General features: G+C 44.3%; 3 protein-coding genes and 1 long non-coding RNA gene across 14 annotated transcripts in view; 1 reads left to right on the top strand and 3 right to left on the bottom strand.

The window, feature by feature from the left end:
* The first annotated feature begins 31,285 nt into the window (after nt 1-31,285).
* SDCBP2 (syndecan binding protein 2) lies at nt 31,286-53,214 on the top strand. 2 transcript variants are annotated; one of them, XM_060187718.1, is made up of 9 exons: nt 31,286-31,452; nt 42,177-42,249; nt 43,849-43,942; nt 46,679-46,779; nt 48,394-48,558; nt 49,697-49,872; nt 49,951-50,122; nt 52,182-52,273; nt 52,682-53,214. In XM_060187718.1, the coding sequence occupies exons 2-9, from the start codon at nt 42,196-42,198 to the stop codon at nt 52,734-52,736; spliced, it is 909 nt and encodes a 302-aa protein (XP_060043701.1). In that variant the 5' UTR covers nt 31,286-31,452; nt 42,177-42,195; the 3' UTR covers nt 52,737-53,214. The 2 variants fall into 2 exon arrangements, with proteins under 2 accessions (XP_060043701.1, XP_060043707.1); XM_060187724.1 differs by lacking the exon at nt 31,286-31,452 and adding an exon at nt 32,184-32,310.
* Nucleotides 42,682-46,679, bottom strand: LOC132537516 (uncharacterized). The gene is made up of 2 exons (XR_009548983.1): nt 45,898-46,679; nt 42,682-43,079 (listed from the first exon to the last, which is right to left on the bottom strand). It is a non-coding gene; the product is annotated as an uncharacterized LOC132537516 (long non-coding RNA).
* A 945-nt stretch (nt 53,215-54,159) lies between the features above and the next one.
* Nucleotides 54,160-103,449, bottom strand: SNPH (syntaphilin). 10 transcript variants are annotated; one of them, XM_060187707.1, is made up of 7 exons: nt 103,330-103,449; nt 102,990-103,100; nt 102,697-102,770; nt 65,378-65,474; nt 64,610-64,816; nt 61,563-61,712; nt 54,160-58,568 (listed from the first exon to the last, which is right to left on the bottom strand). In XM_060187707.1, exons 4-7 carry the CDS (start codon nt 65,425-65,427, stop codon nt 57,392-57,394), a joined length of 1,584 nt encoding a protein of 527 aa, XP_060043690.1. In that variant the 5' UTR covers nt 65,428-65,474; nt 102,697-102,770; nt 102,990-103,100; nt 103,330-103,449; the 3' UTR covers nt 54,160-57,391. The 10 variants fall into 10 exon arrangements, with proteins under 10 accessions (XP_060043690.1, XP_060043694.1, XP_060043683.1 ...); XM_060187711.1 differs by lacking the exon at nt 64,610-64,816; XM_060187700.1 differs by lacking the exon at nt 102,697-102,770 and having other exon boundaries at nt 64,610-64,717; nt 103,330-103,346.
* A 7,709-nt stretch (nt 103,450-111,158) lies between these two features.
* Nucleotides 111,159-119,054, bottom strand: part of RAD21L1 (RAD21 cohesin complex component like 1) — a 41,472-nt gene continuing 33,576 nt past the window's right edge. The window contains 2 exon segments of the mRNA XM_007523037.2: nt 111,159-111,989; nt 116,782-116,859. Of these exon segments, the coding sequence (XP_007523099.2) occupies nt 111,801-111,989; nt 116,782-116,859 (267 nt within the window). The 3' untranslated portion in view covers nt 111,159-111,800.

The raw sequence follows: 119,054 nt of genomic DNA on the forward strand, positions 1-119,054 counted from the left end.
CCCTGCTCTTTAATTTTAATATCATTAGAATTGAGTATACGCTTATACCCTAAAATCCTACTATAACAATATCACCACCATGTCAAGGTACCCTTTTGCCTTTTTCCAGTTAGTCTCTATTCTTAGTTCTTACTTTAAACTTAAAATTCACGAAAACTACCACTGTACATGTTGCCTTCTGTGGCCAGAGGGGTTTCACTTGTTCGGTGATTTATGTTAAGGATCTGTAGTGGAGGGGACCATCATGGATTATGTGGGTGATTCCATTGTAATCACAGAATGCTTAGAAGTTCAGAGATGTGATCACAAACACCTGAAGATGCAATGCCACTGGCTTTGAAGCTAGAGACAACTACTAGCCAAAGACTGCTGATGACCTAGAAATTGAGCTACAACAAAATGAGTTCTAGAACCTCCATAAGGAACAAAGTCCTGACAACTTTTATTTTAGTCCTGTGAAGGCAGCTTTGGACTACTGATCTCCAGAATATCATTCCCATACACCAAAAATAAACCCCACCCATGGCCCACAGCAGAAATGATAATTTATACATCATTTTCAAAAACTTGAACTTTTTCCTAAGAAATCTCTTGGACTCATCCAATTTTTCCTTGGGTTCATTGGCCAGTATTAAGTCGGAAGAATTTACCTGATCTAGACAAACAGATTAACTCCAGGCCTGGGAGAGTGTCATACTACCCTGAAGTCCAGAGACGCAGAATGGAACCAGAGTTATGTTACTAAAGAAATAGGGAGTCGGGCAGTAGCGCAGTGGGTTAAGCACACGAGGCACAAAGCCCTGGGACCGGTGTGAGGATCCCAGTTCAAGCTCCTAGTTCCCCACCTGCAGGGGAGCTGTGAAGCAAGCAAGTCTGCAGGTGTCTATCTTTCTCTTCCCCTCTGTCTAACCCCTCCTCTCCATTTCTCTCTGTCCTGTCCAACAATGATGACAATAGCAACTACAACAATAAGGGCAACAAAAGGGAATTAAAAAAAAAGGACCATTTACATTGCTACTTATATATTCTTTCTCTTCTCTCCTTTGTTTTTTATTATTTATTTTTTAAATTTTAATTATCTTTATTGGATAGAGACAACCAGAAATCAAGAGGGACGGGGGAGATAGAGAAGGAGAAAGACAGACACCTGCAGCCCTGCTTCACCACTCTCCAAGCTTTTCCCTCCAAATGAAAATTTATTGAATGGGACCTGAGGTTTGAGGGGTGAGTCAAAGTGACCAGATAAACTTTAATATAATTTCCATTCCTAAAGTTTTAATTTCTACTTAGTTGGCAATTTGAAAACTATGTGAGAAACCTCTAGCAAATGTAGCCTCATAATCCTTAGTAATCTTGATGGCAGTTTGAGTGAAAAAGCATCCAACTAGCCCCTGTTCTTTCCAGAAAATGACCACAGAAAATGTTTCAAAACTGTCATTTGAAATGGTCTCAAATTACTGCTCCCCTCCCCCCTTGTAGATAACCAACAATAGCCAAATGTACTTGAAGAGATTATGGGGCCAGTTGGTAGTGCACCTGGTTAAGCACACAGTATAGTGTGCAAAGACCATGGGTTCAAGCTGCCCGGTCCCCACCTTCGCGAGTGGTGAAGTGAAGCAGGGCTGCAGGTGTCTCTCTGTCCCTCTTCCCTCTCTATTTCCTCCTCCCCTCTCAGTTTTCTGTCTCTATCCAATAATAATAATAATGATGATGATGAAACTCTCGTTTCTTCTTCAATTTTACAAATTCTAACTTAATAGAATGGTTTCCAGTGAGATAACTTGATAGTACTTCACTTAATAAAAACGTGCTCCCTAAGGCTAGGGTGGCGGCACACCTGGTTAAGCACCTGGTCCCCACGTGCAGGAGGAAAGCTTCCAAAACTGTGAAGTAGTGCTGCAGGTGTCCCTTTTTCTCCCTTTTTGTCTCCCATTTCCACTTCAATTTCTCTCTGTCTTTGCCCAGTAAAATATAACATCCTCCTTGACACCTTTGAACCTTTGTTTACAAAAAGGTAATGAAAATGCTTCCTTGCTGCTGGTGTGTATGAAAAGCATTTGCTATATTTTCCCTGAACTTAGCTTTGACACATGGATATGTGTCAATCTTGACAACTTTGTACTACACTTCTTTGGAACCATCAAGAAGCTGTAATTTGGGGGTTCTTGTTCAGCTCTCTGATTAAATATAGTGAATCAATAAGGGACAGCTGATACCCCAAAATGGATTAAAATTAAAATGCCAATTTAGCACTTCCCTGGCTTCTGCCCAGCGGGTATCTAATGAGTTCCTTTGAGTTCACCGAGTTCCAAGCATGCACAGGGCAGATTGATTACTGGGCTGCCACAGCAGCTGCCCTCCAGGGCACATAGGGTAACAGCTGTCAGCTTTTATTAGGAAGGTAGAAATAAAGGCCTGTGACTGTGTAGGACTGGGTCTAGCTGCTAATTAGTCTTGTAGTTTTCCCCATTCTTAAAAAGAATACATGCATTTCTGAAAGCAGTACATGCTTTAGATTTAAAATATAACCACAGTATATTTGTGGCCTGACATGTCAGTTAGCAGTGCAGTTCTAGATGTTAGCAGTCAGTATAGACCAGGATAGAGGAAGATGTTGCCTGTGAGGACGTTACATTCTAGTGGAGACCCAAAATAAATGCTAGGTATTCAGAGTGTGAAAGCAACAAGAGTGAAGTAGTCAAGTGAAGACTTGGTAACTAGGCTAATGGAACAACAGGTGCAAAGGTTCTGAGAGGCACTAAGGAAGCAGGGAGAGCAGAGGTATGGGGAGCAGAGTTGGCTCAGAAGCCAAGTAAGAGAAGGTGCTGTGACGCAGGAAGGTGGTGCAATGGATAAAGTGTTGTACTCTCAAGCATGAGGTCCTGAGTTCAGTCACTGGCATCACATGTGCCGGACTGGTGCTCTGGTTTGGTTCTCTTTCTCAACCCTCCACCATTAATCATATTTTTAACTTTTAAAATTCTTTTGAGAGGACATAAATTGAGAGGCAAGAGGAAGAAAGAGACAACTGCAGCATACTTCACTTCTGAAGTTTACCTCCTGCAGATGGGCACTGGGTGGGTCCTTGAGCATGGCAACCTGTGTGCTCAACCAGGTGTGCCACCGCCTGGCCCCAGTAACAAATATTTTTAAAAGGTGTTACAGGTATCGTGGACATGAAGATACCTTTGGGTTTTAACAGTAGTAGAGCCTATTCATTTTTGAGTTATCTGGAAAGTTGGCAATTTGTAGCTAGTCTCCAAATGTGACCCCCAGTGATTCTACTCTCCCTTGAGTCTTGACCTGGCCTCATGACTGCTTGGCCACTAGGATGCAGTGGGACTTTCAAATCCAGGATTTTAGAGGTCTGCCAACTTTCATTTTCTTCTTCTTGAGACACTAGCTCTTAGGGCTAATCTACATGGAGTAACACATGAAGGAAAATTGAGGCCCAAGGCCCAGTGGCAGATGAAAACGTGGCCAGCTACCAGCCAGGCTGAGCAAGCCACCTGGACATTACACTTAGTTGAGCCTACAGACACCCCTAGCCCTAACATCACCATATTAACAGACGAAACCCAGGAAAACGGCACAATTGTGAGATTTAATAATCTAGAGCATTTTTGGAATGTTTTATTCAGGTAGCAGAAACATGGTACCAACGAGGGCACCAACGAGCCAGCCACTGAGGTCTTTTAGGCAAGAGATGATGGAGGCTTTGTCAAGATCTGTAGAAATCAGATCAGATTACCAGTGTAACTTTCAGGCTGTAATGTGAAGGAGTCATAAAAGAAAATCATAGGTCTTCCTGACAGCACTTTACTGCAGCCCTCTCTCAGAAACAACTATTTTAAACTCTTAGCAATCTTCTGATAGCTACCACCAAATTTCACCAACCAGTTGCTTGTGTAGTTTCCCCTTTTTAGAAGAGTAAAGTAGATCTTTGAGTGGAGAGGATCATCTTAAGAAACAATACCGGGAGCAGGCAGTGGTGGTGCACCTGGTGAAGCGCACACGTTACAGTGCACAAGAATGCAGGTCCAAGCCCCCAGTCCTCACCTGCAGAAGGAAAGCTTCACAGATGGTAGAGCAGGGCTGTAGGTGTCTTTCTACCTCCCTTTCCCCTCTCAGTTTTTTTCTGTCTCTAACCAATAGTAAAGAAACAAGTAAATAAAAAGCAACAATACCTGGGCTGGCAAGATAGTTCACCTAGACAGTACACTTGCTTTGCCATGCATGTGACCCAGCCTCCATTTTGTCAGAGGAAAATTTGTTGCTGTGTTGTCTTTCACTCTTTTTCCTGTCTCTATTAAAAAAAAAAAAGTCAGCTTGGAGCAATGAAGCCCAATGACAACAACAGAAGGAAGAGAAAAAGAAAGGAAACTTGAAAACCTCGGGCCAAGGAGATTGATAACTGAGCAGTAGAGTGCAGACCTTTCATTCCTAAGACTTTGGGTTTGAGACCCAGAAGTGCATTATCTTGTTGTTTCCCACAAATACTTTTTCCCCACAAAACATAAGAGTGGTATTACTTTTACATTTTTGCAATCTAGTTGATGCCTGGCTTAGCAGACAGCTGGAGTCTGCATTCCATCTGTTGCACTATGTTGTTTGCTTGAAGTATATAAAGCAGTTCTGACAAGACACCTTTTACAAGGAAACCTGTGTTCAAATAGGTAGTATAGAAACAAATATAACTAGAAACCTGACAACCATGTGATGTCCATATCGTGGGATTTTTCTAAAGGTAGAAATCTTCCCCTAGAGAATATATCCAACCCTGTATATGTAGAAAACAAAACTGGTTTTATTTCCTTGTACAGAACCATTTATTATTTCACTTGTAAATATGAATATTAATGTTTGTGACGAGCAGTGAGAGAAATGAAAGGATATACTTATAAATACAATCAACTAAAAGAAAAGCCACACTAGTGAACCTGGGAGGTGTCATAGTGGCTAGAGCTTTGTACTTAAAAACATGAGGTCTGAGGCCAGGTGGTGGCGCATCTGGTTGAGCGCACATGTTACAATGTGCGAGGATCCAGGTTCGAGTCGCTGGTCTCCACCTGCAGGGGGGAAGCTTCATGAACGGTGAAGCAGTGCTGCAGGTATCTCTCTATCTCTCTTCCTCTCTATCCCCCCTTCCCTCTTGATTTCTCGCTGTCTCTATCCAGTAAATAAAGATAATTAAAAAAAAATTAAAAACAGGGAGTCGAGCTGTAGCGCAGCGGGTTAAGCGCAGGTGGCGCAAAGCACAAGGACCAGCATAAGTATCCTGGTTCGAACCCCGGCTCCCCACCTGCAGGGGAGTTGCTTCACAGGCAGTGAAGCAGGTCTGCAGGTGTCTATCTTTCTCTCCTCCTCTCTGTCTTCCCCTCCTCTCTCCATTTCTGTCTGTCCTATCTAACAACGACAACAACAATAATAACTACAACAATAAAACAACAAGGGCAACAAGAGAATAAATAAATATTTTTTTAAAAAATTAAAAACAAAAAACATGAGGTTCCAGAGTTCAATTCCCAGCATCATATGTGCTAGAGTGGTACTCTGGCTCTCTCTTTTTCTCCTCTCTCTCTCTCATGTTAAGTCAATACATAAAGACTTTTTTGTTTAATTTTTGTCTTTATTTGATAGGACCAAGAAAAATTGAGAGGGGAGGATGTGACAAAGAAGGAGAGGGGGTGGCACAGCTATATACAAATTATGTCAAAGGACATAAACTATGGTGTTGTTGGGTATTATACAGTCCCTAACAAAGGGACTTTTCAAAGTTAACCCAATTGCCAAATAATGTGATTATAATAATAACTATATTGTCTTCTTGAACCCTAAGACAGCAGGAACCTCACATTTCTACTATAGAGCCTATATTTCCCCCAGTCCTGGAACCTTAGGGTGGGGCCCACTTTCCTGCATGCTTCTCTCAATTCATACCAAATAATATATTTTTTTTTGCCATTTTCCCATTTTATTGGACAGTGTAGAGAGGAAGGGAAGACAGAGAGGAGGAGAGAAGGATAGACACCTGCAGACCTGCTTCACCGCCTGTGAAGCGACCTCCCTGCAGGTGGGGCATAACAAATAATGTTGCATCTGCCGATCCCAACTTAATCAATGCAACGAGTACCACCTCAGCGCACTTCACTTCAGACTATGTCTAGAGACTTCAGATGTGGAATGTCAACCCTTCAGCTTCATTACTCAGGTGAGACCTTTCCTTTCAGAATATTCTCTAATTCCATTCCGGGCAGTTCACTTCCTAACAAAGTCCCAAAACCTAGATATAGACCAGGTCCCCTGAGATAGAGCATATGTTCACATGTATCCATAAACTAGGGTAAAATATATACCTGAAAGCAAAAGTACACAATAGTCTGCAGTGAGTACCCCCGAACACTTCATCTGCACTATTCCAGACTTTAGGTCCATGATTGTTCAACAATTTGTTTGGCTTTCTATGTTAACTCTCTTTTCAGCCACCAGGTTCCAGATGCCAGCATGATGCCAACCAGACTTCCCTGGACAGATGACCCCACCAATGTGTCCTGGAGCTCTGCTTCCCCAGAGCCCCACCATACAAGGGAAAGAGAGAGGCAGGCTGGGAGTATGGATCGACCAGTCAACGCCCATGTTCATCGGGGAAGCAGTTACAGAGGCCAGACCTTCCACCTTCTGCATCCCACAATGACCTTGAGTCCATACTCCCAGAGGGATAAAGAATGGGAAAGCTATCAGGTGGAGGGGATGGGATACAGAGATCTGGTGGTGGGAATTGTGTGCAGTTGTACCCCTCCTATCCTACGGTTTTGTTAATGTCTCCTTTTTTAAAAATTTTTTTACTATCTTTATTTATTTATTGGGTAGATACAGCCAGAAATCAAGAGGGAAGAGGGAGGGATAGAGAGGAAGAGAGACAGAGAGACACCTGTAGCACTGCTTCACCACTTGTGAACCTATCCCCCTGAAGGTGGGGACTGGGGACTCGAACTGAGTCCTTGCGCATTGTAACATGTGCTCTCAACCAGATGCGCCACCACTAGGCCCCAATGTCTCCTTTTTAAATAAATTTAAAAAAAAAAGGAGAGAGGGGGCCGGTGGTAGCACAGTGGGTTAAATGCACATGGTGCAAAGCACAGGGACCAGCACAAGGATCTCAGTTCAAGCCCCCGGCTCCCCACCTGTGGGGGGGGGGTCACTTCACAAGTGGTGAAGCAGGTCTGCAGGTGTCTGTCTTTCTATCCTCCTGTCTTCCCCTCCTCTCTCAATTTTTCTCTGTCCTATCCAACAACAGCAGCAATAACAACAACAAGGGTAACAAAAATGGGAAAGATAGCCTCCAGGAGCAGTGGATTTGTAGTGCAAGCACTGAGCCCCAGCAATAACCCTGGAGGCAAAAAAAAAAAAAAGAGAGAGAGAGAGACAGATACCTGCAGCACCACTTTACCACTTGTGAAGCTTTTCCCCTTGCAGGTGGCGAGCGGGGACTCAAACCCAGGACCTTGTGCATGGTAGCGTGTGCACTTAAGTGTGTGCCACCACCTGCCTCTCAAGTAAATCCTTATTTTTCTTGCCACCAGGATTATTGCTCAATACCAGCACTACAAATCCACCGCTTCCCACCACCCCAGCCCCATTTTTCTATTTTATTTGACAGGAGAGAAGATTGATAGGGGAGGGGAGATGGAGAGAGAGAAAGACCTGAAGACCTGCTTCAACCATCATGAAGGATCCCCTCTGCAGATGGCGAGTGAGAGTTCAAAACCCAGTCCTTGTGCATGGTGATTGATATGTGTGCTTTAACTGGGTGCACCACCACCCAGCCCTCCAAATACATACTTTTTTTTTTTTTTTTTTTTTACCAGAGCACTGCTCAGCTCTGGCTTATGGTGGTGTGGGGGATTGAACCTGGGACTTGAAAGCCTCAGGCATGAAAGTCTCTTTGCGTAACCATTATGCTATACCCCCCACTCAGATTGAACAACTTTTTTTTTTCAAAAAAAAAAAACATGTATTTTAGCTTTTTTATTTGTTTATTTTCCCTTTTGTTGCCCTTGATGTTTAACATTGTTGTGGTTATTGATGTCGTTGTTGTTGGATAGGACAGAGAGAAATGGAGAGGAGAGGGGAAGAGAAAGATAGACACCTGTTGGTATGCTTTTAAAAAACCCTTTCTGTTTCATTTGGTTTAAATCCCCCCTGCTTAACACTATTCTATTTACATAACCACTTCATTCTATTTACATAACCGCTGTTAACAAGCACCACCCTCCCTCCAGGGCATTGGTTCAATCCCCACTGGCTCATGATATGTTTTTGCTCTGCCCCCTCTCCTTGTCACACTCTGATTTTCACCAGTCACTTTTCTCTCCACCCTCTCTATGTCACATCCTGTTCACGCCCTACTTGGGAAGTATATATAAAGACAACATTGTTCGTTTTAGTTTAGTTTAGCTTAGCTCGGCTTAGATTGTGCTGCGTCCTGCATGAATAAAGAGATATTGCCTACAGCTCAACCATGAGTCCCTGGTCGTCTGTTACCCGCCCGTGAAGCCAGCCCGGTGAAAACAACAGACACCTGCAGACCTGCTTCACCACTTGTAAAGCGACTACCCTGCAGGTGGGGAGCCGGGGGCTCGAACCGGGATCCTTACGCTGGTGCCTTGCACTTTGTGCCATGTGCACTTAACCTGCTGCACCACCGCCCCACTCCCATAAATATTTTTTAAAACAGAAAAGAAGCCTGGGAGGTGGTGCACTGAATGAGGCCCCAAATTCAACCCCCCCACATCCCATGTTTCAGAGTGACGCTCTACTTCTCTTTGTTATTAACAAATTAATTCTTTAAGTAAGAGAAAAGCTACCGGGTGAGATAACCCCCTAGCTAGTCTGAGCCTTGCTGTCACAAAGTGAGTCAGCTGTTTGAAGTAAATCAACTTTTTCCACTAGAAATATGAATGCATGAAGGCAATCTTTAGAGAACCCAAGGATGTGACTAGGACTATTTAACATGGTACCTTACTCATAAGAAGCCATCAGCATAGACAGAAGCTGCTAATGATGCAGAACTGTAACCAGTAGCTATTCTTGCTTAAAATGAAGAGTATGTCCATACTCCTGTTACTATCTCAGAGGACAGAGATTGTTATTTAAGGAGTTACAAACCTTCGAGAATCAGTGGCAAGGGAATGATTTGCTCAAGTACTTTGGTCTATATATGTGATTAGTGGCTATATAAAGATACAGATCAATTCAGGCAAATCCAGAAGAAACATTTTTTTTTTTTTTTTAGTGATTTAATAGTGATTTGACAAGATTGTGGGTACAATTCCATACAATTGCCATGACCAAAGTTCCATATCCAATCCTCTCCATTGGGAGGTTCCCTATTCTTTATCCCTCTGGGAGTCTGGACCAAAGATCTTTATGGGGTGCAGAAAGTGGGAGGACTTGCTTCTGTAATTGCTTCCCCACTGAACATCAGTTGATCTATACTCCTAGCCTGCAGAAGAAACATCCTTTTAAACTGAAGTCTTCCCACTCCCTGAAATAGACTTTAACTAATACACCAGAGTTCTTTCTTTGACTCTTAGAATGGAATCTTTAAAGGCAGAAACACCACAGTGATGTTGACAGGAGTACCTGTGGACCATTGACTCTTGTGGTACATCAAGGCAAAAACAGATTTGTTCTAGCAGCTGAGTCATCACCTGGCCAGAGAAGTGATAAATTTTTAATTTGTAATCTCTTTTTTTAGTTTTTAGTGATTAATAGTAGGCTAGGGAGTCGGGCAGTAGCGCAGTGGGTTATGCACACGTGGTGCAAATTACAAGGACCGGCGTAAGGATCCTGGTTCGAGCCCCCAGCTCCCCACCTGTAGGGGAGTCATTTCACAGGCGGTGAAGCAGGTCTGCAGGTGTCTTTCTCTCCCCCTTTCTGTCTTCCCCTCCTCTCTCCATTTCTCTCTGTCCTATCCAACAACGATGACATCAATAATAACTACAACAATAAAACAACAAGGACAAAAAAAGGGAATAAATAAATAAACATAAAAAAATAGTAGGCTAGAAGATAGTAAGACTACAGTATATAGTTCCATACCATATCCACCACCAACATTTTGTATGCCCACCCTCCCACCTCCCAAAGATAATCACCATAGTTCTCACAAGTCTTAGAAACAAATGTGTAATCTCTTAATGGCATGTGACACTGAGTCCTTTTTTGTTGTATTTTCTTATCTGAAAGATTTCTCTTTTATAAGTTCCAAGTAATCACTATTGTTACATTAAAAATATTTATTTATCAGTAAGGAGAAGGAGAGAGAATCCCTGTAGCACTCTGGCATATGCAATGCTGGGACTTGAACTTGAGAACCCAACACTATCCACTGAATCATATCTTGGGCCACCATGCCAGTACATTAAAAAAAATATATTTATTTATTTATTCCCTTTTGTTGCTCTTGTTGTTTTATTGTTGTAGTTATTGATGTCATTGTTGTTGGATAGGACAGAGAGAAGTGGAGAGAGGAGGGGAAGACAGAGGAGGAGAGAAAGATAGACACCTACAGACCCGCTTCACCGCTTGTGAAGTGACTCCCCTGCAGGTGGGGAACCAAGGGCTCTAACCGGGATCCTTATGCCGGTCCTTGTGCTTTGTGTCACCTGCGTTTAACCTGCTGCGCTACCACCCGACTCCATTGTGCCAGTACATTTAAAAAACCGTTTTCCTATAATAAGCATCAATATTCTATGTAGAATTAATCCAGGAACTGTATAATATACTTATCCCCAACACACACACATACTCAACTATAGACATTTGTTTCAAGTTTCATAATGATTATAAATGGTTAAACTCAATTGCAGACACAGATGAAGTTTCATCTGTGTTTCACATACTCCTGCATTTAAATAGCAGATCCAAATACTTGAGAGGAAAAGATGGAACTGGAGAGACCTCAACATTGTCATTCCATGGGCAAATCACTCTGAAGTTCATGGGCTCACTCTTTTTTCTTTCTTTCTTTTTCTTTCTTTCTTTCTTTTTTTTTTTTTTTTTAGCACTTCTCATTTTTTTCAGCTGTTTTCTTAAAATTTTTTTATTAGTGGTTTAATATTGAGTTACAAAATTATAAGATAATGGGCATAAGTCCCCATCTTTCTCACCACAGTTTTGTGTCCCCATTCCCTCTACTAGAAATTGCATCAGTTCTCCCAAGATCACAGATATGGGTTGATTAGTTCTATAACTATTAATCTTTGTTTATATATACTTGCCCATTTTTCTTTTTTTTTAATATTTATTTATTTTTCCCTTTTTGTTGCCCTTGTTTTCTATTGTTGTAGTTATTGTTGTTGATGTTGTCATTGTTAGGACAGAGAGAAATGGAGAGAGGAGGGGGAGAGAAAGAGAGACACCTACAGACCTGCTTCACCACTTATGAAGTGACTCCCCTGCAGGTGGGGAGCAGGAGGCTTGAACCGAGATCCTTACACCGGTCCCTTCGCTTTATGTCACATGTGCTACCGCCAACTCCCCTACTTGCCCATTTTTCTAGTCTTGCCTTCTTTTCCTTTGTAAGTCAAACCTACAACTTTTAAAATTTTTATTTGTTATTAGTTTTTTATAAGATTGTAAGATTACAATGTACATTTCTACACCACACCCACCACCAAAATTCTGTATCCCTATCCTCTCAAAGATAACCACCATAGCTCCCATAAGCCTTACAGTTTGTTTGCTTCTGTTTTGTTTGAGTTTTTTTTTTTTTTTGGCAAGTTCATATAAATCAGAGCTCTAGATTCCACATATGACTAAAACCATCTGGTAGTTGCCTTTCATCTCTGCGCTTATTTTGCCAAGCATAATCACCACCAGTTCCATCCATTTTGTCCTAAAGGACTCAATATCATCTGTTTTGATTGCAAAGTAGCATTCCATGGAATATATATATCCAATAACTGCTTTAGCCAGTCATCTTATGATGGGCATCTAGGCTGCTTCCACTCTTTGACTATTGTGAATAATGCAGCTATGAACATAGGGGTGCATATGTCCCTTTGAATTAGTTACACCTACTACTTCTGAGTGTTCTTCCCTTTTTTTTTTTTTTTTTCCTTCCTCTTTTCTCTCCAGGTTCTGATGGAATTGGAGTTCAAAACCCTTTGGTCATCTTCCCCTAACATTTACCCCTCTGGAAGTCTGGATCGAAATTCTTTGTGGGGTGCAGAAGGTGGAAGCTCTGTCTGGCTTTTGTTACTGTTTCTCTGCTCGACATGGGCATTGGCAGGGCAATCAATACCCCTAGTCTATTTCTCTCTTTTTTTAAGATTTATTTTATTAATCTATATACAGAAAGTGTGTGTGTGTGTGTGAGAGAGAGAGAGAGAGAGAGAGATTGACACTTCACTATGACATATGCAGTGCTGGTGATTAACTCCCAGGGTCTCACATATGTAAACCTTGCATTGTTTATTGCTGAGGTTCAGTGCCTGCTCAACTTCACCATTCCTGGCAGCCATTTTTTTTCTTTTTTCTTTCTTTTTGATAGAGGGTGAGAGACAGAGAAAAACAGAAATAGAGAGAGAGAAAGAGAGACACTTGTAGTACTGCTCTACCACTTGTGAAGCTTCCCTTCTGCACATGGAGACTGGGAGCTTGAACACATGGATGCTCTTCTGGGTGAGCCACCACCTGACTCCTTTCTTCTAAAATATAGATTTACTTACTTAGATTATTATTTTTTTCTAGTGCTACATTTATACATATGGGACATTTAATAAAAAAAATTGTAGAGGGCCAGGCGGTAACTCAGTGGTTAAGTGCACATGGCGTAAAGATCCCGGTTCCAGCCCCCAGCTCCCCACCTGCAGGGGAATTGCTTCATAAGTTGTGAAGCAGGTCTACAGGTGTCTATCCTTCTCTCCCTCTCACTGTCTTCCAATGCTCTCTTGAATTCGCTCCATCCTATCCAACAACAATGACAGCAATACGAACAACAATGACAACAATGATAAAACAACAAGGGCAATTAAAGGGAAAAAATACCCTCCAGGAGCAATGGATTCCGTAGTGCAGGCACCGAGCCCCAGCAATCCAGCAATAACCCTTGAGGCAAAAGAAAAAAAGATATAAAGAAAAATTGTCACTGTCTGTTTTTCTTTCCTGGCCATTATTTGTTTTATTTCAGTGATTGATGATAGTAATTATGTTGTATAGAGAAGAGGGAATGAGAAAAATGAATGCTGAATAAAAGCCAGCTCTAGGCCATGCTATGCTTAGCCTCTGCACAATGACTTCACCAAAAACTTTACATTGAACCAATGAGATGACTTTTGTGACCCAGTCTCTAGGTGAGGATACTGTGGTTTGACAAGAATGAAAAATGAACCAAGGCTCAGTGCCTGAATATGAATCCACTGCTCCTGGGGGCCATGTTTTATCCATTGTTGTCACTGCTGCTGCTGTTGGAGAGGACAGAGAGAAATGGAGACAGGAGGGGAAGACAGAGAGGGGAAGAGAAAGATAGACACCTGCAGACCTGTTTCACTGCTTGTGAAGCAACCCACCTGCAGGTGGGGACTAGGGGCTCAAACCGCGATCCCTGAGCTTCACACTCTGTGTGATTAACCCGGTGCGCTACTGCCCAGCCTCCAAGATCCCTAGTCTTTTTTTTTTTTTTTTTTTTATAAATCTTGACCTTTTAAAAAATTTTATTTATTTATTTTCCCTTTTGTTGACCTTGTTGTCTTTTTATTGTTATTGTAGTTATTATTGTTGTTGTTATTGATGTCGTCGTTGTTAGGTCAGAGAGAAATGGAAAGAGGAGGGGAAGACAGAGAAGGGAGAGAAAGAGAGACACCTGCAGACTCCCCTGCAGATGGGGAGCTGGGGGCTCAAACTGGGATCCTTACGCCGGTGCTTGCACTTTGCACCATGTGCGCTTAACCCAACTCCCAAGATCCCTATTTTTATCTGCTGTATTCCACTTTTTGATTCCTGTTTATTAAACATTTTTGTCTTGATTTATGTCTTTTAAAAAATATTTATTTATTAATGAGAAAGATAGGAGGAGAGAGAAAGAACCAGATATCACTCTGGTTAATTGCCGGGCTAGCATCACCAGAGAAGAGACCAGGAACTCATGGTGGAGTGGAACGCAAATCTTTATTCATGTGGATGCTCCAGAGTCAGCTGTGAGCACAGCGGGTTCAGGCCACGTGGAGCTAGCAAAATGGCCGCCTCCCACTATGCACACCAGCCCTTCTCTAGGTCAGGATGTGGAAGAGAAAGAGAGAGGAAGTGTGGAAACAGAAGTGACTTTTATAGGAGAATTCTGGAAGTGGCAAGTCGGGACGAACTTGGCTAGGAAAGGGGGTGGAGAAAACAAGGCACTCTGGGAAGGCAGAAAGCTTCCATAGCAGCAGTTGCTAGGGTTTTAGCTGGTGGGAATAGGCGATACCCAGAGGGGGTAATATGGTGGCGGAGGAGTCATTTTTAAAACAAGGCAGAAGATTGATATGTAAATAAGAATACTTGCATGGAAATATGGTGGTTTGAGGGTCCTGCCTAACTCAACCACATCTGTACTATATCCCAACAGTGCATGTGCTGCCAGGGATTGAACTTGGGACCTCATGCCTGGGAGTCCAATGTTTCATCCACTGCAACACCTCTGGACCACAAAAATGTATTTTATTTATTTTAAGAAGAGAGCTACAGAGAAGAAACCAGAGCACTGCATAGCTCTAGCCTATGGTTAGTGCTGAGGATTGAATCTGGGACTTCAGAGCCTCAGGCACAAGTCCTTTTGCATGTCCATTATGCTGTCTCTCCAGTCCACCTTCTTTATATTTTATTGCCTTTTGGCCACCAAGTTGCATATACTATGTATGATTTCATCCTGACTTCTCTGGGCAGACGACCTCACCTAGAACCTCACCTCTCCAAAGCCCTCTCCCACTAGGGACAAATAGAGACGTGCTGGGGGTCTGGGTCGACCTGCCAATATCCATGTCTAGTGGAGAAGCAGTTACAGACCCTTCTGCACCCCGCAGAGAATTCTAGTCCATAATCTCCAGAGGGGGAGAAATGTTAGGGTAAAATGACCAGAGGGCTCTGAAGCCCAATTCCATCAGGACCCAGAGAAAAAAGAGGAAAAAAAGGGAGGAAATTCAGAAGTAGTAATAGGTGTAGGTGTGATTTAGGAAGAGAAGGCAGGACCATAGAATAAAAGGGACATATATATATCAATATCAATTCATATCTGTAACAGTAAGAGAACTACTGCAGTTTCCAATGGTGGGAATGATGTGGAATTATACCCATTATCTCATAATTTTGTAAATCAACATTTAATCACTAATAAAATTTAAAAAAGGAAAAGAGTGGTGAGCTTTCACACCCAAGGCCATACTTCTTTGCTTAGAGTAGTGCCCACTCCACAGCAAATGACAAATGACAAGATTACCACCAGTTACACACTGCCCCCTGCCTCACCATACCATTTCTGGAATGAGGATGTGTCCTACAATTGATTTCTATGCAGCAGATGGAGGCTGAGTAAGGTGTTGTCATTCATTGTCTGATTCAGGTGTCTGCAATTTAGCCTGGTAGAATTTTAGCAGACTTGATTCCTAACCATCACCTAACAAGACTTTAAAATGATGGTATGTAGATATAAAATGTGACCTTGTGTACAGAAGGCTACCATCAGTCAGACAACATAATTCAAAATAAAAGTTGCCAAATTCATCTAAAGAAAGTTTAGCTTCCAACTATGAAGTACTTTGGTCACATCAATACAGAAGACTGATACACAATTTTATAAAGATATTTATTTATTTATTTTTCATTACTGAGGCTTTAACCCTCTGGGGTGACTTTTTTAGATAAAGAGGCAAAGAGAGAGTGAAAGAGATCACAGCATTGGAGCGTCACCAGTGTCATAGGGGCTGAGATTGAACCTGGGTTACACACACACACACACACACACCAAAGCAGCGTGCTATCTAAGTGAATTATTTTGCCAGCCCCATGAACAATTCTATTGTCAGTTTTTTAAAATAATATATTTATTTATTTATTTTCCCTTTTGCTGCCCTTGTTTTTTTATTGTTCTTGTAGTTATTATTGTTGTTATTGATGTCATTGTTGTCGGATAGGACAGAGAGAAATGGAGAGAGGAGGGGAAGACAGAGAGGGGGAGAGAAAGACAGACACCTGCAGACCTGCTTCACCGCTTGTGAAGTGACTCCCCTGCAGGTGGGGCGCCGGGGGCTCAAACCGGGATCTTTACTCTGGTCCTTGGCTTCGTGCCACGTGTGCTTAACCCACTGCGCTACAGCCCAACTCCCCTATTGTCAGTTTTTTAAAGAACACTCCAATAGACTTACTTCTTCATAAGCAAGCCATTATTATAAATAAATATAAAATAAGTAGTTCTTTTTAAAAGTATTTTTATTTTATTTTTAAAAGATTTTATTTATTTACTTATTAATGAGTAAGGTAAGAGGAGAAAGGAGAAAAAACAGACATCACTCTGGTACATGTACTGCTGGGGATCAAACTCAGGACCACTACTGGGCCACCTCCCAAAGGGGCAGAAGGTAGATAGCAAAATGATTATGCAAAGAGATGCTTATGCTTGATCTTTCAAAGTCCCAGATTCAATCCCACACACCACCATAAACCAGAGCTGAGTAATGTGCTGGAAGAAGAACAAAACAAAACAAAAAAACTTATTTTATGAAGTCTAGTGAGATAGTTCACATGATAGGGTACCTCCCTTGCCATGTGTTTGACCCAAATTCAACCCCTGATACCACATGAGGAGTGCTAGTAGCTCCAGCCTCCAACTTCCCCAGGTTTGATGCTTCCAGACTCTGAGCATCTGGGATAAGTCCAAAAGCCCAACTTCCAATGTCTAGGGTTGGGTCACCCGACTGTCTCCTGTACCACTGGACAGGCATGTACAGAGGATGGGATGCAGGCATTTGCCTACCTCACCATCCTCCTGCCCTTGGAGTCAATGGTGAGTCAAATCCACTTGCTGCACATAGCTGAGGTGAAGAAGGGGGCTTCTCTCAAGGAGAATGTGGAAACTATTTCAGCAGATCTAAGGATTCAAAAAGGAAAGGTAGGATAGAGAGTAAAAGGGTTGGGACAACCCAGGAGGTGGCATAGTGGATAAGTCACTGGGCTCTTAAGCATGACATCCTGAATTCTATCCCTCATGTCACACATGTTAGAGTGATGCTCGTTCTCTCTCTCTCTCTCATTTTTTAAAATTGCCACCAGGATTATCAATCATACTTGGTACCTGCACTACAAATTCACTGCTTCCAGAAACCATTTCTTTTCTTTTTTTCTTTTTATTTGATAGGACAGAGAGAAATCAAGAGGGAGAGAGACACCTGCAGCTCTGTTCACCACTCATGAAGCTTCCCCCATGTAAGTGGGAATGGGGGGGCTTGAACACATGTTATTTCTCTCCCTTTCTCTCTTAAAAAAGTAGGGACAGTGCCCTATGATAGGAAGACATGGCAATTTGGAGGAGAGTGAGGTATACTGGCATTTCTTTTGGGGAGATGTGAAATTGTACTCTATGACAGCAGTCCTGCAAAGCAACATTTCTTCACAAAAGGGGGGGGGGTGTGCTACCATAAGAAAGAAAATGGATGCTTGGTGACCCCCATAACAGCTACTCTTGGAAGTTAGTAAAAGAAAGACTCCTAGAAGTGAATTCTACCTAATGACCACATGGACACTCAGGTGACCCCAGAAAGGGAGAAAGGAAAGCTTTATTGTCACCACCTGTCAGAGCTGTGCGAGCCCTCAGAAGTCCTAGTATAGGGATAGGGAGCTAGAGGCCCAGAGAGAGAGAAAATGGGTGATCCAAGGCCACAAAGCAGCCAAAATCTCAGGTGTCTTGGTCCCCTATCCAATGCTCCCAGTAATCTTTGAAAGCATCAAATAGAGCTTGGGAAGAGGGACTTCCAGATGGCATATCACTCTTGAGGAAAAGTCCCACCAGTCTCTTCTGGGAAAGGGTTTTGTTTTTTCATTTATTTACTTATGAAAGAGAACTCAGTTACCACTCTGACATATGTGATGTCAGGAATTGAACACAGAACCTCATGCCTGAAAGTCTTTCACTTAGCCTCTATGCTATATCCTGGATCACAGGATAAAGGGTTTTCTCCCAGCAGCTACAGTAGAGTATCTAACACAACACAACACACACAACACACACACACACACACACACACACACACACACACACACTTCAAAGGATCATACCAGCCCCTGGTCAGCCCCTAGACCACATCACCTCTGGAGACTCATGGAGCCACTACTCCCAACATACTGACTTCCTGAGCCTTCTGTAGTACTTCCTACTCCCTCCAAATCTTCACCCAGTCCAATCCCAATAAAATTACAATGTTTTAGTATCTTCCAAACCTGAATCTCTCTAGCAGTAACCACTGGTGAGGCTGAAAACAAAAATTCACTACGGGAGGGGCTTGGGTACAGCAATCTGGTTGGACCAGGGAGGGAGTCTTGTCTTCAAGTCTCCTTTGTATAGTTAGTACCTGAGCTTGGGGAAGATTTAAGCACCTCCACCAACCTGCCCCTTGGGACCACGTTTTATCCAGTTCAAATACTTTTAACTCAAAGGCTGACCACCTAGGGTGGAAACCTGGGTCCTTCGGCTGGTGGGAGCTAAACACTCAGATAATACCCCAATATGTTAGGACTTTAAACAAAGATAACGGAGGAATACATATATGGCATTTTGTTTATTTACTTATTGCATAGAGATACAGAGAAAAAGGGAGAGAGAGACCTGCAGCAATGCTTCACTGCTCATGAAGCTTCCCACCTGCAGGAGGGGGAGCACTGTATCTACAGCATAGAAAAGTAGCCAGTGAAATAATCATGCAAAGAAGGAAAATTGTCAGAAAGTTTATATATCACGAGTGAACGCGTGTGTAAACTTTAAGGAGTTTGTTTATAAGCTCATAAACTCTCGAACTGAATCGTCTAGGTTCAAATCTTGCTTTCACCTCTTACTCTCTGTGCCTCAATTTGTCCACCGTTAAATGGGGCTAATGCCTGGGGAGTGTGTTCCAACAACTAATCTATACAGAGTTGAATGCAGGTCCTGGCAAACCATAAATGCTCCAACAATGTTAACTGGTGATCTGACCAGCCTCTTGCTCAGGGACGGCGTTCCCACAGTCTGTGTGGCGGCCGACGCAGGTCCGCCCCACCCCAGCCTCCGGAACCCCAGTACCCGGCTGCTACCGGCTGTCCATTGTTCCTGCCTTCCTGCTGGGCCTTGCTCCGGAATCCAGGAATCTGGCGGGATCAGTTCCAGCCCTGACCCTGCGCCTCCCGCACACAGCGATATGGGCGCTCTGCCAAGAAAATCCCCACTCCGGACAACACCTGCCTGGGGGTTGAGAGTCCAGGGGCCACATTCTTCCTTGTCTGGCCTCATTTTCCTCTCTGAAAAAAATAGAACCCAGAAGAGGCACAGACCCCAGAGATATTGTCTCCTTGTAGCTGGCTTCAGACTGCTGCTCCCAGCTGGGGTGCACGAGGGATAAGCTCAACTCCTGGTGCCTGGTCTGGGTGCATTTCTCAGAAGATCCTGCTGTCTCTCCTCAGCTTTCTTAGTCTCTCTTCCAGCACCAGCAAAAAGTGGGTGAAAGGGCTGGGCAGTTTTCCCAGACTGGCAGCCTGAAGAGACCCAGATTTGGAATCTGTATCCTGGCTCTACTGCTACATTGCTCTGTGACCTAGGGCCAGGGCTTCCCCCTCTCTGTGTCTGATTACCTCTAATGGCTGTAGGAAGACATATGCTATGTCCATATGTCTGGCTTTAACACTGACTGACTGGGTTCTATAGAAAAGTGGTCTGAGGTCTAGGCCCATCATGTCTGTTTGGGAATCTCAGGACTTCCCAATGAGGACCCCAGCTGATGGGGTGGCCTGATAGTGACTAAAGAGTCATCGTTAAAGTATGCCGTTCTCTTGCCCTTATTCAGCTTTTGCAGTCCTTGCTTTGATAAGGTTAGCTTTGGGGTGAGTGAGGGAAGTGTAATAGGAAGTAAGTGAGGAGGGTATCTAAGTCTAAATAGACACTATTTCATTATGAACTTTACACTGACTCAATGCAGACTATTGTGTTCTTTTGCTTTCAGGTATGTATTTTTGCCCTAATTTATGGATACCTGTGAACATATACTCTATCTCACGGGACCTGGTCTATATCTAGGTTTTCGGTCTGGACAGACAACCCCACCAATGTGTCCTGGAGTTCCGCTCCCCCAGAACTACACTCCATTAGGGAAAGATAGAGGCAGGCTGGGAATATGGATTGACCTGTCAACACCCATGTTTAGCTGGGAAGCAATTACAGGCCAGACCATCCACCTTCTGCATCCCACAATGACCTTGGGTCCATACTCCCAGAGGGTTAAAGAATAGGAAAGCTATCAAGAGAGGGGATGGGATACGGAGTTCTGGTGGTGGGAATTGTGTGGAGTTATACCCCTCTTATCCTATGGTTTTGTCAGTGTTCCCTTTTTATAAATAAAAAAATAAAGAAAAGTGGTTTGATCCCTTTAGTGTTATTTCTATTACCTGCAAAATGAGATTTATGAGGCTTAGATTAACTTTTTGCCTGGAGATGTTTCTCTCTTGTCTTTCTGCTGTTCTTGCTTCTATTTCTCTGTTCAGAAGTATGGCACCAGGCCGGGACTGGCCATTTGAAACTTCTGAAAACTAAATTCAAACCCTAGCTGTGATCTCTGCTGGTAGTATCAGGATAGGGCCAAGAAAGCAGAGATCTTGTGCCAATAGTTGGATATGATGAGACTCTAGTTATATAACATCAAATGCCCAAACTGGACATAGTGCTTTCTGGGGGCCACCAGCAACCAGGGGTGATACTGAATTAGACTTTCTCGTTAGATCTCAGTACATCTTGGCATAGGCTGCTTGTTAGTCACCTATAGCATTTTTTTTAAAAAGATTTTATTTATTTATTTATTTATTTATTTATTTATTTATTAATGAAAAAGATAGAAGGAGAGAAAGAACCAGATATTACTCTGGTACATGTGCTGCTGGGGATTGAACTCGGGACCTCAGGCTTGAGAATCCAGTGCTTTATCCATTGTGCCACCTCCCGGACCATATCCTATAACAGTCCTTTTTTTTTTGAGATCTTTATTTTTTGTTTTGTTTTGTTATCTTTATTTATTTGTTGGATAGATACAGCCAGAAATCAAGAGGGATGGGGGTGATAGAGAGGGAGAGAGACAGAGAGACATTTGCAGCCCAGCTTCACCACTGACAAAGCTTTGCCCCTGCAGGTGGGGACCTGGGGCTTGAACCCTGGTCCTTGTGCACTGTAATGTTTGTGCTCAACGAGGTGCACCACCACCCAGCCCCCCCTACAGCAGTCTTAACTGCTACCCAGTGCCCCCACTGTCTTCATAACAGAACCCAAATATCATCTTGCAATGTACTCTGTCAACAGACTACATTCCTCAGCTTCTCATGCAGATGATGGCCATGTGTTAAAGTTCTGAGCTCCTAACTCAGCAAGTTGAAGGTAGGCTTCCTGTAGGGGGAAGACTTCTCCTCTTGCTGCTATTAGGTTGTAGTTGTCATGTCTGTAGACCCAGCATCTGGGTCTTGGGTAGTGCATGTGAGCACTAAGATGTAAAGACTGTGAAGGTGATTTAATAAGTAATGGCAATGAGTGCTTAATACTTCAGGAGATGGCTTATAGAAATGGACTCTCCAAGAAGTGGTCTCACAAGTCTCGTTGTTTGTTTGTTGTTTTAAATTTCTCTCCAGCTAGAGAAGCCGTGCTGTGTCAGAGAAGTCACAGAGGGCCCTGGAAGAAGTATCTGGGGAAGGACTGTGAGACTGAGGACATTTTCTCAGCCATGGAGGAGAGAAACTCTGGGTAGTGCAACTCAGCTAGCTGGAGAAATGGACCTTTGAGCTGGATCAGGGAAGAGCAACACTGTAACTCTCAGGTTGTAGTTTGGAGAAGTGAAGTCAGAGTCATGAACCCATTCCCAGACTCAAAAATTTGATAGTTTGGACCTCAAGGTCTGTTTGTTTGCTTCTTTATTTGTTTATTGTTTATTTTCCTTTGGTACAGAGGATCCAACCCAGGGTCTCAATCACATGAAACATGGGTTCTATCACTGATCTATATCCCTAACTTCAGGAATATTTATTATTATGTTGTTGTTGTTGTTATAATAATAATAATTATTATTTTACCAGAGCACTGATCAGCTCTGGCTTATGGTGGTGTGGGGACTGAACTTGGGACTTCAGAGCCTCAGGTATGAGAATCTCATTGCATAACCGTTATGCTATCTATACTTGCCCTAGGGCTCTATATTTTTTAAAAAAACACTTAAATATTTATTTATGGGAGGCTGGGCAGTGGCACACCTGTTTGAGCACACATGTTGCCATTTGCAAGGACATGGGTTCAAGTTCCTTGGCCCCATCTGCAGGGAAGAAGCTTCCTGAGTGATGCCACAGGGGTATCTCTCCCCTGCTTCCTATCTCCTCTCCCCCTCTCTCTTTCTCTCTACCTCCTCTCTCCCCCTCTCTCTTCCTCTCTATCTCCTCTCTCTCCCTCTCTCTTCCTCTCTATCTCCTCTCCCCTCTCTTCTCTCTTCCTCTCTATCTCCTCTCCCCTTCTCAATTTCTCTGTCCTGTCAAATTAAAAGTAATAAGTGAATATTTTTAAAAAGGTGGTGGTTTTTAAAAACATTCATCCATTCATTCATTTGCACAAGAGGAGGAGAGAGAACTAGAGCATCACTCTGGCACATATGATGGGGACTTCATGCTTGAAAGACCAGTGCACATCTATTGTGCTACCTCCTGCACTGCAGGTTCTGTATATTCAACAGCAGTTTCCCGCTGAGAAGTCTCTGCACAGGGTGCTGGGGACACTGCACTTGGAGAAATACAGGACCCCAGGGAAAGGGAAGAGCTGAGAGCCCAGGTGACTTGGCCACCACAATAGAGAGGACCTCTAGGATATGTGTCTCTCTCTGGAAGCTTCTAGAATTGGTCTTAGGGATAGTCCAATTTGGACTTACATTCCAGAAAGGTTGTAATGGGTTTCTGTATGTTTGATCTTCAGTTACATATAGAGGTGATGGGTACACTGTATAATGTGATAATTCATTAACATGGATATTACTGATATGACTTTTTTATTGCTGTAGTTATTATTGTTATTGATGTTGTCATTGTTGGATAGGACAGAGAGAAATAGAGAGAGGAGGGGAAGATAGAGAGGGGAAGAGAAAGATAGACACCTGCAGACCTGCTTCACTGCTTGTGAAGCGACTTCCCTGCAGGTGGGGAGCCGGGGGGCTAGAACCAGGATCCTTACACTTTGCGCCACCTGCGCTTAACCCACTGCGCTACCACCCAACTCCCTGATATAGTAGTTCTAATTTAGTAGTACTTCCGGCATTATGTGAGCACTATATCTGTGCTAGTAAATCAGAGTGAAATCCTTCTCCTATTATTGCAAGAAACTAAGATCTGGAAAGGTGAAAGGGCTTGCCCAAGCTCACATTCTTTGTTTTTGTTTCTTTTAAGTTTTATTTGATAGGACAGATATAAATAGAGAGGGTAAGGGGAGACAGACACAGAGAGAGAAAGACACCTGCAGTACTTGCTCCACAGCTCATGAAAGCTTCCCCCATGCAAGTGGGGAGTGGGGACTCAAACCTGGTCCTAGTGTATGGTAATGTGTGCACTTAACCAAGTGTGCCGCTACCCGGTCCCCTTCATGATCTTCTTTTTATAATATCTTACTTTCCTTTTAGACAAAGGGTGAGAGACACAAAGAGGAAGAATACAGGAGACAGATACCATAGCAGCATCCCACTGCTGGTGAAGCTTCCCGCCTGCAGGGGTTCCCACACGGTGACCCAGGTCACAAATCCAGGACCTTGTACACAGTAACATGTACACTCTACCACAAGCTCACATCTTCTATGATACTCAAACCCAGGCAGGCTGGGATTCCACAGCCGATGCAATAAGCATGACCACTTAAGGGGTCTTGTGAGAGCATTCTGAACTGGGATCTCTGACAGGTGTCTGTGCCTTCAGTGGGAAGCTGAGGCAGAGGGGTCAGAGAGTGGCACACTGGATTAAGCTCACTTAGTACTAAGCATAAGGACCGGACTGGCTTGAGCCCCCAATTCCCCACCTGCAGGTGTGTGGGGTGGGTCACTTCACAAGTAGTGAAGCAGGTCTATAGGTGTCTATCTTTCTCTCTCCCTCTCTGTTTCCCCTCCCCTTTCAATTTCTCTTGTCCTATCCAATAAAATGGAGAGAAAAAAAAAAAAGGCCACCGAGAGCAGTGGATTCATAGTGCAGGCACTGAGCCCCAGCGATAACCCTGTAGGCACAAAAAAGGAAGAAGAAACTGGAGCAGTGCATGGGACTAAAGAAGGCACAAGGTGAGGAATACAAGTCCACCAGACCTATCTTACTAGTGCCTTTGGGTACCACCAGGATAATCTACAACTCAGCTGCACACAATGGGAACAATTCCTAGAGCCCAGGTGAAACTGTCGAGTTCAGAGTCAACAGTTGGCTTTACCACATTGCTTTGTGGGGTCTGAGCAAGTAACTTCACTCTGAATCTGGAGACTGCTGTGAACATGAGATTGAGACTGGGTTATTCCCAGTGCCCAGAAGAGCTCCTAGCATGCAGAAAGGGCTTCATTACCTGCTGCTATCATTCAATGATATGGATGTAGCCGCGTGACATAACGTGGGATTTGCCACGCTACCCAGAATCCATGCAAAGCATAGGAGGGGGGAGCTGTTGCTTCTCTCTGCCCAGCAACCACTTCCCATCTTCCACAGAGAGAACCTCCATTTTCACTTGAACCTAGTGACTTGTGTCTTGGTAACTAAGAGCTGGACTGATTTCAAGAGGAAGTCAAAAACTTAATTTGATTGTCAGCTATGCTCTAGAGATTTTATATGATTCATTCATCTAGTCTTCAAGAGGAACCTGTAAAGCAAGTATTGATATTCCCATCTGGAGATGTGGAAACTGATGCTCAGAAAGGATTAGTAACTTGTATTAACGTCACAGATCTGAGACTGGGCTCTGATGTCTCAGGCCAGCCCACATTTTTATGTAAGAGTGAACTGATGAATTAACTATGTAACTGTCATAGATTTTGCTATGAGGAACATTAATTCACTTATTCATTCAATAAATATTTGAGACCTTGTGTATGCCAGCCAAGGGGCAAGGCCCTAGTGATTAGAACACCACACATAAGCCCCTGCCCTTGTGGTAGACCCATTAAGATGGCACAGATAGGGTTTATCATTTCCAAATCTAGGTGGCAGTAGCAACCTGCAACATTATTAAGGGGGCCCCAAGCCTCTGGTTCCACAGGAAGGGGTGTGGTGGCTGATTACACAGGTCTGCCAAAGGTAGTGTTAGGGAGTTTCCAAGTGTGTGCTCTATATCAGATTGGTATATTTGGCAATTGGTCATATAAATGTGGAGCAAAGCAGAAATCTTACTTGGAGCACAGCTTCCAATTTTTATTTTGAAAATAGCTACTGCAGACCTAAAAATTAGACCCTGCCCTCAAATAACATGGGGTCTGAGTGTTGGCCTTAATACATAGGAACAGAAGTCTGATAGATTTCAGAGTGGGGAGGCTACAAAGACAGGGGTGACCTGAGCTGCTTCCTGGATGAATTCAGTGGCTTGGTTAAGTAAAGTGGGGGTAGGGTTCCAGGATTCCAGGAAAGTAGCAGCAAAAGTCAACATATTCAAGTTTGAAGATAGGGTGAGGAGGGGGTTTAAATGGAGAAGAATATGACAAGACTGGGGTAGAGGTGTTGCAGGGACAAAGTTGAAAGGTAACTAATAGTAGGAGTTAATTGTGCAGGCCTCAATGTCAGGTCTGAAAGTTTAATAATGACTCTGAAGCAATAGCTAACCTAGACAGTGTGCCTGTTTTACTATGTGCATGGCGCAGGCTTGTGTCTAGTTCCTGCTACACTGGCGGAAGTTTTGCTTCTGTTGTCTCTCTTTTTCTCTTCCATTTCTGCTTCTCTCTTTCTATCTGAAAAAGTCACCTTTAAGAGGTACAGCCCTACAAACAAGGAGACCCCTAACAGAATGAGAGAAGACCTTCACATGCCATACATCAGACAAGAGACTAATCACCAAAATATACAAAGAGCTCAGCAAACTTAGCAACAAAAAAGCAAATGACCCCATCCAAAAATGGGCAGAGTATATGAACAGAACATTCACTTTAGAGGAGATCCAAAAGGCTAACAAACACATGAAAAATGCTCCAGGTCGCTGATTGTCAGAGAAATTGAAATAAAGACAACATTGAGATACCACCTCACTCTTGTGAGAATGTCATACATCAAAAAGGACAGCAGCAACAAATGCTGGAGAGGCTGTGGGGACAGAGGAACCCTTCTGCACTGCTGGTGGGAATGTAAATTGGTCCAGCCTCTGTGGAGAGCAGTCTGGAGAACTCTCACAAGGCTAGGCATGGACCTTCCATATGACCCAGTAATCCCTCTTCTAGGGATATACCCCAAGGACTCCATAACACCCAACCAAAAAGATATTTGTACACCTATGTTCATAGCAGCACAATTTGTAATAGCTAAAACCTCGAAGCAACCCAGGTGCCCAACAACAGATGAGTGGCTGAGAAAGCTGTGGTATATATACACAGTGGAATACTATGCAGCTATTAAGAACAATGAGCCCACCTTTTCTGATCCATATTGGACAGAGCTAGAAGGAATTATGTTAAGTGAGCTAAGTCAGAAAGATAAAGATGAGTATGGGATGATCCCACTCATCAACAGAAGTTGAGAAAGAAGAACAGAAAGGGAAACTAAAAGCAGGATTTCACTAAATCTGGAATAGGGCACCAAAGTAAAAACCCTGGGGTGATATTGTATCTGACGACCCCAACCGAATCAACACAATGAGTGCCACCCCAGCATGCTTCCCTTCAGACTGTGTCCAGAGACTTCAGGTGTGAAATGACAACCCTTCAGCTTCATTACTCGGGTGTGACCTTTCTTTTTCATAGTATTCTCTAATTCTATTCCAGGTGGAATATTCACTATTCATCTATTCACTTCCTAACAAAGTCCCAAAACCTAGATAGAGACCAGATCCCGTGAGATAGAGCATATGTTCACATGTATTCATAAACTAGGGCAAAATATATACCTGAAAGCAAAAGTACACAATAGTCTGTAGTGAGTCAGTATCAAGTTCATAATGAAATACTATCTAATTAGACTTAGATACCCTCCTCACCTACTTCCTATTACAGTTCTCTCACTCACTCCAAAGCTAACCTTAGCAAGGCAAGGACTGCAAAAGCTGAATAAGGGTAAGAGACTGGCATACTTTATTTTATTTTTAAAATATTTTTATTTGTTTATTTATTTATGTTCCTTTTTTTTGCCCTTGTTTTTCGTTGTTGTAGTTATTGTTGTTGTTATTGCTGTCGTCGTTGTTAGAAAGGACAGAGAGAAATGAAGAGAGGAGAGGAAGACAGAGAGGGGGAGAGAAAGACAGACACCAGCAGACCTGCTTCACCACTGGGGGCTCGAATCGGGATCCTTAACCGGGATCCTTACGCCGGTCCTTGCACTTTGTGCCACCTGTGCTTAAACTGCTGTGCTACCGCCCGACTCCTGAGACTGGCATACTTTAATGATGACTCTTTAGTCACTATCAGGCCTCCCCATCAGCTGGGGCCCTCTTTGGGAAGTCCTGAGATTCCCAAACAGATGTAATGGGCCTAGACCTCAAATAAATCCTTCTCCCCATTGTTACAGGTCATTTCTATCAGGAACAACAAAATAGACCCTTTTGTGGGCCCCACATAGGACCTTGCCCTCAACTTGGATCAACAATGGTAGAGAATGTCCATCCTCTGGAGGGAGGCTGGACAACATACTCTACCATCTACCTGAGGAAGATGGGTCGATATTGGGGCAGCTTGGAATGTTCCTACTCATGACCACAGAATGCGAGCTCAGATCTACAGGGATGCAGAGATCACACAGGCTCTTAAGCTGAATATGGGCCCCAGATCAGATCAAATCAGTGGGGTTTACAGTCAACAATATTTATACCCCTTTCCCATATTAAGGAACTACTCTCTTCCCTGGTCCAGCTTTCTGTCCCTTTTCCAGCCATGACATCACCTCCCCAGACAATAACTTGGATCCACCTACATATCAGATTTCAGGTTCAGAGGAAAAAAAAAAAACTAGTATAGCTACAGGCCCTTTGAAATATAACTAAAATATGCCTACTAGCTATCTACAAAATGAAGGACCCCCCAACACTTCATCTGCACTATTCCAGACTTTAGGTTCATGATTGTTCAACAGTTTGTTTGGCTTTGTATGTCAACTCTCTTTTCAGCCACCAGGTTCCAGATGCCAGCATGATGCCAACCAGACTTCCCTGGAGAGACGACCCCACCTATGTGTCCTGGAGCTCTGCTTCCCCAGAGCCCCACCCTACTAGGGAAAGAGAGAGGTAGGCTGGGAGTATGGACCGACCAGTCAACGCCCATGTTCATCGGGGAAGCAATTACAGAAGCCAGACCTTCCACCTTCTGCATCCCACAATGATCTTGGGTCCTTACCCCCAGAGGGATAAAGAATAGGAAAGCTATCAGGCAAGGGGTTGGGATACAGAGTTCTGGTGGTGGGAATTGTGTGGAGTTTTACCCCTCTTATCCTATGGTTTTGCTAACATTGTCTCCCTTTTTAAATAGATAAAAAAAGTAAAAAAAAAAAAAAAAAGATACAGCCCTGACAATGACCAAAAATAAACAAATAAATAAGACAAATTAAAATAAGGATCCACTAAAGACTCTGAGCAAAGGCAGGTAGTGAGATAGATGGAATAAGAGGGAGAAGTCAAAATGGAGGCAGCCCTAACACCGTGGTGGTGTGGAAAGAGAGGACTTGCATATAAGTGAAGGTTAGTCCTAGCCTTGTGCAGCATGACCGCAAGCAGGTCCCTTACCCTACTGGGCTGCCCCCTCTCCATATTCTCTAAGGCTTTTTCTTTTCTTTTTGCCTTCTAGGGCTATTGCTGGGGCTTGGTGCCTGCACTATGAACCCACTGTTCCTGGAGGCCTTTTTTTCCCCCTTTGCCCTTGTTGTTTATCATTATTGTTGTTGTTGTTATTGCTGTCATTGTTGTTGGATAGGACAGAGAGAAACCGAGAGAGGAGGGGAAGATGGGGTGGGGAGAGAAAGATAGACACCTGCAGACCTGCTTCACCACTAGTGAAGCGACCTCCCCTACAGGTGGGGGAGCTGGAGGCTTGAACCTGGATCCTTACACCTGGTCCTTGCACTTTGTGCCATGTATGCTTAACCCACTGTGCTACTGCCCAGGCCCTACTCCTGGTTTTATCTCATGCTTCAAACCTATGGGCTCAGCCTTGGGATGTGTCTGTGGCTCAGCTGCAAGAGATGTTTGTCTCACAGGAGAGAAAACAGGACCTTGGTACCTAACAATGGCAGCTGTGTCACTTGAGAGAAGGCATTTGCTTCTCACACTTACACAGGAGTGACATTAGCCATTGAGCTGATTCCTTTGAAGTCCCTGGGGCAGTCATGCTCACTTAATGGCAGCTGCTCTTCGCTACCCTTCTTCTGGTTGTTTATTCTGTGGGACTTTTGGCTCTAAGCTCCTCAGAGGCTGGAAGTGTCTTCTTGGGGCCCTGCTCATGCTTTGACACTCACACTTAATGCATCTTTGTCTAGACTTGTCGTGTTATGGGGACTATGTGTAGACCTGCCTGACCTGGTAAGGATCCCTCATATTCACCCCTTTCTGGGTAGGTGCCCTGTGTTGTGGGGTTTACCAAACATGGGATTTCCCCCACACAGGTCCCTGGTCTCTCCCCAGGCACCCAAAATCCACCAAGACTTAGACTAAATCCTTCTCCCCTTCCTTTTAATTTCAAAGTATATGATTATTTGGTGGTGGGGGTAGGTAATATAGTCAAAATTTTTGAAGCCCTGGGGCCTCACACATGCAAATCCTGTGTTCTGCCTGCTGAGTCACATGCCCAGCTACTTGAAGCCAGGTCTTAAAGGTCAAGAAAAACAGAAAATAGCAACCCTAACTGAACAAAAGGCACTAAAAATGTGCTATAAAAATTCCCTCCCACCCCAGGACACAATAGGGATAACAGAAAGTTACCCTTTCTGGAGACAACCAATCTAAATTCCTTTTTAATACAATTAAGTTTAACTTGCTTCTTCCCTACAAAAGTAATAAGCACTCAAAGCAAAAGCTAATTTCAAAATAAAACAAAACAAAACTTCACCACTTGAGAACACAAATAAATACAAGCCCCAAACTTACCCACCATCTAGATTCTGGATATTTTACTAAATGTTCCCCAGACTGTATCAATGAACATATACTTCTATAAAGAAAGACAAAAAGAAAGAAAGGAAGGAAGGAAGGAAGGAAGAGAGAGAACACAAGCTCAGAAATACAATGACTTCTCATTATCTTTCCAGGTCTCAGGAACTTCCTCATGGCTTTTCCCTTAAGTGACTTTAATGGCCTGTAAAATTCCACAGAAACTGACTTATCATGGCCTGGGAGTTGGTGCAGTGAATAAGGTGTTAGATTCTCAAACATGAGTTCCTGAGTTTGACCCAGGGCATCATCACATGCCAGAATGATACTCTGGTTCTCTCCCCTCTCTTTAATTAATAAAATAAAAAAATAAAAAAAGAAGCTGACTTGTCTAATCAGAGTCTGGTGATAGGTATTTGGAACTTCTAGATTTCCCTAGCAATATGTGATGGGACTGGGTAATGTACTACCACTCTGTTTAATATTTTTTTCTTTTGAAAAAATCCTAAAAATGGAAAAGATGAATCATCCATATGCTCATTTTAAAAAAAAAGATCCTTAGATATTTATTAAACACACAACAGTACTGGATGTCTAACTTATATCCAGTTTCTTCAAGACCAACAAGTCTTGGATCATTTCCCTGTTATAAGTCCCCAGCTACACTTCCACACCCAGACTAAGGCCTAAGTTCTTGCTGGGCCAGTAACCTGCTCAGTTTACCCAGACACGGCACTTACCTGAGGCCCATCCCAGTGAGTCAGATGACTGGGCAGAGGGCAGGCACCACCATTCCTAGAGCAGGTAGCTGGCTAGCAGGAACCCAGCTGTGACAAAGGCCATCACCTTCCAGGCAAGGAACAGACTCTTTTCACAGAAGGTGAAGGACGTGAAGCAGCACGTCTGCAGGTAATTGGTGGGACCCAGTTGTATCTGAGGTAAGCCAGACATTTCTCTATCTCCTTTGCTTCCAGCTTCTGTCCTTCTGGGACTTCCAGATAATTTCCTGTCAAAGGGCTTGATTTGGGAAGCCAAGAGTGAGTTATGATTTCCTTTTCTAGCTGATCCCAGACCAGGATTGAGGGATAGTGTTAACCTTTATCCCATCATGACAAGGGCCCTGGGTTCCTCTGACTGCCTACAACAGTGTTCAAGGACAGAGGGCTCCCACTTTCTTCCTTGAAGTGGGTCTCTAAAAGGTTAGGACCAACTGAAACCAGAGACTGTAGTCAGGAAGAGTCAATCCATCCCTCCACTACCACCCATATCAAAAGTACAGGCCTTGGTTTGTTATTTCTTTGCCAAAAGCTGTTTCTCTCAATAGTCTCTCATCCATAGTGAAGTAAATCTTCTGGGAAACTGGACTGGTGACTTGACCTCTGTACTGACTTGTCAACTGCTCTCCTCACTCAGGGCTTGGACACATTTCCTCATGGTCAGGAGAACTGAATGAGATAATGGACATAAGGGGGCCAGGATGTCTCTGAACACAGTGATTAAAATGAGGCTGAGCCAGTCCTCACCACTGCTTTACACTCTGGCCCAAATTAGTAACATCATATAGAATAGAACACTATGTTGGGGGGGCCACTAGGGTTATCACTGGGGTTCGGTGTCAGCACTATAAATTCACTTCTCCCAGTGGTCATTTTCTCTTTCTGTTATAGGACAGAGAGAAATTGAGAGAAGAGGGGAAGATAAAGAGGGAAAGAGACTCCTACAGATCTGCTTTACCACTTGTGAAATGTCTCCCTGCATGTGAGGAGCAGGGGCTTGAACTCAGATCCTATTGCATGGTAATGTGTGTGCTCAGCCGGGTGCACCATCACTCAGCCCCAAGAATATTTTTCTAACATTCATCAATTCTCTTTTGTGCTCCTTGCTTCTACCTCTTCTCCTCTAGTCTATCTTTCAAACATCAGCCAGAAATATGTGTAAAACTGACAGCTGAACTATGTCCCTGTGCTGCTCAGAAGTCTCTAGTGGCTCCCACATCACTAGTGTAAATGCCGAGTCCTTGCCACAGTCCACAAGGTCTGGCCCTCTCACTTATATAACCTCTCCTCCTATCTCCTACCAAATCCCCTTTGAACAACTGACTTCAGTCTAACTGGTCAGATGTGCTTCTCCAAACACAATAGACAACTCTCATCTGAGGACCACAACAATGGCTATACCTGAATGTTATTCCATACCTTTTAGGTTTTTACTTTTTTTCTTTTCTTTTCTTTCCTTCCTTCCTTCCTTTTCTTTCTTTTTTTTTTTTGCTGGGGTTCAGTGCCTGCAATATGAATCCACTGCTTCTGGTGGCCATTTTTTAAATTATTTTTTTTTATTGGATAGAACAGAGAGAAATTGAGAGAGAAGGGGGAGATAGAAAGGGAGAGTGAGTGAGAGAGAGACACCTGCAGACATGCTTAACTGTTTATGAGGTGTCCCCCTCTGCAGGTGGGGAGCTGGGGGCTTGAACTTAGATCCTTGAGTGGGTCCTTGTGCTTAGTACAATATGAGCTTAATGAGGTGCACCACCACCAAACCCACCCTAGGTTTTTACTTAAGTCACCTGTCACCCTCCGTCCTGCCTTATCTTTCCATCACTTCCCACCATCTATCAATAACAGCAGACACAGTTATTTATTCAGTAGAAAATAACATTCATTGAGGACAAATTTTTCTGTTCAATGCCTGGTTATTGGTATTGAGAACAAACAGTACTGGGACTTAGACACTCAGTAAATGTTCAGGATAAATGGTAAGAACTATATGCTAAATGCTTATATGTGTTACTGTTTATATTTATTTTATTGCTTAAAAATTTGTTAATCAGGGCTGGGTGGAAGCGCAGTAGGCTAAGCACACGTGGCGCAAAGCACTAGGAGCGGTGTAAGGATCCCGGTTTGAGCCCTGGGTCCCCACTTGGAGGGGAGTCCCTTCGCAAGTGGTGAAGCAGGTCTGCAGGTGTCTATCTTCCTTTCCCTCTCTTATCCTCCTCTTCCCTCTCAATTTCTCTCTGTCCTATCCAACAATAACAACAGCAACAATAACAAGGGCAATTCAATGGAAAAAATGGACTCCAGGAGCAGTGGATTAATAGTGCAGGCACTGAGACCCAGCGATAATCCTGGAGACTGAAAAAAAATAATCTTCATGATAATTCTGTGATGCAAGTCTTATTACCTGTATTACAAAGGAAGAAATGACATTCAAAAGAAAGGAATCCATGTTGGTTCTCACATGTCAGAGGCAGCCAGTCTGAACTCAGTTTTGCCTCCACCTAGGAATCTGGCTCCTTCCCTGACTTTGCTGTGACTGGGTTCAGGAGCTTGTGCACCCCCTGAGGAACTCCAATTTTTCTGGAGCAGGCAGTACAGCCCTGAGAGGAGGAGGGGGGTACTTGCTGGTGGCTTAGCAACAGCCTCTTCCTTTCTGACAAGCCAACTCCCTGGGCTAATTTGGCCTTGCAGGAGCTATTCCTCTGACACTCTACCCCACGCTTCCCTCCTGCATACTGTTCTGAAGGATGGATGAGTTGTCCATAGGAATGAGTGGGAGTTCTGTAGTTTCAGCTCTTTAGAACAAAGTGTTCCTAAGGAGTGTTCTCTTTCCAAGTCCAAAGATGCGGGTTGGAGACCCCTCTTCAGTCCTCTGAATCCTGAAGATCTGAATGCTGGTTTGTTGTGGATGTTGCTACTTATAATGTCAAAAAGTACAGAAGCTCAGGAGTGAAAATTCTGATAAGCGCAGTGGGTGAGGAAAAATTCTCAGGGAGAAGTAGGTTCTTTTTCTTTCAAAGGCTCCAGTTAATTGTGGAAAGCCATCAACACAAATTGAGCAAATTTCTTCTACTGTCAGACTGTAGCAGTAAGTCTTTGAATCTACCTAATTAGGACAGTGATTCCCACCCCAACCCCCTTTCTCACATGCTTCAAAGGACTTTTTGGACTTTTTCTTCCCTCTATGTCTGCTGTTTCTACTACTTTTAAGAAGGTGGAGTGTGTGTGGGGGGGTTGAGGTGGGAGCAGGGTAGTAAAAACCAGGTATCTGCTGTGTATCAAGCATTGGGCTCAGCACTGAGCATTCAGAAATTATTTAATAGCCCCTGATCAGAGAGGGATACAGGCAAACAAACAAACACAATGGAAATCCAACCCAGGAAATGCAGAAGGCCTTGCTCACAGTAGGTGCTTAATAAATATCAGCTGAACAAATGATGACCAGGTGAGTATGAAATTCTGTGTATTACATAAGGAAGGCTTGCCTGGCTATGAGGATGTGGTTGGGAATTTTAGATAAAGTTTAGAATTGAACGGAGAGGAGTTTATCTGATGAACAAGGAGAAGTCACAAAAGGCATTCAGTATTGGGGGAGCAGCCTGTACAACCACAGGGAGCCGCGAACTAGAAGGATGAGTTGCAGGATCTGTAAGCAGTCTGGAGTGAATAAAACGCAAGGTGAGTGTGGTGGTAGAGTAATAAGTTTGACACTGGAATTGGCACCAAGAGTTTGAATGTTAAATTAGTTTTAGATTTAGTCTGAGGATAAGAGCTAGACATAATTTCAAGAGAAGGATGGAAAGGTAGGTGCTGAGGATAACTTCCAGATTCCTGGCTCAGAACAGAGTGAATTGATGGCGGTGCGGTGGAAGGACAGTATAGCTGGGGGGGAAATTAGTTCTGTTTGTAGGAGGTATTATAGATCTGGAAGGCAGCTGGACTTTTAGTCCCAGGCATCCCTACCCACATTCCACTCTCACCTTTCTAAATCGCTATCCCTCACGGTCTAGACTCCTGACTTTCTTCAGATCTTGGTTGTCCTGACCTTTGTCCTACACCCCACAGAACAAGATGGCTGCATCTCTAAAGAGCAGCGGGTCTGATTTTGCTTTGGGAACGGATCTATCTGCCCCGTCAAGAACAAATTCTCTGTATGCTGCCGTCCTTCTTGGGTGGGATGCCTGGGTGGAGTGGGGCTGGGTACCTGAGACTCAGATTCAGGTTGTATAAAGGGCCAGTTAAGAGACATCTGCCGGGAGTTGGGCTGTAGTGCAGCGGGCTAAGCGCAGGTGGCATAAAGCACAAGGACCCGCATAAGGGTCCCGGTTCGAACCCCGGCTCCCCACCTGCAGGGGAGTCACTTCACAGGCGGTGAAGCAGGTCTGCAGGTGTCTATCTTTCTCTCCTCCTCTCTGTCTTCCCCTCCCTCTCTCCATTTCTTTCTGTCCTATCCAACAACGACAACAACAATAATAACTACAACAATAAAACAACAAGGGCAACAAAAGGGAATAAATAAATAAAATAAATATTAAAAAAATATTTTTAAAAAAAGAGACATCTGCCAGGGACCGGGTGGTGTTGCACTTGGTTGAGCGCACATGTTACAATGCGCAAGGACCCGGTTCGAGCCCCCAGTGCCCATCTGCAGGGACAAAGCTTTGCGAGTGGTGAAGCAGGGCTGCAGGTGTCTGTCTCTCTCCTTCTCTAGCACCCTCTTCCCTCTCAATTTCTAGCTGTCTCTATCCAATAAATAAAGATGAGAAAGAGAGAGGGAGAGAGGGGGAGAGGGAAAAAGTGAGGGAGAGGGAGAGAGAGGGAGAGAGAGATCTACCGTAAAGAGTGGGAGGGATGGATGACTGTCAGGAAATGCAGAGACTTGCAGGCACTTCCAAACACTAGGGGGCGATGGGGCTTCCCTCAGTGCAAGCAACAGGCAGCGACGGGGGCCGGCAGCGACTCTGTCCCCTCCGCTCCACCGCCTGCTAGTCAGGGGGCTCGACCCCGCATGGCTCTCAGGCGCCAGCGGAGGGGAGGGGTCACGCACTTCTTTTAAGCAGGATTTGACCTGCAGTTTCCAGTAAAGATGGAACACAGATCCGATCGAGCCTTCCCATCCCTTACTTTGATGCTTTACCTGACTTTTTTTTGTACTTAATGGTTCAGCCGTGACCATCTGGAACAAGAAATGTCTTTACCCACTAGAACACAAAGGCGCCATTTTTCTCTGTGTAGCCGCGGGGCATTCTGGGACCTGCCCTTAGCCGAATGCACCCGCGGTGGGTGAGACGGGGCGCTCTAGAGGCCACAGCGCAACCTAGTGGCCACGCGGGGTCTGTGAGCCGGCTCCAGAGCTCATAGCAACAGGGAGGCATCTAGTTTGGTGTGAAAAGCTGTCTGATGACTGTGAGAGCCATTTGGAATTATTTGGGCTGTGTGCTACTTTGGGAAGCTGAGGCTGGGGATGAAGAACACCCTCTCAGAACCACTGGAGGCTTTCTCTGAGTCCCAAGTGGATGGACTTTATGCCTGACTGCTCTCTTCACAGGTAGAAAATTGAGGTGGAGGTAGTAGGCATACTTATTCCATGCAGTGTCTCCTTTCCCTTTTTTTTTTAAATTGTTGTTTTTAATTGATTTTTCACATGAGAGAGAAACCAGAGAACTACTCCAGTGTACATAAGGTGCAGGAGATAAAAGTGCAAGCCTTAGGCAACAAGTCTCTACTAATTGAGCATTTCTCTTGGGTGTGGCCTGTCATTGTCATTGTCATCATCATTATTAATTATTATTGTTGCTGGAGCTTCACCACTGCAGGCTGACTCTTTTTGAGAGAGAAAGTGTTGTGTGTGTGTGTGGGGGGGGGGCACTGCACCATTCAAGTGTCCTTCAGTGCTAAAGTATTCCCAGGGGCTGGAACAGGCACCCTCCTGAGCTAACTACCCTGCTTTATTATAAAGGAAAAATAAGGTAAACGAAAGTAGTTATGGGCTAGGGAGACAGCACCATCAGTAGTGCAACAGACTTTTGTGCCTGAGGCACTAGAGGTCTCGAGTTTATTGCTGGTACCACTCCAGAGCTGAGCAGTTTTCATTTTCTTGTTTAAAAAAAAAATGATACAGTAAGAGAATAATGTGCTTCATTTTGTAAAATCACAGAATGCATTACACCTGGCCATGTTTATAACTAACCTGAACTTTGAGTATGTTTGGATTTAGCAGATTATATTCAACTGAATTTTGCCAAGAGTTCATATTGTGATCTTGAATCCAAAGCTCAATGACAAATGTAGACACATAAGTTTGGCTACACTCACTGTGACACTCACTATACACTCACTGTGACAGCTACAAATGCAGACACAATTGGAGTGTTTTGGTGACTTGTGTGTGGTGAGTAGGACTGGCAGTTCCAAATTAGTGAATAAAGTGTACGTATAACTACTCTGAATAACTTGGTATGTGTTTCTGAATAGTATATTGTATGTTAAAACTGGAAAAAAATCCCATTTTATATGCATATAGAACCAATAATAAAAAGATTTTCTGTCTACATGAAAGGCTTGGCAGGATATTGGAAAGTTGTATAGGCCAGAGGATAGCTTGTGAACTGTTCTGTGCATTTCAAGAGGTCCAGATCTCTGCTCCATCCTTCCTAGATGCAAGTATTCTCTCTTTAGTCTTCTGTTACCTAAATATGTTCATACAAATTTCCCATCTGTTCTGTGGATAGACCATTGATTTAGTCAGTCTGGTAATTCTTGCCAGCATCCATGTGCTGGGCAGTGTTTTGGAGGACAGCTATCCTCACCATGTACCATCAATACACACAGTGGGGCACTGCTTTGGTGAAGTCATAACATGGGGAGCTAGTTCCCTATCTGTGCTCTGTCTTTATTATAAAGGAGAAATGCAGGAAATTAAAGTAGTTATTGTAAAAGAATATATGCTTCCCTTTGTGAAAGCATAGACTGGGTTACACCTGATCATGTTCATGCCTAATTTAAAATTTGAGAATTTTTGGAGTTAATAGATTATATTCAGCTGAATTTTGCCAATAGTTTATACTGGCATCTTGAATTAAAGGCTAAATATAGTTATTTACAAACCATTTGTTCCACAGTCCATGCATGTGTGAAGTGGGTTCCAGTATGAGACAAGACTCAGATATTAATCATCTGGTTTGATATAGTATGACATTAGAGGCAGTAAACGTCCAGGTTGGAAACACAAAAGACCCAGCCAGCTAGCAAGGGGAATCCATGCTTGTTAAAACTAACTTTAGGGAGTTGGGTGGTAGCGCAGCAGGTTAAGCGCATGTGGTGCAAAGCGCAAGGGACCTGCGTAAGGATCCCGGTTCGAGCCCCCGGCTCCTCACCTGCAGGCGGTGAAACAGGTCTGCAGGTATCTATCTTTCTCTCCCCCTCTCTGTCTTCCCCTCCTTGCTCCATTTTTCTCTGTTCTATCCAACAACGACAACAACAATAATAACTACAACGATGAAAAAACAACAAGGGCAACAAAAGGAAATAAATAAATAAATAAATATATAAAAAAAACTAACTTTAAAAGTAATATTTGAGAGCGGTGGGTGGTAGCACACTCAGTTGAGCACACATATTACAATGCAAAAGGACCCAGGTTCAAGCCTCCAGTCCCTACCTGCAGGGTGGGAAGCTTCACTAGTACTGCAGGTATCTATCTATCTCTCTCTTTCTCCCCCCACCCCTCTCATTCTCTACCTCTCCCTTTCCTCTTGATTTCTCTTGGTCTCTATCCAATAAATTAATAATTAAAAAAAATAAAAAAGTGTAGTCTTTGAGCTGAGTCTTGAAAGAGCACAGAGGAGGGTACTATGTCAAATAGAGGGACCAGCTTAACTAAAACAGGTCCAGAGGCCCTGGTACACAGGAAACACCCACCCACCCCATTGTAACATGAACTGCTGAAAACAGCAAGGGTGTCAACTTGCCCAAAACCCAAAACGGAGTAAAGACCCAGAGGAGCTGGCAGTGATGAAAAGATCCCAGGCACAGAGTATAGGGATTGTGTGGACCTAATTTGGAACTGATTTGCATGAAGTAGACCTCTGATTTTGCTCTTCCAGTGGGTAACTGGTAAAAATATAACCACTCTGTGACTCAGAAGGCTGTGCAGTGGATGGAGCATTGGGCTTGCAACTGTGAGATCCTGCATGAGGTCTTGGAGTTTGATTCCCAGAATCACATACACCAGAGTAGTGCCCTGATTCTCTCCCTCTTTCTCATAAGTAAATCTTTAAAAAGACTTATAGTCACTCTGCAGCATTAGAAAAAGCAGGGCAAGGTGTTCCCTTATTTTCTTAACTGCTGTTCATGTGGGGCACTGATAGAGGGTCTGTTTTTAACAGATGGTATCTACCAAGGATAAAATTTCCCAGAGTATGTGCACAGCAGGGCCACAGGTCAAGGGATCTTTGCCTCTATCTGGACTAAAGGAGAAGAAACAGTGGCTCGGCCCCAACCCCCTAGATAAATCTTTGACTGGAGTAATCCTGCTCCAAAGGCTTGACTAGGGAGGGACCAAAAGTATCTGCCTCCAGCAATCAGGAAGGTTGCTTAAAATGGCTGAATAGATACTTTGGGAAGCAGGAAAGCATGTACAGGTCCTTCTGAAAGGAAGCTGCAACTCTTCTCTGGCTGAGTGTCAGTGTGTGTGTGATTCAGACTCTTGCATTACCAAAGAGCTTTATTATTATTTTTTCAATATAAGTCAAAAGTGAAGATTTCCAGATTTTAATTTTTCAAAGTTTATTTACTTCATATGAGAGAAAGAGACTGAGACCACAGCATCGAAGTTTCCCCCAGTAATATTTACTACTTGAATAGTAAATAATCTACAGGAGTAAAGGACTCAAGGAGGGAGGGAGGTGGAAGTGCAAACCCAGGCAAGAGTGCTTATGTCTAGGGATTGAAAAGAATTAGGACACAGCCTGGAAGAGAATGGAGGTTATCCTAGATAGAGGCAAAGCCATGGGGATGACGTGTGCAAAGACCCGGAGAGCAGTCTCTTAGTTCAGGGGACTGAAAGTAGTTGATTGTGGCTGGAGCTGCAAGTGATTGTGGGAGAAGAACACAGGCAGGAAATGAAGCTGGAGAGTGAGGCAGAGGCTACAAACAAATGCCTTTAGGGACTTAGCACTAGAAGTCAGGAGGTCTAAGTCTACGAAACTGCAGAGTGCTTCAGCGTGGGACAATCTGGAGTTTTCCATCACTACCTCATAGGCAGTTATTCAGCTGCGGTCCAGGCTTGCCAAAAATTCCTGTTTTTCAAGAGTGGTATTTGGAATTAGGTGATTGGTTACAATGACTGGCAGGGACAGAGCACATGCTTTATATGTGTGAGGCCCTGTTTTTGGTCTCTTGCAGCAACTACATAAAAAAAAAAAAATAGATGGGGGTTGGGCAGTAGTGCAGTGGTTTAAGTGCACATGGCACAAAGCGCAAGGACAGGCGTAAGGATCCCAGTTCAAGTCCCTGGCTCCCCGCCTGCAGGGGAGTCGCTTCACAAGTGGTGAAGCAGGTCTGCAGGTATCTATCTTTCTCTCCTTCTCTCTGTCTTCCCCTCCTCTCTCCATTTCTCTCTGTCCTATCCAACTACAACAACATCAATAACTACAACAATAATAATAACTACAACAATGATAAACAACAAGGGCCACAAAAGGGGAATCAAATGGCTTCCAGGAGCAGTGGATTTGAAGTGTAGGTACCAGGTACCAAGTCCCAGCAATAACCCTTGTGGCAAAAAAAGAAAAAAAAATAGAAAAAGAAAATAGAAAAATAAAAAAGAAAAAAAAAAAGAAAAAAAAAGAAAAAAAAGAAAAAGAAAATAGATATGGTGGTTTGAATTTTGAATTCAGGCTGCACATTAGAATATATAAAGAACTCTGCGAGATCAAATGGAATGTTTACATTTGGCTTTTAAGCTGCCAGTTCTGGTTCTAGAGTTCTAGAGTTACAGCTGCTTTAGGGAATGTGGGCTAGACTCTGGGGCTCTAAGCAGGGGATTGGGGTCCCAGTCTCTGCCATCTAACAGCAAAAGAGGAGGTAGGATGGGCCAGAGGATGCTTGGCACCTGAAGGAGGGAAAGTAATGGAGGTCTGCACTGCAGCACACAGATTAAAAGCGGGAGAGATAGAGTTTGATGGCAGACTAGAAGGGATGGTATAAGGTCAGTGCTGACATGAGGGTCAAGAGAGGAAATAAAAGCAGTGATGAGTCACTCAGGGAGATGCCCAGAGGAGCCAAATTTGGGTGACACTCCCATCACAGCTCCCCTGACACCCATTTCTGTGTCATAGTCCCAGATACTCCTTGGCTGTGTACCCAGGAATGGGGGCTCTGTGGTGTGACTAGATTACCTGTGAATCCTAAGGAGTGGGAAAGACAGATTGAGGATGAAGATGATAAATCTAGGATAGCAGGCTGGTCTGGAGTCTGCCCCAGAGGGTGAGCCCTGGGGGGTTTGGGGAAGTCTGTCTAATGCCAATCAAACCCCTCACATAGGCCTATGTGTGGCATCTACCCCTGAGCACCTACTGGCTGGATTTAGTTATTGTAATCAGACCTTTGAAACACAGCAGGAAGGATGTGACCCCTGGTTCTAATTTTCCTGGCCACTATACTTACAACTGCATTTAGTCCTCTAAAGCTCAGTCAGTTGAATATGGTGGGTAACTTTTCAGGGATGGAGACCACAGGCTTGGGAACCAGATAGACTTTGTTTCAAGTCCCAGCACCCCCCACCCTAATTATACCTTCTTTTCTCTTTCACCCTGTGAGTGGTACACATGGGCAGGAGGTAGTATCTGGGCCTCTTCTCACCCCTCCTCTCCCCCTGTGCCCTTCAGAGTGTTCCAAGGAGCAGCCATGTCTGTCCTGTACCCGTCTCTGGAAGATCTGAAGGTGGACCAGGCCATTCAGGTAAACTTGGAGGCTTTGTCAGCCTGAACTTTGATGGGGCCTCTGGGATCATCCCAGCGTGACAAGGGCAGTTGTGTATTCTAGTGTTAGGGATTGAACCTATGGCCTCTGGAGCCTCAGGCATGCAAGTCCTGTTCTCAGCCTCTGAGAGCTTTATCCTTCTTTTTATCTCAGCTGAAGGAGCAGTGGTGAGGGTGTGGGGAAAACACAGGGAGAGAATCGCTCCAACATTCATGGAGTTTCTCCCAGTGCGGTGGTACTTATGAGGTGTCAGGGCCTTACATATGGTAAGGGGCACACTCTACCAGGTGAGCTATCTTCCAGTTTCCAGTCCCTCATTTAGCAAACAGGTCATGTTATTTTGTGGGTTGTGGGTATTGGGTTTCTGGAAGAAACTTCCTCCCAGAAATAATGAGTATCTACACAAATCACATTTATTTATTTATTTATTTATTTATTCTTTTTAAAAATTAATTTATTTAAAAAAGGAGACATTAACAAAACCATAGGATAGGAGGGGTACAACTCCACACAATTCCCACCACCAGATCTCCATATTCCATTCCCTCCTCTGATAGCTTTCCCATTCTTTATCCCTCTGGGAATATGGACCCAAGGTCACTGTGGGTTGCAGAAAGTGGAAGGTCTGGCTTCTATAATTGCTTCCCCACTGAACATGGGCATTGACTGGTCAATCCATACTCCCAGTCTGCCTCTCTCTTTCTCTAGTAGGGTGGGTCTCTGGAGAAGTGGAGCTCTAGGACACATTGGTGGGGTCGTCTGTCCAGGGAAGTCTGGTTGGCATCCTGATGACATCTGGAACCTGGTGGCTGAAAAGAGAGTTAACATACAAAGCCAAACAAATTGTTGAACAATTATGGACCTAAAGGCTGGAATAGTACAGATGAAGTGTTGAGGGGTACTCACTGCAGACTATTGTGTACTTTTGCTTTCAGGTATATATTTTGCCCTAGTTTATGGGTACGTGTGAACATACACTCTATCTCACGGGACCTAGTCTATATCTAGGTTTTGGGACTTTGTTAGGAAGTGAACTGCCCAGAATGGAATTAGAGAATACTCTGAAAGGAAAGGTCCCACCTGAGTAACTCAGCTGAAGGGTTGACATTCCACACCTGAAGTCTCTAGACATAGTCTGAAGTGAAGTGAAGTTGTGTTGATTAGGTTGGAATTGGCAGATACAATATTATTTGGTATGAATTGAGAGAAGCATGCAGGAAAGTGTGCCCCACCCTAAGGTTCCAGGATTGGGGGAAATATAGGCTCTATATTGGAAATGTGAGGTTCCTGTTGTCTTAGGGTTCAAGAAGACAATAGATAGTTATTGTTATCATTTATCCTAGGAATGCAAGGCTGGTTCAGCATACATAAGTCAATCAATGTCATTCGCCACATCAATAAAAGCAAAACCAAAAACCACAAGTCACATTTAAACATGACCATGATATATACTGTATGGAAAGCCTCTGCTTGGTCTACCTGAATACCTGGTGTCCTGACCCTCAACCTGGGGAGCTACTGGGTCCAAGAATTCCGTAACTCTGACCACTTTGACCATCACTCCCCACCTCCTCCCAGGTCCAGGCCAGAGCCATGCCCAGGATGCCCACCTTGCCAGACCAGGAGACTCCCACCATACCAGGACAAGGGACAGCTGTCTCCCAGTCTTCAGGTGAGTGAGCTGGGTGGGTAGTCCTGCTGGAAGGGACAGATGCCCAGCCACTTCAAGGCAGAATTCCCCAGGGCAGATGTTATATAAGAGTAGTGCGGTGGGTCCAAAGCTGTGAGAGGTGCTGGGTTCATCTTAAGTACCCCAATTTCCACCTGCTTCCCCACATCATACCACCTGGATCACTGCCTTCGAGAGCTCTTACCTGTGCTCCCCCTGCATTTGTCTGGTCAGCTCCTGGGTGTCTGTATAGACCTGGGCAGAGGCCTCAAAACTTATGGCTGCTTCTCTGACCACCCATCTGAATAGCCTGATATTATTTGTGGGTCTCCTGTACACATATCAACAATTTGAGTCACCCCAATCCAACATGTCAACACCATCTGGCGATCCAGACTCACATTCAGGAATGGGACATCCCACGAGTCACAGGGGGATGTCTCACCACTTGAGGGGAGCATCCCTGAGTGGGGCATGGGGGATAGTAGAGGGAGGTCAGAGAGTGACCCCCACCCCCCAGAGAACAAGGAAAGGGTCAGGCCCCACCTGTCTCTATCAGCATGGACAGCCATAGAAAAGTATTACAAGCCTGCTGGCTTGAACGAAAAACACTTTTTGTCTCATAGTTGGGCACCAGTTTTCTTGCTGATGGTGATTATTTTCCTGGACTTCTCAGTGTTTCTTCACATGGCAGGAGCAGTGGAGGAGGATATCTTGGTGTATTTTTTTTTTCCACCAGGATTGTCACTGGGGCTTAGTGCCTAAACTCTGATGGCTATTTATTTATTTATTTTTAAACTTTTAAAAAGATATTTATTTATTCCCTTTTGTTTCCCTTGCTGTTTTATTGTTGTAGTTATTATTGTTGTTATTGATGTCATCGTTGTTGGATAGGACAGAGAGAAATGGAGAGAGGAGGGGAAGACAGAGAGGGGGAGAGAAAGATAGACACCTGCAGACCTGCTTCACCGCCTGTGAAGCGACTCCCCTGCAGGTGGGGAGCCGGGGGGCTCGAACCAGGATCCTTACACTGGTCCTTGCGCTTTGCTCCACCTGCGCTTAACCTGCTGCGCTACTGCCTGACTCCCCATTTATTTTAAAGATAGAGGGCAAAGAACAGAGAGAAATAAAGAGGGGGAAAACAGACAGGAAAAATGCTGCAGCACCGCTCCACCACTTGTGAGCTTACCTCCCTGCAGGTTCTCCCAGGGTCATGTCCAGGAGCTCAGACCTGCGTCCTTGTGCACAAAACTTGTGTGCTCTATCTGCCTCCCCTGCCACCCCCGGGGCTTTCTGGGGCTCAGTGCCTGTACTGCAAACCCATCACTTCTGGTGGCCATCCCCCCCCATTTTATTTGACAAGACATAGAGAAATAGGAGAAATAGCACTACTTGTGAAGTGACACACACCCCCCATTTCTTGCACAGATCCTTTTAATTAGTACTATGGTTGCTTAACCCTGGTGTGCCACTGCCTGCCCCCCCCCCCACACCTGGCCCTTTGCATCTCTTCTTATAAGGACAATAATTCTAAAGGTTCCAGGTTTCACCTTTATGACCTCATTTAACCTTAATTACTTTCATTTTTTAAAAGGTTCATTTATTAATGACAAAGAATGAGAAGGAGAAAGAACCAGAACTTTACTTTGCACATGTGATGCCAGGGATCAAACTCAAGGCCTCATGCTTGAGGGTCCAACTCTTTATCCACTATGCCACTTCCTAGGTCACTTCTTTTCCTTTTTCAGATACAAAGAGTGAGACAAAGAGGGAGGTAGGGAGATAGAGATGGAGATGGAAATAGGGATAGAGATAGAGAGACAGAGATAGAGGTAGATAGAGACAGAGATAGAGATAAGCATGCACTGGAATTTCCTTTAATGCAGTGGGAGCTGTACTTGAACCTGAGCTGTGCACATGGCAAACAGTGTATTATCCAAGTGAGTCATTTTGCTTACTTCAGTAATTACTTCTTTAGAGGTCCTGTCTCCAAATAGTCATGTTAGAGGTAAGGATTTCATCATAAGGAGTTGGTTTGGGGAAGGACACAAGTATTCACTCCAAACAATTCCCTGACAGCACAGTAGATTCTGGCCAGTTCCAGGTCCTGGAAGGGACTGAAAAGGTGCAGGGCTGGGGAAAGATGGTAAGATTACAGTGTACAGCTCCACACCACACCCACCACCAAAGTTCTGTATCCCCACCCTCCCACCTCCCAAAGATAACCATCATAGAACATTTTGTTTTTATTTATTTATTTTTAATTTATTTATAAAAAGGAACATTGACAAAACCATAGACAAGAGGGATACAACTACATACAGTTCCCACCATCATAACTCTGTATCCCATCCCCTCTCCTAAAAGCTTTCCTATTCTTTATTCCTTTGGGAGAATGGATCCAAGGTCATTGTGGGATGCAGAAGGTGGAAGGTCTGGTTTCTGTAATTGCTTCCCTGCTGAACATGGGTGTTGACAGGTCGATCCATACTCCCAGCCTGTCTCTCTTTCCCTAGTGGGGAACGGCTCCGGGGAAGCAGAGCTCCAGGACACATTGGTGGGGTTGTCTGTCCAGGGAAGTCTGGTCGGCATCATGCTGGCATCTGGAACTTGGTGGCTGAAAAGAGAGTTAACATATAAAGGCATTTTATTTTTAATAAAAATGAGCACCACATGGGAGCCAGCTGGTGTGGATCTTCACCAGCCCTTAAATAATGCCTTCTTTCTTCCTTCCTTCAGCTCTGTACCCAAACCTTGCTGAACTGGAAAATTATATGGGTCTTTCCCTCTCCAGCCAAGAAGTCCAGCAGAACCTGCCTCAGATTGCAGAAGGTGCTGGTGTAGGTATTTGTCTCTTGATACATGTGGGCACAGAATGTTTGTTTTCCTCTCCTTCTTGGCTGTCTAAATAGACCTTACTCTTCCTTCTTCAGCATTCCTGGGGCTCTGTCTCTTGACACTTTTCGTTTTGAGTTTTCATCGAAAGTCATCTGAGTTTCCTGGTTTCCCAGTGCACCTTGTGGCTGGATGGCCACTGCTTGTCCTTTGATCTCTGGCTTCTGGCTGCTTGGCCAGAGCTTGTTGCATGAAAATACAGGACTTAAGACCATGCCTGACCCTGAGGGCTTCAGACAAGTGCTGCCTATGACTTGAGGACGGCTACTTGTCACCTACTGCTGGTCTCCAAATTAAAAGATCAGTGATGCCTGGCTCTTATCTTTCACAGCTTTTAGAAGCAAAATAAATTATAACATAACATTTCACTACTGAAAATGTATTCATTTGTAGAAAATGGAAGGGGGGCAGGTCGTGGCACACTGGGTTAAGCACACATAGTGTAAAGCAAAAGGATTCAGGTTTGGGGGTTGCTTCACAAGTGATGAAGCAGGTCTTCAGGTGTCTGTCTCTATCTTTCTATCCTCTCTCAATTTCTCTCTGTCCTGTCCAAAACATTTGGGGGGGGGGAAGGGCCACAGGAACAGAAAAGAAAAAGAAAATGGAAGAGGGTTTGAATGGAAACCTCCTTTGAGTTAGCTCTGCCTCTGTATGAGGTATTTGCCACTGTCCTTGCCTGCCAACCAGTGAAAATCAATTGCAAAGTATAACTGTTAGTCATGTGGCTGGTGACAGAGTGACAGAGAGAGCTGCTACAGACACATGCAAAACTGCTGAGTACAGAAGTAAAGTGGATTTTTATGTTGATATCGTATCTTGTAACCTTGCTTAATTTCAATGATTAACTAGGAATTTTCTAGCTATCATGTCATCTGCCAGTATGAACCATCCTGTTTGTATGCCTTTTATTTCATTAAATTTTTTAAATATTTACTTATTGGATAGAGACAGCCAGAAACTGAGAGGGAAGGGGGAGATAGGGAGACAGACACTTGCATCCCTGCTTCACCATTTGTGAGGCTTTCCCCCTGCAGGTTGGGCCCAGGGGACTTGAACCTGCATCCTTGCACATTGTAACATGTGCACTCAACCAGGTGTGCCATCTTTTATTTCACTTTCCTGTCATTAATTTGTCTAGTTCTTCCAGTGCTGTTTGATAGTAGTTGTGAGTGAAAAATCCTTGCTTTTTTCCAGATCTTAGAGGAAATACAGTTATTCACTGTCTTGTTTTCAACTTAATTTCTTTTCAAGGCAAAAGTCAAAGCAAACCTTCTTCTTCCCCATAGCCTACTGTCTGATGTGTAAAGTGTCTTCTATTTTAAAGGAGTCTCTCATAGCAGTTTGCCTTGGGAAATGAGGGTACCTCTTTTTCTTAGCTGTTTTTCAGGTTGTGTGGAGTCTAACACCCCCTAGTGTTTTCATGGAGCCATATTCTCTTGTTCTCTGCTGAAAAGTATATAGTCTGAGAGCTTGGGGTTCACAGAACATCCGGTTTTCCTTTCCCTATCCCCTACAAGTCCCCAGGGGCCGGCTGACTCTCTTGTCCTCCATGTCTGTAGACTGTCTCGACAGTCTTGGGCCCCTTCTCAAGCCAGGTGGTGGCGCCACTATCCGGAAACAACCTGGGTGCACGGCGTGCAGAGATCAAGCCTGGGGTGCGTGAGATCCACCTGTGCAAGGACGACCGAGGCAAAACTGGTCTTCGGCTGAGGGCCATCGACCAGGTAGAACTGGGGTGGGTGGAAAGAATAGCGTCCTGGGAGGGCACAGTATCCGGGCTGCCAGGGAAGCGCCAAGGCAGGCATTATAGCACAACAGACAAGGGAGCCCCCCCACACACACAGTGCACAGTATCAAGTGTGGTGGCACTGGGAGCCAAGACTCACCTTACCCCAAACTGAGGCTGAGGCTCTGCCTCTCAGTCCTTGTTTCATGAGGCCTCCAGTGACAGGTGGTGCAAGGTTTGCTGCTGCAAGGCTTCTTCACCTGCTCCATCTGGGGCTCCTGCTATTTGGAGACTCTTTCCCCCCTGCTCCCCCAACTTGCAGGGATCTGTGTAGACAGTGGAAGCCAGGGGCCCCTGTGTGCCACTATGAGAAGGTGTGTAGACTGGTGGTTGAGGTGCAACTCCAGCCAGGGTTAAAATCCTGACTCAGCCATACGTCTAAGAACTGTGGCCTGGAGTGCTGTCTATCTCTGCAAGAAAATGGACTCATGCAGGGCTTGGAAGTGGCACATTCAGTAGAGAGTACATCTTTTTTTGTTGTTTTGTTTATTTGCTATCTTTATTTATTGGATAGAGACAGTCAGAAATTGAGAAGAAGGGGGAGGTAGAGAGGGAGAAAGAGATACCTGCAGCCCTGCTTCACCACTTGCAAAGCTTCCCCCCTGCAGGTGGGGACTGGGAGCCCAAACCTGGGTCCCTGTGCATTGTAACATGTGCATTCAACCAGGTGTGCCACCACCCGACCCCTGAGAGCACATCTTAGCATGTTCAAGGACCCAGGTTCAAGCTCCTGGTCCCTATCTTCAAGGGGAAAGCTTCATAAGCAGTGAAACAACACTGCAGGTATCTATCATTCTCTCTCGTTTTCTATCTTCCCCTTCCCTTTCTGTTTCTCTCTGCCCTATCAAGTAGAAGAAAGGTGGAAGGTGGGTGGGTGGAGTAAGAGAAAGGCCATAAAGAGCAGTGAATTCAGTGGGTAGGCACTTAGCCCCAGTGATGACCCTGTTGATGATTGAAAAGAATTGGGGTCATGCACCTGCCTGACTGAACTGTGGTCTTCTGGAGCATCAGGAGATCAAGCATGGCAGGTCCTGGGCAGAGGGTTGGCTGGGGAGCTGATGTTCTGTCTTTCCCAGGGGCTCTTTGTGCAGTTGGTCCAGGCTAATACCCCTGCATCCCTCGTGGGGCTGCGCTTTGGGGACCAGATCCTACAAATTGATGGGCGTGACTGCGCTGGGTGGAGCACAGACAAAGCCCACCGGGCAGTGAAGAAGGCCTCAGCAGAGAAGATTGTTATGGTGGTTCGGGATAGGTGAGTAGTCAGGTTTGGGGAGCCTCTCTGTCTGCTCCCGGCATGCTTCAGACCCAGCTCACTGCCTCTCACCACCAGGCCTTTCCAGCGAACCATCACCCTGCACAAGGACAGCACTGGGCACGTCGGCTTTGTCATCAAGAAGGGGAAGGTCTGCTCTGTGGCCAAAGGGAGTTCTGCAGCACGCAATGGGCTCCTCACCAACCACTGTTTGTGTGAAGTAAATGGGCAGAATGTCATTGGGCTGAAGGTGGGCCACGCTCTGTCCTAGAGACTTGGGGGCTGGGAGAATGCTGGGTGGCAAAAAGGTTCAAGTCGGTGGGTAGGCTGCTGTCCCCATCCTGACCTCAGTTTCCCCATCCTAAGATTGCTGTGAAGATCCTATAAGAGACTACTGGGGGAGTCGGGCGGTAGCGCAGTGGGTTAAGCGCACGTGGAACAAAGCACAAGGACCGGCATAAGGATCCCAGTTCGAGCCCCTGGCTCCTCACCTGCAGGGGAGTCACTTCACAGGTGGTGAAGCAGACAGGTATCAGTCTTTCTCTCCCCCTCTGTCTTCCCCTCCTCTCTCCATTTCTCTCTGTCCTATCCAACAACGATGACATCAGTAACAGCAACAATAATAACTACAATAATAAAACCAGGGCAACAAAGGAGAATAAATAAATATTAAAAAAGTAAAAATAATAAAACATTTATTTTTAAAAAAGAAAGACTACTGGGTGCAGAGCTTGTGCTCAAGATCAGCTGTTGCTACTGACGCATGAAGGTTGTCATCACACACACATGGCGTGATGACATGCATGGCCAAATTGGAGACAAGTGTCAAGTAAAGGTCACTGGTCTTTGGCGAGGGCCTGAGGCTCCTCTGTAGACATTCATTTAGCAACTGAACTGCTTGGCACATTTTGCTTAGAGACTTCTTGTGATCTGTAGGGCTTTTGTAGGCTTTTCTTTTTCCCTACTCCCCTTCTTGTCACTGCTCCAAGCTGATGGAGAGAGAGGGGAGAGAGAGAGAGAGAGAGAGTCTGAGACTGCAGTATCAATGCTTCCTCAAGTGTGATGGGGGTAGGCTTGAGCCTGGGTTGTGCACATGGCAAAACAAGTGCACCATACAAGTGAAGTTATTTTGCTAGCCATCTCTCCCTCTGCCCCTCTCATTTTTAAAGATTTTTAGAAAATATCTTTATTTATTATTGGATAGAGACAGGGAAATTGAGAGGGGAGGGAAAGATAGGGAGAGAGACAGAGACACACCTGCAGACCTGCTTCACCACCTGTCAAGCTTCCCTTCTGCAAGTAGGGACCAGGGGCTTAGACCTGGGCCCTTGTGCACTGTAATGTTTGGGCTTAACCAGATGCACCACCACCTGGCTCTCTATAGGTTTTTTTTTTTTTACTTATTTTCATTTTTTTCCTCTTTTGTTGCCCTTGTTTTATCGTTGTTTTGATTATTATTGTTATTGATGTTATTGTTGTTGGATAGGACAGAGAGAAATGGAGAAAGGGAAGACAGAGAGGGGGAGAGAAAGACAGACACCTGCAGACCTGCTTCACCGCCTGTGAAGACCCCCCTGCAGGTGGGGAGCTGGGGGCTCGAACCGGCATTCTCATGCTGGTCTTTGTGCTTGGTGCCATGTGCACTCAACCTGCTGTGCTACTGCCCGACCTCCTCTAAAGATTATTTTACAGGAGAGGGAGAATGAGATTAGATGACCACTTGGTTCTGGCATAATCTTGCCCAGCTTCAATTGAATCTGGCACCTCTAACATTCAAGTTCTGTGTGTTACTGCTGTGTTGTCTTCCTAGCTAAAGCCCCCTCCCTCCTTTTTCTTTGACTCTGTGACAAGATAGAAGATGGTATATTCTGTGGGCTCAGTTTAGGCTGATTGGATAATAGGAGCTGAGAGAGGGTGGGGTCCCTATACCCCCCCCACAAGGCTATTTTCTGTGTCCTTGGGGGCCAGATTCTGAGTGTGAGTGGGGCTAGAGAGGTGGGGTAGAGGTGTGGGTATGGTGAGCTCTCTGGGAACAGGCAGGAGAACCTGTATGGATCCGGTTATATGCCGATCCCAGAACACCAGGTGCAAGGGAATGAAGCACTCACTTCACCTGCTGTCCTCAGCTGAGAGGCAAGACTGCCTGCATGTCTGCGGGGCCCCTCACCTGGGGCAGCCCTGCCTCTGTAGTTAGGAGTCAGCAGTGTCCCCATCAGGGGCCATACACACTGACCCCTCTTCAGAGGTCCTCCTAGAGTTGTCTCTGTACCCCTGTACAAGTTGATGACCACTACTTATCTCTTCTGCAGGACAAAGAGATCACAGAGATTCTGGCAGCTGCAGGGAGTGTGGTCACCCTGACCATCATCCCCACCGTCATCTATGAGCACATGGTCAAAAAGTAAGGCAGCACCCCCCCCCCCCGCATTTACCTCTCCCTTCCATCCCCTTCAAGGTGGGTGGTCGCTACTGTGCACAAAGTCCCAAGTTTGAGCTCCTGCTCCCCACCTGCAGGGGGAAGCCCCACAAGCAATGGAGCAGGCCTGCAGGTGTCTCTTTCTAACTCTCTTATCATTCCCTCTCTCAATTTCTCTGTCCTAGCTAATAAAAAAAGGGGGGCAGGAAAAAAATAGCCACTGGGAGCAGTGGGTTCATAGTGTGGGCACATAGCTCCAGCAATAACCCCAGTGGCAAAATATCTAAATACAGAAATAGAAAAATGGGGTAAAGGTCCACATGGAATGTTCAGGTTTGGTGGGTGAGGAGGGAAGGTGTGATCAGTGTTGGCCACTGTTGTTGTTGTTTCTAGGTTGTCTCCAAGCCTGCTCCACCACACCATGGACCACTCCATCCCTGATCTCTGAAGCCACGGACTGAAGCTCAGCCCTCCATCTCCTGCAGGAGAAAGGCAGGTCCTCAGATGACAGACCTCAGGAGAGCCCTCTTGTTGAGGACAGGACTGCTTGGGGGTGGGGTGGGGGCATGTTCGAGGTAGGACTGCATGGGATCATGTGGGCCTGTCTTTGTACCAACCACAGGCCTCCAGGAAACCTCAGATCCGTAATTGTGTCAGAGTCCAGGCTGTGCCCCTGTCAGCTGGTGCTGTGAAAATTGAAATGCTAGGCACATAGGCAGGCAGGCTACATATTTCTGAAAGTCCTGGCTGGGTCTCTTTCAAGACTTTGCCTCTACCAGCAAAAAAAAAAAAAAAAAAAAAAAGTTCCAAGTTTTGAGAAAATAGAAACAATTTCTTTGTGACAAATTTTCTCTTTACTTGTTCTTTGTATATAGTTGTAACCCTTTACTTCCTTTCAATAAAGATCTGATTATAAAAAAAAAAAACCTTCCTCAAAAGCAGTTGAAACTTTCAGAATCCTTCATCTCAGAGGTTACCAGGGCCAATTTTCTTGGAAGCTGTGACAAAATCAAGGCCTTGTCAATGCACTGGATCTGACAGTGTTGGCTTGGCTCTGCCATTGTCACATGGTCACATGCCACCTGCCAATTTGCCACAGTGCTGGCTAGAAGGGAGGATGGTGTGGGGGCTTTGGAGGCAGCAGGGTTGGAGGGCCATTTGCTTTGGAACACCTCTGGCCTGTTCCTATATCAGTAGGAAGGCATAAGAATGACTGGGGGTTGGGGAGGAGGTGCAGTTCACAGGTAGGGTACCTGTCCTACTCTGCCATGCTCATAGCCCAGGCTTGGAGTCCCAGCACCACATGGGACATGCCATGACACTGGAGGAATTTCTGGTGCCCTTTATCTAAATAAAAAATGGCCCAGAACAGTGAAATTACACATGCACAAGGCCCCAGCTAGTTGAAAGAAAAAAATAAAAAAGTGCTCCGGGAGGTGGTGCAGTGGATGAAGCGTTGGACTCTCAAGTGTGAGGTCCTGAGTTCAATCCCCGGCAGCACATGTACCAGAGTGATGTCTTGTTCCCTCTCTCTCTCTCTCTCTCTCTCCTTCTATCTTCATGAATAAATCAATAAAATCTTTAAAAAAAAGAAAAAAGAAAAAAAGAAAAAAGAAAACTGCTTCAGGAGAAGATGGAATGGGGTGCACTGAACAGGTGTTCTGACACTTGGGGGGGCGTCTAGGAAGTTCTTGTAGGTCCTCTGAGCCCCAGGAGTATCTAGCTCCAGGCTCTCCAGCTCCTGTGATCTTAGATGAGATATCTGATGCTCAAGCTTTTTCCAGTGTAGTTCTTCATGTTAGTGGGAATAGCTCTAGTCTCCTTTAGCCTAGCCTCACCCCAGAAAAAAAGACACAGTATAAAGAAAACAGTGTTGCTGTGTTTTCATGCTTTAATTCAGAGCAGTCTGCTGCAGGTACAACTCTGTCTGAACAAAAGGACAAAGGAGACAAAAATGAAGATCCCACCATCAGCCCCTCTGCCCACATCCCCTGACATCTTTGTAAGGGGACGGCCTACTGTGAGTGTCAGTGCGCTCATTTTATTGTCCCCTGAGGTCAGCAGCAGGGGACTGGTTGTGAGTTTGCATGGCAGAGGCACCTCTGGAGGTCTTTGCCCAGAACTGTGTCACTTACCCACCCTCCCCAAGGTGCTGTCAGATGCTAAAGGTGTCTGGGAACAGTGAAAAGCTAAGTTATCCTGTTGGGAGATAATTGGAGTAAACTCCACTTGAGGCTAGCTCTCTATGCAGAGTCCAGCCTGACTCTTATTCCTGCAGTAGTTGGTCCAGAGGCACACAGGGCACTCTGGGCCAGTCCAAAACCAAGCAGAAGCCATTTCCAGCTGCTAGGCTTCAAGGACCCTGCAGTTCGAGAAGTCAATTCCTGGGAACACTGCTCTTTTAGATATGATTGGCTCTGGCTGGAGGCTGACACTGGGGACTTCACAAAGATTTCTGCTCCTGAAGCTAAGGGCAGGGCAGAAGCTCACAACCAACAGGAGGATGGATGAAGTGGGAAGGAAAGGGATGCTTTGGAGGATGAGCACTCACTGGACGCCCAGCCCTAATCTCCCCCTCCAGCCCCAGCCTGTGTTCAGCAGCCTGAGCCAGCAGGCCTCAGCACCTCCACAGAGGACTGCACAGGCAGTGCTGCACCATTGCATAGATGTGGATATCAACACATACACACACACACACACACACACACACACACCCCAGGGTCACTCACTGTGGCCCCAGGGTCTGTCCCCAGGCTAAAACTGTGAGTTATCTCCACTGAAAAGACCACTGAGGGCTCCAGGAGCCCTCCTCCAAGAGAGAACCCACAGCCATGTGAGTGATACCTCTTGTGATCCAGACAGGCAGGAGCAGGGCCAGAGTAAGACTCTAGGGGGACAGCTGGCCCCGCTTCCCTTGCCCACGGCCTCAGATCCAGGCCCAGGACATCCCTGTGTGAGTGGCTTCTCCAGTAGTGGAGACAGAGTGGACTATGGCCCCAGTATTAACCATAGTCGTCAAACACAAGACACGATAGGAAAGTCACAGACAGCAAGATGCAGACAGGAGTGAAGGGGCTACACAGCTTGACTGGATTCCAGTGGTGAAAAATATAGATTTATGTTGTCAAATATAGTCATATGTTTATTCTCTCAGCAAAGCTTTGACTATGTCTAAGGAGAAACTTCGTAGTTCCATGAGTACACAGCATGGGAGGCTGGGTCCACGGCCAGTCCTGGCTTGGCTTTGGATTGTGTTGTCCACAGCCCCTCGATGTCACACCCTCAGTATCCTGCGGGGCAGCCCCAGCCAGGGCCCAGGAGTTCAGCCTTAGTTTGGCTGAGGTGTGCGGGCAGGTGAGGGGTATGCTTCAGAAAGGATGGCTGGTTTGAGGCCCCAAACTAGGTGCAGGGTTGAGGAGCTCTGGAGGTACAAAGTGCGAGGTGGAAGGGGCTCTTGCCCAGCTAACTGGGCTGGCTGCCCATCCTTGGGGCATGTAGATACCCTCCTTAGCAGTAGGCAGAGGAAGGGCAGATAAGGGCGGAGCCCATGAGGCAGGCATTGGGTGCACAGCAGTGGGGGCAGACAAGCAACCTTGGAAGAGAACCAGAGGGGCCTTGAGGCCAGAAGGATGAGTGAGACAGAGTTCCCTACCTCCCCAAATATGGGACCTCCCCAACTGTGTAGAGTGGGTGGGATGGCCAGATGGGTCTAAATTCTGTGAGGGGAGAGGGACAGGTTCACTCTGTAAAACAGCAATGGGAATAAAATGTTAGCAGCTTTACTAGGCTCCCAGATATGATCCCAGGAAAGGGGCAGGGGTCTGGTAAGCTGGGCTCGGGGAAATAGGAGCTAGGAAACTACAGGATACCTGACCACTGTGCTCCAGATTGGGAATCATCCCAGGCCACTCCACTCTGACCTGGGTGAACATCACAGCTCCAGCGCCCCTTCTTGCTTTCCACCCTACTAGGATTCCTCCAGACCCGGCAAGAGGCAGACAGGGCTAAGACTTAGAAAACTTTGCCCTAGAAAGCAGGCCATCCCCTCACTGGAGATGCTGAAAAGCTTGACGACCAAGCCCCAAAGTGAATAGTGCAAAGCAGAAGTTTGGCCCCGAGGTCCCCAAAGAAACTTGGGGTGAGCTCTCTAGGGCCCATCCTGGCCTCTGGCTTTTCAAACTAGTTGAGGTTTGCTGAGTCCAGCCCTGCCTCCTAGGCCAAGAGACGTCACATCTGAAGGCTGGAGGATCCCTCTTGAGCTCCAAGTCCCTGTCTCCTCCTGTGCTGGCAAATTCCCCAGACAGGAGGCGGGGCACAGGTGAGATTTCCACCTTAGCCAAGAGTCACCCAGCCTAGCTCTCACAGGAAGAATTGATAGGACATATCCAGATACGTCAAGGGGATGGAGGAGTATGGGGAAGGACCAGGACGAAAGACATACACAGAACCCACACCGTCCTCTGCCACCTCTTGCCCTTTGCCATCTTTCCTCTGGCCTAAGGTCTTGAATCTATTCTCTGAATCCCAAAGTGGGGAGACCCAACCCAGGCCCTTCACTGCCAGACCTTACTTGGAACCCTGGTCAGTTGTCTATACTTTGGGCTCCAGCTGCCAACCTGGGGAGATAACACTGGAAGCCTGGGTGGGGGTGGGGTGTAAGGGATGGCTTGGTAGCAAAAGCTTGAATTGAGCAGGAAGCTAGACAGGATGCATGGGGTAGGGAGGTGAGAGAGGGCTCCCAAGGGCCTGAGATCAACACATCAGAGACTTCCTGAGCAGGGTCTGCCCTGTGTACAGGGCTGTGTGGGCAGGGATAGGGATGGGGGGGCCTGCCTGGGGAGCCTCACCACCTCTTCTCTCAGCAGTTTCCATCAGCGTGCCTCTGTGCCTTGAGGTCTCTCTTCACTTCTCACCTGCCAAGGGTTTTGGGATCCTCTCCCCTAACCCTTCCTTGCAGCTCCTGACACCCTGGTAAAAAACAACAACTTCCAAACCCCAACCTAAAGAAATAAGACGATGCCCTAAGGGAATGTGTGAGAGGGAGAATGGCACCCCTACAATCAGTGGTCAGGCCTCAGGGGCTGCTGGGTGGCATGGGCCTGCTCAAAGCTGGGAGCTGCTGCCCGTGGTGCTCGGACCCGGCTGACTCAGTGCACGGCAGCTGATCCTGCGGATGGAGTGCAAGGCCACGGTGCAGCAGCCCCGCAGCAGGGAGCTGATGTTATAGATGGGTTGGCCCTGGCGCCTCTGGGAGCGGCAGAGCCAGGCCACGGTGGGCACAGCTGGCACCACCACAGCCAGCAGATCTACAATGTAGTGGCGGCTCCAGTAGCTCTTGGGCTCCTTCTCGGCTGTGGCTGACTCTTCCTCCTCCTCCACGGGGCACGCCACGCTCACCGACAGGCTGGGATTGGGGTTGGCATCAGGCTGGAGTGGGGTGGGCCCTTGGGTGACGGGCTCCACGGCCTCATGCTCATCACCCACAGTCACCACCACTGCTGAACTGGGGTCTCTGGATCCTATGGTATGGGGCTCCAGTTCCTGGCACCTGTCTCCTGACTCAGGGACTGTCCCACAGATCTGGGCCTTGGTCACTTTCTCCAGGATGGCATCCAGGTCAGGCTGATACTGCACGAAGTCTGTCTGTATGGCTCGCTCCTGCATGCAGCTGGCCTGCATGCTGGCCTCCATGCCACACAGAAGCTTCTCATAGGTGTTACTGGCAGGGAAGCGGGGGCCCAGGCTGAAGGAGCCCTGCAGCAGGGTTTCCTCAGGGCCACAGTCAACCCCTGATGACATCAGGCTGCTGGCCTCCAGTGCGTCCGCCCGGCTCAGGGTATCCTCAGTTGTCACGAAGCCACTATCAGTACCATCCTCGATGGAGACACCAGGCTGGTCACTAGGGGGGCGGTCGCCACAGACAGCTGGGTCACTCAGCTTGGTGTAGGTGGAACTTCGGGTGAGGGAGCGTGCAGGGGAGCCGCCAGCTGACTCCCCAGCACAGTCCTCCTTGGTGGTGCCGTTCTGGGCCACTTCCATGTTGTGTAGCAGTGTCTCCAGCTTCTTGTTTTGGATGTTGATGTCCACAAAGTACTTCTGCAGCCCCTTGTCTTTATCCATCAGGTTGTTCTTGACTGTGTCGATGACCTGTTTGAGCTGCTTGATCTCCTTGCGGGCTTCCTTCAAGGCCAGCTGGGCCTCCACGCGGTGGCACTCCTCCTCAATCCAGTCCTCCTGCATGCGTGACAGCTGAGTCTTCAGGTCATCGATTTCTGTGTCCCTGTGAGTGGTCAGGAGAGACACTCTCACTGCCTGGTCTCCTTCACTGAGCACAGGTAAGGGGGGGGACTGTCACTGTGGAGAAGGGCTGTGCTGCAGCCCTCAGCTGAAAACAAAAGGAAGGACTCGGGGCCAGGCGGTGGCACACTTGGTTGAGTGCACATGTTACAATGTGCAAGGACCTGAGTTCAAGCCCCTAGTCCCCAACTGCAGGAGGAAAGTTTTGCAAGTGGTGAGGCTATGCTGCAGGTCTCTCTCTACTTCTCTCTCTCTCTCCCTCCCCTCTTAATTTCTAGCTGTCTGTATCCAACAAATAAAAGATAATTAAAAAAAAAAGGAAAGACTCCTTCTTTCCTCTCAATTCCACTAATGGGACAAGAGGGGTCAAGAAGAAAAGATAGGAGAGGCTTTCTCTACAGGGAGAAAAACCAGTGATGAGCATCCACTGCTCCCAGAGGCTGAAATATACATGACTACCACTTCTAAGTGTGTTTCCTAGAGAGGAGCCTCTATAAAAAGCCTCATCAAAAGCTCTCAATTTATAGATGCCATTGATACAAAACCCTAACACATCCACTTAAAATCTTAACACAGAGTGGCCAGGTGATGGTGCACCTGGTTAAGCGCTCACATTACAGTGTGTAAGGACACAGGTTCAAGCCTCTAGTGAAGCAGGGCTGCAGGTGTCTATCTCTCTCTCTCTCCCTTCATTACCTCCCTCTCAATTTCTCACTGTCTCGATCCAACAATAAATAAATAAATAATATTTAAAAGAAATCTTGGGGCCGGGTGGTGGTGCACCTGGTTGAGTGCTCATGTTGCAATGTGCAAGGACCCAGGTTCAAGCCTCCGGTCCCCACCTGCAGGGGGAAAGCTTTGCGAGTGGTGAAGCAGGATTGCAGGTGTCTCTCTGTCTCTTTCCCTCTCTGTCTCTTCCTTCCACTTGATTTCTGACTGTCTCTACCCAATAAATAAATAAAGATAGTAAAAAAAAAAAATCTTAACAGCAGTAGTGCAGTGGCTAGAGTCTTGGGCTCTCAATCATGAGGTCTTGAATCTGAACTCCCGGCATCACATGTGCCATAATGATGCTCTGGTCCTCTCTGTCTCTCCCCTACTCTCTCATGTTAACAAATAAATCTCTATAGATAAATATAATAATGTATATCATATAAATATAACTAAATTTTTAAAAAGTATAAATCTTATATTAAAAATAAAAGCCTAAAATCTCTGCTGCTTAGAGAAGGACATGGCTTCCCACTAAAACTGATTGTGAATATTTAAAATGGAGGGCTCTTTGGCCACAGCCCCCTGGGAGAGGGTGTTGGACTGTCTTGTTTCTATGAGGGAAATCACTCCAGTTACCCATAAGAGTCACAAGCAGAGAGTAGCTGGGGAGTTGAGGTCTAAACAGGTCTCCAACAGGGAATCCTGTCTAAACCACACAGGACAGATAGTATCCTCAAGGCTGACTCTAGAAAGGAAGTAGGAGATGGGCAGTCTGCTTCCTCAGGACATTAGTGCAATGGTCTGATTATGCAGAGCCAGCTTATCAGTGAAATGATAGGAACTAAAAATAGAAACCTAAGGTCTACAGACAGTGAGGCCCACAGCATGCCCCCTACAACCTCCCATAGCTCAAAACCACAGTGAGTCCAAACTGGAGGGCCAACTGACTGAGCTCTGGCTAGGGAAGACATGGCCCATGCACTGTCCAAAGCAGACATGTCTACAAGCATAGATAGAGCAATAGCTGCTAGTAGCTGGGATGGTTGCAGGGAAATGATTGCTACTGGGAGTGGATTCCTTTTAGGGGGGGTGATAAAATATTCTGGAAGCGGGGGGGGGGGGGCAGGAAATAGCTTATACAATAGAGCATATGGTTTACCATGTTTGAACACCTGGGTTCAAGACCCTGCCTACCATAAAAGAACACCAAACACAAGAGGTAACTTCACTGGTGGTGAAGTGGTGTCTTTCCTCTCTTTGTCTTCATCTATCCCCCTCTTTCTTTCACCCTTTATCTGGGAGGACAAAAGGGTCCACCAGGAATGGTAGAATCATGGAGGTGCTAAGCCCCAAAGAAGACCTGACAGAAGAAAAAGGAAAGAAAGAAGAAAGGAAGGAAGGAAGGAAGGAAGGAAGGAAGGAAGGAAGGGATATTCTGGAATTAGACACTGGAGAGAGTTGCAAGAATCAGTGAATAAACTAAAGATCACTGAATTGTGTCCTTTAAATAGATTAACACAGTGTGGACAGTGAGCTGAGATGGACCTTTGGGGGGTGTTTGGGAAGTCCTGGGCTGGGTGGGAACTCAGAGAAAGGTTTCTGATGGCATTATATTGACATCTACTAGTGGATGAAGGGGAAGCTTTTGGGTGGGGGAGACAGCATAATGGTTCAGAAAAAGACTTTCATGACTGAGACTTCAAAGTCCCAGGTTCAATCCCCAGCACTGTCATAAGCCAGAGCTAGCAAGTGCTCTAGTCTCTCTCTATATACATATATGCATGTTTATGTGTATATACATATATTTCATTAAAAATAAAACTTTTTTTTAAAGGAAGGTTTCATAGGTTCAAACTGGTGGGCTAAGAGCCCCCTGATGACTTCCTGGAAGGGAGGGAAGACCAAAGGAAAGCCCAACACAGAGACAGGGCAGCCAGGAAAACTGCCCCATGCTTCTCCCCAGCAGAAAGAATCCAGGGCACAGGAAATGACCAAAAGTGGTTACCACATAAATCCAGAAGAGCACTACCATGGGTCTGGGGGGAGAACTGGCAGGTCCTGACAGAGGACACTGCTCCAGCCTGGGTCCCAGAAGTTACTTGGAGCAGGCAAACGGAACAGCTCTGGGGAGACAGGGGTGAAGGAAGCTCTGGAAATACACTCCAACTGGGCATTTTTGGGCAGGAAAAAAATCCAATCCCACCCTGGTCTTCTGAGTGTGGAATCGGTGGTACCCAGGGCTGCCCTGGCAGTCCATACTCACCGGTCCTGCAGCCGGTCCTGCGTGTCCTTCAGCCGGGCCTTCAGGTGGCGGATGCACACCTCCTTCTGTTGCAGCGGGGTGAGGTACTGCTCTGGGGTGGGGGGCTTGATACCATGGTTGTCGCTGCACAGCATGTACTTCATGGAGCGTCTGCAAGGGGATGGGTGCCAGTGGGAGTGAGGAAGAGGCTGGTGCTGAGTCTCCAGGAAACAAGGGGACACCAGCCCAGGCCTTAGCCACAGAGCAGCTGTGGCCATATGAATACTCAGCTCTTTTGGGAGGTAACTAGTGGTGTGAACTTGGGAAGCCAAAGGCTCCTTTGGTAAGGTGTGGAGAGACGTTACAGAGCACTGCACAAGGCTGGTCCCATGCCAGCATGTTATCAATGCATTCTCTGTCAACCCAGGCCTGAGTGCATTCCAGACTTTCCATGTCCAGTAGCCCTGGTGTGAGAGGCTGCTCCTGCCACGTAATCCCAGGGCCTTTGGTGGGTATGGGTGGTGGAGCAGGATTCACTTTTCTGTGCAGAAGGAAATGCCTCCCAGAGCTGAGAGCCTCAGCCTGGTCTGCAGAAGCAGGAAGGATGACCGGGGACAGAGAATGTGGGTGAGCACAGCTGTCTCCAGACAGGCTCTGCACCCTCCCCAGCACAAGGTGACACAGACACATGTATGTGGTGAGCACATGCAGGTCCTACAAAGGAGGCAGAATTCCTACCCAGAAAAGGAGGGAGGTCCAAGATAGGGGAACACCCAGTTCTATCAGCAGACCATGGTCCAATTGCCTCAGTTCCAAGCTTCCTGCCTACTTGTTGTCCTGCTCATGAAGAAACTCCTCTGAATTTTGGCTTAAGGAGCTTCCTCCAGTGCCATGGTATTTCCCATATGGTACAAGCACTACAGTCTGGGATATGTACATGGCAAGGCATGCAACCGACCAAATGAAGTATCTAACCCCAAATTTGCTTCTCTAATGGATAGAGACTCCCAGATCTAGGGAGGGGGAATGATATCTAATGGACCTAGGGAAGACAGAACTTGGTGAGGCCCATCTGCTGAATCAGCCAAGTTAGTGGCAGTTCAAAAAAGTCTTATGGAAGTGGTCTAATGTTTATAGAGGAAAAAGTACTAATAAACCATATAAACTGGTGGGAAATGGCAACAGAAATAGAAAGAAAAAAGTAGTTCTCTTTTACGGACTCACCTCACGGTACCTAAGGGTAAGTCAAGTTGCCACACATAGGCATGTTTTCTGCTTGGCAGGGGCAGAGGAGTGGTGTGGATTTGGGGCTTGGAGTTTTGCTCCTCTGGTAGCCTCTAAGAGATCTCTTCCCCAGAGGGAAGCATGTAAGCAAGTGTGCGCATGTGTTAGTCCTACAGAAATCCTGGTACCCTGTAGGGACTCTGATTAGAAGTCACAGATCTATGGTGAGTGAAAAGAGGACTTCTGGGAGCTAGGGAGGTGACTCAGTGGTACAACATGTACATTATAGGAGGAAAAGCCCAGGTTGAGCCTTGTACTATATGAGACAGAAATAAAGACAAAACTAGTAGAACTCCATGGATGATGGGGCAGTACTTTAGACTTTCTCTTTCTCAAAAAAAGAAAGCAAAAGCAAAAACAATGATTTCAATGAAGTGGCTGGAAAGGCTCAGCTGGCAAAACAAGGGGGCTTGTCTATCAAAGGCTCTAATTTGATCGCAGATGCCAAATGTACTGGAGTGATGTTCTGGCCTCTCATATGAAACTGTTTCATATAAAATTCTTCTTATAAACTTTTTTAAAAAATAAAGTGGCTCTGTGAATGAAAGTTATTTTAAAAAATTTTTTCTCCTATGACTATGGGTAAAAGAGTCAGTATTAGTTAAACTAGTAAGAATTGAGAAGTTAAAAAGAAAAAAAAACGAATGATTTTATTTTAACACTTTACACTCGCTTTCATGAGTATTTCCCCCAAATGTAGCACTATTTATTTATATATGTTTGTTATTTTGCTACCAGGGCTATTTAATATATTCAAATTCTTCTTCTCTTGGTTCCTCCTGCCTTGGATTGCCTGCGTTTTAGTGAGGTCACAACCAAGGTCCTGTTGTTCATCCAACAGCAACAATTCTCATGGTGGGTAAGGTGGGAACTGCCCTCTAAGATGCAGTTATGGCATGCATTATTAAAATTTCCAATTGCATATCTTTAAAAATGTAAATTCAAGGGTTGAGTGACAGGCTGCTGGGGGATGGGCCCTACACACACATGTGTCACAGTATTTTCTCATGGTGTCTCTAGGAGCTGTGCCTCATATGATTTGGACGTCACATGAATGACAAGCTCTCTGTTGGGAGGATTAAGACAAGTCTTTCCAGGAGGTGCTGGGAGCTACATGCAGGTGAGTCTCCTGGCTTTCTCTTATATATTCTTAAGTTCAACCAAAACCCAGTATCCTAATGATGATTGTTAATAGGCCACCTTCAGTGTATAGCAGTTATTTGTGTTTGTGAGAGTATATCTGTGTGCACATATATGAAGATATCAACTTACTGGGGCAGACTACTGTACAGACATGAGATTGAAGACTCAGAGATGGAAACTGAGGAAAACCCTCAATCATCCCCATACTCCCCTTCTTCTACTTGTATATCAAGGATGGGAGACAGGATGGGGTACTGCTCTCCCAGCTCTTCTTGGTGTCTGGGACTTCGAGCAACTCTGCTCTCTAACTTGCCCATGTTTTGTTTATTTTATTTTATTATTATTATTATTTTGTTTTGGTCAGACTTACCCAGGAAAATGGCACATTTTCCCATACCAGCACCACCTCTGCTACTCAAAGTATCCCAACCAAGATGCTGGTCTAAACCACTGTCTTTTGTTCTAAGTAGATGGTGCTGTCATACCTGTCTACAAACAGGAACTGGAGTTCAGTGACTTGCTCAAGGCCACACAACCAGTGAATGTGGTAGAACTGGGACAGCTAGAACACTCCCAAGCCCAGGGCACCCAGGTTTCCAGTCAGCTGGGCCAGGCCAGGCTGGAGGAGAGGGGCCAGTTACCTGGGTGTGGGGCTGCTGTCACTGCCCTTGCAGGAGCCTGAGTTGCTGCTGCTGCTGAGAGAAGAAGTGCCATAGGCATCCCGCACGCTCACAGGTGGAGAGGTGCGCCTGGAGGCGGGAAGAAGAGGCAGGTGCTCGCTCTGGCTGGTGGGCAGCTGTGGGCACTGGGTGAACACTGCCAGGCCGCTGCGGCCCAGAGGACCCCCACTTCAGGGTCACCACCGGGGAAAGAAGCAGAGGGGAAGGAGTAGGCACAGACAGGGGGGACAGAACAGACAGTACAAATCAAGATGGAAAGCCACAAGAGGCTGTCCACCTGGCTCCCTGGGACTAGAACAGAAGCTGTGCGGGGTTACAGGCCAAGGGTGGGGTGTCCTCTTCCCTTACCAAGGGGTCTCAGCTTTCAGGGTACCAAAACTGAGAGAAGGAGGTCCCTGAATGACTGAGTCAGAGGTGGAGAAAAACGGGGCAGGCAGGAAAAGGGTACACAAGGGGTACACATCTAGGAGGCCCAGTGAGCATGGAGGAGGCCACATGTTCTTTTAGGAACTGTGAAGATTAAACAGTTATCAGTAAAGGCAGAATCCAGTGGTTAACAGAGAACTTTGACATCCATATGAGCCCCAGGAGGCAGCAAATGTCAAGCACATTTTAAAGACTGGAAAACTAGGGAAATGGCTTGCTCAAAGTTCCCCCTGGGTGGGACCACAGGAGCCGACACTCTTCCCACCCTCTGAAGCCAAGGCTCTGGGCAAGGAGGAAACTCACCTGCGGGTTCCAGCCGGGGTCCGCCTACTGCTGGGTAGGGACATGGCCATGAGGCTGCGGGTCCGAGTGAGGGGCGGGATGGGCGGTGTCCCCGGGGCTGAGGAGAGAGGGCGGGTTGGGGGGGCCGCGGGGAGGGTCGGGCCTGGCCACGTCATCCTCTCGGTGGGGCCGCTGCCTGGCATGGCTTCTCCTCTCACCCTTCAGCAGCACACCCAGGACTGATCCACCAGCGAATTTAGCAGGCTCTGGCCACCTGACTTTGAACAGTGATACTCAAGAGTCTGAGGGGCAGCCAGAACTCATCGATCCCACACTGTGTTGTCTGGGTGAGGGAAGAATGCTCCAGAGAGAGTCCAGGACTTGCCCGAGCTCACACAGGTATTGGTACAGCACTGCGTCCTCTACACTACTGCCCAGAAACTGCTGGGTCCCTGGCACTCTGGCTCCCACCCCTGTGGCGGTCAATCCTCCCTCCTCGGTGGGGGCTGCAGGCTGGAGGACTTCTGGGGCAGGACCAGGAACCCCAGAAAAGTCTGGGCTAGTCTCGATGTCACCTTCCCAGAGCTGGCGTGTGACTTGGGGGGGCTTCCCGTCTACAGGGGAGACAAGACAGACCAACAGACCAGCACACGTGTAGAAAGACATATGGATACACACAAGCATGCAATGGTACCGCGTCCCTGCTCATCCAAGGTGGGCCACACAGGTCTCAGCGACCATGCTTGGCCAGGCTGTCCTGAGGCATGACATGCACTCTCCCACACATGCTCCTCTGCGTGCAGACACTATAACGAGTGTGCATGCACTAGCCACTCAATGCTCTGGCTCAAGGCAGATAGATGAGGGAGGACTGGCAGATGGGAGTAGAAGGTCTCTCCTGGGAGACAGGGGAGCTCAGTGGGCTGAGCCCAGTGGCAAAGTGAGACCCCATCTGTCACCTTCTGGACCTGAGGGTGGAAAAATTTAGACTCTCTGGCTCCTCCCAGGAGTCCTTAGGCCCCTTTGCTGGTCAGGGATTTGTGTCTCAAGGGCAGCACTGTGGGGGCTTAAGGAGGCTGCATGCTGGGCTGTTGTGGGGAGTAGCCTGCTCTAGGCATCAGCTCATAGCACCTGGAGTCCAAGTTAGAACAGTTGATATATTAGTCCTGTGCCAAATCCATACACCCCAGTCGCCTCTTTCCATGCTCAGAGCAGAGACTAAGAACAGTGTCTGAGTCACAGAAGACTAGGATGAGGACTCCTTCCCCATGCTGGCAGAGAAGCATTCATCGGGGCCCGCTCCAAACCCCGCTCCATGCCAAGCACGTTACGTACATTACGCCATCGACTTCTCCCAACAACCCTAAGAGGAAGTGCTGTGATTAGTCCCTGTGCAGGTGAGGAACCTGAGCCTCTAAGAAAGAAGGGACTGGCCCAAATCACACCTCCAGTGTGAGGAAAGGCCAACACCTGAACCAAGTGAACATCAGATGCTGGGGAGCAGGATCTCAGAGTTTGGAGTTCCCAGCTTCTGGCATGACCCCTTCCCGCATCAAGGGCCTCCCAGCAGCCTGATCATCTTGGCCAGCAGCTGGACTGCTTCCCGAATGGACAAAGACACTGCTCAAGTGCCCTGTTTCCTGGCTGTGACACAGAATTTGGCCTGTTCCCCTAGAGGGCCAGGACACAGCCAGCATTGTCTGTCCAGAGGTGTCGGGTGCTGGGCGCAGGAGCCACCAACACCACACCTGTAACCTGAGTCACTCTGACTTGCCTCCCCCCCCACTCCCTCATGCCCCAACCGCCCCCCCCCCACCCCAGGCAGGGCTTTCTGAGGACTGGAGGCAGGCCCCCAGAGGAGGAACCATGGGGCAGGAGGACAGCAGTGTTCCCCACAATGGTTCACCACCTCCTGCCATAGAAGGGCCTGGACTGGGAGCAGCAGGCAGACTAAGAGAGGGACAAGTGTCCTACCTTGTTGGTAGACAAGGGTTTTGAGGACCACCATCACTGACTAAACCCTTGTGTGGCCAAGTGACAGTGTGAAGTGCTTTTCTATGCACTGGCTCATTATTTCAAAGGTCAGTCCTTCAAGGCAGGATTTGTTATGACCTGTGGCCCCAGGTTATGTGGCTGTCACCACTCCTACCCTTCATGCTGCTGGGGAGATGCAGAGGGAGACAGTGCCTTTGGGAAGACTTCTCAGCAAAGGCAGGAGTCAGAGCAGCGAACAGGCCTCATTCTTTCAAGTCAGCGGGGTATATGTTGCTGAGAGTGAGGAAAATCTGGGTGGGGTCCTAGACCTAGGTCTTGGGAAGCAGGCAGGATGCCTGGTTTGCTCTGGAGCTATGTGTGACCTTGGTACAAGCAGGGCTTTGTCCCAGCTGTCCTCGCTACTACCTTGCTTGGCAACCGGGCACCCCCCACTCTGCAGCAACCTCTTCCTTTGTAGCTGGATGGAGTCACCAGTCTCCTGGGAGGCTGGGGCCAGCCATTCATCTGGGACGGAGGTGGAAGTGGCATTTCCCCAGCTGGGACAGGGCCTTGTAGGTGGCGGGGGTGGGGGTGGAGGGGGTCCCTCAAGGGTAGGCAGAAGCCAGCCAGGCCCAAAGGGAACTACCTCTCTGGATCCTAATCAGAAGCCTCTATGTGCACACTGTGAGCTTTCAGATCCTCCCCCCCCCACCAGGCCCTGGAGAGGAGGTAGGTTGCCATGGCATTTGTCACCATGCCACCAACTCAGCCTGGAGTCCCACAGGCTTGGCCCCAGGTGGCCAGAGACTGCTTGGAGTAGTGGAAGGTAGAAAGGAAGCCCTGGGCCATAGGGAGCTGGACTGACAACCTCTCATTCCCTCGAGCCTAGAGCCAACTCAGTCCCTCTTACTTCAGTCCCACCCATTCTGCCCACATTATGGAACCTGCTCCAGTCACTCCTTTGAATGGTCCCCCATACATCCACTTTTCCTGTACATGGGGGTCCAGTAGGATTCAGGGGCCTGCCGACAGACGGATGCAGAAGAGGAGTCAAGCATATCTAGGCTCAAATCCCAGTTTTGCCGATTTCCAGCTGCCATGCCACAAGCAAATAGCACCACTTCTCTGAGCCTTAGTTTCCTCGTCTGTGACTGGGGCAATAGTAGAATATACCTCATAGAGTTAATATGAAGATAACACAGCACAGCACTCATGGGAGTTAAGACACTGACACTCAAAATGGGAACTGGTGGTATTTAGGAAGCAGATAATTGTTAACATGTGAAATTCCCAAACAGAATCACTTTCAAAGCGTAAGGGTAGTCTCAGGAAAATCTTCAAAGAGAAGTTTATGTTGGGTCTTGCAGGATAAATAGGCGTTCACCAGAAAGAGAAGGCAAGAAGCAGTAAGTGCAAACAGCAGCCCCAGTGAGGGCAAAGGCCCATGACAGATGAGATTGCAGCAGGAGCTTGGCTTGTGGGCAACTCTGGGCTGTGAAAGGTTTTTTTCTTTTCTTTCTTTCTTTTTTTTTTTTTTTGCCTTCAGGGTTATTGCTGGGGCTTAGTGCCTGCACCATGAATCCACTGCTCCTGGAGGCCTTATTCCCCCCCCCCCTTTTTGTTGCCCTTGTTGTTGTAGCCTTGTTGTGGTTATTGTTGATGTTGTTCATTGTTGGATAGGACAGAGAGGAGGGGAAGACAGAAATGGGGAGAGAAAGACACCTGAAGACCTGCTTCACCACCTGTGAAGCGACTCCCCTGCAGGTAGGGAGCTGGGGGGTTCGAACCGGGATCCTTACACCGGTCCCTGCGCTTTGCACCATGTGCGGTTAACCCGCTGCACTACCACCCGACCCCCAATGAAAGGGTCTTAAAAGGTTACACACACCATCAGATTTACATTTTAGAGCACCACCTGGGTAAAAGATCTTTGTGGAGTATGACAGGAACGTGACAAGAATAGAAGAGTTCATTAAAAACTCCCAGATGAGAAGTCAGAAGGGTTGAGTCACAGCAGGAACATCTGGAACTGCCCCCAAATCCATTTGGCCCCCAAGGAAGCTAAGGTAGAACAGAACTCTTGATCCTGGCCCTCTCATCTCTACCCTTTCCGACTGTTCTTAGCTTCGTGCTGCCTCACCTCCCCTTTCACACCCCCTCCTGGGAGTTCCTGTGATGGCCCAGTCCACAGCACCTCCCTTTCCTGTCCTCATGCAGGTATCATACTCTTCCAGCTGAGTTCTGCCCCTGCAGGTCTTTCCTTCTAGAACTTCCCCCTCACTCATAGTCTTGACCATTTAGCATGACACACCTTGGGTTGAAACTCAGGGAAAACCACCCCCTGGGGAATTTCAGAAAAATAAACAGGATGCCTAATGGTAACACAATGGTTTCAACAGGCACATTTGCTAGTCCAAAAGACTGGACTAGAGGGTTTCTAAATCTGCTAGATCCAGTATTTTCTAATTCTAAGGCTGTTAATGAAAGAATGAACTTCCAATTCATGCTTACTAGAACTCCTTAGTTTCAGTTTCTACATCTATAAAATTCAGAGACTGTATTCTTCAAGGATATTCTATGTCATTTTACTCTCTTGGCAAGTATTGGGGAAAAGCCAGGTTTCCTGGGTTAATCTAATATTCTAGGTAATCATATATATATATATATATATATATTAAAGAATTGGCCACTGATAAAAGAAGAAAGCAATACTAAAATCCAAGGAAACAGAACAAACTGTGTCTGATGACTCAAGCCTCTGACAGCTGTGGAAAGCAGAGCACTGCAACCGACAGGACAGAACTCCGGAGGGGTCCTCTCTGCCAAGGCAACAGTAGAATGCAGAACATTCCACTGGAAAAGCAGCATGCCTGGTGCTCTGAGAATGCTGATGCAGGGAAGTGAGAGAAAGGGCAGATCAGCCTGGGAGAATTCCAGCAGGTCTGCTCTAGGTCTCAGAGTACTGGTGCCTCTGGGGCCATTCACAGCCAAGGAGTTCAGTTGACCTATCCGGGTTTTACCATCTTAACCACAATGCTCCTCACTGTCAGTGAAACCCAGGATCTCTCTTCTGATGTGTATGTGGGGATACGTGGTAGGAGTAGGGGCATTTCTCCAGCTCAATTTCTGCTTCCTTCTTAAACTTCCCTCAGAACTACACCATGAATGGGATCTGTTGGACTCCTCATTATGGCAAATCTAACACAGCCATAGTCACAGGGCACACCTATGATTTGGCCCAATGCTGTGAGGGGTTCCCAAGGCTATCAGTGGGACAAAGGGCTTGAGGTGGTTGCTACACAGGGAGTCTTATGTAGTGACACTTGAATTGAAGAAGTTGGAGGGTGTCAAGCCCGGAATGCTGAGCTCAGTGATCAAACCACTTACTCAACCTGCCTTAGGAATGAGTGGTCAAGGGTCTGGACTCAGGCCTTCTTCCCCACTTCACGTAGTGAGGCCTCTCTAGTTTCTGTCCTACATATGGAAGGTCTCAAGTAAGACTAGTTGTGGACAAGGTTTCTGTAGTTAAAACCTATGTAGTGTATATCTTTCACAATGATATCCAATAAGAGATGCTTCATCTCCACTAGGTTGGCTACAATAAAAATGATGGGCAGTACAGAGCCTGGTGGTGATAGAGTGCACAAGTTACTATGTGCAAGAACCAGGGTTCCAGCTCCTGGTCTCCACATGGGGGTGGGGGGAGCTTCATGAGTGATAGTTCAGGATGCAGGTGTCTCTCTTCCTCTCTTTTCCCCCCTTTTGTTGCACTGTTGTTTATCATTGTCATTATTATTGCTGTTATTGCAGTTGTTGTTGTTGGATAGGACAGTGAGATATGGAGAGAACAGAGGAAGACAGAGGGGGAAAGACAGACACCTGCAGACCTGCTTCACTGCTTGTGAAGCGACACCCTTGCAGGTGGGGAGCTGGGGGCTTGAACTGGGATCCTTAGGCCAGTCCTTGTGCTTTGTGACATGTGTGCTTAACCCACTGCGCTCCCCACTCCTCTCTCTCTTCCTCTTTATCCTCCTCTCTTGTTCTATTTCTCTATCATAATAATTTTTTTTAAGTCACGGACAACAAGAAGTACAGAAGAGAAGGTAGGGTAGTAGGGTTGTAAAATGGTGCATCCACTGTGGAAAATAGTCTGGCAGCTACTCAAAAAGTTAAAGACAGAATAAACATATAACCTCGTGGTTCCACTAGGTAACCCCCAAGTGATAGAAAATAGGTATTCAAACAAAAACCTGTTAGGAGTGCTCATAGAACTATTTACAATAGTTAAACAGAGGAAATTACCCAGATGGGCATCGACAGATGAATAGATGTAAGACATATGGTAAACACACAAGACAACCTCATTTGGTCACAAAAAGGAGTGAAGCACTGATAAACGTATGATCAGTGAACCTTAAAGACAGTACACTAAATGAAAGAAAGCAGACACAAGAGACTACAAATTGTGTTATTCCCCTTACATAAACTGTTCAGAATACACAAATCCAGAGAGACAGAAAGCTGACTAGTGGGTGCCAAGTGCTGAGGACAGAAAGAGTAGGGAATGACAGCCCTTAATGGGTATGGATGGGGCTTCTTTCTGCAATAATGAAAATATTTTGGAACTATGCTATGGTTATTAGATACACAACTTTGTGATCTACTGAAAATCTTTGAACTGTACATTTTACTTATTTGTAACAACTGTTTTATCTTATGGGGGCAGAGGGAGACACCAGAGCATCACTCTGGTATATGCTGTGCCAGAGACCAAACCTGGAACCTCACCTTTACAAATCATGTGCTCTATCCATTGAGTCAACTTCCTGGCTGTGAGTCACAAATGTTCAAAGGGTGATCTTTATACCATGTGAATTAAAATTCAATAAAAAGCTGAAATTTACATCACAAATACTTAAAATGAACATTCATAGAATGAACAGGACAGGCCATGGCCCAGAAAAGGGAAAGAAATTGCCCAAGGTGGCTCAGCAAGTTTTCACAAAAAGGGAAAAAGTAGCAATTTTCACTCTACCTGATTTCAGGAACCCAGGCCTACAGTGATTCCCTGAGGCTCCTGAATCTGGATCAGTCTGAAGGAAGCAGTTGCTGAGGCTGCCCCTTTTGGATACCCGCCACCTCATCTGATCACCACATACTTCTAGTGGACGAGGCTAGTACAGACTGCTCCATCTGATACATAAGAAACCCAAGGCCAGGGGCTGGGTAGTGGTGCACCTGGTTGAGCTCATATGTTAACAATTAGCAAAGTGGAGTTCAAGCCCCCTCCCTGCCTGCAGGGGAAAAGCTTTGCAAGTGGTGAAGCAGTGTTGCAAGTGTCTCTTTACCTCTCTCCCTCTCTATCACCCCCTTCCCTCTCGATTTCTGGTTGTCTCTATCCAATAAATAAATGAAGATAATTAAAATACTTTTAAAAAAAGAAAGAAACCCAAGGCCATGGATGTTGTCATCATCCAAAGTAGCACACAGGACTCCCAGGTCATGGGTTTCTGCAATTCTGTTGTACCACAAAAGCCTCACAAAATAGCAGATGTGGGACACATGCCATTACACGACTTATAGGATGAAAAGTCTACTTTCTCAGGAGAGTCTAAAATGATGTGTTGACAAAGCAGAACTTGGACTGGGTTTGGTGTATTGCACCAAAGTAAAAGACTCTGGGGTTAGGGGTAGTGTTCAGGTCTGGAAACATGATGGCAGAGGAGGACCTAGAAGGGGAGTTAGACTGTTATGTGGAAAACTGAGACATGTTACACATTGGAAAACTACTGATCTAGGGCTGCAGATATGCACGGGAGGTGTGAGGATCTGAGGGGCCGTGGCACTTGCCCCTGCTCAATGACTTCCTGGCAAGTGGCTCCTGGCAGATGGAGGCCCTTCAGTGACCTTGGCTGCAGCATATGCTTTGCTGGGTTTCCTGGCTGATAGAGCTGTCAAGCCTGGGCCCAACTCCTCTCCCTGGCCCCCTTCCTCCTGAGTTTCTGGCTCTAGTGCATCATAGGAAGGCTGAAATAATGGGCTCTGACACTGGATTTCCCCCCACCCCCTTCTCTCTCTCCTTTTCCAGATCTCTGCCTTGGCTCTTAGGATCCTTGAGTTAGTAGCCTCCTACTCCTACATTCACAGCAGATAAGTGAGAATAAGGATTAAAATAACTTCAGAATTCTAGAATGGAGAGAATCTTGGAAAGACTGTGTCACTTTACAGAGAGAAACTAAAGCCCACAGAGAGGATGTGATTTGTCTAAGGCTGCCCAGCATACTGGGGGACAGCACCTGCAATGGGAGTTGGATTCCCATGTCTAGTGATGAAACTTCTGCACTGCAGTCCCTACACCTCACTTTAAAACCAGACAAGAATTCAGCAAGAACAAAAGGAGGCTTTCTGAGTAAAGAAGTCATGACAGGAAAGCCTGCGTCCAGGGAATACTAGTACTAAGTGCCCAGCTAGGAGTGTCCCACTAACTTGAAGGTGCTCACAATGACACACTGTGAAATAAACATTGAAATCAAGTTCCAGGGAAGACAGGAATGCCAGTGTCCGACCATAAGCACAACATGGAGAAAATAACAAGACTTGGATTTAACTTTGAGCTTCCTGGTCATTGGTGCACATGAGAAATTATGACCAGTGTTCTTATTCTTATGGTTAAAGGTAAGTGGGAAGCAGACTAATTCTCCAGGAGAAATAAAGATCTCCTTAAAATAGTTTCTACAAGAAAACACAATTGCATGGGGTTTATGATAAGGGGAAGGACTGTCCACTGGAAATCTGCAAGGAAGTTCCTAGTCTAGTGGAATGACAATGCTGTGCTGTGTTGATGTGACACTGAAAGACTCATAAATACAAGGACTAAAAGAGCAAAGGAACATGAAGAAGTCATCTGATCCACCTGTGACCACAGTCCTTTTCTATGGCTTTAGTAACCCTCCTCCTCATCCCTAACCCTCAGTCTCTATTCAGTAATCTGAGATCAGAGTGCTTCCTTCTTAGTGGGGATTCAAAGCAGAAACCACATAAACTCTTGCTTTCTCCTGCTCTCTCTCTCTCTCTCTCTCTCTCTCTCTCTCTCTCTCTCGGCATTTCACAACAATCTAATCTAACTCACATTTTCTAGGCAGAAAACTGTGGGCTTGGCAACGGCTCGAACATGAGTTATAGGAGCAGGTGACGTGAAGCTGAAGGTGGGCCAGCTGATTCTAATCCCACTGCAAGCTCTGGGCATGCAGTTCCTGAGGAAAGCCAAGTCTCATCTATCTCCTGAGTCTCCTGGGGGCTCAGCATGGGAATACTAGGCTGGCTAGTCCAGTCGTTTCTGCGTTAGCTAAACCATGTCATGTCAGTAACCTTCAGTTCTCCTCCTAGGTCCTCTTTCTTTCTCCAACTGCCAGCTTCCCTGCTGCCCTCAGCAGCTGATCCCTATCCAGATGATCCCCGGTGGCATTTCCGATGTCATACCTTCTTTCACCTTCACTAAGACCCAGGACCTTTCACAGAATCCAGCCTGGATGCTGTTTGCAGAACAGGGGTGGGTAATAATAGATTCCTCTTCATGAAAGCTTTTTCCCTCTAGAGAATTTGTCTGACCCCTTAGCTTATGTGGGTAATTAAAGGTGTTTTTTTCACAAGGGCGATTCATGTCATGATCCCTCTTTAAATAAGCCATTTGTCTCAGAATGAGCTCTTCCCTTTCGCTGAGAAGATGGTTAACATGATAGAGAGGAGCCATGGTTTTGGGATTCAAGTATGTCTAAATCTGAATTTCAAACTCCACTGCCCCATCTTTGTGGCAGTGGAAATGCTGTTTCACTTCTCTAAGCCTCAGTCTCCTGATCTGTGGAAGGTGATTAATTATAGTAGCCATGCCTGAGTATGCTCACAATTATCAACAATGCATGCTGAACATCTAGTAAGAAGCTAGAATGCAGAAACACTTGGCTACCTAACAGCAGAAGTTAGGAACAATGCCACTTTAATCTAACTCAATTTCTTAACATGGCCTCCTGAATGTGATGCCACTCAGCACCTTACTGCTCCCTCCTGGTCAGGGACACTGTTTCTCTCCTGGATGAGGAACAGTCTTACCCCCACAGGCTCTAACAGTAGCCAGAGAGATTCTTTTAGAATATGAATCAGACCATGTTGCTCCTTTGCTACAAACCTTCAACAGTCCTATCTGTTGAAGCCAGAACAGAAGTCAGAATTCCTTTGGCTGATGTTAAACCCTGTTCTGCTACATCCTGCTCCTCTCTCCTTCTCTCTCTGACTTCAGTTACCACTCTTCCTTATTCACTCTGCCCCAGACACAGTGTCTTCTTGCTTATTCCTACTCAAGCCTTTGAACAAGCTGGTTACTCTGACAGGAATGCGCTCATGTCTCTGCTTCGTGTGTTCTCTCTCCCTTTCAGTGTCATTGCTCCAATATCACCTTGTTAGTGAGCCCTGACCACTTTCTCTAATACCACCTTGTTGGTATGCTTTTAAAAACCCCTTCTGTTTCATTTAAATCCCCTCTGCTTAACACTATTCTATTTACATAACCACTTCATTCTATTTACATAACCGCTGTTAACAAGCACCACCCTCCCTCCAGGGCATTGGTTCAATCCCCACTGGTTCATGATATGTTTTTGCTCTGCCCCCTCTCCTTGTCATACCCTGATTTTCACCAGTCACTTTTCTCTCCACCCTCTCTGCGTCGCATCCTGTTCCCACCCTACTGGGCTAGTATATTTATAAGGACAAGATTGTAGTTTTTAGTGAGTTTAGCTTAGCTCGGCTTAGATTGTGCTGCGTCCTGCATGAATAAAGAGTTACTGCCTACAGCTCAACCATGAGTCCCTGGTCGTCTATTACCCACCCGTGAAGCCAGCCTGGCGAAAACAACATAGCCCGGCGAAAACAACACCACCTGTCTGTCCCTGTCTCTGCCCCATCCCTTCCCCTCTCTTTACTTTATCCACAGTCCTTAACAACATCAGATATATTTATGTATTTATTCTGTTTCTTGTCTTTAAAAAATAAACTCCAGGAAGGTAAGGATATTTATCCAGTTCTCTATTTAGTTTCCAGAACAAGACCAGTATAGTACACCATGGGACCTTAGTAAATATTTGTTGAATATTGCTGAGGTGGAGCTTACTTGCTTGTGTTAGTGTCAAGCAAGTCAAACAAGGGGTCAAAATATGCTTTCTGGAGGTTGGGGGGTAGCACAGCGGGTTAAGCACAGGTGGCACAAAGTGCAAGGACGGCGTAAGGAACCCAGTTCGAGCCTCTGGCTCCCAACCTGCAGGGGAGTTGCTTCACAAATGGTAAAGCAGGTCTGCGGGTGTCTTTTCTCTCCCCATCTCTCTCCTCTCTATCTTCTCCTCCTCTCTCCATTTCTTTCTGTCCTAACCAACAACAATAACAACATCAATAATAATTACTACAACAACAAAACAGGGGCAACAAAAGGGAATAAGTAAATAAATATAAAAAAATTTAAAAATGCTTTCTGGTACTTTGTTTATACTAGCATATCTTACTTGAGTGGGCTTATCTCTCCTACTAGATTTAGAAGGATTATAGTCATCCCGACACACTTCAGTATCTAGAAGAGAGTGGAGTGCAATAATCTTTAATAATGGTGTCTTAATGAAAAGCATGAAAGTAGCATTTTTTAAAAGAAACATTATTTTTATTTTATTTATTTGATAGAGAAATCTAGAAGGAACATGGAGATAAATAGATAGATAGACAGATAGATAGATAGGGAGAGACCTGCAGCATGGCTTACAATGATTTCTCCCTGTAGGTAGGGACCAGGGGCTTAAAAATTGTCTTTGTGCATTCAACCAGGATCACTACTGCCAGGCGTGAAAGTAGTGGCCTTTTTAAAAAAATTTCTTTATTGGGGAATTAATGTTTTACATTTGACAGTAAATATAATAGTTTGTACATCCATAACATTTCTCAGTTTTCCACATAACAATACAACCCCCACTAGGTCCTCTGTCATCCTTCTTGGACCTGTATTCCCAACCCACCCACACCAGAGTCTTTTACTTTGGTGCAATACGTCAATTCCAGTTCAGGTTCTATTTGTGTTTTCTGATCTTGTTTTTCAACTTCTGCCTGCGAGTGAGATCATCCCATATTCATCCTTCTGTTTCTGACTTATTTCACTTAACATAGATTTTTCAAGGTCCATCCAAGATCGGCTGAACATGGTGAAGTCACCATTTTTTATAGCTGAATAGTATTCCATTATGTATATAGACCACAACTTGCTCAGCCACTCATCTCTTGTTGGACATCTGGGTTGCTTCCAGGTTTTGGCTATTACAAATTGTGCTGCCAAGAACATATGTGTACACAGATCTTTTTGGATTGGTGTGTTGGGTTCCTTAGGATATATCCTCAGGAGAGGAATTGCAGGATCATAGGGTAGGACCATTTCTAGCCTTCTGAGAGTTCTCCAGACTGTTCTCCACAGAGGTTGGACCAATTTACATTCCCACCAGCAGTGCAGGAGGGTTCCTTTGACATCACACCCTCTCCAGCATTTGCTGCTGTTACCTTTTCTGATGTATGACATTCTCACAGGAGTGAAGTGGTATTTCATTGTTGTCTTTATTTGCATTTCTCTGTCAGTCAAACACTTGGAGCATTTTTTCATGTGTCTTTTGGCCTTTTGGGTCTCTTCTGTGGTGACTATTCTGCCAATGTCCTCTCCTCATTTTTGGGTGGGGTTATTTGTTTTCTTGTTGTTGAGTTTGGCAAGCTTATTATATATTTTGGTTATTAGCCTCTTGTCTGATGTATGGCATGTAAAGATCTTCTCCCATTCTGTGAGGGGTCTCTTGGTTTGGGTACTAGTTTCTTTAGATGTGCAGAAACTTTTGAATTTGATGTAGTCCCATAGGTTTATGCTTGCCTTAGTCTTCTTTGTAATTGGATTTGTTTTATTGAAGATGTCTTTAAAACTTATGTGGAAAGGAGTTCTGCCAATATTTTCCTCTAAGTATCTGATAGTTTCTGGCCTAACATCCAAGTCCTTGATCCACTTGAAATTTACTTTTGTATTTGGTGAAATATAGTGGTTTAGTTTCATTCTTCTGCATGTTTCAATCTTTTTTTTCCAACTCCATTTGTTGAAGAGATTTTGCTTTCCCCATTTAATCGTCTGGGCACCTTTATCAAAGATTAGATGTACATAGGTATGGGGGCTCTGAGTTCTATTCTACTGGTCAGTGTGTCTGTTCATGTTCCAGTACCAAGCAGTTTTGATGACAATAGCCCTATAATACAATTTGAGATCTGGGAGTGTGATGCCTACAGTTTTGCTCTCTCTTCTCAAGATTGTTTTGGCAATTCTAGGTCTTTTCTGATTCCAGATAAACATTTGTAGCATTTGTTCTATTCTCCTAAAAAACTGGGATCTTGATGGGGATAGCATTAAATTTGTACATGGCTCTGGGTAGTGTATTCATTTAGATGATATTAATTCTTCCAACCCATGAACATGGAATATCTTTCCACTTCTTGTGTCTTTTTCAATTTCCTTGAGTTAATGAGTCATAATTTTCAGCATATAAGTCTTTCACTTCTTTGGTTAGTTGTATTCCTAGATATTTTATTGTTTTTCTTGCTATAGTAAAAGGAATTGATTTCTGGATTTCAACTTCTTCTAAGTTAGTGTTTGCATAGAGGAATGCCACTGACTTTTGAATGTTAATTTTGTAGCCTGACACCTTATTGGATTGCCTGATGGTTTCCAAAAGCTTCTTACTGGATTCCTCAGGTTTTTCTATGTATATTATCATGCCATCTGCAAATAAGGAGAATTTTACTTCTTCTCTTCCAATCTGTATCCCTTTAATTCCTTGCTCCTGCTTGATTGCTATGGCAAGAACTTCTAATACTATGTTGAATAGTAATGGTGATAATGGGCAACCCTGTCTAGTACTTGATCTGAGGGGAAGTGCTTCCAGTTTTTCACCATTGAATATGATGTTGGCTGTAGGTTTGCTATATATAGACTCCACTCTCTTGAGGAATTTTCCATCTATTCCCATTTTTTGTAGCGTTTTGATCATAAAGGGATGTTGTATTTTGTCAAAGGCTTTATCTGCATTTATTGATATGACCATGTAGTTTTTGGTCTTGCTTTTATTGATGTGGTGGATCATGTTGATTGATTTATGTATATTAAACCAGCCTTGCATCCCTGGGATAAACCCCACTTGGTCATGATGAACAATCTTTTTAATATACGGCTATATCCAGTTTTCTAGAATTTTGTTCAATATTTTAGCATCTATGTTCACTAGAGATATTGGTTTGTAGTTTTCTTTTTTGGTTGTGTCCCTGTCTACTTTTGGTATCAGAGTGATGTTGACTTCATGGAAGCTGGCAGGGGGTATTCCAGTGCCTTAAATCTTCTGGAAGACTTTTAAAAGTAGAAGTATTAACTCTTCCTTGAAGGTTTTGTAGAATTCATTTGTAAAACCATCTGGTCTAGGACTTTTATACTTGGGAAGGTTTTTGATAACTATTTCAATTTCATTAGCTGTGGTGGACCTGTTCATGTTATCTAGTTTCTCTTTACTTAATTTTGGAAGTTTCTTAGGTATCTGGGAAACCGTCCATTTCTTCCAGGTTCTCTAGCTTGGTGGCATATAGTTGTTCATAGAAGCCTCACATGATATGTTAAATTTTTGTGGTGTCTGTTGTAATATCTCCTCTTTCATTTATGGTTCGATTTATTTGGGTCTTCTCCCCCCCCCTTTTTTTGTGAGTCTGGCTAAAGGTTTGCTGATTTTGTTCACCCTTTGAACCAACATTTACTTTCGTTGATTATTTTTGTATGGTTTTCTTATTTTCATTGTTATTTATTTCTGCCCTAACTGTAGTTATTTCTGTCCTTCTAGTTGCTTTAGGGTTCCTTTGTTCTTCTTCTTCTAGGCCTTTAAGATGTGCAATCAAGCTGTTGTTTATTTGTGCTTTTTCTTGTATCCTAATGTTTGCTTGTATGGCTATGAACTTCCCTCTCAATATTGCCTTAGCTGTGTCCCAAATATTTTGATACCTGTGTCTTCATTTTTGTTGAACTCTCGAAACATTTTTATTTCTTCCTTTATTTCCTCTTTGACCCAGTAGTTGTTAAGTAGTGTACTGTTGAGCTTCCACATTTTGGGACTATTGCTAATATTTTGTTGATTGTTAAGTGTTAGTTTAATTGCTTGGGATGATTTCAATGCTCTTGAATTTGCTGATGCTATTTTTGTGGCCTAACATATGGTCTGTCCTTGAGAATGACCCATGTGGATTTGAGTAGAATGTGTATTTCAGTTTCATGGGATGAATGACTCTGAAAATGTCCAATATTCTAGTTTATCTATCTCCTCACTTAGCTCCCTCATGTCTTTATTGATTTTTCTGCCTGGATGATCTGTCAAGTTGAGAGAGTGGGTTGCTGAAGTCCCCTACTGTGACTGTGTTGCTGTTAATATATTGCTGTAGCTCTTTCAGCAGATGTTTAATGTGTTTAGATGGCTTATCATTGTGTTCATAGACGTTAATAATTGTTAAGTCCTCTTGATTGACTGATCCTCTGAGCATTAAGTAATGTCCATCCCTATCTTTTAAAATTTTATTTATTTTAAAGTCTATCGTATCAGATATGAGAATAGCTGTTCCTTCCCTTTTTGTGGGCCATTGGCTTGTATGATAGTTTTCCATCCTTTCACTTTGAGTCTGTGTTTGTCTTGTTGAGTTAGGTGGGTTTCCTGTAGACAGCATATTGTTGGGTTGTGTTTTCTGATCCATCTTTCTACTCTGTGTCTTTTAGTAGGTGAATTCAGGCCATTGACATTTATTGATATCATAGATTGAAGATATTTTAATGCCATTCTTGTAGATTTTTAGAGTGTTCTGATAGATGGCATATTTATGGTGGTCTGACTGTTTATAGGAGACCTTTCAGAACTTCTTTCAGGGCAGGCTTGGTGATAGTTGATTCTTTCAGCTCTTGCTTGTCTGAGAAGGTTTTGATGCCTCCATCTAGTCTGAATGACAGTCTAGCAGGATACAGTAGTCTTGGTTCAAAGCCTTTCTCATTGAGCATTGAATAGATATCTTGCCATTCTCTTCTGGCCTGTAGTGTTTGTGTGGAGAAGTCAGCTGCTAATCTTAAGGGTTTTCCTCTGTAGCTGACTCTTTGTTTTTTCTCTTGCAGCCTTCAGGATCCTTTCTTTATCCTTAATCCTTTCCATTCTAAATAGGAGATGTCTTGAAGTCTGGGTTAATTTTGTTTGGGACCCTCTGGGCTTCTTGAACCTTTATGTCTTTTATGTTGTCTAGACTAGAGAAGTTCTCAGCTATTATGTCCTGAAGAATGCTTTCTTCCCCTCCCTCTCTTTCTTCCTCTGGTAAGCCAAAAGTGCATATATTATTTCTTTTTGAGTCATCCCATAGGACTCTTTTGTTGTTTTCAGTATCTCCTAATCTCTTTTTGAGATCTCTTACTTCTTTTTTAGTTGTCTCTAATTTATCCTTGATCTTGCTAATTCTGTCTTCAGCCTCACTTAATCTATTCTCTTTCCCCTCTGTTGTTTTCTGGAGTTCATCTATTTTGTTACACTGTTCTGATACTGTTTTAGCTTGTTCAGCTAGTTGTGTTCTTAGCTCAGCTATTTCAGCTTTCAGTTCTCTAATAACCTTGAGATAGTGTTTTCTCCCAGAGTCTCATTTGTTGTTTCTAAATTTCTAATGATAATTCTGTCAAACTCTTTACTCACTCCTGTGATGATTTCCTTAACTAGTGTTTTGATGTTATTTTGTGTTTCAGCCTTTGGGGGGCTTTTAGCTGGACTCTTGTCCTGGTTTCTTTCTCCAGTATTTCTACTTGTTGGTTTAACCATTTTATATAGTATGTTATGAGGTCCCTCTCTCAGTACTTTTCAAATTACTGATCACTCCTGCCTGGATCGACTTGTGTCTAAATAAGGTAGTTAAAGGGTTCACAATTGTGGAAATTGACAGTTGATTCGATATTATTTTAATCCCTGAGTTAGACCTTAGTGGCTTAAAAGCCTCTTTTGTTCTTTTTCTTCCCTGTAGGCTATGGAAGTCTGAATACTTTTAAACTATAAGTAGGCTTCTTAGCTTAACCACTGACTCCTGACCAAGAGATAAAGCACAGTGGGGCAGAGATAATCCAGTGGTTATGCAAAGAGACTCTCACAGCCCCACCACCTGGCCACTGAGGTTTAGATCTCCTGAGTTTTCTCATTAGTTCTCTGTCCCCAGGTGTCAGCACAGCCCCCCCCCCCCACACTGCTCCATATTCTGAGGGCAGTAGCAATGGAGCTACATTTGCATTTGGTGACTCTTAGGGAGTCCTTTCTTCCCTTCAGTTGTCTTTTTTGTTGGTGAAACAGACTGGAGGTGGTGTCTTAACTGGTATACTGTTGGACTGTTACCAGCCATTTAATCTCTCCCTAGGCTCCTCTCTGTCCATGAGCCACATGTATTTGCACTCACCGGTGATTTGGTGGGTTCCTGAAGTCATTCTAGTCCTGTCTTGTTGCGGTCCCAGGTGGTCTCCTTTGGTATTCCTAGTTGACCCGGAAGAGGAAACACAGCTGCTGTTCAGTGTGGTTTTAAAGCTGTTATTTCAGCAGCATTTTGCTGGACTTACTTCCAGATACTCTATATTTATTTTCTTAGCTCTCCTTATACCTCCTAAAGTTAGGGGGTATCATCTCCATTTTACCATGGAGAAAGCTCTGTCTCCAGAGGCAAGCAAATTTTCATAAGGAAGAATGGAAAGAAAGTAGGTGTGAACACTCAGAGCAGAGTTTAGAAAAATCCAGTGATTGTGTAAATATCCCCAAGTCTTGACAGCAAAAACTGACATCTATGTAAGCACAGTTGATCCTCATTGCTTGTGGATTCTGAACTTGCAAATTCATCTACTTGCTAAAATTTGTAATCCCAAAATCAACACTAGAGGTTCTTGCAAGGTTATTTATTTGTAGACATATGCACAGTTGTAAAAACTTTCTACTTCTTTTTAAAAAATCTTTATTTATTGGATAGAGACATCAGAAATCAAGAGGGAAGGGGGTGGTAGAGGGTGAGACACAGAAAGATACCTGTAACAACGCTTCAACACTCACAAAGCTTTCGCCCTGCAGGTGGGGACTTGGGGCTCGAACCTGGGTCCTTGCACATTGTAACATGTGCACTCAGCCAGGTGTGACATGTGCACTCAGCCTGGCCTGGTGAAAACTTTCTATTGTCTGCTACAATGCAAAGTATGGTCAGTGTCATATTGTACACAAGTGCTTTTTGCATGGCCTATTTAGTGCTGTTGATTTATTTGCCTATCTTAGACCTCACACCTGTGTGATTCCACTACTGATGGACTTTTGTTTTCCTTTTTTATTTTCAGATAGAGAACAACAAAGAGGGAGTGAACGAGAGACAGAGAAGAGACACCACCATTTGTGTAGCATTCTCCATTGTTGTGCATGGTGGTGGTGGGGTTCAAACCTGGGTCCTCAAGAGTTTTATGGAATGAGCTGTCTCCAGGTTCTACCACTTTAGGTGCTTATTTTGGTAATTTCTATGCTTAAATCGCCCTCCCCCATCAAATACTACTCACTGTTCCTGTACACAACAGGTAGTGATGTGCCTCAGGCAGAAAGCAATCAGATTCATTCAGGGATGAGATATAGTGCCATTGCCATGAATTCGGTTTTAACTCTTCCATCATATATACTAAAAAAAAAAAAAAAAGTGTCTTTCAACAGAAGCACACACAAAACAAGGTTATGTGTGGATCAAGAGATGGGAAATAGTGTGACTAGAGGCTCACATGAGCCTAACCTTGTATTTTTCCTAAGTACACGTACAGCCCAGCACTTGCAGTGAGAAAAATGGGTACAGAGTGCAGCTATGTTACACAGATTTGCACACAATGGGTCTAATTGTGCTTAGGAATGCATGCATGTGCATACATAATCATGCTCATATCTGTGCACTCCACCCATCTACTAAACACTACCATTAGCACTAGCACCAACACCCGCAAGCCTCCTCAGATGGGTATAAAGACTATATTTAAGTACTCAGGAGGTAGAGTTAGACAATCTGGGATGAAATCCTATAGATCAATTCCTAGTTCAGTGGGAGTTGTGTTCTCAGGCTAGTTACTCCCTGGGTCAATTTCCTAATATATATAACTGAGGTTAATCATTGTTGTGCTGATAATGCGAAGTTGTATAGGTCAAGTTGCCAAGATCAGAGCCTGGCACACTGCAATCCATAGCTGGATAGTGGGACAGAGACTTCCAAGGTCTGTATATTTGCCTAGGTCATGACAGGGGAGCTGGTAGAGCCAGAGTCAGGACCTTAGTTTTTTTTTTTTTTTTTTTTTTTGCCTGTAAGGTTATCACTGGGGCTCAGTGCCAGCACTGTGAATCTCCTGCTCCTGGAGGCTATTTTTCCCATTTTCTTGCCCTTGTTGTGGTTGTTATTGTTATTGTTGTTGTTGGATAGGACAGAAGAGAAATCAAGAGAGGAGGGGAAGACAGAGAATGGGAAAGATAGACACCTGCAGACCTGCTTCACCTCTTGTGAAGTGACCCCTCCCTTACAGGTGGGGAGCTGGGGGCTTGAACCGGGATCCTTATGCAGGTCCTTGTGCTTTGTGCCATGTGTGCTTAACCCGCTGCACTACCGCCCAGCCCTCAGTACCTTATCTTCTTCCCCTTCCTCTTTAACAGGCCTGGGTCTCATTTTGCCCAGGCATTAGTTCCAGAAACATTTGTTGATCAGAAGTCCAGGATCCAGGGGGGTGAAAACCACAAGGTGCCGGAGACAAGGGACTTTTGGAGATCCTCAAATAGTAGCCAATAGACCATAGCATGACTATAAACAGCTTTTTTTGGGGGGGGTGGAGGTGGTGGGGGTTGGGAGGCTTGCATGTGTATGTATTGAAATTAAATTTCAGTATTTAGAAATTGATATATTTCATTTAAAAATCTAGATTTCTGGTTTGTCTTAAATAAATCAAAAGATCTTGCAGTTCTGTGGCTATATTCTGGCCTAGCAATGGGTGACCGAGAGTAAGAATTCTCCACTTTATTAGTTTTCTTGCTTTTTAAATTATTATTATTTACTGCCACCAAGGCTGTCACTGGGACTCAGTACCAGCATTATGAAGCCACTGATTCTGGTAGGCATATTTCTTTATTTTCCCCCTTTCTTATTTTTATTTTTTATTAGATAGGACAAATAAAAATTAAGAGTGGGGGGAGGTAAAGAGGGAGAGAGAAAAACAATCACCTGTAGACCTGTTTTACCACTCAGGAAGCTTCCCCCCTGCAAGTGGGGGCTGAGGGCTTGAACCCTGAGCTTTGCATATGGTAATGTGTGTGCTCATTTGGGTGTACCACAGGCTGGCCCCAGTGTTTTTGCTTTTATACCTGGCCTGTTTTGGTTATGTCTTCCATCACGACAGTCAATTCCTTTTATAGGTGGAGGATAGAGGATGGGAAGGTAGAGTTTGAGGTAGTATTTGTCTGAGGCCCCAGGTAAATTAGTGGTGTGGCTAGAATTTGAACACTAGGATTGCAACTCTGGACTGCAGATAGAAGGTGGAAAATACAAAATGAGGGACTAAAGCTAAAGAGAAATCCTACTCAGGAAAAGGTTCGTGGCATCAGAGATGGATAGCAGAGAACATCTGCTCTGGCTGCAGCCAGCAGAACGTTTTCTTCCTTCCATATGTTGCTACCATTGACCTTCTCTCCCCTGTAAGATAAACCCCTGCCTGGGCTCTGTTGACAGGGCGCTCTCAGGTGTCAGTCTCACCTGCCTTTTCACCTGAGCAAGCAGAGAGCTTCATCATCACAGGGGCCTCTGGAGTGGCCTGGAGTGCAAAGACTTTATCCTAGAGCAGAATCCAGCAAGAAAACCTAATCTTTAGAAGAGGATTGGCCACACAAAGTGCAAGGACAGGCATAAGGATTCCAGTTCAAGCTCCCAGCTCCCCACCTGCAGAGGAGTCACTTCACAGGCAGTGAAGCAGGCCTGCAGGTGTCTATCTTTCTCTCCCCCTCTCTGTCTTCCCCTCCTTTCTCCATTTTTCTCTGTCCTATCCAACAACAATAACAACAATAACCACAACAATAAAACAAGGGCAACAAAAGGAAATAAATAAATATTAAAAAGAAAAAAATTTAAAAAAAGAAGAGGATTGGCCATATGCTTTAGCTTCCTCATCTACAAACCAGAGTCCCAACTGTGAAGATTTAAGCATTTGTAAGGCTGAGTATACATTGTCCAGATTCTTTTTTCCCTAATGTTATAAAACAAGGGCCAGAAACAAATGAATAGTTTATCCTAAGAAGTTCACAAAATTTACAATGTCTCTTTTAGCCCTATCCATCTACCTACCTATCTGTCTATCTATTATAAAGACAAAGAGGCAGAGAGAGGCAGAGAGAGAGAGAGAGACAGAAAGACCACTGCACCAAAGCTTCCTCCAATGCAGTGGGGGCTGGGCTCAAACATGGGCCACATACATAGCAAAGCAGTGTATTATTCAAACGAGCTATTTCACTGTCCCTCTACTTGATTTTTGAAATATTAATTTTATCAAGAGAGAGGCAGAGAGAGAGAGAGAGAGAGAGGCAGGCACTAGAACATCCAGTCTAGCACATGTGGAGCCAAGGATTGAACTTGAGACCATATATGTGCAAATCTGGTGCTCTATGTGCTAAGCCACCCTTCTAGTTTATTTCTAAGCATAGAAAAAATGTGTGGGGGGGGGGCTGGAGGAGGTTGGAGGTGGTGCATCTGGCTAAGTGCACATATTACCAAGCATAAGGACCCGGGTTTGAGCCCCTGCTCCCCACCTGCCAGGGGTCTGCTTTACAAATAGTTAAAGCAGGTCTGCAGGTATCTTTCTCTCCCTCTCTCTATCTCCCTATTTTCTTTCAACTTCTTTCTGTCCTATCTAATAAAGGAAAAAAAATAAATTAAATTAAACAAACAGGCTACTGGGAATGGAAGATTCATAGTGCTGGCACTGAGCCCCAGGAACAACCCTGACAGCAAAAATAAATAAAGAAAAGAAAAGAAAAAGAAAGAAAAAAATGTGGTTTAAGGGACATTCGTTTTTAAAATTTTTTAAAAAATATTTATTTATCTTCCCATTTGTTGCCCTTGTTTTTCATTGTTGTTGTAGTAATTGTTGATTGTTGCTGTTATTGATGTCATCATTGGTAGATAGGACAGAGAGAAATGGAGAGAGGAGGGGAAGACAGAGAGGGGGAGAGAAAGATAGACACCTGCAGACCTGCTTCACTGCCTGTGAAGCGACTCCCCCGCAGGTAGGGAGCCGGGGGCTTGAACTAGGATCCTCATGCCGGTCCTTGCGCTTTGCACCACATATTGCTTAACCCGCTGCGCTACCGTCTGACTCCTGGGACATCCATTTTTACATAGCTATGACCATGGCACATCTCTATGTAGCTTCTAAAATTTTAACATGGTTTAAGAATTGCCCATGATTTGGCATATCTTTTATAAGAAGTATTTGTGGCTTTTGTCATATTCCAAAGATTTCCTCTTTCTGTTGAACATTAAATTTTCTCACTAACAAAAACAATGCTTTAATATTTGAGTATCTGTACAAATCTGTATATATTTATATTTCTGTATTTATAGTTCTTTCTCTTTTTTTTTACCATATTTATTTACTTTATTTGATAAGACAGAGAGAAAATGAGAGGGAAGGGGGAGACAGAGGAGAGAAAGAGACACTTGTAAAACTTACTTCACTGCTCAGGAATCTTCCCCCCTGCAGGTGGAAGTAGGGGCTTGAACTCTGGTCTTTGAGCACGGTAACATTCTTGCTTAACCAGGTGTGCCACCAGCAGCCAGCCCCCGTTTAGAGTTATTTCTTCAGGATATATCCCCAATGGCATATTTATAAGGCCAATAAACATTCTGCCAAACTGTCATCCTAAAGTGATGAATTTTGCCAGCTGACCCCCCCCCCAGTAGCGCCCCCCCCAGCATAAGCACATCATTTGTTTTCCATTTGTCAAAACCACTAGCAATTAACATTGCCTCCTAAATGGTCAGGAATTCAAGCTTAAATAAAAGAACTATCCAAGTAGCCTTTCTGTATCTCTTTGCTCTGGTGATATCTTCATTCTCCTGTGGCAAGGGGGGGGGGGGGGGAACTGAGGGCTCCTGGGGAGACCTAGCTCTGAAATTGACGGCACATTCTCAGCGCTTCCCCACTCTTCTAATGACAGCACCCCTTGTTGACGTGGCAGCTAGGGCAGGGTTTCGGTCAATATTTACCAAGTGTCCCTTGTGTGCTGGGCCCTCTTCAGGTCATCCAAGCATGTGTTAGGGAGGTGCTGGGTAGAAAAAGAGAGGAAGTGTCTACAGAACTCAGGAGGCGGCCTCCTTGAGCAGGGCTCTGAGGACGGCTCCAAAGTTGTGAATTGAGTGTAGAAGTTGGGATTAACATTATGGAGACACAGAGGAGCAAGAGAGCCATAAAGGCTTGAGTACTGCCAGGTCACATGATGGGGGGGGGGGAGGGGGATTTGAAGAATGCCTTTTGAGCTTACAGAAAAGTATTCCAAGCAGAGGAACAATAAACCTGCACCAGCTCTATGAAAATGAACTAGAGAATTGAGGAGAGACACCCTAAGAGCAAAGGTGGAAGCAGAGAAGAGAAAGTGAGGGAAACAAAGATGACTTCAAGAGAAATTTAGGAGGCCAACTGTTTAGGATTGGGCTGCAGGGGAATGAGGGCGAGAAAGAGAACTGTGTTGATGCTCAGGTCCGTGCATAGGTAGGTGTGGATAAGGGCCACTGGCCACTGGCCACTCATTGTTTAGTCCTGTTTCTTCCTTAGTAAAGAAACTATTTTTCTCAGGGGTGGCCAAATACCCAGCTTAAAGAAGACAGGTGTCCAGAGAGGCAGCAGTTCTGACCTATGTGCTGTGATCACACTGGACTTGAGAATCTGGTTGCCTGCTATCCAGCCTGAAGGGCCAGAGAGAAATGGAAGCTTGTCTTCAGTGTAGGGAGCCCTCCTGGGTGCTGAGTGGGGCTGGATTCATAATCAAGGCCTAGCAAACACCCAGCCAAGGAAGTCAGGCAGCCCACCAACCAGTCAGCTCTGGGAGTCCTGAGAACCCACAGTCCATCAAGGCACCAGGGAAAGGAGGCCTGAAAGAGCTCTACTAGTCATATTTTCTGGAACAAAGTAACAAGAAAACAGAACTGGGAATCACAGCTCTTGTCTCTGCCACTGAATCCTAAGTCTAAGAGTCCACTTCTCGCAACCTCTTGGCACCTATGTCTCCCTATCTGTTAGTAACCCCCATGTAGTGTCTGTGGCAAAGTGACCTCTGTCTGTCTTGTCAGTCTCACCTCCTATCATGTTCTTCTGACCATCTTTGCTGAGCCATTCACCTGTAAGTTCACCAAGCTCTGACACCTAGAAAACATCTCCCAAGTTTTTTCCACCAACTCAGCTTCCAAGCTCTGTTCAAGCATGGTGGCTTGGGTGCAGCTTCACAGGACACAATTCATGCTCCCTCCTTGGTGGCCCCACAGCACATGCTACATTCAGAGCACTTGCTATATCAATAGGACATAGTCTGTTTATAAAGATCTCTCTACCTGTGGACCACAACCTTTCATCATTTGGGTTTCTGAGCCAACACACACAAAAATACAAATGCAAACACACAGAGAAGAACTCCTCTTATGCTGTCTGTGTACTGCTGTGGGTTGTGAAAGGGCTTCAGACAGAAGAAGTAAACACTCCTTCACCCAGGCTCTGCATAGGCCAGTGAAAAGCAGAAAAGGGTGCCCAGATCTTTCTAGCTGACACATCCTCAAACCTAGTCCAGAGTTCACTCAACAAATCTTCCTTAGGCCTTCCAAAGGCCTTCTGGTGGCAACAGATAGTTTCCATTACACACCTGCCATTTTTTGGAGTTAGGTTGGTCATCTAGATAGTTTATACCCAATTGTCACCCACAGGAAGGCACTGTTATGTCATTACACAGGCAAGGTGAGGGAGGTTTGGAAAAGTGACATGACTGACTGATCCAGGGTCACAACAAGGAAAGGCTTCAAGACACCCAGTCAAAGGGACTTTTCCTCTGGAAGTTTGTATAGACTCTGACACTAAATCCCCACAGGGTCTCAGGGACTCTGCTTCCCTTTGTGCAAAATGAGGCTATTGAGACACATGAGCTCTAAGTCCTTCTAGGAGCTGCCCTTTTTCAATCTAGATGGCAGCAGGGAGAGCTCCCTTCAGTAGCAGGAGTCTCTGAGCAAGCCAGGCTATTAGTTTCTCCCGCTCTCACCCACACATACAGGTGCCCACACATATGCTCACTGGATCTGAAACCCCAACAAGGTCAAACCACAGACTGGAAGAATCTATCTGCAAAATATACATTTAACCGTGGTCTGGGAGGTGACACAGTGATAAAGCTTTGGATTTTCAAACATGAAGTCCCAAGTTCGATATTCGGCAGCACATGTGATGTCTGGTTCTTTCTCTCTCCTCCTATCTTTCTCATAAATAAATAAATAAATAAAATCTTTAAAAAATATACACTTAATCAAGAACTTGCACCCAGAACATATAAAGAACTCTTGTGGGAGTCAGGCGGTAGCGCAGTGGGTTAAGCCCAGGTGGTGCAAAGCACAAGGACCGGCGTAAGGATCCCGGTTCTAGCCCCTAGCTCCCCACCTGCAGGGGAGTTGCTTCAAGCGGTGAAACAGGTCTACAGGTGTCTATCTATCTTTCCCCTTCTCTGTCTTCTCCTCCTCTCTCCATTTCTCTCTGTCCTGTCCAACAACGACATCAATAACAACCACAATAATAACTACAACAATTAAAAAAAAAACAAGGGCCACAAAAGGGAATAAATATTAAGAAAATAATAATATAGAAAAAAAGAACTCTTGCAACTCAAATAATAACATGACCACCAAACAGTTAAATGTTTTTAAATGGGTAAATGTTTGAACAAATACATTAGCCAAGAAAATTCATGGCTGTCAAATAAGCACACAGAGATCTCAATATCCTGAGTCACTAAGGACATTCAAAGTAAAGCCATAAGGCAATACCTACTAGAATGGCTGAAATTAAAAATCTGATCATACCCATAGCTGGTGAAGCTGTGAAAGAATTAGATCTTTCATACACAGCTGATGGGAATATAAAAGGTATAGCCATTTTTAAAATAGGGAACTATATCCATACAAAGACATACACAGATATTCATAGTAGCTTAATTTGTAATAGATAAAAAGAAAACAGGGACTGGGAGGGAGTGTATCCCGAAGAGCACTTTATTATTATTATTTCATATTACAGTGCTCAAGGACCCCCCCCCTCAAACCTCCATTCCCTTCTGGACACACAGAAGCTTCACAATTGGTGAAGCAGGGCTGCGGTGTCTCTTTCTTCCACTCTATCTACTTCTCTCCCCTCTCAATTTCTCTATGTTTCTATCAAAAATAAATAAAATATTATTTTCCCCCACAAGGGTTGTCATTGGGGCTCTGTGCTGGCACTACGAATCCACCTCTCCTGGCGGCCATTTTTTCTTTTTTTTTTTTTTTTTGCCTATTATACTCGATATGACAGAGAGAAATTGAGAAGTTTGGAGAGTCAGAGAGGGAGATATAATGACAGACACCTGCAGACGTGCTTCACCACTCATGAAGCTTCCCCAGCCCCTGCTGCAAGTGGAAAGCGGGGACTCAAATCCTGGGTCCTTGCACATGACAATATGTGCACTTAACCAGGTGTGCTACTGCCGGGCCCCAAATGAAATAAATATACATCTCCTAGTACAACTATATACTACCAGTTTTTGAATCTATAAAACAATGTGAAGAAACTGCATACAAAGCTATATTTTAATTCATGTATATTATATATCTCATTTAATTGTATCTTTTATTTCTCTCATCAATGTCTTAGCTTTTGGGAAAAAATCTTGCATATATTTTGTTACATTTATGAAAAAACTTCATATTTTAGTGTTTAGAACTGTCTTTCATTTTTTAAACAACACTTTCAATATAACTTTAACCTTGTATATAAAAAAAGAATACATCAACAAATGAATACATGTATGAATTGTGGTTTATTCTTCCATCTAATAGAATACTACTCAGCATGTAAGGAGAATAAGCTATATATACAATCTCAAAATACTATAGAGAGAGAGAAAAAGGGAGAAAGATTATCTCAAAATAAGTATGCTGAGCAAAGCAAGTCAGGTAAAAAAAAAAGTAAATGTTGTATGATCCCATTTATTTAAAAAACAAATCTAGAAAAATGTAAATCAGTCTATAGTGACAGAAAACAGATGGATAGTTGCCTAGGGAAAAGTGGGAAGGAGGTGGGTAAGAGAGAGGCAAGAGGAAACTTGTAGGGATGAGGCTATGTTATTATCTTAGTTGTGGTGGTAGTTTCATGGGTTACATACTATGGCAAAACTGACCAAAGTGTTCATTTAAATTATATGCAGCTTGCTATCTGTTGACTATATTTAACAATGCTGGAGGTGGGGGGGAAGGGACAGGGAAAGAAGGAGCAGCAGCAAGTGGGAGGAATTTTAGGAAGCTAGGCACATGCACACAAAGATGCACACTCATACACTGAGTTGAAACTGCCCAGGGTTCCATCTGCTCGAACCACCAGGCCTATTTGTCATTTGCTCATTATTTTTCCAGAATACTCTCTGTGTGCCAGGCTTCTGCTGGGTGCTCAGGCTTCAGAGTTAAATCAAACCCAATTCTTGCTCTCAGAAGTTCATTCCTATCAGCCACAATGTATGTTGCCTTTCCCAAATTCTAGCAAATAAACATTTAGCCACATGCTTCAAACACCCCAGTAAGCTTCCCTGTTAGAACTCTTCTTTTTGGACCTTATTTTGTTTCTAGCCTTGCCACCTCTTGGGAGAAAACCTTCAAACAGTTCACAACTCCAACAGAATCCACTTTCATCTGTGTTAAACTGACAACAAAGTCAAACCCCAACTGATTTCTAATAATTGACATGAGATCTGAGTCTTCATAGAATCACAGAAATTCAGGGCAGGAAAGAATCTGAAGGCTTCAAAGCCCAACATCCATCTGACTGAAGCTATATTTCTATGAATAACATTCCTATTGCAGTTGCCCAGACTCAGTTTGAATACCTTCAGTGAGAACAGACCTCACTACAAACTGAAGACTCAGTGCAACTGTGGAAAGCCAAGGAAGTTCTGAGGTTCTTTCTATCTGTGGAGGGAAAGGCACTGCCCTTTATAAAGTGCCTACTGGATGCTAATGCATATATGCTTTACACATATGGGACTTCTAGTCTAGTTGAATTCTCACACTAGTAATTATTTATTGCTGCCAGGGTTATCCCTGGGACTAGGTGCCTGCACAGATCCACCATTCCTGGGAGGGTCACTTTTTTTTTCTCCTTTGATTTCTTTTCAAGAGAAAGTGAGAGACAAAGAAAAGTATGGAGGAGAGAGAGAGAGAGAGAGAGAGATCTGCAGCATTGTTCCACTGTTCCTGAAGGTGGAGCCACCACCCACCCCCTTGTTCATATATGTTGATGCAGATCCAAGGCTTCCCACATGCACAACAGAACTGTCCCTAGGCTAATCTTTACATTCTTCACTTTAGAGGGAAGCAGAAGGAGGAGAAACAGACAGACGAGAGACACCACAGCATTGCCCCACCATCTGTGGGGCTCCCCCCATTGCTGTTGTACTCCCACATGGCACAAAGGATTGGTCCCAGAATCCCCTGCATGGTAAATCATGTGCTCTACTGGGTAAACTATGGCCATCCTGCTCTCACCTGTTTTTTTCCTATAAGGCCAGGATTAGGATTATGATGCTCATTTTTACCACTGAGGAGAAAACAGCTTAGAGAAATTGTGAATCTTCTCCACACCACAGTCAAAATGTAAATGATAGAAAGAAATGACAGTGCTGACATATCCAACTCCCAAGTCCATGCTCTCAGCTCTGGACCACTCAGAGAGCACAGCCAGGGGGCTGCCACTGTCTAGGCTTGAACCCTGACCCCTGCACTTGGGTGGGTGAACTCTGAGATTTGGTCTAACACCTATCTACTGCTGTTTCTAATGAACTCCAAGGCCCATCTTCTCCCAGTCGTGGACCACTCAGAATGAGCACCCACTCCTGAATGGAGTGGGAAAAGGTTTCTCCAGAAAGAAGTCACAAAACAGGAAATGGAGATGTTTGTCCTGCAGTTTTCTTTTGGACCTTGGGTGCAGCAGAGTAGCTTGGTCTCTGCTGGGCAGGGGCTGGGAACAGTTCAAGGTGTGGGTGTGCTTTGAGCTCAGTGCTTGGGGCTCAGCATAGCAACTGAGAACCTGGGAGATCTGAAGGAGCTATGGGAGTCAGAAGAGAAATACTTGAAAGGTGACATCTGTATTAGCCCTGGAGACACAGATCCAGTCAGAGGGAGAAAGCAACAATGGTAGGAAGAAACCTTAATGCAGACAGTTCAGGAGCAAGTAAAAGTAACTGAGGTGAAAAAGAACAGCCTCTTCACAGTGGAGTCCTTACTGCTAATGAGAAGCTTCTTCTCTGAAACAGTTTAGTCTTCTTCCATAACCAGATCCCCAATTTTTCATCTGTGGGGGTCATGTGGCAGAAATGCTTCCTGTCCAGACCTCATCATGAGCCAAGAGGGAGGCAGCAGAATCTCCAGGCCAGAACTTCCAGGCCAGCATGGCTTGAAAGAATAGAAACCATGCACCCCACTCTGCACCCCTCAGGAACTAACAGAAACTTCAAGGATGGCTTCTGTGCCTGGCTTCCCAGACTACCAGCTGAGCTCCCTCTTCAGAGGCTGCTAGTGGAGCTTCCAGGGAGCCTGTGGTTGGGAGGCCTGGTAATGTAAGCCTCAAGGGGTGCAGAGGTGTCTGATGGCCTCCGTCCTTGCAGACACAAACCCAACAGAGCTGTCGAAATGGAAGGGTCACACTATGGGTCTTTGAAACTGGGTGTCTGAAAGCACAAGTTGCAAAGGTAAGACCCAGATCTTTAGGCCTGCAGAGAAGGTACACCCTGACCAAGTCTGACCTTCCAGCTTTGTTGCCCTTCTCTGGCCTCATTAGCAGTTCACAACCACTGGGCACTACATGCCCAGCATCTAGAACCTTATGCCAGGGGACAAAGACTGATGACCTATCCCAGACACATGTTAATACATGCATTAAAAATGTTAGCTAGTTGGTCAAGAGATGCCCTCAGAGAAACACCCAGGTTTCTGTTTCGAACACCGGAAGCTCTGGCACCACTGGGCCCACATTCTGCGATGGCAGGAATGGTAGGAGCAAGCTGGCATCTGCCTCTCCCAAATGAACACTTGCCAACCCAATAGTTTCCAATCACCCTCCAGCCTGCTTTACCTTTGTAGATGACTGGGTTTGAGGTCCCTTGTTTCAGATGGTTTATGATGATGAGATCTAGAATTCTGATTGCCCTTATGAGGTAAACAGTGCCATTTCTCTGTTTTACAAATGAGAAAAACAGAAGCTCTGAAAGAAAAAGTAACCTGGCTAAGATTTATACCTAAGAAGCCCGATGCCAGCACCCAACATAAAGACATGAGTGTATGATAAAAAGAACAAAACATGAACAATTCATGGAGTATTTGTTTGTTTTAAAAATTTAGTGTGTGTTTATGTAAAAGAGAAAGAGCACTACTCAGCCCTTTTTTGTGGTGCTGAGAAGTGAACCCTAATCTTATGCATATAAGGAATTTGCTTTACTGTTGACCCAATTATTCAGCCCTTAGAAATTTAAAAATATTTATTGACTAATGGGAGGGGGATAGCAATGGTTATGCAAAGAGACTCTCACACCTGGGGTTTTAAGGTCTCAAGTATAATCCTCCACACCACCAGTACAGCTGACCAGTACTCTGGGAAAAGAAAGAACAAGGGAAAGAAAGGAAAGAAAGAGAGAGAGAGAGAGAGAGAATTGATTAGTGAGTATGTGCAAGAGACAGAGAGGCAGAGAAAGAACCAAAGTGTCATTCTGGTAATGTGATGCCTGGGACTGAACTTGGGACTTCATGTTCTTAAGTCCAATACTTTAGTCACTGTGCCATTTCCTGGGCCTCTGGAAATTTTAATAAATTTCAAATAATTAAAAATAAATTTTTATATAATTTTAAACAAGTTTTTAATAAATCAATTTGAAAGACTACCTTTCTGATACTATAAATCTTATTTTTTTATTTCTTATTGGATAGAGACAGAGAGAAATTGAGAGAGAAGGGGGAGAGAGAGAGAGAGAGGAAGAGAGACAGAGAGACACCTGCAGACCTGCTTCATTACCTATGAAGCGACTCCCCTGCAGGTGGGGAGTCGGGGGCTCGAACTGGGATCCTAACCGGTCCTTGTGCTTTGTGCCACGTGCACTTAACCCACTGCACTACCACCTGACTCCCATAATCTTCTTATGTTGAGGTTAAGTATGTTAAAAGGTTCTTCTGTTCACTCCATGACAGTGGTAGTAAGCAGCACACTATTTGCATGCCATTTCATTGTCCTCATCTGGAAAAACACAAAGATGGCCCACCTAGCATGGGTTCCCAAATATACTGACCTTTGAAATCAAAGTCTGACAACCACTGCTTTGTTATACAGCCTTCCTGTCCCAGATTAACAGTACACTTAAAAAAAAAAAAAATCCTAACATCTCTATCTGTATCTCCTCCCATCTTGGAAGAGGTGCCTTTTGAACTGAGCCTTTCCCAAGCCCTGTCCCTCCCTCAGGCCCACAGAGCATGTGTTCATGCCTCTTGTTATATTTATCTCATTCTTCCTCCAGTTACTGTTATCTGTAGCATATCCACTCTTGTACTTCATAAGTAGTTACAGAACAGAAGATACAGTTGCTGAATAGTGAGCCAACCAGAGCTTAAATTGCCCTTTGAGACCACCACCTCTGGCTTTCATTTCACAAGTGTGGAAATACAAAGGATTTTGTCTCAGGCCACCCAGGAAGCTGATGACAGAGTACAGGAGAGGCCCCGAGTTTCTCCACTTCTTGCTGCTGGTTCCTGACATTGCACCAAGCCGCTTCCAGACACCCTCTTTTGGTTGGCTCAGCACCCCAATTCAGAGGACAGTGCCGAGCATGTGACAAACACTTCCTAAATATCTGTCCATTCAGAGGTGCAGAACAGCCTGGGGACCACAGGCCTCCCCTCTCCAAGGGCCCTCAGCTCTAGCTTGATAATCACATGCACCAAACCTTCATTCAATGTGAGCTGCCCAACAAATGAAGAAATAGTCCCTCAGGCTGCTGGTGACCTGGATATAGAAAGATCACATATGGCTCAGAAGTGCAACCCCAGTTAGGCTGGTGTTAGCTTTACTGAGTAGCCTTGAGGAAGGCCTTTTTCTCTAGGTGTTCGTGATCCCAATAGACAGAATGCTGAGAAAAGCTATGAGGAAGAATTCCCTAAATCGATTAGATGGCTGTAGGCACCAGATTAGCTTTCCAAGAGGAATTTCAGTTCTGTCTCAGAAGTCTTTAAGGACAAGAAAGGTTCTGGTCTACCTTGGAAAAATTCCACTGGAACTGTGTCAGAACTCATTCAAGCTGGAAGTCAGCTTGAATGGTCCTAAAGACTCCATGACCAGTTTGGGTTGCTGGGGTCAAATGCCAACAAAACTTTAGAACTGTGGGCTCGCTGGTGGTACACCTAATTGAGCATACATGTTACAATGCTCAAGAACTTAGGCTCAAGCTACTAGTCCCCAGCTGCAAAAGGGTGGCTTCATTAGCAGTGAAACAGTGCTTCAGATGCCTCTCTTTCTCTCGCCCTCTCTATCCCCCCTTTGCTCTCAGTTTCTTTCTATCTCTACCCAATAAATAAATAAAAAGTACTCTAAAATGTCTAAAACTAGGTAGGGCATTATTGCTACTACTATAGTTACTGTTGTTATTATTATTACATGAATATAAAACATGTACTTTGCAGAAAACAAGGCAGTGACAATGGCATCTCCTCTGGGAAGTTTTCCTGACCCACTGAGCAGGGAAATTCATTCCCTTCTGTGTCTCCTATCACAGCCATACTAATGCACACTATAGCTCCTAAAAATTAGAGATCACTTCTTACTCATTCCTGTACCCTGTGGATTTATCCCAGGGCTTGACTAATATATAATAAAACAAATTCTGACTGATGTTTAACTAGACAACTTCTTATCTAGCTACTCCTATTCTGGAATAAGCAAGTATTTAGGCCTTTTAGAACCAGTGAGTGTGTCCAGTCCATTCATGGGATGTGAAAACTGAATCTCAGAAGGAAACTTGTCTACTCATAGTTAATCAGTTAGGACTTAGACTAAAAGCAACCCTTCTGTACTGGGTATAGTGTACAACCAGTTAAACTGTCAGGCTCTTCAACACATTAGTTGTGTAACTCTGGGCAAGATCCATGTTACTCTGCTCTCTATCCTGTAAAATGGATAAAATTAGTGTCTACATAATGGAATTGTCCGAGGAGTAAATAAGCAATCTTGTATAAAACAGCGTATTTCTACATTTAAGATGTCACACAGAAATTATGTCTGTCATGATTACTATTCTGCCCAGTCACTCTCCTTGGTATACTCGACTCCCCACCCCACCCCCAGGAGTAGAGCTCCAGACAACTTTGCTGTCCTGATGTATATTCTTCAAAAAAGCAAGTTCTGGGGGTCGGGTGGTAGCACACCAGGTTACGCACATGTGACGCAAAGCACAGGGACGGGCATAAGGATCCCAGGTCGAGCCCCCGGCTCCCCACCTGCAGGGGAGTCGCTTCACAGGTGGTGAAGCAGGTCTGCAAGTGTCTATCTTTCTCTCCCCCTCTCTGTCTTCCCCTCCTCTCTCCGTTTCTCTCTGTCCTATCCAATAGTGAGTGACATCATCAACAACAATAATAACCACAACAAGGCTACAGCAACAAGGGCAACAAAAGGGGGAGAAAATGGCCTCCAGGAGTAGTGGATTCATGGTGCAGGCACTGAGCCCCAGCAATAACCCTGGAGGCAAAAAAAAAAAAAGCAAGTTCTCTGCAGTAATTATTCTAAAGAAGTGCCTTATCTCTGGTTTTAAGTCTTTCACAGTGGTCTCTTCTCCAAACCCTTCTGCATACATGCAAACACACATACAATTCACAGACAGTAGCACAGAATTTATGGGGTGGTGGTAAAATCTTCGGAAGAACGTACTCCAAGTCAAGATAACAGTTCAGCAACTTCTAGTAGTGTAATACAAAGCAAATCAATCTCTAAGTTTCAGCCTCCTCATTTCTAAAATAAGTATAACTTGTTGGGGCTGACCAGTGATAGGTAAGAGGCTGGTACTGCTAAAATGATACTGGTGGCAATAATAGTTGTTTTACTTTTATTTAACAAAATCCACTCGACAGAATCTCAGAATCAAAAGAGGCCTTAAGGATCAGGTAGTTTGGTCCTCTCATTTTATAGCTGGGGACCCAGAGGTCTTGAGAGAAGATGTGATTGGCCCAAGGTCACACAATATGGTAGGATGACAACCTGGTCAGGTCTCCTGATTTTCTGTGTGTTCTGTTGTGACCACCTTGATTCTACTTATTTCCCCCTTTTCCTCAAAGCTAGCAAATAGGTTAGAAATCACGGACTATCTAAACCTCGTTCTTCATATTTATCTTGTATCAGTCAGAAACATCTGTTGGACAATGTCATTACTTTCAGATAATCTAGCTCTTTCAAGTCTGACAAGAGGAGAAGTTAAAGACAACTGCTGGTCACTGGCCATAGCAACCATTATAGTATAAGCAATAGGAATATTTAATGACAATCAACACTCTGTACAGTAGTGCCAAGTAGTTCTTGAGAGTGATTTTCCCTATACTACTAACAACATTCCAGAAGCTTCTTCCTCATCTAAATGGCTAAGGGATATGATTTTTTCACACTTATTTGACTCAACATTTTTGCCTAGCCATAGGCTAGAGGTGGGAGACACAGGGGAAAAGGACAGGGCCTGTGCCATGAGGAGCTCACAGTCTAGTGGGGATTTAGGACAAATTCGGACATAGTCTCTTTGGGTCCAAATGATGCAACAGCAAAATGCATCACTTCTCCTATAGGAAGATTTCTTTATCATGCTGTCAAAAGGCAAAAAGCATCTGCAGAAAAAAACTGGGGCAAGAAAGGGTGAGTGTTAGACTGAAAAAATTACAGCAGGAGGGAAGATAAAAAATAAAAATATGGGCACCAAAAACCTGACTCCCTTATCTCAGGGAGATTTTGGTAAGACCCCAGGGAGGGCAAAGGAGCAGCAAGAGGATCCTTGTGAAATCTGGAAGCTTTAGTCTCCCACCTTCCCTCAGTCAGCACACAAGATTCGGATCCACCTATTGGCCTTAAAAATCTGCCCTGAGAGTCGGGCAATAGCGCAGCAGGTTAAGCACACATGGTGCGAAGCGCAAGGACCAGCATAAGAATCCTGGCTCGATCTCCCTGCTTCCCAACTGCAGGGGAGTCACTTCACAGGCAGTGAAGCAGGTCTGCAGGTGTCTCTCTTTCTCTCCCCCCTCTGTCTTCCCCATCTCTCTCCATTTATCTCTGTCCTATCTAATAATGACGACATCAATAACAATAGTAACTACAACAATAAAAAGCAAGGGCAGGGGGCCAGTGGTGGCACACCTTGTTGAGCGCTTCGTGTTGCAATGCTCAAGGACCCAGGTTCAAGCCCCTGGCCCCCACCTGCAGGGGGAAAGCTTTGGGAGTGGTACAGCAGGATTGCAGGTGTCTCTCTGTCTCTTTCCCTCTCTGTCTCTCCCTTCCACTCCATTTTGGACTGTCTCTATCAAATAAATAAAGATAATAAAAAATTTTTTTTAAAAAAGCAAGGGCAACAAAAGGGAATATATATATATATATATATATATATATATATATATATATATATATATATCTGCCCTTTGATGTCAAGATTTCTCAAATCCAGTTCTGAGCTGTATATGTCTCCATGGAAAACTTTCATGCTAGAATGATGTCACAGAGGTTGCAGTGGAAATGTTTGTATCTCCTGAATGCTTCCTAGGCCTCCAGCCCCATAGTCCAATGCATTCTGATATTCATTATCCCCTGTCTGGGACACCAGTGGCAAGGATGTGGAAGAGACTGCAGAGTAGTGGGGGAGGGAGGAAAGAGGACCTAAAGAGAACTAAAAGTAGCTTTGCTCTCCCAAGTCCTGTATCCCTGAGGAAAACCATGTAACAGGTATAGATAATATTTTATACGCTTCTCTCTCTCTCTCCCTCTGTGTGTGTGTGTGTATGTGTGTGTGTGTGTGTGTGTCTGTGTGATTTAGTCCTCACATCAATCCTTGAAGGCATGAGGAAACTGAAGCTTGGAGAAGGGAAATAAATTGACAAAGGTCATCCCATTGCCAATATAGGACATTCTGATGCCTCCAGTTCCATAAGGCCCACAAGGTCAATGTTTCTCTGGAGAAATCCATAGTCGATAGAGATCAGTTGAGGAAATGTTAATTAAGTCAGAGGCCCAAGTTTAAATTCTGAGTTGCTAAGTAGAGAGGGTCCCCCTGACAAGTTAGCCACTTGAAAGGCATGAATCATCTGACCCAACACCTGTATTAGCAGATAAACAGACACCATGTCTACAGAGTTTTAAGATGGTTATTTGTGGCCAGTTGGGAAGCTCAGGGACTAGAACCCCCATCTTCAACACCATTCCTACATGGCCCTGCCTGTAGAGATGATGGCCTTTTTCTGGGAAGCCCACCTGATAGTCAGAGAAGGCAAAGTGTGATCAGACCTTCCTCAACATGGAAGGTAGAAAAAAGGGAACATGATGCTCCCCAGGCTAGTAGGTGCTCCCAGCAGCCCAGCATTTTGCTGGGAAGTCAAAGGAGAAAACATTTCAGACTGTGGAAGCTCCAGGGAGACTGGGGTTTAGATCTCCCTCACTCTGGGTCACGGGCATTTCCCTAGGTTTGTTTCAGGGCTTCAGGGCTTTGATGCTTCTCAGAGGGGACTCTGATGAGGAATCAGTCGTTGTCACTTGACCTTGGGTTGGGTGTGGGGTTCGATCCTTTTCTCACCCCCAGCTACCCTCCCACCCCGCTCCAGGCAGGCTCAAGTGTTTGCCAAATGCCTAGAGGGGAAGAAAGAACACAGGAGTGGGGCGGTTCCTAAAGCACCCCCCCCCCCCCAACGCCCACCTTGGGTATCTTCCCTGCTGCAACCAGCATCCTCTAAGGAGTGAATTTCACCAGAGAGGGCCGCATAGAAGGATCTAGGAGAATGAAGGGCGGGTAAGATGAGTCACAGTTAACCCCTCGTCGACGGGTGTCCGCTGCGGGTTTCTACCGCAGCATGCAAACTGCCCCCGCCCGTCGCCCGCCGCCCGCCACGGTGTAGCGCAGGGCCTTCTCCTGGCACCTGATCCCCAGTCCCCGGGTCCCTGCTCCCAGCTCCCGGCTCCCAGCCCCGGGCTGGGCCGCGGCCTCCTCACCTGAGTCCACGCGCCTGCCCTCCGCAGACCCGCGGGCCCGCGCCGCTCCAGCCTCGCTTGGCGCAGCGCCTCTGCAGTCGCCGCTGCAGCCGCCCAGCCCGGATCAGCAACCTGCGGCGGTGGGGAGACAGACAGAGCGTGGCGGGTGAGCGCCAGCCCGGACGCCCCGGGCGCTGACAGCTGGGCCACCGCAGCCGCCAGCCGCAGGGAGGTGCGCTCCTCCGCGCCACCTCCCCCGCATCCGCATCCGCACCCGCGCCCGCGCCCGCGCCCGCGCTCTGGGCTGCGGCCGGCTCAGCGGGGCGGGGGGCCTGGAGGTCCCCGGGGTCCCTGTCATCACCTGCGGAGGATTCCATGGCTCAGGCTGCCCAGCCCGGGCCGCCCCGCTGCTCTCCGGAGCCCCTGCTGGAGGCGGCTGGCTGCAGCTCGCTCGCCGGGACTGGGGCTGTCGGGAGGGAGGGAAGGCGGGCGGGGAGGCTGAGGGGGGCTGCGGGGACCAGCCAGTGGGAGGCTCGCGGGCTGCTGCGTAAGCGGCCCGTCTGCACTTTGCTTCTTAAAGAGATAGTTGGCGTCTTGCTCCAGAGGAGCGCAGGCGACAGCACGCACCGGGCGAGGTCCTCCTGCACCCTCGCACACACTGGTGGGGCGCGGCGGAGAGCGCATTCGCGCACTGCTGGGCACCTCAGGGCTTGGCTCAGCCTTCTCATCCGTAGCAAGCGACGGTGACACCAACCTCACTTTCTGGCACACAGCCAGCTCCCACTGAATAGAAATTTTACTCTCGCTCTTTTGGGAACACTCTCCACATCTTTGAATATCAGGGTTATTTATTTGTTTTAAATATTTTCGTTTTTCTTTTTTCCCCTAGAGCGCTGTTCAGCTCTGGTTTACGGTGGTGCTGGGGACTGAACCTGAGAATTTGGAGCCTCAGGCATGAAACGCCTTTGCATAGCCTTTATTGCTATCTCATCCTGTCCTATCACCACGGTTATTGAACGCCAACGGCATTTATATTGTTAAGAAAAACAATAGCATAAACCTTCACTATCTGACAACAAAAATTATTTTCTTTACAGTACTAAGATGGTGAATAGTTGTGCCACTCATTACTCAAAACCCAGATTTCTAGCCCCCCACTATGCAGTCTTTCTGGATTTGTTTCCTAAATAAGATCACCCAAGAAATTACTGTCATGTGAGCGAAATACCTCACCCTTCGATTTCACCCCTCTCAAGACTCAACCCTGCTGAGGCAAACTGCCTCCTTCCCAATTTCTCTTTTGTTAAAGGTATTAGCATGTGCATTACTTCCCAAGCCCCTTACTGTTTCATCAGTTCAGGTGAAGTGCAATGTAAAAGCCCTGTTTAGATACCGCCAAAGCTTGAAATCCCCTTTCTTCCTTCGACCAAAAAAATTAATATTTTTTGTTTTATTTTGAGAGTTTTACATACTGCTGCACAAACTCAATACTACTGGTTAGTAACTGGAAAGATAATTACAACCTAAAATAGGTGTTCATTTAACTCATTTCCCTTTTTTCTTCCACTCACTATCACAGGAGAAACAAGGAGGAAAATTCAGAGTTGGACTCTCTGCCTAGTCTTTCTACTCTTATCCTGGCAATTTTGTTTCCCAAAATTTGATGGCTGAGTTCAAAACATGCACTTCTCTAAAAATATATATATTTATCATAAGAGAGACAGAGAGAATAAAAGAGGGAGAGAAAGAATCAAATCATTGCTCAGCTCTGGCATATGGAGGGGGAATCAAACCCAGGGGCCCTGGGGCTTTAGGCATACAAACTGGTGTTCAAGCAAGTTAAATCCCTAGCCCCTAGGAAAGTCTATTTATTTTAGCTTTGATTTCCTTCATTTTTATTAGTGATTCAGTAATTGTTTACAAGATGATAAAATCATAGTGGTATAGTTCCACACCATATCCACCACCACAGATCTGTGCCCTGCCTCACACCCTGTTTTACCTACTTCCCTCAATGATACCAACCATAGGCTTTACAAAATCTTAGTAGCCGTCTGAATATTTTAAAAACAAGTTGATAAACATATGAGCAAAAACATCCAGTAATTGTCTTTCAGGAAAATGCAGGTTATTTGGTAACATTCATAAACCATTAGTAACAAGAGTCCTTGAACACAAATACCAAATTAAAGAACCTCGAGTTATTATATATGATAGGAAGGGTAGGAAAATTTATTTTTAACCAATTAATTTTTATGTGGTGCCTGAGATCAAATCCAGAGCTTCACTCATGTACTCAGCTACAGGGATACCATTTCCCCAGTTCAGTTTTTTTTCAAAAAGTATTTTTACGGGTGGGGGTGAAAGGGAGGGAGAACGAGACACCAAAGCACTGTTCCACCAGCCATGGAGCTCCGTGTGTTTGTTCTTGGTTCTCTTATTGGTACCAGCATAAAGTCATAGCCTCAGCACTGCTCTACCAGTGAGGCTATCTCTTCTGCCCAAGTTGAGCAACTTTAGATAAATTAACTCACTCTCTAGGTCTAGCTCCTTATCTGCTCCATTGATGAGTAGTGGGGTACAGTGAATAGGGCTTCCTTCTTTCTAACCCAACTCCAAATATCTGACATTCCTCTGCTCAAAACTATCTTTCACTTCTTCTAGATCTCTATTCAAATATCACTGTCTCAAAGGGCATCTTCCTTGATTACCCTACCTCAAACACTAACTCTTTTTCTCTTTTTATTTTATTTCTTTATTGGGAATTAATGGTTTACAATAGACAGTAAAATACAATAGTTTGTACATGTATAACATTCCCACACAACAATACAACCTTCACTTTTTTTTTTTTTTTGCTTTGAGGGGTATTGCTGGGCCTCAGTGTCGGGACTGAATCCACTGCTCCTGGTGGCCATTTCTTCTTCTTCTTCTTCTTCTTCTTCTTTTTTTTGCTTCCATTTTGTTGGATAGGACAAAGAGAAATTGAGATAGATCAAGGAGATAGAGAGAGAGAAAGAAGAGAAAGACAGACACCTGTAACCCTGCCTCATCACTTGTGGAGTGTTTCCCCTGCAGGTGGGGAGCAGGGGATTAAACCTGGATCCTTGTGCCAGGGTCCTTTCACAAAGTACTATGTGCACTTAACCAAGTGTGCCACTTCCCAGCAACCTTAGCTCTTTTTTCACTCACTCCTTTCCTTGTCATGTAGTAATTTATTATTTCTCATTATTACCCCAGTAGAGTCTATATTCCATGATGGAAGGAAATTTGTCCCCTGCTATATCCTTATTGCCTAGATTCATGCTTGACTTAATATTAGGTGCTCAGTGAATATCAAGTGAATGAGAGAGCAAGCATATTCCAGGGCTGTCTTCTAGACCCAATACAATCTTAGGCTCTTAAAACTATTAACTCCTTAAGTCTTTGTCTAGCCTTAATAGGGCTGAACTTAGTACCCTGTCCTCTCTACCATAGGTTGAAAGAAAAGAATCTGTCAAGACTTAGAAATTATGCAATGGAGGGAATGGGGACACAGAACTCTGGTAGTGGGAAACGTGTGGAGTTGTACCTCTGTTATTTTGTAACTTTGTAAATCACTAATAAAAAAAGAAAAGAAAAAAATTATACAATGAATTTGCCAGATGTCTCCCAATAAGTCCACCAACCATTACTTGTTCAAGGGAAATAAAAGTTTACTTACATATGTTGTTCAACATGGAAACAGAGGCCTTTAGTTGCTCAAATGATTTCAACCCCAACTGCCTCATGGCTATTTTTCTATGCTCTGGGCTAGGAGGAAGCATTGTAGAGCAGAAGCTTATCTTCAGGTGACCTAGCACCTAACTCTATTATAGTGGTCTTCTTCCCCCAAAAGACTGTGTGAACAGTCCCAAGGGATGGCCAGATATCTTAACAGTCTCCAACTTTTTCCTAAGAATTTTTAGCACCTTCATACTGTTAAAATTTCACCTACTTTATATCCTAACTCTGTCATATGGGGTTTGTGAGTTACAAAGCGTTTAAAGAAATAATCCAAGGGCTGGGTGGTGCACCTGGTTGTGTGTACATGTTACAATGTGCAAGGACCTGGGTTTGAGCCACCTGCAGGGCTTCCCCTTTGGGAATGGTGAAGCAGCACTTCAGGTATCTGCCTCTATCCCTCTCTGTCTCCCCTTCTCTCTCAATTTCTGGCTGTCTCTATCCAATAAATAAATAAAGATAATAAAAGGAATTTTTTAAAAAGAAATAACCTAGGAGGGTCTGGGCAGTAGTGGATCTGGTAGATTGCACACATTACCATGTGTGAGGACCAGGGTTCAAGGCCCTGGCACCCACCTGGGGGAGTGGGGAGCAGTACTGCAGGTGTCTTTATTCCCTTCTCACAATTTCTCTATGTCTCTATCAAAATAAATAAATAAATAAATAAATAAATATTGGCTGCTGGGAGCAGTGGATCATCCTGTAAGCAACAAGACCCAGAGATAAGCCTAGTAATAAAAAAAACTAAAATAAAAACACACACACACATATATATGATTTAAAATTAACTTACTTTTCAAAGTTAAATATTTTTATAGCTCTGACATGTGGGCAATCTATTATATGAAAACCTACAACATTTTTTTGGCAAAAATTATGTCTTTCTATTCAGTTTATTTTAATGGTTATCATTATATTATGCTTTGTGGAAAAACATGGCAAAGCGATTGTGGCAGAAGTAAAAATTATGGTTGAATTAAGGCCCACACCATCTAAAGAAATTCTAGTGCTATATTATTAACAAGTTAACTGATGAAATGTTTTATCTGCCCTAAAGCATACCTAAGTAACAAAAGTAACTGCTTTACATTTAAAGCAAAATCAAAGGAAGTCATTTAATTACTGTTTATCAGGAGGTACTTTCTGAGGCTGTTCATTAAAAAATGTTTTTGTCTATCCTCCATGGTTTTTTTTTATGTGGGTGGGTGAGGGTGGTTGGCACTTAGCAAAACTACATTTCCCAGAAATCCTACTTTCCCAAAGTAAAACAAACAAACAAACAAAAAACAGCTTTCATTCATGACTCCCATCTGGAATGGTTCAGCTAGTAAGAAATTCTGTCCTGAGCCAGTGTTTGGTTACATTGTAAGTTGCCACAAATGAGGATTTTAAGCACAAAACAAAATTATTCTAAAGAAATTTGCTTTATACTCATTGGGAAATATATTTATTTCATTTTGATGGCAATTTTAGTTACACTTCTGTGTGACTATACTCCTTTCACTGAATATATCAATAAATTCTAAACAAAATGCATATAATAGCAGCTAGTTGAAGACTCTGAAAAGAGGCAGGTAAATTGGAGAAAAAAAAGTCAGAATTTGAGATGCCTCTGAATTTACTACTTTTGCTTTTCCTTGCCTAGTCTCAAGGCAGCTCAAAATACTAATATGAAAACCAGCATATAATAGTCTCCCAAGAATTTCCCTAATGTTGTCTTGAGAGTCAGGAAAGAATACTTTTCTTCCTTCCTCCCTCCCTACCTCCCTTCCTTCCTTCCTTCCTTCCTTCCTTCCTTCCTTCCTTCCTTCCTTTCCTTCTTTCTTTCTTTCTTTCTTTCTTTCTTTCTTTCTTTCTTTCTTTCTTTTTTTCTTTCTTTTTATCTCTCCCTTTTGTCTTATGATCCAGTCTCTAGAAAATTCTGTACTGGTGGCTGTGACGCTAGGAAACCACAGGTATCTAAAGCGCTGAAGCAAAAGAAAATTCTTTAACGTAGTGGTCACATAATGTGAACCTAGGGGGCCAGGTGGTGGTGCACTTGGTTAAAATGCATGTTAGAATGCATAAGGATTTGAGTCTGAGCCCCCAGTCCCCACCTGCAGAGGGAAATCTTTCCAAGTGTTGAAGCAGTGCCACAGGTCTCTCTCGGTCTCTCTCTCTCGGTCTCTCTCTCTCTCTCTTTTTCTCCCTACCCTCTCAGTTTCTGGCTATCTTTATCCAATAAATAAAGATAATTAAACATTTTTAAAAATGTAAACCTATGCTCATTTATATCTATCTGTCCTCCTGTCATTTGGTTCTGGATGTAGGTATGGATTATGAGAATTAGAAAGTAAAGCAGATGGCACAAGGATCCTGGTTCGAGCCCCTGGCTCCTCAACTTCAGGCAAGTCACTTCGCAAGGCATGAAACAAGTCTGCAGGCGTCTCTCTTTCTCTCCTCTCTGTCTTCCCCTCCTGTCTCAACTTCTCTCTGTCCTATGCAACAATAGCAGCAGCAACAGCAACAACAATAACAGTGACAATAACAACAGGGAAAAAAGATGGCCTCTGGGAGCAGTGGATTCATAGTGTAGGTACCAAGCCCCAGTGATAACCCTGGAAGCAAAAAAAAAGAAAGAAAGAAAGAAAGAAAGAGAGCAGAGCAAACAGAGTAGGAAACTTCAGTTTCCTGTGAATCCTAAATAAGAAAATCAAGGAACAATAATGAAAATAGTAAAGAAATAATAATTTCAGTTATCACTGAAAACAAAAAAGTCTTGGAAATACTTACAGAAAAAAGACACAGTTATAAGGAAATGATTTGGATAACTGAATTTTGCATCAGAAACCACAGTGAGCAGAAGAAAATGAAAAATTTTAAACTGCTTAAAGAAAAGTGAGTTAATCAGAATCTAATACATAGTAGAAAAAAATCCACCAGGAATGAGGATGAAATAAATATTTTTCAGGTATAGAAAAACTAAGAATTTGTTGGTCTATAGAATGTTCCATTTAACAACTACAGAATATATTCTTTTCAAGTTCCATGGAACATCTACCAAGACAAACTCTATACTGAGTGCATAAACAAACTTACAAGAATCAAAATCACTTAAAATATGTTCTCTGACCATAATGACTTAGACTAGAAATGAATTACAGAAAGAGAACAGGAAACTCTCTTGAAAATTAAACAACACATCTATAAGTAATTCATAAATCAAAGAAAAAGTCCTTAAGGAAATTAAAACTTATTTCAAACAACAAAAGTGAAAATACAACATATCAAAATTTGGGCTATGTAGCTAAAATGGTACTTTGAGAGAAATATATTGCATTTAGCATTCAAATGAGAAATAAAAAGTCTTGTGTCAACTAAGATTCTCTCTTAAAAACTAGAAAAATGAGCAAATTCAAAACCAGCTGAAGCAGCCCAGGAATCCCTCTCCTAGATATCTACCCTAAAAGAAATCATATATTTGTACAACTGTACACGAAGGTATGTAACAGTCCTATTTATAAACATCAGACATTGTAAATAACTTAAATGTCCTTCAGGGGTAAATGGTAAAATTAGTTGTAGTATATTCAGACAACAGAATATTACTGAGTAGTAAATAGGGTTGAACAAATGATAGATGCAACAACTTGGACTAATCTGAGAGCACACAGAGTGAAAGAATACAGTTTCTTCTTTTTAAAAAAATATTTTATTTATTAATGAGAAAGGATGAAAGAGAGAAAGAACCAGACATCACTCTGGTATATGTGCTGCCAGGGACTGAACTCAGGACCTCATGCTTGAGAGTCCAATGCTTTATCCATTTTGCCACCTCCCGGACCACCGTTTTCTCCTTTTTTTATTATTTGTTAATAACAGTTTGTTACAAGACTGCAAGATTACAATTTATAACTCATTTCACACCATACCCACCACTAAAGTTCTGTATCCTCACCCTCCGACCTGAAAGAAGCCACTTGCAAAAGGCTGTATACTCTGTAATTTCATATAAGACAAAATGATGGTCATAACAGAAGAGTTACTATTAGGAATTGGAATGGGAGAAGAGAGTTACTACAAAGGAACAGCACAAGGGAGTAAGGTTATTGTATATCCTTACTGTGGTAATGGTTCTATATATTAATTAAAAAATAAAAGTTAAAAGGCAACTTGACATTTCAACTTTATAGTTTATATACCAAAGAGACCATTAGAATTTAGTTTGCAGCACAATGTCAGACACAATAGTATTTTACGAAGTACCATAGGCTTCAATCTATAGTGTACTATGATACTCACAGAGCACTATATGAAAGTTTCTTAACTCAAACTTGAACTAAGAAAAAAGAAAAACAATAGTATTAATGTAAAAAAATGCTTATTTTAACAAATGCCAAGTAAAAGAACATCTACTCTAGCGACGTTTGTTTAAACTGAAGCTGCAGGCAATATGCTGAAAAAGTGCCACATTTTTTTTTAACATCAGAAACAAATTTCATTTGTGGACACACAAATTGCGGCTGTAGTACTCATTAAATAGTTAATAAAATGGTTTAAATAACCTACAAACAGATAAAAAGTCACCTTGGCAATTTGAAGGACAGAATTTTACAACTCTTCAATTAAGATACTATATTGAAAGTATGGCATTAGGTTCAATCAAATATAATATGCATTAGACTCAAATTACTGTTTGTGGGAAAATAGACTGTATTATTAACCAATCACATAAAATTTTAGTAAATAATTTAATGAAAAGTAGCCATTTGAAAATTATGCTTGGATATTTTCTTGAAGGCAAATAGTGTTTAAAATACATATTCTAAATGCTACATTGAAGCCAGGGAAATCGTAGACACTATATATTCAGATCAGCTGAATTAAAAAAAATAATTATCTATAGTTAGGTACTTCTATAAGCAAATAGTTTCCCAATTCTGGTTATGGTTATCCTGAGCTTATTACAAAAAAGGTAAAACAGATGTTGGGCTATGAAACTGATCATATTTTCACTTGCTTCTTTGGTAAACTGAATAATCTACACAGAAATTCCAATAATGATATACATATACATGTTGCAAATTTCTTTCATATGTTATGAAACATTGGTCCCACTGTAGCTATGATATCTGCATAAGGAGCACTCTGATTCAGCTCAATAGCTAGCTGTTTTTTTAGGACAAGGAAGCTGTAAAATTTGGCAGCTGTATGTTTTCGGTCACAATTTCTGCAGAGCTTCATCAGACTAAAGCATTGCATTCCCCTATTGTTGGATTCCTGGGAAAATAATTAGAAAGAGAGAAAAGGAAAGGAAGACAAGATCATTAAAAGTAGAGCAGGTTGTATTTGCATAGTGAACAAGATATTGATATTTTTGATAAGTGATTATGAAATCCTTAAATAAAGAACTGTAAAATGCTCATGAGTAAACTCAAGAGACATGCTAGGTCATTGATCACAAGTTGGTTCATTAAGAAAATGCACGCAAAATAACTTAAAAGTGCTACACAGATTTCTAATGAGTTGGGCCTTTTAAAAAATTGATGCTAATATAAGTGGCTTTTGTGGAAAGTGCAATTAGTTTAGACTGGCAGGAAGTGAAAAGATCCATATACTCTGGGGAGAGGCTTCAAATACAATGAAAACTATCAGTCTAGCTTCTTTTCTTTAGAGGTACTGGGGTGGGGGTAGATAGGTGGGTGGGTAAGAGTAGATATAAGCATTATAGTGGTAAACCTAGAAGTATATTTGCATATCTCTGTGGCAGGGAAATATGACTACAGACATTGCATTAAAAGATGCTGAATTTAAAAATATTTTTTAACATAAACTATTGCAAAATATATACCTGAAAGCAGAAGTACACTAGAGTTTGCAGTGAGTATCCCCCTAACACTTCCTCTCCACTATTCCAAGCTTTGGGTCCATGATTGCTCAACAATTTGCCTGGCTTTGTATGTTAACTCTCTTTTCAATCACCAGGTTCCAGATGCCATCAGGATGCCAGCCAGGCTTCCCTGGACTGAAGACCCCACCAATGTGTCCTGGAGCTCCGCTTCCCCAGAGACCCACCCTACTAGGAAAGAGATAGGTAGACTGGGAATATGGACCGACCAGTCAACGTCCATGTGCAGCGAGGAAGCAATTACAGAAGCCAGACCTTCCACCTTCTACAACCCACAATGACCCTGGGTCCATGCTCCCAGAGGGATAGAGAATGGGAAAGCTATCAGGGGAGAGGATGGGATATGGAGATTGGGTGGTGGGAATTGTGTGGAGTTGTACCCCTCCTACCCTATGGTTTTGTTAATTTACCCTTTCTTAAATAAAAATAAATAAATAAATAAAAATTTTTAAAATTTATTTTCCTTTTTGTTGCCCTGGTTGTTTTTATCGTTGCTGTGGTTATTATTGTTGTTATTGATGTCGTTGTTGCTGGGTAGGACAGAGAGAAATGGGGAAAGGAGGGGAAGACAGAGAGGGGGAGAGAAAGATAGACACCTGCAGACCTGCTTCATCACCTGTGAAGCGACTCCCCTGCTGTGGGGAGCCAGGGGCTCGAACCCGGAACTTTACGCTTTGAACTTTACGCTTTGCGCCCTGGGCATTTAACCCGCTGCGCTATAGTCCGACCCACCAAAAGGTGATGAATTTTATGACAACAATAACAACTACAACAACCAGGGCAACAAAATGGGAAAAATGGCCTCCAGGAGCAATGGATTCCTAGTGCAGTCACCAAGTCCCAGCGATAACCCTGGAGGCAAAAATAAATTAAAAAAAAATTTTTTTTAAAGATACTGAATTCCAGGGGGCTGGCGGTAGCGCAGCGGGTTAAGCTGGTGGCGCAAAGTGCAAAGACCAGCGTAAGGATCCCAGTTTGAGCCCTAGCTCCCCACCTGCAGGGGAGTCGCTTCACAGGCGGTGAAGCAGGTCTGCAGGTGTCTGTCTCTCTCTCCCTCTCTGTCTTCCCCTCCGCTTGCCATTTCTCTATGTCCTATCCAACAATGACGACATCAATAATAGCTACAACAATAAAACCAACAAGGGCAACAAAAGGGAATAAATAAATATTTTTAAAAACATCAACCCTTATTTAAAAAAAATAAAGATACTGAATTCACCATAAGGCACCTGTGAAAAAGCTGAGGTCCGATAGAATATCTAACTGTGGATCAAGATAATTCCTTTCATGAAACTAGAACTTAGGCACAGGTCCCTAGAATAAAAGTTTTTTTTTTTTTTTTAGTTAGAAATGCTGTGATGGATACTGGCTAGAATTCCTGCAAGTATTTTACTCCTTGGATAGTTGTGTGGCATTTCTAGGAACATTATATAGTTTTTTTCCCCCATTCCTTAACATTTAGCAAATTACTAGCTTAAATATTCATTCTACTTTATTTCAACCATAGGAATGATCAAGGCCAGCGATCTTTCAGAGACATGCCGGCATGTCAGACCTTCATTTATTCCTTCTCTCATGGAGACAAGATGTGGATTGGGTGCTTTTTTTTCCCTTGAAAGAGAGCAGGGATAGTTTCTGTTTGTTTGTTTGTTTTCAATACCAAGAATCTTATTGCAAAAACACCCAGAAGGAATAAATATGCAACACTGAACACATTATTCTGTTCTTTTTAAGAAACTCCTCTAAAATGAAGGTAATGGAATAAAAGGTGACTAAGAAAGGAAATAAAGAATGTGGAAGACTAAACAGAGCAGAGAAAGTTGAAAATCAAAATCCAATAGGGAAAAAACAAAAACAAAAAACCAGCAAATATCAAGTCAAATTGAGCTACAGAACCTTGGAAAAGCTCTGGAACTGGAAGCAACAGTATGCAATAAATGGGGGGGGGGAGGGTGTAGTTAAACAGAATTTCTTTAAAACCTACTAGGAGGCAATTAGGCCCTCAGGTTCACTCTACCACCTCAGAGAGATCACTACACCCATACACTAGCAGAAGGAAGAACATTGCCTTTTTGGAAATATCAACCACTAAGACTCTAAATTTAAAACACCTGTCAGTGTGGGTGATGGAGACATGTCATACACTGAACAGTGAGACACTATCTTTACTCTTATCTCTTTTTGGCTCCTGAAGCATGAGCATCATGTTTATATTCCCTAGATAGCAGGAAAAACTGAAGGGAAAAACAAAACAACAAAATATAATTTATTATATTTATTTAATATAATAATATTAATTTTTCTCTTTTCAAAAAAATAAGGTATACATTTCCCAGGTTTCTGTGACAGTGTGCTTGTTAATAACATGTAAAATGTGATACATACAACTTCCGGCTTGCCTCCTGAAAGGAAACCAAGGCTGGTTGAAACGCAGATATGGTAGGTAGGGCCATTTTTGGATCATGAGAATAAAGAAAAACGAGATGAAAGAAACCTGGGTCACTCACAAGTTTGTGAGCATAGCTACCACACCAAATTATACTTGTATCCTTAAGAAAATAAACTTTTACTCTTTTAAGTCACTGATATTTTGGCTCTCTGTCTCAGTCAAACCTACATTACAATGATTACAATCATAGCATTAAAAACAGAGTACTTTGCCCCACCTGTAGGGGAGTCGCTTCACAGGCGGTGAAGCAGGTGTGCAGGTGTCTATCTTTCTCTACCCTCTCTGTCTTCCCCTTCTCTCTCCATTTCTCTCTGTCCTAACAATGATGACATCAATAACAACAACAACAACAACAATAACTACATTAAGAATGAAAAACATCAAGGGCAACAAAAGGGAAAATAAATAAATATAAAAAATAAAAATTAAAAAAAACAAAAAAAGAGTACTTTGCTAGAATATATGGGGGTGGGGGAGAAATATTATTATGAAGCTAAAATTCCAGTTTCTGTTGAAGTAAAAAGAAAAATATAAAGCTGAATATCAAGAAAGTGCTCTTGAAATACCAACAAAATAGTAACATGCAATTAGAAATATGGTAATAAATAGTAAAAGAAATAGCTTAGTGTGGTTGTTGGTATTGAGCAGAACTTAGTGGGTAAGAGGGGGTGGAGAAAAGGAATCCTGTGTTTCTTTGCTAGCATTATAGTACCATATTATTAAATTTTGATGACTATATACATGTATTATTTTGAGAAAATTTAAGTTAAAATTTTAAATTGTCTGAGTTTCACTTTTCAGCTGTTTTAAACTTCTGTTTTAAACTTGGTTCCACTAAATGAAAGAATGGGGTTGGGGGTTGGGGGTCGGCGGTAGCGCAGCGGGTTAAGTGCACATGGCGCGAAGCGCAAGGACTGGAGTAAGGATTCTGGTTCGAGCCCCCAGCAGTCGCTTTACAGGCGGTAATGCAGGTCTACAGATGTCTATCTTTCTCGCCCCCCTTCTCTGTCTTCCCCTCCTCTCTCCATTTCTCTCTGTCCTATCCAACAACGGTGACATCAACAACAATAACTACAACAGCAAAAAAAAAAAAAAAAAAAAGAATGGGACTGTGTCCAGTAGTATGAGTATAGATAGAAATTGATTAGAATGTGTACACCTCCCCCCTCCCCAGAAAAAACGGGGGGAAAACTTCCATATTAGTCCTGGGCATATTATTCAAAATCATCTCATTCTAGTAGGCTTGGAAGTGGTATAGTAAATGAGCATTGGACCTAGGTTTGATTCTCAGCATTGCAAATTAAGAGTGATGCTCTGTTTCACACACTCTCCTCCAATCTCTCTCATGCTAAGTAATTTAAAATTATCTCATACTAGTGGAATTTTGTGTCTGCAAAGTCATAATGAAAATAGTTGATGGTGGCCTGACAGTGGTGCATCAGGTAGAGTGCACATGTGCAATGTGCAAGGACCCTGGTTCAAGGCTCCAGTCTCCCTCATCCCCCAACCCCACAGGGGGGAAGCTTCATGAATGGTGAAGCAGTGCTGTAAGTGTTTTCCCTCTCCCTCTCCCTTCCTTCCAAATTTTTCTCTGTCTCTATCAAAAATAAATAAATAACATTAAAAATAGTTTAATTTTTATTAATATCTAGAAGATTGAAGTCAACATTGTATTCACTTTAAAATATAATGGTTAACAAACACTAACATCTTACCCTCAATCTATTTAACAACTGAAGTGTTCTTCGATTCCATTTCTCTGCCTCAGCATTTTGTTCATTATCCAACAGTTCCTGTTGGAATGATTGATAAAATATTTGATTTTAGTAAATTTTACAGAATGTTTAGTCTTTGCTAAGCAGAGTTAACTGCTATAAGATGCATAACTATAACACAAGTTCCTGTCAAATAAGGAGTCTGATAATAATGAGAGTAACACTAATACACACATTGGATCAGTTTGCAATATTGCATCTATACTCTCTAGATCATACACTGATAAGGGGCCCCAGAATAGGAGATTCTGTAGTTTTTATTAGTAATGCACCCCAGAGCTGTGAGCCTTTACCTTAAGAAATAGTCAGTTAAAAACTAATTTTGGGGGAGTCGGGCGGTAGCACAGTGGGTTAAGTGCACATGGCGCAAAGCGCAAGGACCTGAGTAAGGATCCCAGTTTGAGCCCCTGGTTCCCCACCTTCAGGGGAGTTGCTTCACAGGCAGTGAAGCAGGTCTGCAGGTGTCTATCTTTCTCTCTCCCTCTCTGTCTTCCCCTCCTCTCTCCATTTCTCTCTGTCCTTTCCAACAATGATGACATCGATAACAACAACAATAATAACTACAACACAATAAAAAAGGGGGGGCAACAAGAGGGAAAATAAATATTAAAAAAAATTTAAAAACCCAAAAATGAATTTTGGACCTACAGGGGAGACACTTCATAGTGGTGAAGCAGGTCTGCCGGTGTCTTTCTCTCTCCCTATCTCCCTCACCCCTCTCAATTTCTCTGTCCTATCAAATAAAGTAGAAGGGAAAGAAAAGAAAAGGGGGGGGGGGAGAAAAGAGAAAGGAAAAATTAAAAAAAACAATTTTAGCTAGCAATATCACAGTTCTGGTCAACCTGAATGCAACTGACAAGAGTAAACATAAAGCCTTGTAAAGGTCTTTATCTGCTAGGGAAAGAGAGGCAGGCTGGGAGTATGAATCTACCTGTTCATGTTCAGCGGGGAAGCAATTACAGACGCCAGACCTTCCATCTTCTGCATCCTACAAGGACCTTGGGTCCATCCTCCCAGAAGGTTAAAGAATAAGAACGCTATCAAGGGAGGGGATAGAATATGGAGTTCTGGTGGTGGGAATTGTGTGGAGTTGTAGCCCTCTTATCCTATGGTTTTGCTAGTGTTTCCTATTTATTTATTTATTTATTTATTTATTTATTCCTTTTGTTGCCCTTGTTGTTTTGTTGTTGTAGTTATTATTGATGTCATCGTTGTTGGATAGGACAGAGAGAAATGGAGAGAGGAGGGGAAGACAGAGAGGGGGAGAGAAAGACAGACACCTGCAGACCTGCTTCACTACCTGTGAAGTGACTCCCCTGCAGGTGGGGAGCCAGGGGGCTCGAACTGGGATCCTTCCGCTGGTCCTTGCGCTTAGCGCCACCTGCACTTAACCCGCTGCGCTACCGCCCGACTCCTAGTGTTTCCTTTTTATAAATAAAATAAAATAAATTAAAAAAGGTCTTTGGGAGTCGGGCGGTAGCGCAGCGGGTTAAGCGCAGGTGGCACAAAGCACAAGGACCGGCATAAGGATCCCGGTTCCAACCCCGGCTCCCCACCTGCAGGGGAGTTGCTTCACAGGCGGTGAAGCAGGTCTGCAGGTATCTATCTTTCTCTCCTCCTCTCTGTCTTCCCCTCCTCTCTCCATTTCTCTCTGTCCTATCGAACAACGACAACAACAATAATAACTACAACAATAAAACAACAAGGGCAACAAAAGGGAATAAATAAATAAAATAAATATTTTTTTTTAAAAAAAGGTCTTTATCTGAATTTGCCTGCTAGTACAGAAACTCTAACAGTAACTAATATTTATTAGATTGTATATAACTTTTCTGTTCTTGTCCAAAACTTAGCCACCTTGGAAATACCTCAATTAAAAAAAAAAAAAGTTAAAGTTGAAATGCCTTCACAGAAGCTCACTCTCAGCCCTTACCAAATCACACCTTATAAAGTGAGAATAAGAACTGGGCATAGGAAAGGTGCTGATGAGTCTGGTAAAAAACAAAACAAAACAAAACAAAAAACAGGCTGACAAAAGATTGGGGGAAGGAAATTGGCTCAAATCTGACCTACTTTATAATTCTTCCTAGGCCACCTCTGATCACGCACCCAACCAAACTCCGTCTGAGTTCCCCTTATTACAAGTCTACTGTCACGCTTTTACGCAAACCTTTGGGGACCATAACATTCATCCTTTTTTCGTTTTTTAAGTT

The sequence above is a fragment of the Erinaceus europaeus genome, chromosome 1 (genome assembly GCF_950295315.1).
Source record: "Erinaceus europaeus chromosome 1, mEriEur2.1, whole genome shotgun sequence".
NCBI classification, from domain to species: domain Eukaryota; kingdom Metazoa; phylum Chordata; class Mammalia; order Eulipotyphla; family Erinaceidae; genus Erinaceus; species Erinaceus europaeus.

What these genes read in the sequence shown, in the direction of transcription:
- SNPH (XM_016188130.2), bottom strand. Translation starts at nt 65,559, where the DNA reads ATGCCAGGCAGCGGCCCCACCGAGAGGATGACGTGGCCAGGCCCGACC. An exon ending in GACAGCAGCCCCACACCCAG is followed by an intron (nt 61,713 to 64,609) that starts GTAACTGGCCCC and finishes ATCCCCTTGCAG; the next exon opens with ACGCTCCATGAAGTACATGC. An exon ending in CAGGACCGGCTGCAGGACCG is followed by an intron (nt 58,569 to 61,562) that starts GTGAGTATGGAC and finishes GACCACTCACAG; the next exon opens with GGACACAGAAATCGATGACC.
- SDCBP2 (XM_060187718.1), top strand. Translation starts at nt 42,196, where the DNA reads ATGTCTGTCCTGTACCCGTCTCTGGAAGATCTGAAGGTGGACCAGGCC. An exon ending in AGCTGTCTCCCAGTCTTCAG is followed by an intron (nt 43,943 to 46,678) that starts GTGAGTGAGCTG and finishes TCCTTCCTTCAG; the next exon opens with CTCTGTACCCAAACCTTGCT. An exon ending in GGCTGAGGGCCATCGACCAG is followed by an intron (nt 48,559 to 49,696) that starts GTAGAACTGGGG and finishes TGTCTTTCCCAG; the next exon opens with GGGCTCTTTGTGCAGTTGGT.